General features: G+C 53.2%; 2 protein-coding genes and 1 long non-coding RNA gene across 15 annotated transcripts; 2 read left to right on the forward strand and 1 right to left on the reverse strand.

Moving 5' to 3' along the window:
* On the forward strand, nucleotides 9,340–89,559 carry RNF157 (ring finger protein 157). Of its 12 annotated transcripts, none has more exons than XR_001304377.2 (20): nucleotides 31,928–32,045; nucleotides 48,210–48,394; nucleotides 60,696–60,813; nucleotides 61,076–61,164; nucleotides 63,065–63,211; nucleotides 64,307–64,424; nucleotides 64,814–64,880; nucleotides 65,135–65,178; nucleotides 65,521–65,568; nucleotides 67,980–68,051; nucleotides 68,521–68,683; nucleotides 68,824–68,936; nucleotides 72,263–72,501; nucleotides 73,222–73,330; nucleotides 75,765–75,876; nucleotides 76,511–76,645; nucleotides 76,936–77,001; nucleotides 77,805–77,853; nucleotides 80,474–80,584; nucleotides 86,698–86,835. XR_001304377.2 is itself a non-coding variant. In XM_013989888.2 (20 exons), the coding sequence occupies exons 2-20, from the start codon at nucleotides 48,273–48,275 to the stop codon at nucleotides 86,817–86,819; spliced, it is 2,097 nt and encodes a 698-aa protein (XP_013845342.1). In that variant the 5' UTR covers nucleotides 31,928–32,045; nucleotides 48,210–48,272; the 3' UTR covers nucleotides 86,820–89,559. The 12 variants fall into 12 exon arrangements, 9 of the variants coding, with proteins under 9 accessions (XP_003358006.1, XP_013845342.1, XP_013845344.1 ...); XR_001304379.2 differs by lacking the exon at nucleotides 86,698–86,835 and adding an exon at nucleotides 81,720–82,213; XR_001304378.2 differs by lacking the exon at nucleotides 86,698–86,835 and adding an exon at nucleotides 81,070–81,713.
* Nucleotides 89,549–90,670, reverse strand: LOC106507954. 2 transcript variants are annotated; one of them, XR_001304381.2, is made up of 2 exons: nucleotides 90,585–90,670; nucleotides 89,549–90,171 (listed from the first exon to the last, which is right to left on the reverse strand). It is a non-coding gene; the product is annotated as an uncharacterized LOC106507954 (long non-coding RNA). The 2 variants fall into 2 exon arrangements; XR_001304382.2 differs by lacking the exon at nucleotides 90,585–90,670 and adding an exon at nucleotides 90,418–90,570.
* On the forward strand, nucleotides 90,732–95,479 carry FOXJ1 (forkhead box J1). The gene is made up of 3 exons (XM_003357959.4): nucleotides 90,732–90,873; nucleotides 91,417–92,076; nucleotides 93,687–95,479. The coding sequence occupies exons 2-3, from the start codon at nucleotides 91,579–91,581 to the stop codon at nucleotides 94,452–94,454; spliced, it is 1,266 nt and encodes a 421-aa protein (XP_003358007.1). The 5' UTR covers nucleotides 90,732–90,873; nucleotides 91,417–91,578; the 3' UTR covers nucleotides 94,455–95,479.

Genomic DNA, 109,807 nt, shown 5'->3' on the forward strand with positions numbered 1-109,807 from the left:
CCCGCGTAGAGCAGGCACTCTTTGGCCCAAGCCGGGTGCTGTTAGTAAACACGGGGGCCAGTCTTCCGCATAAAGAGGAAGGAAGTCTCTGCTGAGAACTGGGTTGTACAGCACAGAACTGGGAACCCAGCAGCACGCGCCTTGTCACCAGCAATATCCGAGCCCATCACACCCTGGACCCCAAGAGCGATCAGAGAGACAATCCTGTGACCTGCCCTGGGGGAACTGTCTAGACAGGAGCCACCCTCCCAAGCAGGCTGCGCATGGAGCCCAGTCATCCGACAGGATTGTGCGAGGAGACGGGGTGTCTGTTCAGACCTGTGGGTAGTTACAAAGCACAGGTGTTACCAAAGTCTTTAGAGGAGAGACGTTTTAGGCCAAAAAGGACTTTCAGAGATAAGGGGTGGGGGTGGGGGAGTCAGGGGGCTTGTTGGAAAATGGTCCTAATTCAGATGCGAGATAATACAGGAGGAAGTGGGTGGGACAAGGGTGGCCGATCAAATTTGGGGAGAGGCGAGGGGAGGAGAAAGCCCCACGAACGGACCTTTGCTGCTGGTGCCACCATAGAGGAAACCACTCTGGCTCAGTGACCAGCAGGCCTGGCACGGGGACACGTCTCCCCCATGGAAGCTGGGAGGACAGACAATCTGTGGGTGAGACTCAGACGAACCTCAAACAGGTTTCTGCTGCCTGCCCCTGGTTGAGTAAGTGTCAGTCTCCTCACCTGGGAAATGGGAAGAAGAATCAAACTTATCTCTTAGGGTGGTTTTGAAGATTAAGTGAGACACTGCATTTGAAAGCGCTTGGAGGAAGTCATTGCTCAAAAACGATGATGCTTCATAAGTATTTCAAAAATGAGGATTTTTCGTAAGTATTTAAATAGCCGTTTATTTAATGGCCCTTGTGTATGGGAAACAATACGCCCAGTCCGGTCCATCTAGGGGATTTGAAGAAGACAGAGACCAGAGGTGTGCTGGTAAAGTGGCCCTGGGGAGTCGGGAAGGCCTGGCTGGCAGTGTTTGATGGTTTCTGTAGTTTAAATAGCCCCACTATGGTCAATTTAAAGCTACCAGCAGTTTGAGGTTTCTGTCGTGGCTCAGTGGCAACGGACCCGACTAGCATCCATGAGCATATGGGTTCGATCCCTGGCCTCGCTCAGTGGGTGAAGGATCTGTTGCTGCTATAAGCTAGCTGTGGTGTAGGTCGCAGACGTGGCTTGGATCCTGCGTGGCTGTGCCATAAGCCGGCAGCTGTAGCTCCGATTTGACCCCTAGCCTGAGAACCTCCGTATGCCACAGGTGCAGCCCTAAAAAGCAAAAAAAAAAAAAAAGTTACTGGCTGTTTAAGAAATGGCTGGCAAAATTCTGAACAATCGGCTCTGGAGAGCCGTCCCCAACCCAAAGGGCTTTCTCTCTAGTTAGCAGATGACACATGAGTGAAAATTAAACAATGGTGGCTCACAGAGACCCAGCCCAGTCCAGAGACGGTCGGCTCATCCGGCCGCAGGGGCTAGAGGGCCTTTGAGGGTGAGCTTCACTGCCAGTGCTGTGACTGGGGCTGCTGTGCTCTGGGGAGAAGGAAGGAGTGCAGGCTGGCTTCTGCTCAGGCTGTTCAGGGGGATGGGGGGTGGGAGCCTGGCATTTTGGGTTCCAGTGGGTGCGGAAGGATCATGTCTCAGAAGATGCAAACCCTGGACTCTGCCTCCAGCCAGAGGGTCACAGACATCAGTTCCATCATCGGCACGATGAAGGCAGGTCTCGCATGCACATCCTGGCTCAGCAGATCTGGAACTCCGACTTAAAAAAAAAAATCACCTTTGGAATCCAATTACTTCATGCTGCACCTGCGGCATGTGGAAATTCCTGGGCTGGGGTCAAATCAGAGCTGCAGCTGCCGGCCTACATCACAGCCACAGCCACAGCCACGCCAGACCTGAGCCATGTCTGTGACCTACGCCACAGCTTGCAGCAACGCCAGATCCTTAACCCACTGAGCGAGGCCAGGGATGGAACCCTCATCCTCACTGGATACTCCTCAGGTTCATTGCTACTGAGCCACAAGGGGAACTCCAACCTTTTTTTAATTAAAAAAAAGAAGTTAGCATTTAATTAATTAAAAAAGAAGTTAGCATTCCTGCTGTGTGCCAGGAACAGTGCCAGGGCTTTTTACAGCTTGTCTCCCTGAATGTTCAGACAGCTCTTTGCAGTTCTCATGTTCATTTATAGAGGAGGAAACTGAGGCTCAGAGAGACAGGAGTTTCCTAAAACACACCGACCATAAGAGAAGAGCTGGGCTTTGAACTTGGTTCCAACTGGCTCCAGAGCCCGACAGGCCTTTTGCCTTTGGAAGCTGGGGACACCCAGCATATAAGCATCAAGTAAGTTAGACAAAATTATTCACCCAGAAAGACTTCTGAGAAAGAAGAGCCATGGTTCTCGGAGGCAGCTTCGTGGCAAAGGTGAGATTTCAGCGGAGAGGGACTGATCTCAGCACACAGGTATATGACACAAGCAGAAAGGTTTTTCAGGAGCAAATACATGAGCAGGAGTGACAGGTGTTTTGGGGATTATGGGTACAAGGGTTTTTGGGGAAGCAGAGGAGAAAAGGGTTCCGGGATGAAATATCTGTCTTGTGTAAGGTAATGGGGAGCCACTAAAGGTATAGGAGCAAGGGAGGAACATGAAGATGGCTGCATATTAGGAAAGTTAACTTAAGGGGAATTTTTTTTTTTTCCCATGGGCCTCATCCGCAGCACGAGGAAGCTGCCAGACCAGGGATCGAACTGTGCCACAGCAGCGACCCAAGCCACTGCAATGACAATGCCGGATCCTTAACCCACTGAGCCACAAGAAAACTCCCGAGAGTGGTTTTTTTTTTAAATTGATTTTTAAATTTGGGCTGTACCTGCGGCATTCGGAACTCCCCAGGCCAGGGACTGAACCGGAGCCACAGCAGTGACACTGGGGAAGCTAGGGGAAGCTAGGGCCCTGGGGAACTTCCCTAAGAGTGATTTTTAGAGTAGGTAAGTGCAGAGAGGACCAAGAGGCAGAAAAACCAGAGAGGAAGCTCATGAGATGGCCAGACCTCTTTTCATGTGCAGATTGCATCCTGGACTCTAAAACATAACAGTACACAACCAAGCACTGTCATAAACATACACCTCCTGGGACGTAAAAGGAATCCGAGGCTTCCGACAGGTTGCTTTGGGAGGCACGACAGTTAGGCAGGATCTGTGCGTTACTCTGTGAGACTCAGCACACTCTGAAGCGCCCTGATGAGGAAGAATGGTGATCGCTTAAACGAACAAGCAATTGGCGCAGGAATCAATGGCTCTTTGCACACAAAGTCTCGGCACGGGCCAGGGCTCGGACTTGAGCAGGGACGCGCTCTTAGTGTGGATATGACACATGTAACCCGCTTGCTCCGGATCTGATCTAACTCGCTCTCAGCCCTCTTTTCCCATCTGCCCTTTGGTTTCTGTGCCTGGGAGGTGCCCCGTGACCGATCTGACCTCAGCTCTGGTTTCAGAGGAGGAGAGGCAGGGCATAGGGAGACTCTCGCTGAGAAGTTCCCCGGCATCCTATTCCAGCTTGAGCGCAGCCATGGATAATTTCCATGGGAGGGCAAGTTGATGGCATGTTGGCACCGTTATCACAACAGGTGGACATACACATGTGTTTGTGCTGGATCTCTGAGCTCACTCCTTGAGTTGTTTGTCCTCTTAGACCCGCTCCAGAAGTCAGCCTACTCCAAAAAAAAAAAAAAAAAAAAAAAAAAAAAAGGGCGGGAGAGAGAGAGAGAGAGAGAGAGAAGAAACTAAGCCATCAGTGTGTGTTTCCCGAAGCAGAGTCCAGAACACCGAGCCTGGGATCCCTAGGTTCTCAGCCAGGCTGCCACTGGCCTGGCCTTGGGCAAGTTCCCTCCCCTCTCCAGGCTACAGCTGCCTCATCCATCAGGTATGACAGCTTTTGGGCTTCTTCTAGATCTGATGCTCCAGCCAGGACTGGCGTTGTCAAGAAACCCCGAGAGAAGGAAGAGAATTAGTTTTCCTTTTCTTCCTTTGATCTTTCTAAGTAACCGCAGTTGAGCAGAGAGGTGTGGAGGCTGTCACCACGTCGCTTCTTCCCCGTTCTGGTTTCTTTGGTTGGCAGGAGACAGATGCTGGGCTTTTCGCCTGCTGGGAGTGTTTCCCCGGAGAAAAGCAGAGGGGGCAGCGGGTCCCCACAGGGCTGAAGTGTGAGTGGCGCCTTCTTTCACACCGACTGATCTATCACACAGCATGTGCAGCCCCAGATGGGGCTGAGCTCAAAGCCAAAAGAAGAGCAGGGAAGTGAAGGCAGAAGTGAAATGTACAGAAACGAGCTTACAGGTTCTCGGTGTTTGAGGAAAACAATCTGGGACTAAAGTAAAGCAAAAATAGAACCAACGCGCCTCGTTTCTAGAACCTAGTCCTTGGATGAATTCCTATCCTGGGTCCCTTGTTTCTCCCAAGCAAGGCCAGATGCCTGGGCAGCAGGGCGGGAGCCAGGGAGAGGCGCCTGCGTGACCTGGCGAGTGATTGCCAGCTTGAGGGTTACACCCCAGGCACCTTACTCTCCCCGCCCAAGCCCAGCCACACCAGGCAGTGTAAACATTGTCTTTCACTTCGATCTCCACTTGGAAAGTAGATTAAGAAGCGACAAACCCAACTGAAGTCGGCCGCCTTGGTACGGTTCTCCTTTGTTGGAGGCACGCAGCTGAGCAGGAAATTAACAATGAGGCATTCACACATGGCAAGAAGCAAAATAGGACAGGTCGATTGCTGATTTCCTATGTTCCTCCACAGAGAGCCTTAGGTTGCCACAGGAACCGTTTGCTGGGTCCTCAAACATTAAGGATCAGGCCCTCCGTCAGCATCAGCCCGCTACACCGAAGTGGAGCAGAATGTGAAATTTGCTGCTGGTGGCTTTAGCTTTTTGTTTTGTTTTGTTTGCTTTTTAGGGCCGCAGATGCGGCATATGGACGTGCCCAGGCTAGGGGTTGAATCAGAGTGACAGCTGCCGGCCTACACCACAGCCACCGCCAGGGAGGATCCGAACCGCATCTGCGACCCACACCACAGCTCATGGCAATGCCGGATCCTTTAACCCACTGAGCAAGGTCAGGGATCGAACCTGCGTCCTCATGATACTAGTGGAGTTTATTACTGCTGAGCCACAATGGGAACTTCCTGGGGTTTTTTTTTTTGTTTGTTTTATTGGCTGCACCCTCCACTTGTGGAAGTTCCCAGGTCAGGGATCCAACCTGTGCCACAGCAGCGACCTGAGGCACAGCAGTGACAACACCAGATCCTTAACCCACTGAGCCCCACGGGAACTCCTGATGGTTTTAGTTTTAATCCATGGAAGCCACGGGCCAAGGACCAAGGGAGAGATCAAGGGCTGTGTATTGCAACTGGGGTGCATCTTTGGGGTGCTCAGAACAGCCAGGGCTCTTCCTCTCCTAGCCCTGGCAGAAGGGCCAAGGAAACAACCTAGAAAGGGCCTGTCTTAGCTCCTTCAGGCCCCCAGGCACCCCCACCCTGTTGCCTCGGGAACACTGTGCTACAAACAGGACAGCGACTGTCAGCTCTTCACCTTCGGACTCCGTCTCTCTCTTGACACGGGAATCTGTGAGAAGCATCAAAATGATTGGATGTGTGACAAAGGTTGGAGAAGGCACATCTGAGCTGAAACCAGGACAGTCAAAATGAACGAACTTAAAAGCTCGAAGGGAACAGCTGACCTAGAAATTACTTGCTCCTGCACAAGTTCCCGCTGTGTTGCAGTGGGTTAAGAAATGAGTGATGCCCAAGCGTGTAGCATAGATCACAGCTGAGGCTCAGATTCTATCCCTGGCCCGGGGACTTCCACCTGGCATGGGTGCGGGAGGGAAAAAAAAGTGGCTTTTACCTCCTTGTCTTCCTTGGAAGCTTAGAGGAAACCCCTGAGACCTTGAAACCCTTGTCTGAGATGATTCTAGTGAGGGCTGCGTCCACAGGGTGGAAAGGGACCGGATGCACTGAAGTTATTTACACGAAAGATGCAAGGTATCTGTGTGTAATTTCCCCATGCACTTATGGCCACCCTCCCTAGACCATCTGTTCAAGTTAAAAGTATTTTTATGGCTCTCTTGATGGCGGTCACTTCTGGATTTTTCCTCTTGTCTGTGCCATCTTCTCCCCTAGGGCCTCTCCTTGGCCCAGATCTCTGGCAAGGGAGTCAAAAGGCACCGAGGCAGGACCTGGGAGGAATGCAGGGCTGCCCGCACCCCCCCCACACCCCATCCCTGCCCCCAAGAGGTGGCTCTTCCCAGACTTTGCTTATCTCGCGTGGGCCCTGAGCCCTGGCTGAGGTTCTCCCCTCTTTTCCCAAACTGTAACACCATGCGATTACATTGTAGACGACGGGGTTCTAACCCAATTCACAGAAAGCCTCTTTGACCTAAACTTTTCTCTGAACTACCCCACCCCTTTCTCTTCTGCCTCTCGACCCTAGGCAGCTCATCAATGCAATTGCTTCTTTTTTTAAACTGTCTTTTTTTTTTTGGATTTTTTGGGTGGTACCTGCAGCATATGGAGGTTCCCAGGCTAGAGGTCCAATCCGAGCTGTAGCTGCTGGCCTACACCACAGCCACAGCAGCTCTGGATCCAAGCCGTGTCTGTGACCTACACCACAGCTCACGGCAATGCCGGAACCTTAACCCACAGAGCAAGGCCAGGGAGAGAATCCGCATCCTCACGGATACTAGTCGGGTTCGTTAACCACTAAGCCACGACAGGAACTCCTAGTCTAGGAGGAGTTCCTGTCTTGACCCGCAGATGGCTTCTTCACAAGAGCCAGTAAGGAGGAAGTTATTTCACGGTCAGGGAAACTGAAGCTGGTTACTAAGGGCTCAGGCTCAAGTTACATAGCTGGTTCCAGCCTTCCTTTGTCCCACTCAAAGTCCAGTGCTCTTTCTTTGCCTCAGTTTCCTCAACTGTAAAATGGGGATGATAATAACATGTATTTCATCGGGTCCCTGTGAGGGATGAGTGCTTTAATGTGTGTAAAAGCGTCCAAAAAATGCATAAAAATGTTTAAACTAGGGCCTGGCACATGGAGGGTGTTTAATGAATGCCCGCTCGTGTTACTGCACTATGCTTCGTATCTTACTATTCCCGTCACTGGATTCATGAACCGTTTGTGGGAGGAGGGACCAAATTACAGGCTTGAGTGTTATCCAGGATGGGGAAGGAACCTGCTTCCCAAGCTCAGAGCTGGTTCACGGGGGATCAGAACAGATCCTTGCAATTAATCTGCTGCCGGGCTCTGGCTGGGACAAAGAAACCTGCAGACACGGGTAAACCCTTTCAGGGGATGGTGTCCCCTTTACCCAATGCTGAGGGCAGGAAGGACAAACAGAGGCGAAGATTCTGACTTCTTAGAAGAGTCTTAGACTTCTGAACAGAGTCTAAGATTATAAGGCCTTTTACTCTGAGGCGGCTCTAGATTCTTCATGGCTTGTATTTTATCTTTACCAAGTAATTACACTGTAGGGTCTGGGTATGGTGAAAGCAGGGCATCAGTTCCCTTCCAAAGGTATGTCCAAGAGCCTTCTAGTGGTTAGGGTCAAGGGCTAGAGGGAGGGCTCTGAGCTCCGCCAGGGAGCCCTGGGGTTTGAGAGAGGCTGCACATAGGTCTGTCTGGGCCAGGAACTTACCCTGTGGCTTAGGCCTGAGTCAGCCTGTCAGTTGATAAAAATGACAGACATGTGTTCCTGCCACCCTGGGGAACTTGGAGAAAAACCATGGCAACTGGAGCTGGTTTCTGTGTGTGTGTGTGTGTGTGTGTGTGTGTGTGTGTGTGTGTGTGTGTGTGTGTGTTTAGGGCCACACCCAGGGTATATGGAAGTTCCCAAGCTAGGGGTTAAATCATAGCCACAGCTACAGCCACACCAGATCCGAGCCACATCTGCGACCTGTGCTGCAGCTTGGGGCAACACCAGATCCTTAACCCACTGAGCGAGGCCAGGGATTGAACCTGTATCCTGTGGATACTAGTTTTTACTACTGAACCACAATGGGAACTCCATGGGAGTTGGTATCTTTGCTACTAGGTATGAAGCTGAAAAGAGGGCAATGAAAAATATGAAAGGGAGTTTCCTTTGTGGCTCAGGGGGTTAAGGACCCATTGTTGCCGATGTGAGGATGCAGGTTTGACCCCTGGCCTCGCTCAGTGGGTTAAGGATCTAGAGTTGCCTTGGCCTTGGCATAGACCTCAGCTGCAGCTCCTATTTGACCCCTAGGCCGGGAACTCAAATATGCCACAGGTGCGGCTGTTAAAAACAAGAAAAACACAGAGAATCATCAGGAAAGATGCTCTATGGATGGCTTTAAAAGCTTAATCAAGGGACCTTGACTCCCCAAACTGTACTTGGAACCCCTTGCTGAAAGGTTGCTGAAACCACGTTCTTGAAATTGAAGTTTTCGCAGATCAGTTTACTCTCTCAGGAAAAAGCCCGCCAAAACAGAAATAGCATAAAGGGTTTAAAACACAAATGTCTGCAATTAGGTTTAGAATGAGGTCTTCTGCCTGCCCAGGTGTTCCACGGTTGGTGTGCTCTGGCCCCACTCCAGTTCCCCTGCATTAACGCCCTTCTTCCCAAAGTTTCCCAAAGGTGCGGTCCGAGGGGCCTTGTCTCCTTCTCCTCTTGGGCCGATGGTCTCCCAACTTCAGGGTTACAGGAGCTGCCCAAGGGACCCGTAAACAGAACAAGCATAGAGCTCGGCGCCTTGAAAGGAACTAGGTGAGAGGGATGGCGACGTTTTCCTGGAGGGTCACCGGCACTGACCAGTCTACCCGACCCCTGGGAGCCCCTGAGGGGCTGAGGCGCTCGGGGCGGGAACCCACCCCCACTGCCCGCCTGGGAGGCGGAGGGCGCCCCTCTGCGGGTTTGTGACCATCGGCTTTGGCACATGTCGAGGGACGGGGCTGGAGAGAGCCTCCGCCAGGCGGGGAAGCCGCGTGCGCCTTTCGGATGCTGGGGACCAGGGTGCGCGAACGCCCCTCGAGGAGGCGGCTCCCGCGAGGCCGCCGGAACCGCGCCAGCGGGCTCCGGGGGCGCCGCGTCCTCGGCCCCTCCAGCCCTCGCCGCGCGCCCGGCCGCCGCTCCGCCGCGTCCCGCCGCCCATTGGCTGGCGCCGCGCGGACCCTCCCGCCCCGCCCCGCCATTGGCCGTGGCCGCCGCGGTCCCCGCGCGCGAGCCGCCGCTGACATCACGCGGCCTGAGGCGGCGGCGGCGCCCCCGGCCCAGCCCGCAGCCCCCCTCGGCACAGGCGCCGCCGCGGGGCCCGGCGGAGGATGGTGCGCGGCGCGCCGGGGGCTCCCCGCCGCCAGAGCCGCAGCGCCGAGGCCGAGCGGGCCGCGGCGGGCAGCCGACCCCCGCAGCCGGCGCGGGGCAAGCGGCCGCGGTGAGGCGCGGGCGGCGCGGGCGCAGCGGCCATGGGGGCCCTGACCAGCCGGCAGCACGCGGGCGTCGAGGAGGTGGACATCCCGTCCAATTCCGTGTACCGCTACCCGCCCAAGTCCGGTGAGCGCGGCCCGGGGCTGGGAGGAGGTCGCGAGGCTCCCGCACCGGGACGCCGGGGGGCCGGCGGGCCCAGGGGCCGACGGCGCTGCAGTGCGATCTTGGAGGGTGGGATGTCTAGCAGGAGGCCTGGAGCGGTGCTTTAGGGCCCGGGGCGGTCGCGAGGGTGGGCAGCCCCTCCGCCGGGGGACGCGGGCGGCCCGGACGCAATGCGTCCTGTGACAGAGACGTGCGCTGGGGAGACTGCGGCTCCCGAGGGGCGGGGTGCCTCGTTGCAGGCCAGGTCCCCGCCGTCCGCAGCACGGAGTCCGCTCCTTCCCGCCCGGGTCCCCGTTCCCCTCGGGGGGCTGCGGGTTGGGGGAGGCGGGCTCGGCGTCCGAAGCAGGCACCTGTGCTGGGTGCTGGCACAGGTCAGCACATCCAGGCCTCCGGTGAGGGAGGGACAGGCGCAGGTTTGAATGAGGTTTCTCCAGGGAAAGCTGCCACTGCCTGCTGGAGGGTGGAGGCCGAAAATGCCTTTTCCGTGGTGCTGATGCTTTTCGAGAGGCTGTCGGAAGAACAAGGGTGTCGAACAGAAATATTGGGGGCTCTACGTAGCAGAGTCACTCGGGTTGTTACTTGGCTGGAGGAGTGACAAGCCTGCTTTTTGGAATGAGGATGGCTCTGGGACAGGGCACAGCTATTTAAAATGTAGAGAAGGATTCTCTTTGTTTTTAGAATCATTAAAGGGATAAATGTCTCAGCCTCTGGTTTGTAGCATAAATATTGGAGCTGGGGGAGGATTTTGACAGCACAAGAGGATCACATCAAGGACTTACTGTGTCGTACAGGGAACTTGACTCAGGATTTTGTAATAACCTTTAAGGGAAAAGATTCTGGAAAAAATATATATACATATATTATTAAACTATATGTATATCTATATTATATCTATATAAAATCGAACCACTGCTGTACACCTGAAACTAACACGATATTGTAAATCAATTATACTTCAATTTAAAAGTTAAAAACATTGAAGAATAACTAAAAACAAAAAAGAGAAGAAAAGAACTAGCCAATTCCGAACTGCTGGCACATGACCTAACTCTCTGCTCTTCATTTTTCATTGCTTTTCTCAAGACTCCTGGGGACTCATGGCTCCCATCTTCTCTTTGGCTTAGGACCCAAGGAGGATTTTCATGATCTTGGAGAGAGATCAGAACTGCAGCGGTAGAATAAAGACATGCTAATGAGAGGAGCTGGTTTCTCAGCGGTGTGTCCGGTTTGTGCCAGGTGAAAGCAGGGACCAGACAATGAACCTGCCCCCTGCAGGGTGTGGGCCGGAGCTGTGTTGCTCGCTGCTTTTGTGCCAGAGAATGAATCCTTGCAGAGATGAATATGCTTTAGGACAGGCCAAGATAAAGCCATGGGTCCTTAGTGTTTTAATAAAACGCCGGTTGAATTATGACTGTATGAAACCAGTGCTCAGGAAAGCATGCGTCTTGCTTTTCCATAGACACAAGAATCTGTGGATTTTTCTTTTCTGAAATCACTGCGCTTTTATCGATCAGAATATGGAGTGTGTTTTGCTGAGCTTAGGGGTTTCAGTAAAGGTTGCCTCCTCAGAAGGGTGTGCACCACTCCTCACAGATGGGAGTAAGCACGGGTATTTCACTGGGAGGCTGGTCCCCAGAGGATATTAATACAAGTATGAATCTTGGATGATAGTAGTGAAAGGGTAACGGACCAAAACTAAAACTTTTCTTAACCAGCACTGTCACTTCAGTGCCTATGGCCGTAAATTGTCCTTTCTACTCTACCAGTCTTTTAAGTTTTATCTAACGGGAAGTTGTTTTAAAAATTATTATTGGAGTTCCCGTCGTGGTGCAGTGGTTAATGAATCCGACTGGGAACCATGAGGTTGCGGGTTCGGTCCCTGGCCTTGCTCAGTGGGTTACGGATCCGGTGTTGCTGTGAGCTGTGGTGTAGGTCGCAGACACGGCTCGGATCCCGTGTTGCTGCGGCTCTGGTGAAGGCCGGCGGCTACAGCTCTGATTCGACCCCTAGCCTGGGAACCTCTATATGCTGCGGGAGCGGCCCAAAGAAATAGCAAAAAGACAAAAAAAAAAAAAAAAATCTCACAAATTCACACTCAGGGTCAGAATCACATTCAATATATACAGAATTTGAATAAAAAGATAATTTAAAAAAATTATTATTGCTTTTTTTGGAGTTCCCATCATGGTGCAGTGGAAACAAATCTGACTGGGAACCATGAGGTTGCTGGTTCAATCCCTGGCCTTGCTCAGTGGGTTAAGTATCCAGCGTTGCCGGGAGCTGTGGTGTAGGTCGCAGACGTGGCTCGGATCTGGCGTGGCTGTGGCTCTGGCGTAGGCCGGCAGCAACAGCTCCGATTGGACCCCTAGCCTGGGAACCTTCATATGCCACGGGTGCGGCCCTAAAAAGGACAATTTAAAAAACCAAAAAAAAAAATTATTTTTATTATTATTTTTGGCTTTTTAGGGCCACACCCAAGGCCTATGGAAGTTCCTAGGCTAGGGGGCCAATCAGAGCTACAGCTGCCTGCCTACACCACAGCCACAGCAACGCCAGATCCTTAAACCCACTGAGTGAGGCCAGGGATTGAACCTGCGTCCTAATGGATACTAGTCAGATTCATTTCTGCTGAGCCATGATGCGAACTCCTAGGAAATTTTTTTTTTTTTTGGTCTTTTTGCCATTTCTAGGGCCGCTCCTGCCGTATATAGAGGTCCCAGGCTAGGGGTCGAATGGGAGCTGTAGCCGCCGGCCTTCGCCAGAGCCACAGCAACATGGGATCCGAGCCATGTCTGTGACCTACACCACAGCTCATGGCAATGCTGGATCCTTAAGCCACTGAGCAAGGCCAGGGATGGAACCCGCAACTTCATGGTTCCTAGTCGGCTTCGTTAACCACTGAGCCATGAAGGGTACTCCCCTAGGAAATTATTTTTAATCAGAGCTTTTGTATGAGAGCAATCTCTGTAGCAAGTGGACCAAATTATGTAAGTTAGAGGAAAAACACAGAAAATAGGAATCAGAATATTCACGTCCCAGTCAGCAAACCTTTGTGTACTTAAAAATTTGCGTCCCTGCGTATATGCGCTAGTCCAGAAGCGTCTCTTCTCCTTCATCAGACCTTTAAATTTACCTGACTCTTTCTTGGATTATAGTATTTTGGACCCAAAGGAACCTAGGGAATTGGCCCCAGACCTGCTCATTTTGCTGCTAAGAAAATGGAGGCCCAGCCAAATGAATTGGTTCGGCCAGGGCTACCCAGCAAGTTCATGTTCTCACTGAGCCATCAACCATTCTCAAGGAATCGGATTGCGAACTTGCCCTTGGAGTTCCCATTGTGGCTCAGCAGGTTACGAACCCAACTAGTATCCATGAAGTTGGGGGTTCGACCCCTGGCCTCGCTCAGTAGGTTAAGGATTCGGCCTTGCCAGGATTCAGGTCAAAGACACGACTCGGATCCTGGCTGTGGCTGTGACGGAGGCCGGCGGCTGCAGCTCCTCTTCGACCCCTAGCCTGGGAACTGCCATATGCTGCAGGTGCGGCCCTGAAAAACCAAAACAAAAACAACAACAAAAAAGAACTTGTCCTTGATGATTTGTGGCATGGAGGCTATTCTGGGTCAGAATTGAAACAAAACCCAGAGGCCTGTGTCCTGGGGTGAAGAATCCGTCTGGGTTGATCTTGGGGTCTCCTTATCTTAAACGCTGGTGATAGAACAAAGCAAATGGCAAAATCAGCTTTCAGCAGGGACTGACCTGGCTGAGCTGAGGCCGCCCCCTGGGCTCACTGGAAAGTCTCTCTGACGCTCCTGCCTTGGACTTGGAATGGTTGTTTCAGCAAGCGGCACCGCCATCTGTCCCTGTCAGGCCTGTCCCATAGCCCAGCAGAAGTTGCTGGAGGTTTTTTTTGTGTTTTTAAGGGAACCCCTTCGTTTTATATGCGCATTGAACTGGAAACATATGAAGTATTGAGACCTCGGGGGTTAAGGATCCAGTGTTGTCACTGCTGTGGCTTGGGTTCAATCCCTGGCTCGGGAATTTCTGCATGCCACGGACATGGCCAAAGAAAACAACGCAAAAGATATCAAGAACAGCTAATTGCACAGTGGAACTTGGGTTTGCAGCTTTTTGGTTTGTTTGTTTTGTTTTGTCTTTTTAGGGCCACACCCGAAGCACGTGGAGGTTCCCAGGCTAGGGGTCTGATCAGAGCGGTAGCCACCAGCCTACGCCACAGCCGCAGCAACACCAGATCCTTAACCCACTGAGCGAGGCCGGGGATTGAACTTAATGACCTCAGGGATGCTAGTCAGTTTCATTTCCACTGCGCCACAATGGGAACGCCCTTTAAAAAAAAGAGAGAGAGATAGGAGAAAATAAAATAGCCTAAAATAGCCTAGAATAATTTATGTATTTTTTGAACAAGTGATGTAATCATGTGGTTTGAAGTTTAAAAGAGTGGAAAGGCATGCAGTCAAAGTCTAGGTCCTTAACCCATTCCACCACCAGGGAACTCCTGGAGATCTTTTAATATTGGAGAGGGGTTGGGGGGTTTTGTTTTGTTTTGTTTTTTTCTTTTTAAGGCTACACTTGCTGCATTTGCAAGTTCCCAGGCCAGGGGTGAAATCAGAGCTACAGCGGCTGGCCTGTATCACAGCCACAGCCATACTGGGTCTGAGCCATGTCTGTGACCTATACTGCAGCTTACGGCAATGCCAGATCCTTAACCCACTGAGCAGAGCTAGGTATCGAATCTGCACCCTCACGGGTGCTAGTCCAGTTTGTTGCTGCTGAGCCACAACGGGAACTCCAGAGGGGTTTTTGGTTGTCGTTCTGTTTAAAAAATAACTGTAATATTCCTCTGTGTGCATGTGCCATCAGCTTTTAACATAGTCTTCTATGGGTGAAAACTTGCTTTTTCTTCAATCTTTCACTATTGCAAACAGTGCAGCAGTGATTAATGTTATACATACATTCTTAGTTGGTTTTTAGCTTTGTTAATAAATACAGGAAAATCAATCATTTAAATAACAGGGAGTTCCCATCGTGGCTCAGTGGTTGATGAATCTGACTAGGAACCATGAGGTTGTGGGTTCGATCCCTGGCCCTGCTCAGTGGGTTAAGGATCCGGCGTTGCCGTGAGCTGTGGTGTAGGTCGAAAATGCAGCTCGGATCCTGTGTTGCTGTGGCTGTGGTGTAGGCCGGCGGCTATAGCTCCGATTGGACCCCTAGCCTGGGAACCTCCATATGCCGTGGGAGCGGCCCTAGAAAAGGCAAAAAGACAAAAAAAAAAAATCATTTAAATAACAGAAGGTATGATGAGAGTTTTTTCTGTAGAGTATTTCTTCATTAGCATAGAAAGCTATTTCTAGCACTGCTCTGCATTTGGTTGTGCCTTTGTAATTTAAAAAATTATTATAGTTGATTTACAATGTTCTGTCAATTTTTGCTATACAACAAAGTGACCCGGTTATATATATATACATTCTTTTTCTGACATTATCCTCCATCACGTTCCATCACAGGTGATTGGATATCGTTTCCTGTGCTATACGGCAGGACCTCATTGCTTATCCGCTCAGATGCCATGGTTTGCATCTATTAACCCCAAACTTCCAGTCCGTCCCACTCCTTCCCCCTCGCCCTTGTCATCCAGAAGTCTGTCTGTGAGTTTGTTTCTGTTCTGTAGATAGCTTCCTTTGTGCCATATTTTAGATTCCGCATATTAGTGACATCATGTGGTATTTGTCGCTTTTTTATGGCTGAGTAGTATTCCATGGTGTATATGTACCACATCTTCTTAATCCACTCATCTGTCAATGGACACTTAGGTTGTTCCCATGTCTTGGCTGTTGTGAATAGTGCTCCAATGAACATAGGGGTGCGTGTATCTTTTTCAACGAAAGTCTTGTCCGGATATGTGCCCAGGAGTGGGATTGCTGGATCACATGGTAGTTCTATATTTAGTTTTCTGAGGTACCTCCATACTGTTTTCCACAGTGGTTATACCAGTTTACATTTCCACCAGCAGTGTAGGAGGGTTCCCTTTTCTCCACACCCTCTCCAGCACTGGCTGTTTGTTGACTTCTTCATGATGGCCATTCTGACCAGTGTGAGGTGGTAGCTCATTGTATTTTGGATTTGCATTCTCTGCTAATTAGTGATGTTGAGCATTTTTCCATGTGCCTGTTGACCGTCTGTGTGTCTTCTTTCGACAAATGTCCATTTAGGTCTTCTGCCCATTTTTCAATTGGGCTGTTGTTTTTTTCCTGTTGAGTTGTATGAGTTGTTTGTATATTTTAGAGAATAAGCCCTTGTTGGTTGCATTGTTTGCAGCTATTTTCTCCTGTTCGGTAGGTTGGGTTTTTTGTTTGTTTGTTTGTTTGTTTTTTATGGTTTCCTTGGCTGTGCAAAATCTTGTAAGTTTGACTATGTCCCATTGGTTTATTTATTTTTTTAGGGCCACACCCACGACATATGGAGGTTCCCAGGTTAGGGGTTGAATCGGAGCTGTAGCCACTGGCCCTTCACCACAGCCACAGCAACACCAGATCTGAGCTGCCTCTGCGACCTACACCACAGCTCACGGCAATGCCGGATCCTTAACCCACTGAGTGAGGCCAGGGATCGAACCTGGGTTCTCATGGAGCTAGTCCCCTGAGCCATGAGGGGAACTCCCCATTGGTTTATTTTTGTTTTTATTTCTATTGCTTTGAGAGAGTGACCTCAGAATGCCTTTCTAATTTTTGCGTTAGAGCCATACGTGCTTTTAAATCTTCCTCTGAGATCTTTGCTTCTTTAAAAGCCCATCATCATTGGTTGAGCAAAGGTGTGGCTTTGCAGAGATGTTGCTTTTATGCGTGCAGGCCTGACTTTTGAAAGGGGTCTCCAGATTGGTACGAGTCATTGAGTCTATTTTCATTGTCCAGGAAGAAATAGGCATGGTGTAAGGATAATTTCATTCATTTTAATTCAGCACCTGATAAATCTAGTTCATTTTTCTCTACATATTTGAGCAGATTGGAAAATAGGAGTAACTCATTCTGCTCAGGCGTTAAGAGGGAAATCTACTACGAAAATTCAGAATGGTAATCAGTCCTGAGCAGCTAACGTCATCATTCTCTAAATTTTTGTTATATTGGAGTACACATATGCTTGTCAAGTGGGTCTGTCCTGGGGGCAAGAGCAGTTTTAATTTTATTATTTGTTTATTTATTTATTTGGGGGCCGCACCCACGGCATATGGAGGTTCCCAGGCTAGGGATCTCATCGGAGCTACAGCTACCGTCCTACACCACAGCCAGAGCCTTGCGGGATCTGAGCCTCGTCTGTGACCTACACCCCAGCTCATGGCAACACCGGATCCTTAACCCACCGAGTGAGGCCAGGGATCCAACCGCAACCTCATGGTTCCTAATCAGATTTGTTTCCACTGCCCCACAATGGGAGCTCCCAAGAGCAGTTTTTAAAGCGTGAGTAGTAAGACTTTGCCTGTCAAATAGTTATAAAAGTTTCTTTTAACTTTTAGGAGCCTCAATTTAATGTATGCTTTGAAATCAGGGGCTTTAAAAGAACTTACTACAGAATAAGGTGTTATTTGGTTCTGGCATGTTTTGATGTGTTAACTAAAATTAAGTAAGTTTCTGTAATTCATAGTAAATACATTCAATTTCATTAAAAAAAAACCCTTAATGTTGCCCTTTATAATGGTGAAGTTGGAGTTGCTGTTGTGGCACGTGGGGTGAAGGATCCAGTGTTGTCTCTGCGGCAGCGCGGGTTTGATCCCCAGCCTGGCGCAGTGGGTCAAGGATCTCCGCTGTGCTGTGGATCACAGCTAAGGCTCAGATTCGACCCCTGGCCCAGGAACTTCCACACTGCAGGTGTGCCCAAAAAACAAACAAAAAATAAAACATGGTAAAGTCATCAAGATCAAGAGTTCAAATGGTTGTATTACTTTCTGAGCACTTAGAATGTGGTCATTTTTCTACTTTCAAAACCCCTGGTGTTTTTGCTTGACATGTAGCTTATGGCATTGAGAGCAGACTGATTTCTTTCACTTCTTGATTTTGTCTTCAGATTTGGGACCTTTGGTTTCCTTCTGTGATGGTGGCTGTGTTCCTTGGCCTCTCTTTTCTGTTTGTTACCATCAGTGCATGGTATTGAGCATGGGATTTATACATGCAGTGTGCTGTGCATCAGTCTACTGCGTCGGATCCCATGATTTTGATGCCGAGGCAAGCAGCAGGATAGAAACCCTCAGGTCATAGGAGTTCCCGTCGTGGCGCAGTGGTTAACGAACCCGACTAAGAACCATGAGGTTGCGGGTTCGATCCCTGGCCTCGCTCAATGGGTTCAGGATCCGGCGTTGCTGTGAGCTGTGTAGGTCGCAGACGCGGCTTGGATCCCGCATTGCTGTGGCTCTCGCGTAGGCCGGCGGCTACAGCTCCGATTCGACCCCTAGCCTGGGAACCTCCCTGTGCCCCTGAGAGCCGCCCACGAAGTGGCAAAAAAGACAAAAGATGAAAAGAAAGAACCCCTCAGATGGTGATGTGGACCCCAGAAGGAGGATCAACAATGCAAGCTGGCTGCTGTTTTCTCCCGGGCTCCCCAGAGAAGGAGAACCAGCAGGAGGTACATCCGTATGATGGGCCTCCATCATGGTGGAAGCTGGCAAGTCTGAAATTTGTAGGGCAGGCCAGCAGGCTGCAAACTTGGGAGTTGATATCGAAGTCCACAGTCAGGAATCTGTAGGCGGGCTGCCAGATAGGAAACACAGGCAGGATTTCTCTGTTGCGGTCTTAAGGCAGGATGCCTTTTCCTCCAGAAAATCTCCGTTTTTGCCTCTAAAGCCTCGAATACTTGGATGAAGCCCATCCGCATTAGCAAGGGTCGTCTCTTACTTCAAGTCATTTAATTATAAATGTTGATCATATCTGCAAAATCTCCTCACAGCAACATCTAGATTAGTATTTGGACAAACAGCTGAGCACCAAAGCCTGGCCAAGTCGACATAAAAGTTAACAATCATAGCGGGTTCTTATTTTATCAAATTATTATTGCTAAATTGGCTCAAGTTTTTGGTTGTCGAAAGAGTGCTTGTGCTGGGAAAACATTTCTAAAAGTCTGGGGAGTTCCCATTGTGGCTCAGCAGGTTAAGAAACCGACAGTGTCTGTGAAGTTGTAGGTTTGATCCCTGGCCTCACTCAGTGTGTTAAGGATCCAGCATTGCTGCAAGCTGTGGTGTAGGCCATAGGTCACAGATGCTGCTCGGATCTGGTATTGCTGTGGCTGTGGTGTAGGTCAGCAGCTGCAGCTCTGATTCAACCCCTAGCCCAGGAACTTCCATATGCCACAGGTGTGGCCATAAAAAGAAAAAAATAAAAATTACAGTCTTTAAAAATCATCATTTAAAAGGTACACTCCTTCCAAAATGTCAGTGCTTACAATCTAGTATCAAAGGTAGAATGCAGGTTTACAGAGATACGTACACAGAGTTCCCACTGTGGCTCAGCAGGTTAAGAACCCAACATAGTACCCATGAGGATGTGAGTTTGATCCCTGGCCTCACTCAGTGGGTTAAAAATCCGGCCTTGCCACAGCTGCGGGTTGCAGATGCAGCTTGGATCCAGTGTGGCTGTGGCTATGGCATAGATGGGCAGCTGCAACTCTGATTTGATCCCTAGCCTGGGAACCTCCATATGCTACAGATGGGGCCCTAAAAAAAGGAAGAAAGAATACAGACTATAGCACGACCAGGTGGAATATGTCACAGGAATGCAAGCTTGGTTCAATATCTGAAAAATCAGTCGGTGTTAATGCACCATATTAGTAAAGAATGAAAACTACATGATTATAGAAATAGATGCAGATAAAACACTTGACAAATCCAACACCTCTTCAGGATGAAAAATCCTCCGTAAACTCGGAGGAGGAGGGGCGTCCTCGGTCTGACATAGGGCATCTATGGAAAGCTCGTAGCTACCATCGTACTTAATGATGAAATACAGAGTGCTTTCCTGCTAAGACTGGGAACAAGGCAAGGATGTCTGCTTTCATGTCATTCAGTATTTATTTATTTTTTTTTTTGGCAACTCCCTGGGCAGTGATCAAACCTGCTCCATAGTAGTGACCTGGGCCACTGCAGTGACAACGTCGGATCCTTAACCTGCTGCACCACGAGGGGACTCTTGTCATTCAGCCTTGACCGAAGATAATTAGCACAATAAGGCAAAACAAACAAACACATTTTTGAAAATTATTTATTTATTTATTTGCCTTTTTTAGAGCCGCACCCTTGGCGTATGGAAGTTCCCAGGCTAGGGGTTGAATTGGAGCTACAGCTGCCGGCCTATGCCATGGCCACAGCAACGCAGGATCCCTTTTTTTTTTTTTTTTTTTTTTTTTTGTCTTTTCAGGGCCACACCCATAGCATATGGAAGTTCCCAGGCTAGGGGTCGAATCAGAGCTGTAGCCAGATCTGAGCTGCGTCTGTGACCTACACCACAGCTCACGGCAACGCCAGATCTTTAACCCACTGAGCGAGGCCAGGGATTGAACCTGCATCCTCATGGATCCTAGTCGGGTTTGCTAACCGCTGAGCCATGAAGGGAATTCCCACATTAAAAAATGTTTAAAGTAACCACATTGTAAGGAAAAAAGTGAAACTGTCTTTATTCACAGATACATGATCTTATTTATAGAAAAATACCAAGGATTCCACAAAAACACCTACTAGAACTAATAAATGAGTTAGGAAGTTTGCAGAAACAAGATCAACATACAAAAACCAACTGTGTTTTATATACACAATAATCTGAAAATGAAATGAAATGAAGATGTAATTAAGGAGGCCGTTCTAGGAGTTCCCGTCGTGGCTTAGTGGCTAACGCATCCGACGAGGAACCATGAGGTTGCGGGTTTGATCCCTGGCCTTGCTCAGTGGGTTAAGGATCCAGCATTGCCGTGAGCTGTGGTGTAGGTCGCAGATGCGGCTCGGATCCCACATTGCTGTAGCTGTGGTGTAGGCTGGTGGCTGCAGCTCTGATTTGACCCCTAGCCTGGGAACCTCCATATGCTGAGGGAGCAGCCCAAGAAATGGCAAAAAGACAAAAAAAGCAAAACAACAACAACAACAAAAAAAAACAAAGGAGACTGTTCCAGTCCCATGAACATCAAAAGGGATACAGTTTCTTAGAAATTTAATGTAGGAAGTATATGACGTTAACACCGAAATTTCTAAAAGGCTGGTGAGATTAATGCTTTAATTAAAGACGTTCAAAAAGATCTCAATAAATAGATATTTCGTGTTCATGGATTGGAAATACAAAAGATGACTGAGATGCAAATGTTCTCCAAATTGATCTGAAAATTGAGTGCATTCTCTATGAAAATCCCAGTGGACTTTTTAAAAGAAACTGGCTGGCCACTTCTAAGATGTATTTCAACACGCAAAGGACCTAGAATATCCCAACCAGTTTTGAAAAGGAAGGGCAAAGTTAGAGGAGTTTCACTACCCAGTTTCAGAAACTGTCCTCAAGCCGTGGCGTGGGAATGTTAGCGCCTTCAAGGCCCCTGTAAGGAGATGAAACCCAAAAGCCACTGGGGTCTCATTGTGATGCCCCTTCCCCCACCTTGAACAGCCTGGAGGGGAAGGAACGTCAGGGGCCGAGGAGACGGTACCTCTGTCAGTGTCAGGACCACGAGAGGCATAGAGAGATGCAAGAGGACCACAAAGCAGAAATAAAGCCTGACGTTTATGAGACCGACGGCGCGACCTCCTGCGCTCTCGAGGCACCTGCATGGCAGGTGACTTTGGCAAAAGTGCCAAGATAATTTTACAGGGAAAGAATAGGTTTTCCAACACATGGTGCCAGGACAATTGGATATTGACAAGCAAAAAAAAAAATGAATTTAGACCCTTTCTTTACCTCACCAAAAATTAACCCAAAGTGGAACATAGAAGGAGAACGTGACCCACGGCATGGGAGGAAATATTTGCAAATCATCTATATGGTAGTGGAGGTGTATCTAGAATATTTGAAAAAACAGAATCTGTAAACAACTTGTCCTATTCAATAATAAAAAGACAACCCAACTGAAAGAGAAGCAAAGGTCTTTTGTAGACATTTCTCCAACAAAGATATACAAATGGACAAAAAAAAAAAAAAAACAAACCACGCGAAAAGATGCTCCACATCGTTAGGGAAATGCAAAGCCACACTGCAATTGGTAGCACTTCGCATCCACTAGGATGGCTTTGATTAAACAGCAACTACTAAGTTTTGGTGAGGCTGTGGAGAAATTGAGGCCCTGGTACCCTGATGATGGGAACACAAAACGGTACAGTTGCTTTGGAAACCAGTTTGAGGGTTCCTCAAATCGTTAGTTATTTTGTAACTCAGCAGTTATACTCTTTTTTTTTTTTTTTTTTTTTTTTTTTTGGTCTTTTAGGGCTGCACCCGAGGCACATGGAAGTTCCTAGGCTAGGGGTCAGATCAGAGCTATAGCTGCTGGCCTACACCACAGTCATAGCAACGCAGGATCCGAGCTGTGTCTGTGGCCTACACCACAGCTCATGGCAACACCGGATCTTTAACCCACTGAGTAAGGCCAGGGATTGAACCTGTGTCCTCAGGGATCCTAATCGGATTCGTTACCACTGAGCCACGATGGGAACTCCCACCAGCAGTTGTATTCTTAAGTGTGTGTATACACACACCACCAAGAAAAATGAAGAAAAATGTCACCCCGAAAGACGTACATGAATGTTCATAGCAGCATTATTCTTAATAGCTAGTAGGCAGAAAGAACTGAAATGCCCATCAGCTGGTGCATGGAACAACTGATAAAATGTGGAAAATCCACATTGCAGTGGAGTGTTATTTGGCAATAAAAAGGAATGAAGTACTAATATTTGCTACATCATGGAGGACATTTGAAAGCCTTAATGTTCAGTGAAGCAAGCCAGAGGCAAAAGGCCATATATCGTGTAATCCCATTTCTATGGCGTGTCCAGAAGAGGCAAATCCACAGAGACAGAAAGGAGATTAGTGACGTCCATTGCCTGGGGGCGGGGGCAACGAGAAAGGACTGCTAATAGGTTTCTTTCTGCACTAATGAAAATGCTCTAAAATTAGATAGTGCCGAGTGGTTGCCTAACTGTGAATACACTAAAAACCATTGAACTGTGCCCTTTAAATAGGTGAATTGTTTGGTGTGTAAATTATATCTCAAACTGTTTTTAAAATGGATCTAAATTCAAAAGCTAAAACTATAAAACCTCTAAAAGAAGACACAGGAGAAAATATGTATTCGATTCAGACTGGGCAAAGCGTCCTTTGATGCCATGCCAAAAGCACCATCCATAAGGGAAAAAACTAACAAATTGGATTTCTTCAAAATTAAAAATGTTTCTGCTTCAGAGGACAACATTTAAAGGATGAGAAAACATGCCACCTTCTGAATAAAAATATTTGCAAAACACATAGATAAAGAATTTGCATCCAGAATACATCAAGAACTTTTACAACCCAGTATAACCCAACCCAGGGGAGTTCCCATTGTGGCGCACCAGAAACCAATCCAACTAGTATCCATGAGGATGCTGGTTCGATCCCTGGCCTCCTTCAATGGATTAAGGATCTGGCATTGCCGTGCACAGTGGTGTAGGTCAAAGATGCAGCTCGGATCCCACATTGCTGGGGCTGCGGCATAGGCCAGCAGCTGCAGCTCCAATTTGATCCCTAGCCTGGGAACTTGGATATAAAAAAAAAAAGAAGAAGAAGAAGAAGAAGAAGACAATCCAGGCTCAGCAGATTAAGGACCCAGCATAGTGTCCGAGAAGATTTGGGTTTGATCTCTGGCCTTGCTCAGTGGGTTAGATCCAGCATTGCCACAAAGCAGAGTTCACAGATGTGGCTCAGATCTGGTGTGGCTGTGGCTGTGGCAGAGGCTGGCAGCTGCAGCTCTGATTCGACCCCTAGCCTGGGAACTTCCATGTGTCGCAGGGTATGGCCATAAAGAGAATATTAAAAAAAACAGCTTTTGGAGTTCCCTTTGTGGCTCAATGGTTAACAAAATAAAATGTTTTTATTTTTTTATTTTTCGTCTTTTTGCCTTTTCTAGGGCCGCTCCCACAGCATATGGAGATTCCCAGGCTAGGGGTCTAATCAGAACTGTAGTTGCCTGCCTACGCCAGAGCCACAGCAACGTGGGATCCGAGCCACGTCTGCAACCTACATCACAGCTCACAGCAAGGCCGGAGATCAAACCTGCAACCTCATGGTTCCTAGTCAGACTCGTTAACCACTGAGCCACGACGGGAACTCCAACAAAAGCTGTTTTTAAAAATAACAGGAATTTGCTGGTAGCTCAGCCACTACAGTGGCTGGAGCCTCAGTGGTTGTCGTTGCAGAGGCTCAGGTCACTGCCATGGTGCAGAGTCAGTCTTTGGCCTGGGAGCCTCCTCATGCCCTGGGCACAGTCAAAAAGAGAAAAGTACTCTTTCAAGGTAAGCTAGAAAGAGTAGGGAATGTTTCTCAGTAGGCAAACAGTTAATTCAACCTGAGCACGCAATGAGATTACATTGTAATGAGCACACAGGCTCAGAGTTCCCGTCCTGGCGCAGTGGTTAACGAATCCGACTAGGAACCATGAGGTTGAAGGTTTGACCCCTGGCCTTGCTCAGCGGGTTAAGGATCCGCAAGCCGCATATGCTGTGGCTCTGGCATACGCCGGTGGCTACAGCTCCGATTAGACCCCTAGCCTGGGAACCTCCATATGCTGCGGGATGGCCCCAAATAAGACAAAAAGACCAAAAAAAAAAAAAAAAAAAACCACACAGGCTCTGGAATAAAACCAACTGGATGTGGGGTCTGACACTGCCCCTTACTAGCTGTGTGACTCTTGGACAAAGTACTTAACCTCTCTGTGCCTTACAGTTCCTCTTTGGTAAAAACAAACAAAAACCCTTGAAGGATTGTGAGGAATAACCCATGTAATACTTTTTTTGGTCCAGTGCTGGCACAAAGTAAGCCTTTAATAAGAGGTTGTTACTCCGGAGTCATTACGAACAATGAGGTTAATCCATAAATACAGATATGGACCGATGCCTACAGTACATTAGGAAAAAAAAAACCACACAACAGATCAATATGTAATATCCCAATTAGATTAGCAAACAAAATAAAGCAAAACAGAAAACGTGGTTGTGTTCACATAGAGAGAGAGGAAACTCTGGAAGGTCACAAACTGACCATTAGGAGTTCCCGTGGTGGCGCAGTGGTTAACGAATCCGACTAGGAACCATGAGGTTGCGGGTTCGGTCCCTGCCCTTGCTCAGTGGGTGAACGATCCGGCGTTGCCGTGAGCTGTGGTATAGGTTGCAGACGCGGCTCGGATCCCACGTTGCTGTGGCTCTGGCGTAGGCCAGTGGCTAAAGCTCCGATTAGACCCCTAGCCTGGGAACCTCCATATGCCGCGGGAGCGGCTCAAGAAATAGCAACAACAACAACAACAACAAAAAAAAAAAAAAAAAAAAAAACTGACCATTAATAGTGGAGTTACTTTTCATAGAACAGAGTTGGAAATCCATCACTTTTACATCACATACTTCTAGGTATTAATTTTTTGCGAAAGACATGTACTACTTGTATCATTTTTTAAATAAGTAAAAATACGAATAACAAAAGCAGCACTGTGGCGTTAGACGTGAAGAGTTCCCACCGTGGCTCAGCGGGTTAAGAATCTGACTAGTATCCATGAGGACGCGGGTTCGATCCCTGGCCTCGCTCAGTGGGTTAAGGATCCAGCGTTGCTGCAAGCTGGGGCATAGGTTGCAGATGCGGCTTGGATCCCAGGTTGCTGTGGCTGTGGTGTCGGCTGGCAGCTGCAGCTCCAGTTTGATCCCTAGCCTGGGAATTTCCATATGCCGCAGGTATGGCCCTACAAAGAAAAAAAGAAAAAGGAATTGAGTTGAACAATTAGAAATGTTTAAAAACAATTTTGTGGAGTTCCCTGGTGGTGCACGGGGTTAAGGATCCAGTGTTGCCGGGGCTGTGACTTGGGTTTCGATCCTGGCCCGGGAATAGCCACATGCCTTGGGTGTGGCCAAACAAAACCAAAATTTCTTTTATTTTTGTGACCTAAAGCTTAAAGTATGTTATTGAAATGTCATGTAGATAAAGATTTTTCAAATGTATGAAAACCTAATCGAATTTTCATAGCCAGTTTTCCCCTATTTTAATTTTTCTTTTCTTTTTAAATTTGTATTTATTAAAAAATTTCCCATATTTTAATTTCATGTGAAGTTACTTTTAAATCCAATTCCATTTTCTGCAGTAATCAAAGATACAACACCATTGGTCCAAAAATAGATGGTTGAAGATTAGTATTTTTCATTTATAGGCAGGATATTTGTTTAACTAATTTTACTGTGACTTCTTTTTTTTTTTTTTTTTTTTTTTTTTGTCTTTTTGCTATTTCTTTGGGCCGCTCCCGCGGCATATGGAGGTTCCCAGGCCAGGGGTCGAATCGGAGCTGTAGCTCCCGGTCTACACCAGAGCCACAGCAACTCGGGATCTGAGCCGAGTCTGCAACCCACACACCACAGCTCCTGGCAACACTGGATCGTCAACCCACTGAGCTAGGGCAGGGACCGAACCCACAACCTCATGGTTCCTGGTCGGATTCGTTAACCACTTCGCCATGACGGGAACTCCACTGTGACTTCAATTTTAAAAAATACAAAAAGAAGATTGATTATAAATCTTGCAATAAAAACTCCCAATTAGCATGAGCTAGTGACTAAAATCCAAAATATAATTTACTTCATCTTTTGACTCTATCAATTATAAAAATTTTATTGCGTACTCAATGTCTTTGAATTTTATTAGTTTTATAATAAAGTTTATAAACTTTCCATGACTTCAAAAACTTTTCATCTTTGCTTTGGAATCCTACCCTGAAAATAAATTGGTATTACTTAGAGGCCTAAATAATTGGGGTTTTTCCCCAACCCTATTACTATAGATGGATATATTTTAGTAATATAATAGATTTGGAAAGAAAAGTTATTTTAAAATTCGAGTTTTTAGGGAGTTCTCTGGTGGCCCAGCGGGTTGAGTCTCTTGCATTCTCTCCGCTGTGGCTCTGGTTACTGCTGCGTGGCGTAGGTTTGATCCCTGGCCCAGAAATTCCCACATACTGCCTGTGTGGCAAAAAAGAAAAAAAGAAAAGAAAACAGTTTTGTCTGTGAATCTTTAGGGTATCCTTTATTTTGTTAAGGTTTTATTTTTTCCGTTGCCATTGATTTACAGCATTCTGTCAGTTTCTGCTGTACAGCACAGTGACTCACTCATACATATATATGTATTCTTTTTCTCTCATTACCCCCACCATACCTTTAGGGTGTCCTTTGTCTTTTTAGGGCTGCACCTGCAGAATATGGAGGTTCCCGGGCTAAGGGTCTAATCGGAGCTGCAGCTGCTGGCCTTTGCCAGAGCCACAGCAACGCAGGATCCAAGCCTCGTCTGCGACCTACACCACAGCTCACGGCAGCATCGGATCCTTAGCCCACTGAGCAAGGCCAGGGATTGAACCCGCAACCTCATGGTTCCTAATCGGATTTGTTTCTGCCGCGCCATGACGGGAATTCCTAGGGAATCCTTTAAATACAGAGTTGTAGACAGATGGCAGGGGGCGTAGTGGCCCTTTCTTGTGTGATGTTACCGTTCATAGCGGTTTGGTGGCAAATGTCGGGATATCTCACTGGGGCAGACATAAAGTATGTAATCCATTAAGCAGTATTTAATTTCATGGTGATATTAGGGATATGCCCCAATATCTTAATTCATTGGGTAAGATATTTAAGAGTATTTTCCGAGGTTTTTTTCCTTTTTGTTCATATGCTGCGTAAAAAATTGTTGTGTTTTTTTTTTCATGCATAGTTGAAAAAAAGGACACAAATAGTTCCTTAAAACTTTTGTGTATCTGACTTCATGTTGAAATAATATTTTGGATATATTGGAGTATTGGAATATCCAACATTGGGATATATACAATATATTCAAATTAATTTTACTTTAAAAAAATGTGGCTGTTAGGAGTTCCCTCTGTGGTGCAGTGGTTTAGAGTCTGACTGCAGTGGTTTGGGTCACTGCAGAGGTGTGCAGGTTCAGTCCCCGGCCTGGTGCAGTGGGTTAAAGATCTGGTGTTGCTGCAGCTGTGGCTTGGATTCAGTCCCTGGCCAGGAACTTCCATATGCCACAGGTGCAGCCATAAAAATAAAAAAATATATGTATGGCTGTTAGACTATTTATTTATTTTAAAATTTTTACCTGCCCCACAGCACATGGAGCTCCCAGGGTGGGGATCAGATCTGAGCTGCAGTCTCCACTTGAGATTCAGCTGCGGCGACACCAGATCCCCAACCCCCTGTGCAGGAGCGGGAATCAAACCCTCATCCCAGTGCTCCCAAGATGCTGCCGATCCCTTGTGCCACAGTGGGAGCTCCTAGATAATTTAAAATTACACATATGGGGGAGCTCCCGTTGTGGCTTAGCGGTTAACTAACCCGAATAGTATCCATTTGGACACAGGTTCGATCCCTGGCCTTGATCAGTGGGTTAAGGATCCGGTGTTGCCGTGAGCTGTGGTGTAAGTCGCAGATGCGGCTCCGATCTGCTGTAGCAGTGGCTGTGGTGCAGGCCGGCAGCTGTAGCTCTGATTCGACCCCTAGCCTGGGAACCTCCATGTGCCGAGGCTTCAGCCCTAAACTGACAAAAAAAGAAAAAAAAACACCTCTAGAACTTTTTCTCCTTGCAAGGCTGAACCTCTGTACTCATTCGACACGAATTCCCCCTTTTCCCTCCACTCACAGCTTATGTTTTAAACATAATTTTGGAGATCTGTATATCGTAAGGCTTCTTTTTTCCCCAGCTTTCTTGAGGTTTAATTGACATATAACATTGTGCAACTTTAAGGTGTACAACCTAATTATTTGATCTGCGCGTATCTTACAGAATGATTCCTGCAAGGTGTGTCTTCTTAAAGCCCAAAAAGAATTCTGAATATGAGTTTTGGTTAAGAAGTGATAGCCAACTAATAATGGAAAGCTTGCAGGCTATCTCCTAGTCATGGATTTTTTTCCCCATTAGCAGGTAGACAAGTGTTTTAGTGACATTCTTTTTTTTCTACTACTTCTGATTTTATCAGAGCTGCAGCTGCCGGCCTACACCACAGCCCCAGCAACGCGGGATCTGAGCCGCGTCTGCGACCTACACCACAGCTCACGGCCACGCCGGATCCTTAACCCACTGATCAAGGCCAGGGATCGAACCTGTTCTCATGGATCCTAGTCAGATTTGTTTCCATTGTGCCACAACGGAAACTCCCTATTGCTGATTTTCAGAGTGCAGTTTATATGAAGAAGTGAAAATGTGGGCAAATTATCCCCATGCATTTTTTTTTTTTAAACTAGAGACTGTTAGTGTGTTTGGCGTTCTTATCTGCTGTTGTGGTCCCTGCAGTAACGGGGCTCCGATCCACACATCTGGGCAGCCTGGGCAAATGGAATGCTTCACACAGGCAGCAAGGGGCACCTTTGCTCACTGCTTCTCTCTCTCTCTCTCTCTCTGTTTCTCTCGCTCGCTTGCTCACATCCAATTGGGGTTATTGGAAAGGTACATTTCAAAGAAAGGAAAAAGTAAGATTTTGGCTTTTATTTTATTTTTTCGTTTTTATCTTTTTTTGAGGGCCACACCTGTTGCATATGGAGATTCCTAGGCTAGGAGTCGAATCAGAGCTGTAGCTGAGGCCTACACCACAGCCACAGCAACACCGGACCCGAGCCACATCTGTGACCTACACCACAACTCATGGCAATTCCGGATCCTTAACCCACTGATCGAGGCCAGGGATCGAACCCAAATCCTCATGGATGCTAGTTGGAATGTTAACCCCCGAGCCACGACGGGAACTCCCTCCCCATTCTTTATTTCTGATTCAGGCAAGCTCTCCTGCAGTGTAAACGCCTTTCCCTTTTCTGATTTCACCTCATGTATATAATAAATGGATAATGTCTCATGTATGGGAAATAGATTTGACTGAGGTTCAACAGCTAATGACAAATTATTTGAGATGGCTTCTGCTTAGGGCAACTCAGCACCTCCCCTCCTATGAATTATGCACGTGGAAGAGAGGGCAAGCAAGTGCTAGACATGAATAATGGATAATTCAGCTTTCCTAAGTGGTGAATTGCAGCGTTGTGTCACTGCAGAGGCTGCTCTGTGTGCTTCCGTCTGGGCGGAAAAGCTTCAGGCGTTCCTCAGTGACAGCTTTGGTTTTGGCTATTACTCTCAAATTATGTTTTCCTCCTTGGTTTTTTGTTTGTTTTTTGTCTTCTGTCTTTTATGGCCTCACCCGCAGAATTTGGAGGTTCCCAGGCTAGGGATCTAATTGGAGCTGAGGCTGCCGGCCTACACCACAGCCACAGCAACGCCAGATCCGAGCCGCGTCTGCGACCCACTCCACAGCTCAGGGCAGTGCTGGATCCTAGTTGGGTTCGTTTCCACTGCACCACGACGGGAGCACCAGCTTCTTCATAGGTTGATCGTGATGAATCTCTCTTGTCTTTTTTTTTGAGTTTGCCGTAAACCTAAGCAATTGAAACATTTATCCTGGCCACACGCCACAGGAGACTTGCGGATTCCTAAGCTCTTTGTATGAGTCCAGGAGTCGGGGTGGGTGAGAACCTTGAGAAAGCGTGTTCTGGCCTGCGTCCTTCACTTTGAACAGGTCACCTTTGTGGAGGATTAGGTGGTAGAAACGTGGGTTAAGAAGCGTTCGTTTAGTCATCGGATTTGGAAAGCGTTTGCAGATGGAATGTGCCGTGTCGCCTAAGCCTCCCTTGGTGACTTTGTGTCGTCGCGTCCTGGCACCGTTCCTCCATGTGTCCAGATAAGGCACCTGGGGATTCTGACCCTGACGGCTGATTGTATCGGGTTCTTGTAGAGTTGAAAATATCCCTGCCTCCTGGCGGGTCAAGGTGGGGCCAAGCGAGCCGGCCATGCCTGATGGGTGTCCCTACAACCTTGGCCATTAGCCCTGCTAACGAATTTGACATGAGGGCGTGTATGTGTGTCTGTAGGTTTCACAGCACTAAGCTGTTGTTGTTCAATTAAACTCCATAATCGGTGTGGTAGTTGGTAGGTAAAGCCTGGGGCAGTGTTACTTAAATGTGTATTTTCTGGAGTTCCCGCTGTGGCTCAATGGGATCAGCAGCTTCTTGGGAGCTTTGGGATGCAGGTTCGATCCCCAGCCCGGCACAGTGGATTAAGGATCCGGTGTTGCCACAGCTGCAGCTTGGATCTGATCCCTGGCCCGGGAACTCCATATATGCAGGGGCAGCCAGAAACGAAAATAATAATAATAATGATAATAAATTTATATGTTCCTATTAGACAGTCATTTTGCATCAAATAGGAAAAACGAAGAGCTTCTCTGTGGAGGGTTATGGAGGTATGCACGTGGCGGGTGGAGGTGCTGAGACTTTCGTATATAGGTATCAGCCGGCTTATGAGACTCTAGACCAAGAAGTGTGTGTGTGTGTGTGTGTGTGTGCGCGCTTGCACGTGCACACTGACACCTGTGGCTAAGATTCCCAAATACGTGAAGGACAAGGAAATACACGTCGGGTTTAAGGGAAAATATCAGGAGCAAAACACATGTATGTGTTCATTGGCGTGCGTTGTGGAGTCTCTGGGCTTGATGGTATCCTGGGCTCGGGTAAGGATTCAGTTAAGGACAAAAGCAACACAGTCATCTATTTTATGTTTGGTGACTTGGGTTCTCACTGCTGTGATCCCGCTTCTTTTGTGCCACTGTTCCCGATCAAGAGAAGAAAATTCTGGAGTTCCTGTTGTGGCTCAGCAGGTTAAGAATCTGACCAGTATCCATGAGGATGCAGGTTTGATCCCTGGCCTCACTCAGTGGGTTAAGGATCTGGCGTTGCCGTGAGCTGTGGTGTAGGTTGCAGATGCGGCTCAGAGCTGGTGTTTCTGTGGCTGTGGTGTAGGCCTCAGCTACAGCTCTGATTCCACCGCTAGCCCGGAAATTTCCATATGCTGCAGGTGCGGCCCTAAAAAAAAAAAAAGAAAGAAAGAAAAATTCTCCCAGGGTTAGAAATCACTTGGAATATTTGTTGAAAGGCTGAGGGTTTTTTGGTTTGTTTCTGTTTTTCCAAATCAGCTTTTTCACTTCGTTTGGTTTGACGGGTGTCTGTTTGCTGTTTCTGTCTCCTGCCCGCTAGGAAGCTACTTCGCCAGCCACTTCATCATGGGAGGGGAGAAGTTTGACTCGACTCATCCCGAAGGCTACCTGTTTGGAGAGAACAGCGATCTGAACTTTCTGGGGAACAGACCCGTGGCGGTATGCTTACGATCCATTCCCTTCCACGTGGGGCCAAGCGCCGAGTCAAATGGTCTTGACATAAGTGGGTAGTAGCTGGTTTGGCACTGGTGGTAGCTTGGTCTGGGTTGAGAGGGACCCCGAAGCCTCTTTGCTGGGTGGGGGCTCCTGGCACTTGAGGCTGACCTGTGGGAAAGTACAGAGTCTGCCCGCAGGTGGGGACGTCCCACCAAACCCAGCTGTCCTGGGACCTGCAGCTCTGCCTAAGTGCCCCCTCTTCAGGCTGCCCTTGCCCAGCCCTCGCTGGCGCCCACCCCACTTTTTGTTCCTCTTGATACCATAGCGCTTGATACCGTAGCAGCTTTGATTTCTCTGTCGCTTTCTCTGTCTATTCCCTGCCTCCCCCATGCAAAGGAACATTTCATAGGGCGAAGGTCCTTCTGCTGTTGCCTCTCAGCACCCAGGGCACAGCCTGGGACATGATGATAAGCCCTTAATGAAGCTCTGTTGAGTGCATGGCTGAAAACGTTTCCCTCCATATCTGAGTTGATATCAGACTCTCTCCGTTCATTCAACTCATTCCATAACCTTTTATGGAGGCTTTTCTCTGCGCCCAGCCTGAGGCTTGGTAATAAGCGCTGCCATGTGGCTATTGAGTGGCTCCTGTGTGTGAGGGAAGGCCCTAGAGACGTCTCAGCCATTACTCCGAATCGTCGTAAAGACCCACCTGGCGGAGGGCTTGTTATAACGCCCCTTCGGTACGCAAGAGAACTGGGCTTCCAAGAGGCCCACAGCGACAGCAGCTTTATGAAATGCGTACTGTGTTCCAGCCCCCGCCCTAAGGGCCTTACAGAGAGTTTTCCCAAAGTCCCATAACTAGATCCGCCTAGCCACGGATCAGCGACCTTCCTGCTGCTTCTCACTGCTTCACGATATCTCGCCTTCCTCCAGAAACTGCCTGCTTCGCGGGGCAGACCACACATCGGAACGGGAAATGTTTCCGGAGCAGCAAAGGGCTGAAGGATCGGGTTCAGTAGGACTTGAGAGCAGGGAGGAGCGTGGCAAGGGCAGGTGCTGGGCTCTTGGCGCCGACAAGAGGTAGCGGGGTTGACCGAGTCTTTGGCGAATGGCTGGTTTTCCCTGGGCGGGCGGGGAAGGGGCTTCCTGGGAGTGAGGCAGAGCACAGGCCGGAAAGCATTCAGGTTTCTGTTGAATCAGCAACCGTTGATGGAGCCGCTACGATGTTCCAGGTGCTGCGATAGGTGCTGGGGATGCAGAGCTGAAATGAGCATGGTTTGTCCGTCCCCTGGAACAAATAAGGAAGCCAGTCTGGCGGGAGTGGACCTTTCCTGATGGTGAAACACGATTAGAGAGGGAGGTGGGCGCTCCATCACTCCCAGAGGCTTCTGACTCTCCTGTAGGCTCGGGGAGTGTTGAAGATTTGTAGGCAGATAAAAGTCCCGGAGAAATTGGGTGTTTTTTGGTTTAGGTTTTTTAGGAAGGTTAATCTGACGGCGGTCTTCCCTCCGGAGCTTTAAAACACTTTTGTTGGTGGTTTTCACTGTTTTCTTCCTTTCTATCTGGAGTGACCCCCCCATGTGTCCCCTCCTGAGTCCAGTGGTTCATTTCAAATTACCAAGTCCTTTCTGCTTCAGAGTCACTTATGATAACTCACGCTTATCAAACATCTGCTCTTTGATTTTGCTATTGCTACCTTAGCCATTTGAGTAAAAAGATTTTTTTTTTCCTGTTTGAGCCGGATGAGCACTCTTTCTCACTAGCCAGGAGTCAGCTCGTGCTCAGGAAACGCCCTTTCTTCTCCAGTGGGCTTTTGCCATTGGCGTCTGCTGCTTCTCCCCTTTTCTTTTCTTCTAGTATCAAAATGGTTTTATATACTTAAAAATTTTGTTTTTTACCTTTTTGGTCCATAAAGATGATTTTTAAAACAAGTGAACTTAGGGAGTTCCCGTCGTGGCTCAGCAGTTAACAAATCCGACTAGGAACCATGAGGTTGCGGGTTCGATCCCTGGCCGTGCTCAGTGGGTTAAGGATCTGGTGTTGCCGTGAGCTGTGGTGTAAGTTGCAGACACGGCTCGGATCCTGCGTTGCTGTGGCTGTGGTGTAGGCTGGCGGCTACAGCTCCGATTTGACCCCTAGCCTGGGAACCTCCATATGCCATGGAAGTGGCCCAAGAAATGGCAAAAAGGCAAAACAAGTGAACTTGGAGTTCCCGCCATGGGGCAGCAGGATCGGCAGTGTCTTGGACGTGATAGGACACAGGTTCGATCCCCAGCCAGTCCCCGTTGGGTCGGGGACCCAGTGTGGCTGCACGTGTGGCTTAGGTCGCAGCTACGGCTCGAATCTGATCCGTGGCCCCGGAGCTCCATGTGCCTTGGGGAGGCCAAAAAAGAAAAACAAGAACCAAAGAGGGGGAGCGCTTCTTCAGGTTCGTTTTGAGGTTTCTGTGGCTGACAAACCTTCCCCAAGTCTCACCTTCTCGTTCACCCCCCTGTCTGAGCCTGTGAGTGGCGGAGCACCTCGGCCTTCACTTTGAGGCTTTATCCCAAAGGAGCACCCACGTGGACCTTTCCGTTGTTGTTTTTGTGGACTAACCATTAAACATGCTTAATGTTGCACAGAGCAAATGCTTTCAAAGGACACCAGGCACCATGATTTCATGTTAAGAGAGAAAATCAGGGTAAATTCAAAGAGGTAGGTAGAGAGAGTCCCTTGGTGGCCTAGAGGCTAAGGATCTGGTGCTGTCCCTGCTGTGGTGCAGGTGCAGTCCCCGGCCCAGGAACTTATGTATGCCATGGGTGCGGCCAAAAAAAAGAGGTAGGTAGAAATATTGACTGCAGAAGAACTGAAGCACGTTTCCTTTCCCTTTCCATCTTTCTTAGCTACTAGCAGCTGACACTGGCTGGTCATTCCAAGCTCCGTGTAGCTTATTTTGCCCTCCGACCCTAATGAAGAGGGTGCTGATTTGATGGAAAACAAGAGACACATGGAATTGAGACCAAGTTGCAGAGCCTGGACGTGGCTGAGTCAGGATTTGTCCCTGGGGGTCCAGCTCCAGAGCCTGGGGCCCTCGGCCCTTTCCCACTGGTCGGATCAAGGGTACTCGGGAGCCCTGCGCACATCCCAGGCTGGTCCGTTGGAGCAGGTCCCTAAGTGCGGTTTGTGAGATACGGCGCACGAGCCGTTCAAAAGTAGCCAGGGGCGGTGGCATGGTCTCCTGAATCTCTCCTGAGAGTCCCTGCTTGGGGTGTAAATCTGCCTGCTGACCCGACCTCCTGCGTGTCAGCTTGCGTAGGGGAAGGCCCGGCAATTGAAGGCTGATCTGTCGCCTGAGTTCTGCAGAGCTGACCTCCACTGTCCAGGAACTCGCATCTCGCAGTCACTCAGTGGGTATCAGGTTGCAGAGGAAAGAGAACAGCCTTATAAAGCCATCCAGCGGCTCCAGGCAAGGACAGCTCCTCTTCCCAGAGAGGCAGGGACAAAATACATTGAAACGAATTGTTAGATTAAAATATAAATGCTGGAGTTCCCGTTGTGGCTCAGCGGGTTAAGAACCTAACTAGTATTGGAGTTCCTGTCCTGGCTCAGAGGTAATGAACCCAACTAGTATCCATGAGGATGTGGGTTCAATCCCTGGCCTCACTCAGTGGATTAAGGATCTGGTGTTGCCATAAGCTGCTGTGTAAGTCACAGATGCAACTTGGATCCCACGTGGCTGTGGCATAGGCTGGTGGCTGCAACTCTGATTTGACCCCTAGCCTGGAAACGTCCAGATGCCATGTGTATATATAGACACACACACACACGGATATGCAAATGCCATAGACTCCCTGGCTTCTGGGATTTGTGGCATTTGTTGTCATTTCTTTATTTTTTTGGTCACACCTGTGGCATGCAGAAGGTCCCAGGCCTGGGATCAAACCCACCCACAGCTGTGACCTGAGCCACAATGCTGGATTCTTAACCCACAGAGGCACCAGGGGAACCCCAATTTCCTGTCATTTCTGAATAATCAGACTAAGACAAGGACCACTCCAGGGAGTGGTTACACTGAGCGGATCTCCCATTTAGCTTAATCCATCCAAGTCAAGCTTATTATCAAGTCTTCAGGTCAGATTTAAAGAACCAGAGTGTGTGTGTGTGTGTGTATCTAGAAAGATGGCTGAACAGCACTTGGAATCAAGATTTCACGTTTTACTTACATATTATTATTATTATTATTGCCTTTTAGGGCTGCACCCGAAGCATATGGATGTTCCCAGGCTATGGGTCAAATCGAATTGGAACTATAGCTGCCCACCTACACCACAGCCACAGCAACTTGGGATCCTAGCCACATCTGTGACCTACACCGCAGCTCAGGACAACGCCAGATCCCCAAGCCATTGAGCAAGGCCAGGGATCAAACCCAAATCCGCATGGATGCTAGTTGGATTTGTTTTCGCCGTGCCATGATGGGAACTCCCACATCTGTCTCTTAAACGCTTTGCAACCTTGGCAAGCCTGCCGCTCAGGCTCTCAAATTACCCTCTTGAAAAGAGGAGGCAATTCTGACTTTATTAGGAGTGTCGTGCTTGAAAAATGCATTGGAATTGCTGCATGAAAGGAATATGGAGCTGGAGTTCCCCTTGTGGTGCCGCAGATTCAAATCCGACTAGTATCCATGAGGATGCGGATTTGATCCCTGGCCTCGCTCAGGGGGTTGAGGATCTGGCGTTGCTGTGAGCTGTGGTGTAGATCGAAGATGCGGCTCGGATCCTGAGTTGCTATGGCTGTAGTGGAGGCTGGCAGCTGCAGCTCTGATTCGACCCCTAGCCTGGTGAATTTCCATATGCTGTGGGTGCGGCCCTAAAAAGCGAAGGAAGGAAGGAAGGAAGGAAATAGGTTAGCTCACTCACTAACCTCTCAGGTTAGTTATTTCTGCAGCTGTTGACTGCTCTGGGTGGAGAGAATACTGGTTCTTCGTTTACTGTCTCAAGCAGTGAACCGGGCTTCTCGAGGTCTTTATGCTCTGGTCGCTGCACAGAGGAGAGAAGATTGTTGTGTCTGTACAGCATGCTTGTACAACGTTAGGTAAAGGCCATCCCACCCCTTCCTGGATGGCGAAGAGCTGGTGCTGACGTTTTGGCCCTTTATTGCATGAGATCTTATTTTGCTGAGGCAAATTACTGCCACGCTCTCAATTACGTCGAGGCTCAGTGCCTTCGGGATTGTCAGAGTATCGGATGGTATCTCGCCCTACCTGCGTTCAGATCTCTGTCATCTGGGAGGAAGCAGCTCGGTTTTGGTCATTCTCCACATCCTCTCGTTCGTTCTTTCTCAGGCCCCACACACTCTTCTCACGCTCTCTGCAACCAGGCTGCTCAGCTGGCTTAAGAACCAAGGCGGGCTTTCCTTCTTCCTCTAAAGGAGACAGATCCGAAATTGTGCTTACGCCCAGTCCCTGGAAACTGAACTCTCTATTAGTCACAGGTGTGCAGGGAGACCAAGTTCTTGAAAGGAACTTGGCGATGTGTTCATCTGGGAAGCAGAATTTCGCCCGGTTTTGTATCAGCCAGGGTGCCGTTCATTCATTTGTTCAGGAAATACCTACGAGTCGTGTGTTGTGCCGGCAGCTGGGAGTACATGTTGGCCCTTGCCTCAAGGAGCTCCGGCTGAGAGGGGTGGGCGGGTTGCCCCCGACCGTGGTGGATCACGGTCATTCTATGAGAAAGATGGGGCCAGGGCACCCTGGGAGCACAGATGAGTGGGGTCCCCCTGCCCAGGGCCCCAGCTCTGAGGGATGACTTGGACCTGGAGGGTTGAGCAGGATTCCCAGGTGGAGATTGGGAAGGTCGTTAAGGCCCAGTTTACAAGCGACGTGAGGAAGCTCACAGGTGCAAAGATGCATGACAGGCTTCCAGATCGCAAATGGACTGAAGGGACTGGGGGCCGATGAGGTTGGAAGGATAAACTGGGCCCATGTTTGAAGGGCCGTGAATGTCGTATTGAGCAGCTTATAGTTCTCTGTCCACGGCAGGAAGAAGGTCATGGTCAGGAGAAGCTCGTCAGTGACCAGCTTTGGGGTGTAGTTACGCTGTTGCCATCCTGGAGCCTCCATCTATAAAAATACCTTTTTTTTTTTTTGGCTGCACCTGCAGCATATGCAAGTTTCTGGGCAAGGGATCAATCCAAGCCGCAACTGCAACCTGAGCTACCATGGAGATAACACCAGATCCTTAACCCACCATTCCACAGTGGGAACTCCCTAAAAAGACCCGTCTTGCTGGCATATTTTAAGAATTCAAACCGTGACAACAATTATGATTTGGTTTTCATTTTAGAAAGTTAACTCTTTAAATCCACTCAGTGAATTAGCAGTAGAGTGAATGGAAACAAGAGGAAACAGGGAACCCGTTAGGAAGTAGCCGTTATTTTAATGTAGTTCAGAATGAAACGTGCCTGAACTAGGACTGTGGCATTCAAAACCAGGGACGGGGCAGGTTCAAGAGCTGCGGGCCGTGCGAGGCGGGGAAGGGATGCTCAGGGTGGGTTTTGTCTGCAGGTCCATGTGTGTCCAGGCCCCCGGGTAACCGGACAGGTTGGTCACAAGCATCTCGTGCCTTCGAGCCAGGCTGCGGTAACAGAGCACCGCAGGCCGGTGGCCTAAACATCAGAAAGTCATTTCTCACAGTTCTTCTGGAGGCCGGGAAGGCCAAGACCAAGGCGCCAGCAGATTGGGTTGCTGGCGAAGTCCCTCTTCCTGGCCGGTGACGACGCCTTCGTCCTGTGTCTTCACGTGGCAGAGAGAGGCTTGATGTCTTTCTTCCTCTTCCCATGAAGCCACTGATCCCATCTTGGGGACCCCACCCTCCTGGGGACCTCATCTCACCCTTATGGCCTCCCCAAGGCCCCATCTCCGGCTGTCGTCACATTGGGAGTTGGTCTTTGCCGTATGAATGGGGGCGGGGGCGGGGGACGAAACGGGGTCCAGAGCACAATCAGAAGTCTACGGAGAGGGGGCCTCTTTCCTCTGTGTGCGTGGGATTGGATTTTTTGCCTTTTGCCTGCTGTCTTCTTTCTTTCTTCCTTCCTTTGTAATTGTGCTGCAGCTGGCTTTTGTTGGGGGCGTTCAGTTTGGCAACATCCCTTTTTCCGCTGCGGCCCAGCTGCTTCACGGCTCCGCACCGCCGTGGGAAGGAAAACTCACACGCGCGTGTGTCTCCTCTGCCCTCGGGGTTCTACTGCAGCGCTGACTCACTTTTGACCTCAGTGGGCTTCCCGCACATCGGGCAGGACTCGTTAGACAAATTATAGCGTGTCGAGGCGATGAACCGGTATTCAGCCAAAAATAAAGTCGATCTGTATCCCTTGAGATAAAAATATATCCACCACCGCATAGTTTGCCTAAAAAAAGCAAGATGCTATATATAATGAGGAGTCTGGTTTCACTTCTGATAAAAAAAATAACAGCGTATAAAAATATATGTGTACATTTATGTTAATATTCACAGGTGCATAAAAATTCATCAGAACAGTGCATTTTTAGCTGTGAACCCGTGTCCTCTTGGGGTTCCTCAGGGAGGGGAGCTGCTTCTTGCTTCGTATTCTCTCTTGTTTGAATTTTCCCTGGTGAACATGTTTTCATGTTTTAACTAAAAGCATTTTAATATTCTTTAAAAATAGAGAAGGGACTCTTGCTGGGCTCAGGAAGGAAGTAGGTCTGGGAGAATATGTAGAAGTAGGAAAATTAAGGAAGTCGACAGTATAATGGGTTTTGTTTATTTATTTTTTTTTAGTGAACTGCAGGAAGGGTGGGGTCTGCCGAGTGGGGTTTCGGCATGGACCAAGAAGTGGCTGTGGCTTGCAGAGAATGACAGAGACCTCAGAGTGAGCATGGGAAGGGATGGAGCTGGTAGCTTCATCCTCTTGGTGTCAGCGTGCAAGGATTTCACCTTTAGAGAAATGTCAGGTTCGGTGTGGATACAGCCTTCTTTTTTTAGGGCTAAACCCTCGGCATATGGAAGTTCTCAGGCTAGGGGTTGAAATGGAGCTACAGCTGTCAGCCCACACCACATCCACAGTAATGTCAGATCTGAGCCTCATCTTTGACCTGCACCACAGCTCATGGCAACGCCAGATCCTTAACCCATGGAGCAAGGCCAGGGATCGAACCCATAACCTCATGGATCCCAGCCTGGTTCGTTAACCACTGAGCCATGAAGGGAGCTCTGATGTGGCCTTCTTTTAACAACCTGAGAGCAAAAGAAAACCCAGGCAGCTTTACATGAGGATTTTAAAATTTTTATTTATGTTTATTTATTTTTGTCTTTTTAGGGCCACACCCCTGGCATATGGAGGTTCCCAGGCTGGGGGTCCAGTCGGAGCTGCAGCTCCCGGCCTACACCACAGCCACAGCAATGCAGGATATGAGCTGTGTTTGCAACCTATACCACAGCTCATGGCAACACTGGATCCTTTAACCCACTGAGCAAGGCCAGGGATCGAACCTGTGTCCTCATGGATATTAATCCCGTTTGTTGCTACTGAGCCACCACAGGAACTCTACATAAGGATTTTTTTTTTAGAAACAGCATTTCTGGGAGTTCCCTGGTGGCTCTGCTGGTTAAGAACCTGGCATTGTCACTGCTGCAGCTCAGGTTCCATCCCTGACCTGGAATTGCTACGTGCCAGCAAACGGAAACAGCTGGAGATATAAAGATGGATAAAATGAAATCCCTGCCTGAAGGAACTTACTTATAACCCAGGAATATCTGCATGTTGGAGGAGGGGCTGGCGAGCAAAGGCACAGAAACCTCTAAGCAAGGTGGTGTGGGGCCTTGCACATGGCTCAGGGTACCGGAGGGTCGGAGGAGACACAGCAAGAGATAAGGCTGTGGGTGCCAGCCTAGACCAGGGGCCCTGTGTGCCTTCCTGCCAACTTTGGACTTTTATCCTGTGGGCGCGGGGAGCCACTCGTGGGTTTTAAAGTGGGAGTCCTGGAGTTTCCGTCGTGGCTCAGTGGTTAACAAATCCAACTAGGAGCCACGAAAGTTGCAGGTTCGATCCCTGGCCTCGCTCCGTGGGTGAAGGGTCCGTTGTTACCGTGAGCTGTGGTGTAGGTCGCAGATGAGGCTTGGATCCTGCGTCGCTGTGGCTCTGGCGTCGGCTGGCAGCTGTAGCTCCCATTCGACCCCTAACCTGGGAACCTCCACATGGCTCGGGAGCAGCGCTAGAAAAGGCAAAAAGACCAAAAATAAAAATAAAAAAACAAAAACCTGGGGGTCCTCTCACGTGCGTTTTGGCAGATTTACTCAGAGGACCGTGCGGACGACGAGTTAGAGCTGGACGTGGGGCTGAGGTGACTGTGAGGACAGATAAAGGAGAACCACTTGTTCACGCGGGACCTGATGCAGTCTGACCCCGGGGCGCAGAAGGACGAAGCGGGCCCTGATCAGGGAGGCGGAACTGCCGTTGGAAACCGAGGAGCGTCCAGGGCTTGGTCGTCAGACTGGCTTCCAGGCCTCCCAGAGAACACGGCCAGCCAGGGGCTCTTCCTGTTTCATGCGGCAGCGCATGCCAGCATGCCAGCTCCTCTCAGCCTCGTGCCCGCCCCGGAATCATTGCGTGTGCTCCGCTGCTCCGCCAAGCTCCCAAGAGGCCCCTTCCCCCACCTCCCACGAGACCCAGGCCTCTGCCAGGGTGTCAGTTCTGAGGCCTGGGAGGCTGCCCTCTTAGCGTCAGCTCGGCCTCAGGCTGCTCCCTATTCCAGCACCTTCAGGATCCACACGTCCCTCTAGATCCTGCCAGCGCGTGTCTTAGCCTGATCCCCTGGTGTGTTTGGGGTGATTGTTACAAACACCTTCTCTTAGCAGGTCCAGCAGACCCCTCCGAGGGACACTGAGACTTGGCCCCAACTATGGTCTAGTGGCCAGAGGAAGATGGGGCGGACCTTGGTAGGCAAGCCCTGTCTCGTAAGGTGCTTGTCTTGAGCAAGGGGGAGAGGGAGTTGGCCACTTCGCAGGCCCAGGGAATCTGGGTTCATGGTTCCAAGTCAGTTAACACAGACATCCACGTCTCAAGGCTTAGAGTTCATTCCTTTCCATCAGGCCCTGACTGGGACTCAGGAAACCTGCCTGGGCCGAGCTCTGCCAGTCCTTCCAAGTGGGTCCCGTGCCTGCAGGAGATGAGTGTTTTTAGGCTGCCCAACTATCACACTTGGCTTCACGCTGGTTCTTTTTCCCCTCGGCATATGGACGTTCCCAGGCAAGGGGTCGAATAGGCGCAGCAACTGCCAGCCTGCACCACAGCAACGCCAGATCCTTAACCCACTCAGTGGGGCCAGGGCTCAAACCCACATCCTCATCCACGCCAGATGAGTTCGTTACTACCGGCTGTGACGGGAACTCCTGGGTTCTCGTTGATGGTGGCTGTGTCTGAGACAGCCTTCTTCTGCTTTCGGTGAACACACGGGTCTTAATAACAGCCACCCAGCTCCACAGCTGGAACTGCCGCTGGGGCTGGGAACACAGACCTGGTGAGGGGCAGAGGGGGTACCAGCGTGTCTCTGCCTGTCCTGCACACATGTCTGCCCTTGGTTTGGCTTGGTTTGGTTTTTCTCTCTTTCTTTTTACAGCCTCACCTGTGGCACATGGATGTTTCCAGGCTAGGGGTCGAATCGGAGCTGCCGGCCTACACCACAGCCACAGCAACAGGATCTGAGCCACATCTGCGACCTACACCGCAGCTTGCAGCAATGCCAGATCCTTAACCCACTGAGTGAGGCCGAGGATCAAACCCACATCCTCACGGACACTGTCTTGGGCTCTTAACCCACTGAGCCACAGTAGGAACTCCACGCCCTTGTCTTTTAATCGAATGCTATGTCTTGGAGGCCATTCTGTATCCCTTTATATAGGCTGAGGTTCTTTTCCTTCTTTTGGTTTCAAGGGACCCAGTACCCACTGTGGACAGGACCCACTCCTCTCCTGGCATTGCAGCAGCACCTTTGTCATAAGTCAGGTGACCGTATCTCGTTGCTCCGGTGAGGGATCCACTCATATCTCATATCCAGCCTGGGAGAAGGGGTGGCGGCAGAGGGGAGAAGGGGTGGCGGCAGAGGGGAGCAGGTCGCCGTCCTGGCCGCCAGCATTCTAGAAGATGAGCAGGGCGGGGCTGGGGGGTCTCGGCAAGCCCCTTCCGAGACCCTGACTTAGCCTTCTGCTTCCAGAGCTCCCTCGCCCTTGCTGGGCCATGCCCCGTGTCCCCGGGACTGTCCAATCCTGATTCACTCTCCGGTCAACACCCGCTGCTGGAGGGGACAGTGATCTCCTGGCCATGTCGTGTCCGGGAAGAGATCTCGGCGTGGAAATGCTTTTCTTTCCGACCTCCCAGCCTCCTCTCTCAGGCCTCAGTACACCCCACTTCTAGGAGGCCCTGCTGCCTCCGATGCCTGAGCCTCCCTGGGGTTCTGGGCAGAGCTGTGTCTGCCACTCGGAATTTCAGCCTTTTCTGTTCTAAATCCGTTTCTGCTTCTCTGTGTGGGTTTCGGCTTCTCATTGTTTATTTCCTCTCCAGTTCCCTCTGTTTGTGTGGTTTTACACTTTCTTCTTCCTTGTCAGTCCCGCTGCTGTTATCTCGGTGGGAATTCAGAAGGGCGCGGAGCTGAGGACCAGTGTCTCATCTGTCAGAGGAGGCTGGGAGGCCGCCGTAAGCCTTTGCAGTCATTTCTTCAAACTTTCAAATCTGTCCAGATGGGACCGAGGGACCAAGGAAGCACTACTTGACTAAATTCTCTCTCATTTCTTCAAACTACATGTCAAAACCTGATAACTAACCCCTTATATAGCTAATATAAAATATAATTTTGTAATAGAATTTAAATTTTAATGTACATTAAAATTTAATTTTAATATAATGTAATTTATATTATAGTCAACTATAATATAAAATAGTTGATTACAGTAGAAAGGGAATGAATATACAATGTATTTAGGCTTTGAAATTTTTTGGTTTTTTTTTTTTTTTGGTCTTTTCAGGGCTGCACCCCTGGCATATGGAGGTTCCCAGGCTAGGGGTCTAATCGGAGCTGTAGCCACCAGCCTACAGCCACAGCCACAGCCACACCTGATCCGAGCCGCATCTGCGACCTACACCACAGCTCACGGCAACACCGGATCCTTGACCCATTGATCGAGGCCAGGGATTGAACCGGCCACCTCATGATTCCTAATCGGATTCCTTTCTGCTGTGCCATGACGGGAACTCCTGAATGGGTTTTTTTTTTTGTTGTTTTTTTGGGGGGTTTTTTTGGCCTTAATCACCCTCCATAATAGACAAGGGCTATAAATCCCATTTTATAGATAAAGAAACTGATGCCCAGAGATGTTAAATTACTCACCCCAGAATGGAGACAAGAACCTGGATCTTCCAGGCCCTGGTGTCTTCCCCACCTGACCCAATCCTTTCATTTTCATTCTTTTTAGTCTTGCACACAGCTCGCTGGCAAGGCCAGAGGGTCCTGGCTCCTCGTTGAACTTACATACTCCTCCACAAACCCTTCATTAAAAAAACACATGGCAGGAGTTCCCGTCGTGGCGCAGTGGCTAACGAATCTGACTAGGAACCATGAGGTTTCGGGTTCCATCCCTGGCCTTGCTCCGGGGGTTAAGGATCCATCGTTGCCGTGAGCTGTGGTGTAGGTCACAGACACAGCTTGGATCCTGCAGTGCTGTGGCCCTGGCGTAGGTCGGCGGCTACAGCTCCGATTCGACCCCTAGCCGGGAAACCTCCATAGGCCAAGGGAGCAGCCCTAGAAAAGGCAAAAAAGACAAAAAACAAACAAACAAACAAAATAGAACACATGGCAGTCTGCTTTTTCATTATTTTGTGAGTGTTAACTGTGCCAAGTTGCCATTTAGGGCAAATATTCAAAATCCAAGGGGTGACCCTGGGCACATGCCAGACGCCTCTGAAGATTTCGTCCTGACACTCATTCTGCATTTGCCCATTTTAACCTCCTGCGTGTGCTGGTCTAATCTCTCTGGGTGCTACGAAGACATCTCCAGCACAGACTTGGCCCTCTCTCTGGCAGGAAGCTCACACACACACACACACACACACACACACACACAGGGGAGGTGATAAATGAAGCGCAGGCAGAGCTTCCAGAAGCTCTGAGAAAGACTTTACTTTGTGACCTAAGTTTTGCTGACTTGGAAAGTGCCACTAAGTGCTTGAACTTTTGGTTGGTTTGTGTGATGCTCTGTTTCTTCACAAACCAGAGCACAGTGAACTGCTGCGGTTTTCAACAGTGAAACTAAAGCATCTGGGTTGTAGGAATTTCCTCGAAATTTCTTTGAACCATACTGAAACTATCGTACCCACTCTCACCTCTGTTTCCTGTTGTCAGGGTCCACCCTGGCTTTACGGGAAACTATATGTACTGGTGTTGCGTTTCAAAGAAAAATTTGGCTCACTTTTTCAGCTTTTTAAAGAGATGCATAATGGCCTTAAATTGTAATGAAAGTGTTTTACAAACGTCTATAAAAGTCAAAGACCTCCGGGTTCGGTGGTGTGGTTACATGTAAATCGCATCCCTAAGCAGCACCCTTATTTCACTCAACTCACATCATAGCCCTGATTATTACAGAAATGAATCAGACGTAGGCTTTGTCTTTAGAAGGCAGCTCTGACAAAGCGAGCTTTGCGGCAAAGCCTGCTATAATTATAGACTAGAATGTAGTCCCATATTTTCCGTTTATTAAACTTTTAAAAGCTTTTGAGACCAGAGGTGCACCTCCTCTGCTAATCCATACTGTTAAATATGTTTAAGGAAAAAATAAAAATCATTAACCAAAAAAAACATTTTTTTAAGAGAGTTATTAGCCCAGGTACGTAAGAGGAGTGATAATAATAAGAAGTACCAGTGGGAAACCTTTACAGTCCACAAAGTTTTTTCATGGTAAACAGTTGAGCTGTCGTCTCCTCAAACCAACCCTCTGGGGTTCATGATGCTGGCGGGGGGCCTGGACTCTGCTGCCACGTTTCCTCATTGCCAGCTGCTCCCTGCTAGGCTCAGCCAGTAGGGGGCGCTAGAGGGTCTGCAGGGCTGGAGGAGGGGGAAGGGCACTACCCAGAGGTCGGGGGCCCAGATTCCCTGGGGCCCCTGGGATCTGAGAGATCCCACCTCTCCCTTTCATTCCTCCAGCCCTGGGGGTGGCACCCTGTCGGCTCAGGGTCCCCTTTCGGTGTTTCTCCAGTGGCTGTTGAGCCAGTTCCTTCTATTAAATTCTCCTTTCAAATACCTGGTGTCCTCCTTGGTTTTCCTCCCCGGTCCTTGATTAACCCAACCTTTAATCTCACAAGTTAGAAGCAGGTATTATTAAGCATGTTTTACTGGTGGAGAAGGGGAGACTGAGCCTACAGCAGAGAAGCTAAAATTGCACAACCAGTAGCGCAAGAACCCAGACCCACACCGGGGCTATTTTGAGACCCTCTGCTCGCTCCCTTCTCTCAGCATCACTCTTGCTGAACTTAATTTTGTTTTAATAATCTTATACTCACAGAAACATTGCACGGGTAGTGGGGAATCCCTGTGTACCCTCCAGCCGGCTTCTCGGATGTTAACGGCTCACACAACCTTAGAACAGCGATCCCATCTAACTCACAGAGGCACGTTACTGGGGCTTATTTATTTTATTTTATTTTATTTATTTATTTATTTATTGTCTTTTTGCTGTTTTGGGCCGCTCCCGCGGCATATGGAGGTTCCCAGGCTAGGGGTCGAAGCGAAGCTGTAGCCACCGGCCTACGCCAGAGCCACAGCAACGCGGGATCCGAGCCGCGTCTGCAACCTACACCACAGCTCACGGCAACGCCAGATCGTTAACCCACTGAGCAAGGGCAGGGACAGAACCCGCAACCTCATGGTTCCTAGTCGGATTCGTTAACCACTGCGCCACAATGGGAACTCCCAGTTTTTATTTTTTATTTTTTTAATTACTCAAATGAATTTACCACATCTGTAGTTGTATAATGATCATCACACTCTGACTTCACAGGATTCCCATCCCACAGCCCAGGCACAACCCCCCACCCCCCAAACTGTCTCCTCCGGAGACCATAAGTTTTTCAGTGTCTGTGAGTCAGCATCTGTTCTGCAAAGAAGCTCCGTCTGTCCTTTTTTCGGATTCCACATGTCAGTGAAAGCATTGGATGTTGGCGTCTCATTGTCTGGCTGACTTCACTTAGCATGATGGTTTCTACGTCCATCCATGTTGCAAAAAATGCTGGTATTTCATTCTTTTTGATGGCTGAGTAATATTCCACTGTGTATATGTACCACCTCTTCTGGATCCACTCCTCTGTCAATGGACATTTAGGTTGTTTCTATGTCTTGGCTCTTGCAGATAGTGCTGCTGTGAACATCGGAGTCCATGTGTCTTTGCAAGTCGTGGTTTTCTCTGGTACTGGTTTTTAAAACTACAGATTTTATTGGGACTACACAAGTTTTTCCACTGGCATCTCGTTTGCGTGCCGGGTTACCTTCGGTTGTCACGTCTCCTTCATCTCCCAATGCTTGACAGTTCCTGGGTTTTTCCTTGTTTTTCATGACCTTGACAATCCTGAGATGTGCCGGTGAGGTATTTCATCGAACTCCCGTCCGTTTGGGTGTTCTGATGTTTTCTTGTGATGAGGCGGGGTTACGAAGGTGTGGGAGGAATACCAGAGGTCAGTGCCTTTCTCATTGTATCATTTCAGAGGCACAGATGGGCACATGGCCCACCGCCAGCGAGGGCAGCCTTGATCTCTCTGTCAAGGTGGTGTCTGCCAGCTCTATCCACTATAAATCTTTCCTTTTGCACAATTCATCTGTTTAGAAGCCTGTCACTGAATCCTCTTGCTGAACTTTTGACTTGCCACTTAATCCTGAGGCTGTGCTTTCTTGGCAGATGATTAACTCGTACTTAAAGAATCTTTATAATAATTGACCAGGCTGATTATAGAAGGCCGGGCGATTACTACAGAAGCCGCTCTCCCTGTTAGGAGACGGGACCGTGCAGTGCTTCTTGGGGACTCATGACCTGTTACACCATCTTTGCTTTTGCACTATGTTTAAACTTGGAACTTGGCTATTTTTAGTCTCAGAAAGCTTATGGTTAATGCTAGGACACCTATTTATTCTAGATGAACTGGAATCACCTTTGGCAAAGCCCAGAAAGATGATCGGAGGCCCAGGGTCTTAACAGCATGCAGGAGATCAGTGAAAAGAAGAAGAGCCACAGCGAAGTGGTTGCCAACAGTGGGAAAGTCGGAAGTGTTGAAGGATGTGGTGGTTCAAAGAGTGGAGACTTACACGGAGGGAGTGACAGGTGACAGGCGGGGGATACAGAGACCTCAGGTGGGCGGTGCAGGAAAGGATGGGGTGGGACACAGGGTGAGGGAGAAGCCAGTGACGCGAATCAGCCTTGGAGTTGGACCCAGGACATGGTGGGTTGTAAATATTTATATTTTTTCTGTGAGATAGTCACCATCTAGAACCTAAGAGTTATACTTCTAATTCAAGATTTCATTATTAACAGACTTTAAAGGAGTTCAGACATTAATCTTTTTAATGTATAGTTAATATATGAGCCACAGAAAGGAGTTCCAGGGGTTTGCATAACCTGGGCTCCTCACCGCTCAACGGGGGGCCGAAGAATAATCGTAGCTCTCAAAACTCTTGGAAGCTCAGCAGGGCAAAATGAAGCAGATGTTGCCGTGTAAAACTAGCTGTAAAATAGCGATCTTCACGTTTAACCAATTAGAAATTAAAACGATCAGACGTACGTCACAGGTCTTTATTGTATGCTATTTTCTAATTCCCTGAGGTTTCCGTATTTCATGATTAGATAAAGAAAATAAAATCTCGTTAAGAGTTTTGGCCTTTTTTGTTTTGTTTTGTTTTTTAGGGCTGTACTGCTGGCATATGGAGGTTCCCAGGCTAGGGGCTGCCTGCACTGGAGCTGTCGCTGCCGGCCTCCACCACAGCCACAGCCACGCTGGATCTGAAACGCGTCTGTGACCTACGCCACAGCTCAGGGCAACGCCAGATCCTTAACCCACTGAGCGAGGCCAGGGATCGAACCCTCGTCCTCATGGATGGATGCTTGTTGGGCCACCGTGGGAATCCCAGTTTTGGTCATTTTGGCCAAGCCCACAACATGTGGATGCTGTCTGGCCGGAGGTCGAACCTGCACCACAGCGGCAACAAGGCCAGAGCCGTACCTTGCTGCGCCACAAAGGAACTCCCTCGCTGGGGTTTTTGACTCATTCAAGGCCTCCCTCCTCGGCCTCCGGCTGTATCTGCAAATTTGTAGCCGAGCCAAAGGATCAGACTACCTGGGCTTAGAAACCAAAGGATCAGACTACCTGGGCTTAGAAACCGGTGTTCGATTGGCTTATAATCTTAACTCTTTCTTCATTTCACACTGTTACTCTTTGTCTGAAGCCAGAGCTGAGCTTTCTAACCTAGCAGACAGACTTCAGGGCTCATTTTCCTTCCAGGAATATGAGAGATGGAGACCCAAACTCTTGGAATTGAGCTTAGATCTTACCTAGATAGTTTTAGAGTCAGTATATTTCAGGCAGGGCATAGATGGACAGCGTGGAGTTTTCCAATGTGAAGCTTCCAGTTTTTCATTTTTGAAAGAGAGACCAGGGAAGACTTTGGTCCACTTGCCCTTTGTAAACATTTTTTTCATTAAGGTATGTCGATTTCCAAGGCTCTGTCACTTTCTGCTGTATGGCACACTTGCCCTTCCTAATAACTGGCCTATTGAAAAGATCTCTGTCAACAAAAATGACTGGGCCACTGACCCCTGGTGGCGTTAGAACATTCACGTGCTTCTTTGGAAAACAGCAACAACTCATGTCGCGTATTTTCAAATACCTGCCTTGGCTGATACTGGTCCTTACCCACTCCGACCATATTCTTTACTTCCAGTACTGGGCATCTCAAAATTCCTTCCTTGCAAGTGGATTCTTGGAGTTCCCGTCGTGGCGCATCGGAAACAAATCTGACTAGAAACCATGAGGTTGTGGGTTTGGTCCCTGGTCTCGCTCAGCAGGTGCAGGATCTGGCGTTGCCATGAGCTGTGATCTGATGTGGCTGTGGCTGTGGTGGAGGCCGGCAGCTGTAGCTCTGATTGGATCCCTAGCCTGGGAACATCTGTATGCTGCAGGTGCAGCCCCGAATTTAAAAAAAAAGTGGGGAGTTCCCGTCGTGGCGCAGTGGTTAACGAATCCAACTAGGAACCATGAGATTGCGGGTTCAGTCCCTGCCCTTGCTCAGTGGGTTAAGGATCCGGCGTTGCCGTGAGCTGTGGTGTAGGTTGCAGACGCGGCTCGGATCCCGCGTTGCTGTGGCTCTGGCGTAGGCCAGTGGCTACAGCTCCGATTGGACCCCTAGCCTGGGAACCTCCATATGCCGTGGGAGCGGCCCAAAGAAATAGCAAAAAGACAAAAAAAAAAAAAAAGTGAATTCTTATTTGTGAGCTGAGTTATGAGTCTCCTGACCAGATGAATTCTGGAAGTCAGGCATTGAGAAGGGGGTGCTTGTCTGAAAGGAGCTGTTTCTGACCATTAGTCACGATTTACCAGCGTGCCCAATGGAAAAGATGACTGTGTCAGCTTTACGAAAAGCACTTTTTTCCCTTTTAACTCTCCTTAAAATTAGCTGATGGTAGGCAGAATCCTTTGTATGTAAAAGCAGCTCAGCTCGAGGAAGGCACTCGGACTGTAGAAGCAGCGTTTCTCCTGCCGGGAGAGGTTTTCAGGTGGGGAGGGGGGACCGGAAGTCGGTGGGTGTCACTCGTCCTCAAAGGAGCCCTGTCGCCCTGTCGGTGCATCTGACGTCAGAGGGTACAGAACTTGTCCTCTGAACAGCACAAGCCAACACGCAGACCACAAGAAGAGGGAGAAAATGGGTCTGGGAGGGTGGTTAACAGCCATCTGGATCATTTTTGTGATGGCGACTTTTCTCTCCGGTGGCTCTCTGATTGTTTTGTTATCCCCCGTTAGGGTGAACAGAGAGCGCTGGGTAGTGGGGGCTACTCATTGCAGGGTTCAGATATTTGGGAATGGTCATCCTTAGATACTGTGTCACATCACAGCCAGGACGTTAGTCCCACATGAGCCCTCCCAGGGACCTGGCCGAGGTGTTAACAGGCTATAAACAGGCTGCCTTCCTGGATGGATCCTTTAACCAAACCTGAACACAAAGCATCTTTGAACTGAGGTTATCTTGTGCCACCTCTTGGTGTCTCCTTCACGTCTCTGGTTTGAGTGAAAACAAGTGTCTTTTCACGTTCCTCAGCTTTGTGGTCACCAGTCTTGCTACACTGGGGGTGGACTCCCCACGAGCATTGGATGGCAAATGAGTGAACAGGGGGTTTTACTGCTGTAAATGTAGCTCATTGACTTTTTGGTGCATAGCCGGCAGAAGACAGCCTGTCCCGGGGCCACAGCTGGTTAAATAGGCAAATTTGTATTCATTTCATGGCATTCACGCAGAGAGTAGACCGTTCTTCCTGACACGGGTCTAAGAAAATAGTCTGAAGTATCACGGGTCTAAAAATATCCACTGGTAAGTCCTGGACACACTACATCGCTGAGAAGAGAGGAAGCAGAGAAAGCTGAGGAAATAACCAGGCATCAGATAAAAAGGAACTGAAATTTAAATATAAAAGCCCTAAAATCTGTAGAAGCAGGAACTTATGTAAATGAGCGCTATAAATGGGCGCTTCTTATGACCCCAGATGTTGATTTCCATATGAACTGTTAGCTGTTTCTCCGACACAGATATTACAGGCCTGCTAATATAGAAAATGAGTACTTTTCTGTTTGAATCGTGAATGGTCTAAAATCATTTCTTTTCAGAAGCAGATTTGGGGCATTTGGGGCTTTTTCTTCCTCAGTGAAAACGGCAGGAGGGCATGGTCATTTGTTTTCCTTTTACCGGCCCCTCCCCCGTTGTCCCTCCCGGTCCCTTTCAGGGCGCGCTTATTGAATCACCGTCCGTAGTAGTAGTAGTGAAAACTGGAAACAGACCAAGCGTTCGTCAGTAAAAGGTGGGGGACTACGTGATCGCTGGGGGTAAACTCCCCTAAAAAAGGAACCAGCGCTCCTTAGAGACATGATCGATTCCAGGGAGCAGACAGGAAACCACAGGATGAGCCTGGACCATCTTGTGGTGCCAGAAAGTGAGGAAGTGCTCAGAAAATGCTGGGCCCAACTTAGGGCGCTCCCAGCAGCCAGCTCCCGGCTGCCACATGCATTTGGGATCAGGCCTGAATCTCGTAGCAAATGGTAGTAAATTGTGTACTCTTAAAAAAACCCTTTTTATTGAAATGAATGATTTATTTTTACAAATGGATTATAGTCCCTTTTAGAGCCTTCTGGAAATTGCCCAGTGATATGCAACTGAAGTAAGGCATCCTGTCATCTCATAATGCATACTTTCTACCACAAAAATAGGCAGCCGTGGGGGTAATTTAACACAGTATTTGAAATTAGAATGGTCGGAAAATCTAGGATATGTGGTTGATCTATATGCGTGTGTGTGTGTGTAAATAAATGTGGACATACACATCCAGGGTGTCCTTCTGGTCCGTCTAAACTGGCAGTTCCACGTTCGGCCACCAGGGGGCACTTTGCTGATGTAGGGAAATGTACAGGGAAACTGCTCGACCCCAGGATGGAAGGACCACAGACGTATTCCTCCGCAGAGCCTTGACTGGCAACCCCCTGGGGCCCACTGAAAGCGTTCCTCTGGCTGAGCAGGTACTATGCTCCTATCCTGGGCTTGAGGGGCTTGGGATTTAAATTTTTCTGAGACTGAGGCTTCAGTACAGACGTGAGCAGGCCAGTGGCCAGGGTCGGGTGAGCTGTACTCCGGGCAGTGCACCGATGCAGGCTCTGTCAGGATGCTGGACCCCTTCTGGTCAGGACTGAGAGAGGTGCGCTTGGTCCGCCAGGGAATCCCAAGCCTGGCACAGCACTCGGGGCTTCGTGAGCGTGCTGAAGGAACAAGTAAATGTCTTCCTTCTTTGAAAATAACTTAGAGGAGGAATTCCTGTTGTGGTTCAGCGGGTTAAGAACCCAACTAGGGTTCAATCCCTGGCCTCGTTCAGTGGGTTAAGGATCCAGCGTTGCCATGAGCTATGGTGTAGGTCACAGATGCGGCTCGGTTCTGGCGTTGCTGTGGCTGTAGCTCCGATTCGACCCCTAGCCTGGGAACCTCCATATGCCGCGGCTGTGGTCCTAAAAAGAAACAAATAAATAAAAAAGAGTAGAGTATTAGGTATGCTTTTGTGTGTACTTCTGCCTGATCATAGGGCACAATCCAGAGAGTTTGGACTAGCTTCCAGAGCCTGAACAGGTTTCGCTATCTTTTGCAGTGATCATGTAACTCTTAGATTCTCTCTACACTCTTGTCCGGCACCTAGAACACCCCGGGGCTCAGGACCGCCTGTGGACTTGCTCTGCCATAGCTCAGGCAGTTGCAGGCACAAGAGTATGGCTTTCGGGGAATTCCCGTCACGGCACAGAGGAAACCAATCCGACTAGGAACCATCAGGTTTCGGGTTCGATCCCTGGCCTTGATCAGTGGGTTAAGGATCTGGCGTTGCCATGAGCTGTGGTGTAGGCTGCAGATGTGGCTTGGATCCTGCATTGCTGTGGCTGTGGTGTAGGCCAGCAGCTACAGCTCCGATTCGACCCCTAGCCTGGGAACTCCATATGCCTCGGGTGCGGCCCTAAAAAGACAAATACATATATGGCTTTTGCATTTAAATACTGCCTCTGGGTTCAAATCCTGATCCTGCTACTCATTAGCCCTGAGACCTTCAATAATTATATGAATCTTTGGAGTCTTATCTGCAAAATGGGCATGTGGATCCCGATAGTCCTCATTTATCCAGTCAAGCAGCATATTTTTAGGTCCTCCTGCATGTCGTCCTGCTCTCCAAGCGTTTACAGTCTGGGGCACGGCAGCCATGTCTGTGTTTCATGTATTAGGTGAGAATGTATCTAAACTTGAACTCTTGTAGTGATGGGAGCCCAGGGTATGTGAATGCATTTACTCCCGCTGGACCTTGTGCTTAAAAATGGTGAAGGTGAGGGAGTTCCCTGATGGTCTAGTGGTTAGGACTCAGCATTTTCATCACTGTAGCCTGGGTTCAATCCCTGCTCTGGGAATTGAGATCCCACATCAAGCATCACTACATGCCATAGCACCCCCCCAAACAAAAAGTGGTGAGGGCGACACATTTCATGCTATGCACATTTTTTTCAATTACATACAGTAAAATGCAAGAAAATATATCTCTAAAAAAGCGAGTATGATGCCTGGCACAAAGTAGGCAGCTGGTGAACATTTCCCTTTGTTTTGTTTTGTTTTGTTTTTTCCGCGGATGGCTACTGGCAAGCTGTAAATGCAACAGCTACCCGAGTTTCACGCCATTAGAAGGGCTTGCTTCTGGCAGCATTTTCTGGTTGCATGAGTGGAGTGGGGAACCTGAGCCTTGGTCTCTGTCGTCAAGGGACTAACCCGCAGATTTGGTGAACCAGGACACAAGCAAACCTGGTTTCTTTCTTTGTCCACGCGTTTTTATCCAGAGCCTGTCTTCATTCTGAAACGTGAGAGAGAATTCTAGAAGCTTCTTTCAGGCAGCATTCAGCAGGCTGTGAGGTTCATTTCCTCCAGGATGATGTCTGAGAAACGGGAAGGCGTCCCCTAAGCCCGTTCCGAGCTGGAGGCAAGAAGTCAGGATGCGCCACGCCGAAGGCCTGTCAGTCTTCCGCCATCTGTGCGCCCGTTCGCTGGACTCATCGTGCCAGTGGGTTTGCATCCCAGAAGAAGGAAAATTCCGCCCGATCGTCCCTGTCCTCACCCACTCCCTGACACAGTAGACAGAGGCTGAGGAATTACAGTTCTAAGGGCCTCAGAAAGCGGGTGTGAGCTGGGAAGCGGCTGCTGATACGGTTCCGGGGCACACCTGGCGAGCCGCTCCTTTGGGGACGTGCTCGGGCCTGAGTGTGTCGGAGCTTCAGCTCCCTCGGTGCCAGGAAGACGTAACCTTGCTTGCGTGTCACCCATATGTTAGCATAGGACCGAAACCTCTGGTTCTGAATGGAAATAAGATAGTGTCTTTGCTCTATGGAATTCCCGCTGTGGCTCAAGGGGATTGGCGGTATCGCGGCAGCGCCTGGGCGCAGGTTAGATTCCTGGCTGGGCACAGTGGGTTAAGGATCTGGCATTGCTGCATCTGTGGCACAGGTCACAACTGCAGCTCGGATCTGATCCCTGGCCCAGGAACGCCACATGCTGCAGGGCGACCAAAAGTGAAACAAAGAGATACTTCTTTCGCTTTAAATATGACACAGAATGGATGGATGCCACTAGAGATTATCATACTGAGTGGAGTGGGTCAGAAAGAGAAAGATGAATACCATATGATACCGCTTATAAGTGGAATCTAAAACAAACTTACAGGAGTTCCCGTCGTGACTCAGCAGTTAACGAACCTGACTAGCATCCATGAGGTTGCAGGTTCGATCCCTGGCCTTGCTCAGTGGGTTAAGAATCCAGCATTGCCGTGAGCTGTGTTGTAGGTTGCAGACACGGCTCAGATCCTGCGTTGCTGTGGCTGTGGCGCAGGCCAGCAGCTGTAGCTCCAATATGACCTTTGGCCTGGGAGCTTCCATATGCCGCAGGTGTGGCCCTAAAAAGCAGAAAAAAAAAAAAAAGACAAGTAAAACAAACTTATCTATAAAACAGAAACAGACTCACAAACAAGGAGAATAGACTGGTGGTTGCCCAGGCAGGGGTGGGGAGGGCGTGAGATAGACGGGAAGTTTGGGGTTTGTAGGTGCAAACTATTACGTTTAGACTGGATAAACAGCAAGGCCCACTGTACAGCACAGGGAACTATATCCGGTCTCCTGGGATAGACGAGGATGGAAAATAATATTTAGAAAAGAATGTGTGTATATACACACACACACACATATATATTTACATAACTGGGTCACTTTGCTGTACAGCAGAACTTGGCACAATATTGTAAATCAACTATAATTTTTGAAAATATGACACAGTCATGGTGTGTGTCTTAAGGTTCTGTAGGCAAGAGAAAAAGTTCATTAATGCCTTCCTAAGAGCAAAGAGTGAGTGGAGACATAGGTTAGTGTTTTCAGATCTTTTAATACCTGGTACTTTAAGAGGCTATATCCAGGAGCATCTTAGAGAAAGACGCCAGTAGAATGTGTGCAAACCTTCACTCTGCTCCCGGGGCCTGTGTGACTTCGGGGGCTACCATTGAACTGCTCGTGACCTGAGCGTCCTTATCTGCGAAAAGGGACCAGCCATCTCTCCCTCGCAGGGCTGTGCCAGGGTCACTGAGATTATGTATGTAAAGAGCTTAGCCTAGTGCCTGGCACCTAGTAAGTGCTCAGTAAATGATCGTTTTAAAAGCGAAGGCGTTCCCGCTGTGGCTCAGCAGCAACGGCCTGACCAGTGCCCATGAGGATGCCTGGCGTCCTCAGTGCATTAAAGGATCCCTGGCGGAGTTCCGTCGTGGCGCAGTGGTTAACGAATCCGACTAGGAACCATGAGGTTGCGGGTTCGGTCCCTGCCCTTGCTCAGTGGGTTAACGATCCGGCGTTGCCCTGAGCTGTGGTGTAGGTTGCAGACGTGGCTCGGATCCCGAGTTGCTGTGGCTCTGGCCTAGGCCGGTGGCTACAGCTCCGATTCAACCCCTGGCCTGGGAACCTCCATATGCCGCGGGAGCGGCCCAAGAAATAGCAACAACAACAACAACAGACAAAAAGACAAAAGACAAAAAAATAAAAAAATAAAGGATCCCTGGCCTCACTCAGTGCATTGAAGGATCGGGCCTTGCCGTGAGCTGTGGTGTAGGTCGCAGACGCAGCCCAGAGCTGGTGGTGGTGTGCTGGGAATCTGATTCGACCCCTAGCCTGGGACCTTCCATATGCTGTGGGTGTGAAAGAGAAAAATGAATAAATAAATAAGAGCGAAGATGACAGGAAGCTTGGAGTCACTAAGCTTTGGTGGTCTCACCTGGCCTGAGAGGAGGGGGAGGCCACTCTAAGAGCGAGAAATATCTTCTTCAATTCGCCTGTTTCTCCTGTTTCCTCCATTTGTCATCTCTGAACTGACAAATTACATGGGTCCTCAAGATCCCAGTTGAAGTACCACCTCCTCCATGCAGCCTTCCAGGTTACCTCAGCCAGAAGCCATCACTTCCTTTCTAGTTGCCCTTTTTGTGGCATTTCTCTGGGTTTAGTGTTACCGTTACTTACGTGACTGTCATCTGCTCCCAGGAGTTCCCATCATGGTGCAGCAGAAACAGCTCTTGACGCGGAACCATGAGGTCGTGGTTTGATCTCTGGCCTCGATCAGTTAAAGATCCGGCGTTGCCATGAGCTGTGGTGTAGGCCGCAGACGCGGCTCGGTTCTGGCGTTGCTGCGGCTCTGACGAGGCCGGCGGCTACAGCTCCCTTTGGACCCCTAGCCTGGGAACCTCCATGTGCCCTGAGTGTGGCCCTAAAAATAGAAAATAATGATAATAATGAGTATGCTGCTTCCTGAAAGGACAGGACCTTATCTTTTCCACTTTGCGTCTCTCCTTACGGCAGCTCTGAGTGTTTCTGGTGGATTCTGACTGAGTCAATGAAAGGCCACTAAGAGTTCCCTGGTGGCTCAGTCAGTTAAGGATCTGGAATTTTCGCTACTGTGGCTATGGTTGCTGCTGTAGCCTGGGTTTGATCCCTGGCCCCGGGAACTTCCTTACGCCACAGATGCAGCCCCCGGAAAAGGCCACTAAGACAGAAGGCAGGTAGGAGCCTACAAACAAGATGTTTCCCCTAAAGAGATTTCCAGTGGTTTTCTTTGGGGAAGGGAGAGATAAGGAAGAGTTAAAAATTTAGGAGTGTGGAGTTCCCATCGTGGCCCAGTGGTGAACGAATCTGACTAGGAATCCTGAGGTTGCAGGTTCGATCCCTGGCCTCACTCAGTGGGTTAAGGATCTGGCGTTGCCATGAGCTGTGGTGTAAGTCACAGATGGCGGCTCTGATCCCACGTTGCTGGGGCTGTGGTGTAGGCCGGTGGCTACAGCTCCATTTGACCCCTAGCCTGGGAACCTCCATATGCTGTGGGTGTGGCCCTGGAAAAAGCCAAAAAGAAAAAAAAAAAAAAAGGAAGAATGGATTTATTATACTATGAAGGACGGTGTGTGTGTGTGTGTGAGTTGTGCACACACACACTTGATCCCATCTGTACCTCTCCCTGAGCACTGAGTGTCATTGCCAGTTATCCTCACGTGTAATGTTCTCGGTGGAAGACACAGACAACTAGCCTTTTTCCCCCTCTCTCCCCAAGCTTTTCCTTTCTCAGGGGGAGGATATGCAGAAAAATGGACACCAAGTGAGTGGAAAACCTGTGTCTTTTTTAAACTCAGGTAGGCGCTGGGGATAACGCCCATGTACCCGTGCAAATGAATATGATTAACTTTGCTACTCCAGAAAAAATGTTAATCCGAAAGTCATTTATTTTGGCTTTAGAATAGACAAGCATTTGTGTCGGGTTTTCCTGCCTAATTACTTTTTGCTTAAGCTGATTTTAAAATTGTTCTAAATTCCTTTAGTGTGACAGCCCAGCAAGTAGGGGGTGGAGCATTGGGCCAGGCGCGATCGGCACTAGGATTTCAGCTTTCCTTATAAAAGCTCCCGACACGCTGCAAGCAGGAGAGCAAAACTGGAAGCAGCTTTCTGCGGAGCAATTTGGCAAAAACAGTTTTTAAAGCCTTCAAAACATGCTTATTACTCTTTGATCCTGTAATTCCACTTCTAGGAATTTGTCTGAAGGAAATAATCAAACAGGCCTGCAGAAATACAGGGACAAGGCATTGACCGTGGCATTATATATAGCAGCAAAAAAAAAAGTAAAACCAGCTGAAAACACTGAATACTGTGGAAGGGGTTACCGTATGCTCCTGTCTCTGCGGTGTGTACTGATATTGTCAGTTGTAGGCTTTTTAAATATTTGCCACATCTTTCTAAGTGGGAGACAATAAAACAGTGTGTGCAGTTTGAAACAGTGCCCGGCTGTAGCAGGAGGGAGGGAGGCCTGTCCAAAAAGACACATCCTGGAGCTCCCTGGTGGCTCCGCAAGTTAAGGATCCAGCATTGTCACTGCTGGGGCTCAGGTTCCATCCCTGGCCCAGGAACTTCTGGATGCCTAGGGCCTGGCCAAAAAAGACATATTCTGTGGTATGAACTTTGGTCTTGCTGAGTGGGGACATTGTGACTGATTCTGTACATCTTTTTTTTTTTCGTTTCTTTCTCCCGTCCCGTCCCGTCCTGTCTTTTCAGGGCAGCATATGGAGGTTCCCATGTGCTAGTTGGCTAGGGGTCCAACTGGAACTGTAGCTGCCGGCCTGCACCACAGCCACAGCAACGCCAGATCCAGCTCACGGCAATGCTGGATCCTGAACCCACTGAGCGAGGCAGGGATCGAACCCCAAACCTCATGGTTCCTAGTCGGCTTCGTTTCCCCTGTGCCACGACGGGAACTCCCCATCTTTATGTTTTTCAAGTTTTCTTCTCGAACATGTATTGCTTTGTAATTAGAGAACAGACAGCTATCGGGAGTCACTGTTATGGCTCAGTGGGTTAAGAACCCAACTAGACAAAGAAAGAATACAGAAAAAAGCAACTGTTGTGTAATTAAAACAACATGTGCTGAAGCTGTCAGTGGAAAGGTAAAGTGTCGCTCGGTCGATCCTCTCACTGCACATCTGGTGGTCGGATTAAACGTGTTTCCTTAAGGGTCAGCTGGAGCATCAGCAGGCACACCGAATCCATAAAGTCAGATGCGCCGTAGGTTTGATTATGTTTCCCAAGTAATCTAGCCGCACTCAGCAAAGATCTGTGAAGGCACAGAGTTTCACGTGAATATCCTGTTCTCGGACGCCAGCCCTGGGTAGACTCTTGGGAACTAGGAGCACCACGGTTTTTGCACAAGCTCCAAACACAAGTAGGTTTTCTGTGAGCCATAGGTAAAAAATGTTTATTGCCCAAATTACATTCTAAGAATCCTGGGAACCTTTTAAATCACTTGTAATCTTCAAAAGCAATTCCCAATTAAGTTTTTTATAACTGTCCTTCCTTCCTTCCTTCCTTCCTTCCTTCCTTTCTTTCTCGTGCTTTTAGGGCCGCACCCACGGCATATAGAAGTTCCCAGGCTAGGGGTTGAATCAGAGCTACAGCTGGTGGCCTACACCACAGCCACAGCAATGCCAGATCCTTAACCCACCGAGTGAGGCCAGGGATCAAACCTGCATCCTCGTGGATCCTGGTCAGGTTCGTTACCGCTGAGCCACAACAGGGACTCCTACTGATTCCCACTTCTTATCTCCTCGTTATCCTCAGCTCAGAACTGCACACCCAGATGCCCACACGGGGAAAGGGAGCGAAAGCATCTGGAGGATGACAGATAATCACAAGCCTCTGATGACCCCAAAGAGCCCTTGGCTCCCATTTAAAAAACAACAAAACCCCTCTGCTTTCTATGATCAGCTGCAGAGGAAACTTGTTCTCCACTGTTTGCAGGCGTCTGCTCTGCACACATGATCGGGTCCTCTGGTGTTTGCAGTTCCTAAATTCCTCCGACGCCCTGTGGCTTCGCCGAAGGAAAAGCCCGGCGGGTCCGGCTGCCCCGTGGTGTAAGGTCAGATGGAAAAGCCTTTTGTGATTAACTCGGCCACCATGTGTCCCTTGGTATTTGGAACTTCAGTGGGAGTTTTTATTAGTTGTCCGCATTTCGAATGCCGACTCACCTAAGCTTCGTCAAATGGGGAAAGCAGATAAGTGTTTTGGACGCCAAGTCGGATCCCAGTTCTACCACTGGCTGTGACCTTGAATGGGTTCATTTAATACGGTTCTCGGTCTTTCTAAACACACCGTCTCCTCCGCTTTGTTCTCTGCCACAGTTTCCTTACGCGGCTCCTCCTCCCCAAGAACCGGTGAAGACGCTGAGAAGCCTGATCAACATCCGGAAGGACACCCTGAGACTCGTCAAGTAAGTTCGAGCTCGAGGCCGGGTTCCAGGGGCAGCTGACGCCCCAGGAGACGCACAGAGCAGTTTCTGCCAGACCCAGAGCCCGTCCTGCAGGCCTCCAGGGGGTGGGCTGCCTGGATTCGCTGTCTCTGCCCTTGAACTTGCTGTGAAGGTCGGTGTTGGTGAAGAACCATGGCTTCCCAGGAGGCCGTCGTCAGTACCCGTACCTGATGAACGTTCCAAGAAAAGAATTGCTGGGGGAGAGGGTGAATTTTGCAGATACCTGGACAAGCCTCTGTGCAAATGGGCTATTTGGGAGTTCCTGCTGTGGCACAGAGGGTTGAGGATATGGCCTTGTCCCTGCAGTGGCTCAAGTTGCCATGGAGGTGCAGGTTCGATCCCCAGCCCAGCACAGTGGGTTAAGGATCTGGCGTTGTCACAGCTGTGGAGCAGGTTGCAGCTGCGGCTCAGATTCGATCTTTGGCCCAGGAACGTCCACATGCTCCAAGTGCTGCCAAGAGAAAGGGGGGCCGGGGAGAGATACTTGAACTTGGCACAGGAGATCCTTATTTTATTGCTCATGCTTACCTCTCCACGTGTTCTTGCTCTCTGAGCCTCCTCTGGTGCCCTGGGCTGTGGTTTCATCACCGTCATCCATAGGAGTGTTCATGCACAGCTGCCTCCGTTGTGCTGTCCCTGAGCCAGCGGGACTTTTAAGCCAAGGCTGCCAACCAGATAGCACGTCCGTCTGCTAATTTTTACCGGCTCCCTGGGGACAGATTAGGTTAGGGCAACCCGGAGGGCCCGCATTTCCCCGAATGGACAAGGAAGGTGACTCAGAGACTGTTATGTGCTTGTCGAGATCAGGAGGTTTATTTCTCTCTGATCATCTAAAAAAAGATAACTACCTCGGAGTTCTCTGGTGGTTCAGTGAGCAGAGGGCACAGCGTTGCCACTGCTGTGCCAAGGTTTCAATCCGTGGCCCAGGAATTTCTGCATGCCTCAGGAGTGGCGTGTATATGTAATCCATTGGTATATGTGTGTATATATAATTCATAGTCCACAGTTCGTTCATTTAAAGTGTACAGTTTTGGGGTTTTTTTAGGGCCACACCTACAGTATATGGAGGTTCCCAGGCTAGGGGTCACATTGGAGCCACAGCTGCTGGCCTACACCACAGCCACGGCATTGCGGGATCTGAGCCACATCTGCCGAGAGACGGGGACGGGGAGAGAGAGAAAGAAGAAGGAAGGGAGGAAGGAAAGGAGAAAGAAAGAAAGGTTTCTCTCTCCAATGAAGCCCTTTTCAAGAAGTTACTGAGAGTTGTGCTCCAGTAGAACGAGAGTGTAACCCAAGAGCGAAGAAGCCAGGAGGTGTGGGAGAGAGACGCTGTTCTGCGGGCAGGAGGCAGAGGGGACTCACAGCGAGACTCCAGGACGGCGGCAGCGAGCAGGAATGCAGGGCTCCGGGTCCACATGGAGCAGGTCAGGGGGCTCCAGGAGGGACCTGCTCCAAAGGACAAAGTGCATGAGTTCCCTGGTGGCTCAGCAGGTTAAGGATCTAGCATTGTCGCCCCTGTGGTGTGGGTTCCACCCACTTTAAACAATCAACAGTGAGGGCATTCCCATAATGGCGCAGTGGTAACGAACTTGACGAGCATCCATGAGGACGCAGGTTCGATCCCTAGCCCTGCTCAGTGGGTTAAAGGCCCCGGCATTGCCCTAAGCCAAGGTATAGGTTGCAGATACGGCTCGGATCTGGTGTTGCTGTGGCTGTGGTATAGGCCTCAGCTGCAGCTCCAATTCAGCCCCTAGCCTGGGAACGTCCATATATAGCAGGGGTGGCCGTTAAAAAAAACCCTTTTGTTAAAATAAAATGTTAACTTGCTGCCCCGAAATGCTGCGTCTTTGTGGTTTTCCAGGTGTGCTGAGGAAGTGAAGGCCCCGGGCGACGAGGCCGGCAGAGCCAGAGTCCACTACAATGTGGAGTTCACCTTTGACACCGACGCTCGGGTGGCCATCACCATCTATTATCAGGCCACCGAAGAATTCCAGAGCGGCATTGCCAGGTAAGACCGAGGGGCCAGGCGAGCCGTTTCCTTCCCAGGTAGGCCGGGACCCCGGCCAGGCGCACTCACCTGCGGGGCAGCACACTCTTTTCTGTAGCCAGGTGAGATCTGGTTCCTGACCTGCGGTGGTCTTCTATGCAGCCGCACTGTGCCACCTTTGCCCTTCAAACTATGCCATCCTGGCAGAGGGACAGACCGCAGCATCGCCCCGCAGGTCATGGAGAAGCTGTTAAAGATCTGTTACGCTTCCTTTCTGTGTGTGGGTGTAAGAAATAAGTTACTGGTTTTTTGGTTTTTGTCTTTTCAGGGCCGCACCCGCGCCGTGTGGAGGTTCCCAGGCTAGGGGTCTGATCGGAGCTGCAGCCATCAGCTTACACCACAGCCACAGCAACGCCAGATCCGAGCCGTGCCTGCCACCTACACCACAGCTCACGGCAACGCTAGATCCTTAACCCACTGAGAGTCCAGGGCTCGAACCCGTGCCTTCATGGATGCTAGTCAGATTCGTTTCCACTGAATCACAATGGGAGCTCTGATTTTTTATTTATTTATTTATTTTTATTTATTTTTTTATTTTTTTGTCTTTTTTTAGGGCCACACCTGCGGCATGTGGAGGTTCCCAGGCTAGGGGTCAAATCGGAGCTACAGCTGCCAGCCTACACCACAGCCACTGCTATACCGGATCTGAACCACATCTGCAACCTACACCACAGCTCTTAGAAACACCAGATCCTTAACCCACTGAGCAAGGCCAGGGATGGAACCCAAGTCCTCATGGATACTAGTCAGGCTCATTAACCACTGAGCCACAATGGGAGCTCCAATCACTAAGTTTTAATACATTACCAAGCAAGGGCAAAGGAAAGGGATTATAAAGGAGATCCTTTTTTCCCCCTTTTCTCCTCCCCTCCCCACCTCCGCCTGCCTGTGCCCCTCCCCCACACCTCACCCCTCTCCCCTCCCGCCCACCCCCACTTCCTTTCTTTCCCTTTCCTAAAACCCGCTGGCAGTTGAGAACAGGCATGGGACGGAGGAAGCTGTCAGGTCATCTGGCCCCATAGTAACTTGCGCTCTGCTCCCCACTTTGACCCACAGCTACATCCCCAAAGACAGCAGCCTGCAGTCGGAGACGGTGCACTACAAGCGTGGGGTGTGCCAGCAGTTCTGCCTGCCCTCCCACACTGTGGACCCCTCCGAGTGGGCCGAGGAGGAGGTGAGCTGCCGGCCAGGGGACAGAGCGCAGGGCAGGGTCCGCACACAGACCCACGGGGCGCGGGAGCCGCTTAGGACCCGGCCGGCGGCAGAGCGCCAGGCTGGGTGTCGTGGTCTGTGCGGCCCTTCTGCCTGGCAAGGTCTTCACGCCCTGGAAAGGTTCTCCTCTCCCACAGTAGCCACTGGCCTAGGACATTCTGGGAAGGCCGGGCTCCAAGGAAGCAGCTGCAGGCAGAAGCCTCTCCACCCATGAGACGCTCACGGGGAGACCGGCGGCCTTAGGCAGTTGCCGAGTGGGGAGCGGAGATGAGGGTCAGGCCTCCCGACCAGCCGCCCCCGGTGGGTTCCCCTGCCTCTAAACGGCTAAGTCCCTTTTTCTTTTCCTTCCAGCTCGGCTTCGACCTGGACAGAGAGGTTTACCCGTTGGTGGTCCATGCCGTGGTGGACGAAGGAGACGGTACGGGCGCCTCCTGTCTGCTGCGGCTTCTGCAGCACGCGGGCCTGGCAGCGGCTGCGGCCTGACACCCACAGGCTCCTCCGCGGGTGTCGGCCCGGGGTTTCCTGCTCCTGAGCTCCTCGGGCAACGAGCCTCCTGTAGGGCGACAGCCGGGGGGCCCGTTCTGCAGGACGGCGGGGAGTCGGGGCGGCGGCGGAACAGAGCCGTGTTGTTGGCCTTCTTCTTCTTCATCCCTGTGCCTTCCTTTCTTTCAGAGTATTTTGGCCACTGCCACGTCCTGCTGGGCACTTTTGAAAAGGTCAGTGGGTACCATGTGGGCCTCGCTTTGGTACGTGTGGCACTCTCTTTCCCGGGAGGAGGCATGGAGTTTGTTTGCTGGCTGCCTGGGTGCGGCCGGGCGGGGCATTAGGGCAGCAGCACCAACTTCGGCACAACCTTCGATTCCTTAAGCCTGGTTTCCTCTCTTTTAAAGCCGAAGGGCTGGACTCTGTGCTTGGAAGACCTTCCAGTGTTAGGCGTCCACGCCGGCCGGGGAGCGGGGGGTGTCCCAGAACGTGTATAATTGAGCAAAGTAGCAAAAGAACAGCCGGGGGGCCCCTTGTCCTCCTCCCTTGTCGTAACTGTCGTGTTTTCACCCCAGCACACGGACGGGACTTTCTGCGTCAAGCCCCTCAAGCAGAAACAAGTTGTAAGTGTCGAGGCCGGGCTCTTGCCCCTTCCCGCCCCCTTCTTCACTCTTTCACTAAACCCTCTTCTTTCCCTTCCACTTTTTTTTTTTTTTTCCCCCTTTTTAAATCAAAGAAGAAAAGCAAAAAGGAGTGCTTTTCTGTGTTTGAAACTGCTTGGGTGGCCTGAAAAGGATACTGAGTTTTGGTGTCCGGGTTCCAGCGTTGGGGCCGAGGCCACCGTTATCTGAGCAGAGGACTCAGAAAAGCAAAGGACAAGATTTGTCTCCTGGCGGGGGTTTAGGGAGAACTCTTTTGATTTAAAATGCCAGGGGGAGCGGCATTTCCAACGAAAGGCTGAGAGCACCGGGGTCCAGCTCAGGGCCAGCCAGAGCTCTTGGCTGAACTTGTCTCAACGTTCCTTTCCCGGGATTCAGAGTTTGCTGGCCATCGGCCCCCTTCCAGAATGACCTGCAAGTTATGCATGTCTGCTGGAAGTTGTCATTTTTTTGTTTGTTTGGGTTTTGTTTTTGTTTTTTGTTTTTTTGTCTTTTCCAGGGCCACACCCAAGGCATATGGAGGTTCCCAGGCTAGGGGTCTAATCACAGCTGTTGCTGCCGACCTACGCTTCGCTGGAAGTTTTAACACCCCCCACCCCCATCCCCAGCCGGCCATGTGCCATCACCTCCCTTTCACCCTTGCAGAGGTGGGGGAAGACAAAGAGGCGTGGAGGGGAGAGTGGAGTCAGTGACACTGCCAGGGGAGGGTGAGCCATCACACAGAGGGTGTGAAGCCATCGGGTGAGGACAGGGTGGGCTTGGTTGAGATGCCAAGAAAGCACCCCCTTCCCCCCAGCACATCCATGACAGATACCCGAAACTGTGCATTATTCATCCTTTGGGGTATCAAGTGCACTCTGCCCTTAATGACGTCGATAGTAGTCTGTAATACTTTAGTATGAATTTGTTGATAGTGTCCTTTCCAATATAATCGCTCTGTTAAAGCAAGGTGTTTTTGTTTTTTGTTTTTTCTTTTTGTAGCCACACCTGCAGCATATGGAAATTTCTGGGCTAAAGGTTGAATCAGAGCTGCAGCTGGAGACCTATACCCCAATCACAGCAACATGGCATCCAAGCTACATCTGTGACCTGTGCTGCAGCTTGCGGCCATGCCAGATCCTTAACCCACTGACCGAGGCCGGGGGTCAGACCTGCATCTTCACTGAGGCTAGTCAGGTTCTTAGCCTTTTGAGGTACAATAGTTATTCCCTAAAGCAAGTTTTAAGAGAGGCCAAGACGAAAACAGATTCTGAGCCCGGGGAGCTGCCTGGAAAGGCCAGGCCTCCTTGATTTGCTTCAGGGGGAGGCCTCTTCCCCAGGGGCCCGGATAGGATGAAAGGCCAGGGTAGCTCCATGAGAACGGCTTAGCTCTTTTCTCGTTGCCGGACTGGCGTTAGCAACAGACTTTGTCAGACTGGAGAGTGGGATATGTAAAACCCGAGACAGGCTGGGTCTTAGGGGAGAGTCTCACTGGGGACAGAGGCCAGGCAGAGAGAGGAGTGGGCTGGCCTAAATAGGGGATGGGCCAGCCTTGGCGCTGACATGGCTAGGCTGCTGGGACTGGGACGAGGCATTGAAGTTGAGGTTTTAACAAGCGGGGCTGGAGTTCCCATCATGGAGCAACAGAAACGAATCCGACCAGGAGCCATGAGGTTCAGGTTCCATCCCTGGCCTCGCTCAGTGGGTTAAGGATCCGGCATTGCCATGAGCTGTGGGGTAGGTCACAGAAGTGGCGCAGATCCTGCGTTGCTGTGGCTGTGGTGTAGGCCAGCAGCTGTAGCTCCAATTCGACCCCTAGCCTGGGAATCTCCATGTGCTGCGGGTTCAGCCCAAAAAAAAAAAAAAAACAAGCAGGGCCAACAGGGGTGACTTCGCCCTGTGGGTCAGGGTGCTCCGATGGGGAGTGGGGGGGCACAGTCTCTCTCTCTTTGCTTCTGCCTTTTCCCTTCCCGCCTTTTCCTCGCCCATATTTCTTCTCTTTCTTTCCCGTTTCCGTTCCTTCCCTTTGGCACTGTCTAAGCTTAGCTGTTATTGCACAGTCCGTGCTTCTGTTTCAATGCCTGGCAGCCCACGCTTTTCCTAGGCTCTGCCGTTCTTCCCTGTCCGTCACAGGGACCCGCAGTACACGTACTGCTCTCATTTGGGTGAGCGGTCCCGCTCCCGGTTGGGTATCAGGGTGGGTGCCTTACCCATGCGAGTTTCTTTCCTCTCCCAGAGAGGAGACACGAGTCAGTAAAAGCATCCAGGCCTTTGATCTTTGTCACTGTGAAGCAGTGTCCTTGGTTACCAAGGGGGGCGGGCGGCGGGGCAGCGAGCGCCCACTGTCATCTCGAGGCGGAGTCAGGCTGCCCTTGAACTTTCCCCTTGCTCTTCAGGTGGACGGGGTCAGCTACCTCCTTCAGGAGATCTACGGGATTGAAAACAAGTACAACACGCAGGAGTCGAAGGCAAGTTCCCTCCCCAGTGCTGCGGGTCCTCCCGGGAGGCTCAGGGAGTCCTTCCCCGACACGGCGGGATCTAGGAATCAGTGGAATCCGTCTGACCCTAGTGGGTATTTCCTCTTCCTCCTCTCAGACGGTTAGCCGCCTGTATGACCTTGGACATGAGAAAGTAGGCTGGTTTGGATCAGGTCTCCCGTCCCTCAGTGCATCCTCCCCCCACCTCCCCAGCCTTCTGGGCCTCTTCCGTGCCAGGCGTCAGCAGGACCAGATCTGCGCCTGCAAGGATGCCTTGAGACAAGCACTTGTCAGAAGCAGTGAGACCCAGCCTGTGAACACGCTTGGCAGACTCCCCGCTTGCGTGAAGCCGCGCGATGCTGTTTGTATTCCGAGTCTCAGCTCTGCAGGCTGGCTCACAGAGAAGGCGTGGGACGAGAGGGTCTTTGGGTCCCCGGCTGAATCCCCGTCTGTCTCCCAGCAGGTGGCTGAGGATGAAGTGAGCGACAACAGCGCCGAGTGCGTGGTGTGCCTCTCCGACGTGCGGGACACCCTGATCCTGCCCTGCCGCCACCTCTGCCTGTGTAACACCTGCGCAGACACCCTGCGCTACCAGGCCAACAACTGCCCCATCTGCCGACTGCGTAAGCCCCGAGCCGCGCGGCGGGTGGCTGCCGGGTCCCCAAGGGACGGGCTCGGGGAGGTGGGCGCGTGGCTCCGCGCGGCTCTGGTCCACCCTCCCTCCTGCATCGCGCTGTCCTGATGGCCCGTTTCTTCCTCGCAGCCTTCCGGGCACTGCTGCAGATCCGAGCCATGAGGAAGAAGCTGGGCCCCCTGTCCCCAACCAGCTTTAACCCCATCATCTCCTCCCAGACATCTGACTCGGAAGAGCACTCAGTAAGGCGGGCTTTCTCCACCTGGGGTCCTCCCGTGGGGGCCTCGGCGGCGCGGTTAAGCCTCGGCGCCCAAGAGCTGGCCGCGGTCGCGTCGTGTTAGAGGCACCCGATGGTTCAGTGGAAACTTGGGTGCTGATGGTTAGAACCTCCGCTTCCCGCCTTGGGCCTCTGTATCCAGTTAATAGCTACCGTTTCTAGAGCCTCTGCTTGCACTTTCGCTGTGTGTGTGCACGCGTGCCCACTGCGGGGTGGGGGCCAGCTCTGGAACTCCCCCAAAGAGAAACAAGGGGGTGCCCGTTTGGGATGTAGACACAACTTACAGTTCGTATCTGGACCATCAAAGAGGGTCCCTGTTCTCCCTTATCCCATTTCACGGCTTCAGGAACTAGAAACCAAGCAGATGAAACAACGCACCTCGGCCTCCTGGTGTTAAGAGTGAGGGCGCCGAGGTTCCCTGTGGCGCAGTGGGTTAAGGTTCGGTGTTGCTGCTGCTGTTGTGCAGGTCACCGCTGCCACTTTGGTTCGAATTCTGGCCGAGGAACTTTCCCAGGCCGTGCATGCAGCCAAAAAAAAAAAAAAAAAAAAAAAAAGAGTAAAGCCTCCGAGTAGGTTTTGCCTTCTGGTTAACACAGTAGTGGAGGAGATTAACGACTAGTTATTCAGTAAATGGTGTTGGGATGTTTAGGTTGCTGTTTAGGGAGGAAATCAGTTCGTTTAGCCGTTCACTCTTACCAGAGGGCAAATTCCAGGTGGAGTAACTAGTTAACTGTACTAAAAACACAGCAAACCAAAACATTAAAACCTAGAATAAATTATAGATGATTCTCTAGTGACTATGGATGGGAGAGGGTTCTCTAAGCTTGAAAACAATGGAGCACTACAAAAACAGAACAGGTAGGTTTTACCATATAAAAATTATTTAACTTTTTTTGTGTGTGTGTATTTTTTTAGGGCCACACCCACAGCATGTGGAGGTTCCCAGGCTAGGGGATTGAATTGGAGCTGCAGCCACCAGCCTACACCGCAGCCACAGCAACACAGGATCTGAGCCACGTCTGTGACCTACGCCACAGCTCATGGCAACCCCGGAGCCTTAACTCACTGAGCGAGGCCAGGGATGGAACCTGTGTCCTCCTGGATACTAGTCAGGTTCATTTCCACTGAGCCACGACAGGAACTCCTGAACTTTTTTGGGGGGCCAAATCCTGGGCATGTGGCAGTTCCTAGTCTAGGGATGGAACCTGAGCCACAGCAGTGACAACACCAGACCCTTAACCTGCTGAACTCCCAAAGTTTATAAGAAGTTCCCATTGTGGCTCAGTGGTTAACAAACCTGACTAGTATCCATAAGGACACAGGTTTGAACCCTGGGCTTGCTCGGTGGGTTAAGGATCTGGCATTGCCATGAGCTGTGCTGTAGGTCGTAGACACAGCTCAGATCCCACATGGCTGTGGCTGTGGTGCAGGCCGGTGGCTACAACTCCAATTCAACCCCTTGCCTGGGAACCTCCATATGCCATGGGTGCAGCCCCCCAAAAACAAACAAACAAACAAACAAAAAGTTTTTAAAACATTAGATGTGCAAAAAGTGACCCATATTAAAAGGCAAACAACAAATCATTTAAAGAGAAAAAAAAGTATTCACATTTGCCTCAGAGGAAACGCTAGTATCTTTACCGTAACTCAGTTGAATGAAAGAGCAGATGAATAGGCAAAGGATATATTAAAAATTTCTCAGAAGAGGAAACATTGCTGGCTAAGAATCATTTTTTTAAGTCAACCACATTAAAAATCAACAACAGGAGTTCCCGTCGTGGCGCAGTGGTTAACGAATCTGACTAGGAACCATGAGGTTGCGGGTTCGAACCCTGGCCTTGCTCAGTGGGCCGATGACGATCCAGTGTTGCCGTGAGCTGTGGTATAGGTCCCAGACATGGCTCGGATCCTGCGTTGCTGTGGCTGTGATGTAGGCCGGCGGCTACAGCTCTGATTAGACCCCTAGCCTGGGAACCTCCATATACTGTGGGAATCGGCCCTAGAAAAGACAAAAAAAAAAAAAAAAAAAAAAAAAAATCAACACACAAATTAAAATGAGATACCATTTTTCACCTTTCAATTTTAAAAATTTCCTTTTTTGAAAATACCCCATGCTGGCTGAGAGGTAATTAAAATAAGTATTCTGTAGTGCTTGTAGGAGTGTAGCTAGAAATATCACCGAAAAAAAAAAAACAGAACAGCTGTATGTATCAAGAGCCTTAAAAACATTTGTATTTGGTGAAGTTCCCATCCTGGCTCAGCGGAAACAAATCTGACTAGCATCTGTGAGGATGCATGTTCCATCCCTGGCCTCGCCCAGTGGGTTAAGGATCCAGCATTGCCATGAGCTGTGGTGTAGGTCACAGACGCGGCTCAGATCCCATGTTGCTGTGGCTGTGGTGTAGGCCAGCGGCTACAGCTCTAATTCGACCCCTAGCCTGGGAATCTCCATATGCCATGGGTGCAGCCCTAGAAAAATCCAAAAAAAAAAAAAAATCGTATTTGGTCATCTAAGGTCTCCAAATTTCTACCAAGAAAATGATCTGAAAAAAGAGATTTATGCACAATAAATGAACGGATGTTCACCAAAGCATCGTTTACCATAGGAAACGGGTTCCACTAAATACCAGCGCCCACGAAAGAGTTGGGAAGTATATGGTGTTTATGAAAAGGGACACACGGGGAGGAAACGACGTCTGTTCGTGAAATAGGCTGGGTGTAGAGTTGATAGTTACAGATTGATCCTGACTGTGTAAACGGGACAGAGAAAACAACTGGAAGAAAATACACTGGCATGCTGACAAAAGTTAGCCCTGTGGGATGTGACGGTTGATTTTTTTTTTCTTCTTTCCACTTTTATGTATTTCCCAAATTTCCTGTAGTGAACTCGTCTTTCTATTATAATCAGAAAAATGCACATTAGGAGTTCCCACTGCGGCCCAAAGGGATTGGCAGTGTCTCTGCAGCACCAGGACGCAGGTTCGATCCCCAGCCAGGCCCAGTGGTTTAAGGGATCCAGTGTTGCCGCGGCTGTGGTGTAGGTCACAACTGCGGCTCGGATCTGATCCCTGGCCCAGAAATTCCATATGCTGTGGGGGCACCAAAAAAGAACAAAGAAAAATGCACTTTATTAACAAATCTGTAAGCAGAGCCTAGGAATATGTGGTTCTCTGATATTTTATCTTTCTTCCGCCTCTAAAAGAAAGCATTTTCCCAGCGTAGTGGAAGAAACTTACATCATAGAACAAAGCGTACGTAATTAATTGTGCCACCTGCTTCTGCTTCCCCTAGTCCTCAGAGAACATTCCGCCAGGCTACGAAGTGGTGTCTCTCCTGGAGGCCCTCAATGGGCCCCTCGCCCCGTCCCCAGCGGGGCCCCCGCTCCACGTGCTTGGAGACGGCCACCTCTCAGGAATGCTGCCTTCCTACGGCAGTGACGGCCACCTGCCTCCCGTGCGGACGCTGTCCCCCCTCGACCGCCTGTCCAACTGCGGCAGCCAGGGACTCAAGCTCAAAAAGTCTCTCTCCAAGTGAGTGGCCGCCGGGCCAGCGCTCAGCCCGGGGTCTTTGATGGGACACGCCCCGTCCGCCTGTCCCCTCCTGTCCCCTCCTCGGTGCTGGCCCAGTCCCGGGTCCCAGGGCGGCGTGGATGCTCCGGGCTGTTCTCGGAACTGCTCATTTTACTGAGGACCTGGGGGGCAGTCACCCCAGCCCCTCGGAGGGAAGATGGGAAGGGATGGGGGTACTTGGGAGGGTCCAGCCCGAGGAGCCCCTCGGTGTTCTGACTCGGGGGGGGGGGAGTGCGGGGGGAGGATGATGTCAGTGGGGTCACCCGGGCCCCCGCGGAGGTCACTGAGTCTGAAGAAAGCTTGTGACCTATATTTCTTCAGCGTTTTAATCCAGCGGGGCACACGTCATAGCGAGTTTCCACGACCGGGGAAAGGAGGCTGGTTTACAGATGAAAATATTTAAATACTGCGAATGTCAGTGGTTTTGGTTTTGGGTTGTTCCCGAATTCAGGCCCAAGTGTTTGAAGGAGCTAAAGGGAGAACCCAGCGTTCCTGACGCCCAGAAGGGGTCTCGGCCCCTCTGGCGCCCTTTCGCCTGTCCCTGCTCCTTCTGAAGATCCGGGTCCCTTTCAGTTCCCCTCCGGTCCCCTTCGCGCCGGGACGTCCGCTCCCGGCAGTGCAGGCAAGCGCCGTCCTTTAGGAGGCCGTTGGCTGCAGCCGCTTCTCCCTCTGGACTTGCAGGTCCATCTCCCAAAATTCTTCTGTGTTGCACGAAGAGGAAGACGAGCGTTCTTGCAGCGAATCGGAGACGCAGCTGTCCCAGCGGCTGTCAGCCCCGCATCTCGGGGAGGTGAGACATGCCGGCCTGCTTTCTTCTCGGTTTTAGACTCTGTTTTCCTTGCTGCCCGCCAGCCTCTTGAGATCTGTCTGCTCTGGTTCATTCCTCGACACCTTTTGAACACTCAGTGAGACAGTGGCAGAGGTGTGGCCAGAACCCTTCTTTCAACAGGTGTGCAGAGCCTGGGTTTCTGAGCAAGCCCTGCCCCCTGTGCCAAGGACAGCAGCAGGGGGAGACACCACTGGCCTCCCCCCTCCTCCCCAAGCTTTTCCACCTGCTGTGCCTCGTCCCTGTCCTCGTCCTCGTGGTGCTTTTTATACCCTGGGCAGTTGGGGTGGGGCAGACACAAAAGACAGTGAGCACAGAGGTATCAGGTGCCAGCGGGCAGTCAGAATGTCAGGCAAGGGAGTGTCGAGGTTGGAGGTGAGGATGCTCGATTTATTTATTTATTTTTTGTCTTTTTTAGGGCCATACCCACAGCATATGGAAGTTCCCAGGCTAGGGGTCTTCCCCAGAGCCACAGCCACGCCTGATCCAAGCCTCATTTGTGACCTATACCAGAGCTCACGGCAACGCCAGATCCTGAACCCATTGAGCAAGGCCGGGGATCGAACCCACAGCTTCTTGGTTCCTAGTCAGATTCGTTAACCACTGAGCCACGACGGAAACTGCCTTTTTTTTTTTTTTTTTTTGATGCTCGCTTTAAAAAGTGGTCCAGGGAGTTCCCCTGTGGCCTAGCAGGTTGAGGGTCCATTGCTGTCAATCCTGTGGCGCAGGTTCCGTCCTTGGCCTGGGAAGTCCCACATGCCACAGGCATGGCCAGGACAAAGAAGACAAAAAGTGGTCCCTGGCCAGAGGAGGTGAGACGGACTGTGCAGATGTCTGGGGAGAGAGGGTTCTGGGCTCAGGCGCAGCAGGTGGAAAAGCTTGGGGGAGGAGGGGGGAGGCCAGGTGGCCGAGTAGAGGATGGGACCCTCTCTCCTGTGCACCCTCACAGGCTTTGTTTGACCGAGGGCAGAGGTCTGTCACACCCACTTCCGGTAAGGGGTGGGCTGCATGCAGGGGGGCCTAGGAAGGGGAAAAGTGGTTCCAGTCCTGAGCAGCTCCTGGTCCGGTTGGAGACAGGACCCGTACACCAATACCACCCCCACATCGGGCACATAAGGGTTAGAAAGTGTTTGTTGAATGAATGAATGAATGAATTTAATTAGAGGAAATGAGTGCGTCCAAAACAGAGACACGGACGTGCTGCGGCCAAGACAGGGAGGATCAGATTCGGTGCAGGGAACCGGGAGAAGCGTGATGGAGGAGCAGCATTTGAGCTGAATATCAGAATGTCTTAGACGAGAAGAGACAGCAAGGAGTTCCCGTCTTGGCTCAGCAGAAACGAACCTGACTAGTATCCTTGAGGACGCAGGTTCGATCCCTGGCCTTGCTCAGTGGGTGAAGGATCCAGCGTGGCTGTGGCTGTGGTGTAGGCCAGCAGCTACAGCTCTGATTGGACCCCTAGCCTGGTAACCTCCATATGCCGAGGGTGTGACCGTAAAGAGAAAGCAAGAGGACAGGTGAAGCTGGGGCAGGAAGGGGGCTCCGAGCAGGCCAGAGGTACGTGGGAGCTTGGCTTCACAGGGGCCCCCCTGGCCAAGGTGTGCAGACTGGATCAGGCGGGAGACAGACTGAGCCAGGCACAACCCCAAGGGCCCAGGCAGGAGGGACGCCTGAACTAAGATAAAAAAAGAATGTCGGGAGTTCTTTTGTGGCTCACTGGGTTAAGGACCCAGTGTTGTCACTTGTCACTGCAGCGGCTCCGGTGGCTGCTGGGGCACGGGTTCGATCCCTGGCCCTGGAACGTCCACATGCCACAAGTGCAGCCAAAAGATAATAAGAGAAGGCCTGGAAAGGACAGGCCGTGAAGAGAGAATCAACAGGGCTTTGCATCTGCCTGGGGCGGGATGAGGTTTCAAGCCCAGGAGACGGGTGGGGTGCCAAGCGGGCTGGGGGAGGTGGTTTTTGCCTTCCGTCCATCGAGCTGGAACTAACCCGCCAGCCCAGTGGAGAGGCCCAGCAGGCAGTGGGGCCTCCGCTAGTTTTGTGTTCTTCTGCTTCAGAAAGAAAGCTGTTTGTAGTGCTGGGGAAGCCTGGGGTGTTCCCGTGTGACAGCTGCTGGGTGACCTGTGTCACCTGAGCTGCAGTCTTTGTGTGGCCCCAGCAGATGCTGGGCCTCGGGCAGGATGTGCTGACTGAAGTTTGCACCTCCCCTGGGAGACAGCCCCTCCGGGTCAGGGCCGCAGAGACTCGATGACAGAGGAGAAACCGGCGCGGTCTCTGCCTGTCACCCTCTGCTGTCCCTCCCAGGATCCCTGTCCCCCCCTCGCCCAGGCCCCTGGCCCTCACAGCTACCTTCCCTCCACCATGTTTGACCGGCGCCCCCTCCGGTTCCCCCCAGGAATGTGACGGCACCCCAGAAAGTGAGAACCTGACCATGTCATCGTCAGGCGCTGTCGACCAGTCGTCCTGCACAGGGACGCCTCTGTCATCCACAATTTCCTCCCCAGAAGGTACAGGACGGGCTGGGAGCCTCTGCGTGTTCTTCCCTGTCAGCCGAGTTCATGGCGCTTCTCAGGTTTCCTCCAGGACGGACTTGGGGGCAGAAAACTAATACCTAAGCAGCGTCACAAAACAGGCCCTGACTTGAGCGGGGAGGGGGCCTCGCTGTCTGGCGAGGAGAGGGGATCTTGCTGCAGAGTGAGGGGAGAAGCAGGTGTCTTACCCCCAGCCCTGCTGTTGTGCCAGGAAAAAAATCCCCATCCCTGAGGTTGAGTTCTGAGCTCTAAGATGTAAAGGCACAAAATCTTGGAGAACCTGAAATCTAAACGTTCCGAGGGAGTTCCCTGGTGGCTTGGTGGGTTAAGGAGCCAGCACTGTCACTGCCGTAGCTCAGGTTCCATCCCTGATGCAGGAACCAAGCCACGTGCACAGCCAAGAAAATAATGCAAATACAAGACAATAAAGCCTTGTGGGTGAGGGCAAGTTCGGGCATGGGCCTCACTGCCTGGCTGCAGAGAGAGGCCGCCCCTCGGGCAGCTCACAGCAGCCGCACCTGACCTCCGTCTCCTTCCTTCGACTGCTGCCTCCAAAGACCCGGCCAGCAGCAGTCTGGCCCAGTCGGTCATGTCCATGGTGTCCTCCCAGAGCCAGCACTCGCAGGTCAGCACCGACACCGTCTCCTCCATGTCCGGCTCCTACATCGCGCCTGGCACCGAAGAGGAGGGGGAGGCCCTGCCCTCCCCCCAGGCCGCCAGCCGGGCCCCCTCAGAAGAGGAAGAGGTAAGGGAGGGACGAAGGGCCGTCCCGGCCGCTCCACTCCGAGCTCGCCTCCCGAGTAACTCGAGCAGGGGCTGCCCGGCAGGGAGTGGGGGGGATCTGCAAAGCCCCCCGGTGCTCGGCAGGGGTGCCCGGAAAAAAGAGGTGGATCAGAGGCTCCCTCAGATCTGATGTATTTGGCACCACTTCTGTCCCGAGGACTTGGTTGCGGTTTGCTGCCAGGCAAGCCGGGTAGGCGAGGCGGGTGGGAGAGCCATGGCACCCACGCCTTGATTTTTGTGGCTCTTCTGCAGGTGACCCCAGCAGCATCTCCAGACTACAACTTCGTGGGCCTGGCCGCCGAAGAGCAGGATGCAGAGGTAACGCCGGAGTGGCCCGCGGTGCCCCCTTCCCCATTCGGACGGGCCTTCCGCAGGGGATGCACGTAGCACGGGGCTGTTCTGTGAGAAGCCTTCTAAGGGGGTGCCCTTGGATCGGTTAGAGGTGGGGTGCAGAGCGGGGGGCTGTCCCGTTCGCGGAGGGCTCGGGTCTCCGTGTAACGGGCTGGGGTGAGTTCCAGAGGGAGGTCTCCTAAGCCAGACCCTCGAGAGTGTGTCTGTCCACTCACTCGGTGAGCACTGACCTGGGACAACTGGCTGACGGCTCCCCCCGGCACAGGGGACATAAAGACCTAGGGACAAGCTTCCTGCCTGCCCCCCCACCGACTCTGCCCAGCCAAGAGCGGCCCGGCGGCGGGGGAGACGGGGTTACAGGGCAGTGTGGAGAGGGCGCTGACCAGCAGGAGGGGACACGTGTGGCAGGCCCCGCTCACAGTGGGGGCCCGGAGCTCTTTCTGGGGCCAGATGTTCTCAAAGGACTATCTGCAGAGGGTTTGGGATGCTAAGGATTCCCGCACGTGCTCACGGTTCGCTTTTCACGTGACAACGTGGACTTCCGCCTCAGAGAGACAGTGTGAGCTGAGCCAGTGCCAAGGCTGCTCCCGACAGCCCGAGGGCCTGCCTGTGCCCTCCCCCAGACCCGGTCCTCCGAGCACCCTGCCTCACCAAGCAGAATCGCCCGGCTCGGCCCCCGGGCCGTCTCGAGCACCGGGATGGGTGTAGGTAGCGAGGGGGTTAGCTCTGTCCCTGGCCAGTTGCCTCACAGCGCCTTCCCTCTGTCCCAGGGAAACGACCTTCTAGAAGAAGAGGACGGATCCCCGACTCAAGAAGATGGTAAAAGACCTGGCCTTTGCGCCCTTGTTATTGCTCTTTCCTGGCTGTTCTCTAGAGGGTGCAGACAGGGGCGCTGGTGTGACGGGGTGGTGCTGCCCAGAAGCATGGCCTTTGGGGAGAGCTTGCCATCTTGAGGGCCGTCAAAGGGGGCAGGGGCTCCGAGGACCTCCGTGGTCCTCCCAGCCCTTTGGGGGCTGGAGAGCCGAGCATGTCTGGAGGAGGAGGCCGCAGAAGACACACGGGGGCCCTGTCGGCCAGGAGCAGATGCTCAGGCGTCTTGGGCTTGGGCGGCTCCGTCACCTTCCTTCCTGCCTCAGCATCCCGGCTGCTGCTCGCGGAGCCGCTGGAGTGGCCCCGAAGCTTAGCGGCAGCAAACGCTCTCCTCCTCGTGGGAGGAAGGCCGGTCGGGCGGCAGGGTTGGTTTTGCTTTGAAGACAGCAGCAGAGGGCTCTTAGCAGCCAGCGGCTCGGTGGCGGCTCGGCTGGCAGCTCAGCACAGACGGGTGTTCTGTAGGCGGCTGGAGTGACTCTCTTTACCGTCCTCCAGGCCTCGCTTATATCTTCATCGGAAGAGGTTTGTTTCTGCTGGGCCTCGGCAGGCGGAAGGTCCCGCAGAGAAGGGAGCAGGTGGGGCGGGGCTGGGACTCCTACCGAGGAAGGGCGCGCAGGTGTCCCGGGAGCACCCGCGCTTCCCTCCGCTGCCCCCAGCTGCCTCCGCAGAGGGGCCACCTCCAGAACAGACCTGGCTCCCAGCCGGGACGCAGATGTCATCCCAGCCGCTTGTGCTTCAGCGCTGGCCGTCGCTTGGGGACGGGCGGAGGTGTGCACACACACACTGGACCCCTTCGGGCCACTGGGGCTGCCACCCCGGCTGTGCCGCCGCCGCACTGTCTCGTGCCAGGCGAGACCCGAGCTGGGTGAGGCCCCGCCTCCCCTCGGCTGCTGTCTGATGTCTTCCGCGCTCAGGGCTCCCGAGTTCCCCTCAGGGATCGTCGCCCCCACCCCGTCGAATATTTGCTGCCGACAAGTGCAGGGTCGCGAGCGGTTTCCAGCTGATGTTCCATGGCCCACGCGGCGGATGGATGTCTGTTCCTCGCCCTTTCACTGAGAGAAAAAAGGGGGGGGCCTTGAAAAATAACACCTAAAACTGTCCCCTTCCCTCTGACACAGCTGTAGTGGTCTGGTCAGTCCCTTAAAACATACTCAAAATAAATAAGTTTCATCAGAAAATAAATCAGGAGTTCCCATCGTGGCACAGCAGAAATGAATCCGACTAGGAACCATGAGGTGGGGGGTTCGATCCCTGGCCTTGCTCAGTGGATTAAGTATCCGGTGTTGCCGTGAGCTGTGGTGCAGGTCGCAGACGTGGCTTGGATCTGGCGTGGCTGTGGTGTGGGCCAGCAGCTGCAGCTCCGATTAGACCCCTAGCCTGGGAACCTCCATATGCCTCAGGTGCGGTCCTAATAAAGGACAAAAAAGGCCAAAAAAGAAAAAGAAAATCATAGGAGTTCCTGTCATGGCTCAGTGGTTAACGAATCCGACTAGGAACCATGAAGTTGCAGGTTCGATCCCTGGCCTCTCTCAGTGGGTTAAGGATCCAGTGTTGCTGTGAGCTGTGGTGTAGGTCGCAGACAGGGCTTGGATCCTGAGTTGCTGTGACTCTGGCGAAGGCCGGTGGCTCCAGCTCCGATTAGACCTCTAGCCTGGGAACCTCCATATGCCGCGGGTGTGGCCCTAGAAAAGACGCAAAAAAAGAAAAAAATCGTAATTTTGTGAACGATGTGATCTTTGATTTGATATGCAAAATTATGGAGAGTTCCCTGGTGGCCTAGTGGTTAAGGATCCAGCATGGTCACTGCTGTGGCACAGGTTCAAGCCCTGGCCCCGGAACCTCTACATGCGGAGGGTGTGGCCAAAAGGAAATTATGGGAAGTTCCCGCTGTGGCTCAGCCATATGAACCCAACTAGTATCCATGAGGATTCGGGTTGGATCCCTGGCCTCGGTCAGTGGGTTAATGATCTACTGCTGCCGTAAGCTGTGGTATAAGTCACAGATGAGGCTCGGATCGCGCATTGCTGTGGCTGTGCCATAGGTCAGCAACTGCAGCTCCTATTGGACCCCTAGCCTGGGAACCTCCATATGCCACGGGCGTGGCCCTAAAAAAACACAAAATCATGGAACTGAGGAGCTTTGGTTGCTGTTCTAGGTGTTAATCATTCCACAGAGCTTCGTAGTCATATGCTACACCCATGCGTGGACACCGCAAGGCCAGGGCCACGTCCCTGTGGCTCTCCTAGCTCTTCCCAGCCCAGCATGGCTCTGCTCTGCAGCCCACAGCCCTCCCCAGGGGTCTGGCCTCCCAGGAACAAAGGCTGGAAAGTCGAGGGAAAAGCCGAGCAGGCGGTGCGAGGACACGAACACACCCACGCAGCTGGACTCCTCTCTCGTCCTCTCTTTACCCACTTAATGATTGTCTTTCTTTTAACATATGATTTGATTTTTTTGGTTTTTTTTTTTTTTTTTTTTTTTTTTGTCTCCATCCTTAAGATTTTAATTTTAAGGACAGCAAAGCAGAGACCAATACGGCCAGGCCTCTCTAACTGCGTTAACTCCGTTACAGGCCAGAGGACGTGCGCGTTTCTAGGTACGGAGTGTGACAATAACAATGACTTTGACGTCGCCAGCGTGAAAGCACTGGACAATAAGCGGTGCTCTGAGGCCTGCTTACCCGGTGAGTGGCAGTCTGCTGAACATGAACTTGGTGGGAGACGCTCCCTGCTCGCACCCCTGCTCGCACCCCGAGGCACCCATCTCCTGCCCTGCCGCTGCTGCAAGAAGGCATGGTGTGTGCTAAGATGCTGGAAGCCAGCTGCTGAGAGGAAGCGAGGCTGCCTCAGGCGAGGCCTGGAGCAAGGCGCTCTGAGCTCCGAGCCAGACTGTGGGCACAGGAAGGAAGGAGCAAAACCCCCTCTCCAGACGCTTCCGCCTTGGCCTGACCGTGCCCCCCTCCATCACGATCCTGCAGATCCCATGGCAGGGGGGCCCCATCTTGTTTCCATCAACAGGGAGTTTGAGGGAGCTCCCTGGTGGCCAGCGGCTGAGGATCCAGCATCGTCATGGCTGTGGCTCTGGTTGCTGCCGTGGCTTGGGGTTAATCCCTGCTGGCCCAGGAACTTCCACATGCCTTGGGCACACCAAAAAAAAAAAAATTTTCAGGGACGTCGAGGCAGGCACCATGTCACTGAGAAGGTCTCGCAAAGGTTGCCTGAGCCCTTGAGAAGGGAACCTGCAGCTCCTCAGAGGAACAGGCTGAGTTAGACTCTGAGAGGCGTCTGCCAGCCAGCATTTCATAGCCAACGTGCCCCTCGAGCTCTGGGTTCCCACCAGATCTGGGTCCCAGAGGAGAGCCCAGGGGATGAGGGTGACTCCTCTCCGGAGCCCCAACTTTAAATGTGACCCAGGGAGTTCCCGTCGTGGCTTAGCAGTAATGAACCCGACTAGTGTCCTTGAGGATGCAGGTTCCATCCCTGGCCTCGCTTAGCAGGTTAAGGATCTGGCGTTGCCATGAGCATCTGTGTAGGTCACAGAAGCAGCTCAGATCTGGCGTGGCTGTGGCTGTGGTGTAGGCCAGCAGCTGTAGCCCTGACTTGACCCCTAGCCTGGGAACCTCCATATGCTGAGGGTGCGGCCCTAAAAAGAAAAAAAATATGTCACCCTGGCCGTCAGTGCCCCCCTTATTCCTTCTCACAACACTGGACAGAATCTAGGACGAGTCCCCATGGAGGAGACTGTCACTCACACTCCCGCGGTGCCACCTGCTGCGCGGTGGACTAGGTCCATATCCCACCCCTCCCCCCCGCCCCCAGGTTCACAGCAGAGATTGCCTTCACGTTGTGTCGCTTGTAATCCCTCGAATGTGCCCTGAAATGAAGACCTCCTTCAGCCCTGAGCAGCCAGGTCTCGTCATGGGTCCAGTGCTTTACTCGCTCGCGACGTGGCTCCAGGCGCCCGAGGGCCACAGCCACTCTCCATCGGCCTGGGAAAGAGCCGGGTCCTCACAGCCCTGGCCCCAGGCGGGCTGTGGGCAGGGAAGCCGTCGTTCCCGGAGACGCTTGCCCCGAGCCTTCCCAAGGGCTCCGGTCCTTCCCCGGGTGGCCTTGACCCGGCCAGGTCCGGGCTGGAGCCCCCGGGGTCCAGGGTCCCCTTCACTCCCTGCCTTCCCACTCCGTACCTCGCTTCTGTCTGTCCATCTGTTCCTCATGTCCTTTTGCCGAATGTAAGTCTGTCTGGTTTGTTTCTTTTTACACTCATTTGTGTTCTCCGGACTTTGTGTGAAAGAAAGTTCATGTTCACTCCGTGCCAACACTGTCCTGTCGGAGCGTCCAGCCCCGAGCTCACTGGGCGTGCGCGCATCTTGCTGACGGCTCCGTTCCTAGCTGGCGAGGGCCTGTGTTCAGCAGCTGAGACGTTTCCAAGGAAAAAAAACATCTGTGAGGCTAGATTAATCCCTGTTCTGCAGAAACGGGGATGCTTCTGTGGCAGAGGTTACAGGAAGGGCCACTAGTTGGGGAAGATGACATCTCTGCCCTTGCTCCGTGCTGGGTCTGCAGCAACTATACCAGCCATCCTGTCGCTGGGCTTCGAGAGAGAAATCTAGGGAGTTCCCATTGTGGCTCAGTGGGTTAAGAACCTAGCGAGTGTCCATGAGGATACAGGTTCGATCCCTGGCCTTGCCCAGTGAGTTAAGGATCCAGGATTGCAGCAAGCGCGCATAGGTCACAGATGTCATCGCCGTGGCTGCGACGTAGCCTGGCAGCTGCAGCTCCAATTCAGCCCCCAGCCTGGGAACTTCTGGATGCCACGGGTGCGCCCTAAAAAGAAACAGGAGAGAGACAGACAGAGATCTAGGTTCCTCCCCACCCCAGGGCTCCCCCGCCCACCCCCATGTTTTGGCAGAGGGAGCAGCTGGAAATTGTTTTAGCCAACCATGCTGGTGGCAGCTCTGCTTCCTCCTCTTCCTGATTCCCCCCGGCCAACCTGCTCATTGGTGTTGATGCTGCTCTGGGGTTGCGGGAAGGCAGTGAGACCAGGAAGGAAGCCGGGACCCCTGGGGTTCAAGGTGACCTGGGGAGCCAGCCATGCCGAGATGAAGCTGGGTTCACAGATCGGGCCGGACATGAAACCAGATGCCTGTGGTGATGGCCGGGAGGGGGCCTCGGGTGCCAGTGCTTGAGGCGTGCCCCTTGTAGCCTCACCCAGGGGTCTCAAGGGCGCTTGCAGCAGAGGGAGGCCCGCGTGCTGTCCTGGTGAAGTGTTTCTCGGCTTCTGCTGTTAGCATCCCCCCGGTAGCACAATGCTGGGACTCTGGAAGCATCTCTCGGGTTGATGACAGGAGTGTCCACTTCCGTGAGCCCCGGGGAATAAATAGGCCCATCATGCCCAGCTCTGGGTTCCGCTCCCCCCTGCGATGTACCGCCGGCTGGGGTGGCCCTCCCAGGGCTCCTTCCCTCTCCAAGTGGATGCCACTCCCCTCAGGGGCCCAGGGAGCACCCTGTGGTCCACCCTCCCCGAGCCCACACATGCTCTGCCGGGAGCCCCACCTGGTGGCGAGGACCGCTCAGTCCCCACCCTTGCCGCGCTCCTCACCCTGTGGGACCGATGCCAAGAGCACCTGCGTCATTCCAGCCCCTCTTCCCCTGAGAAGTTTCTGGGTCTCGGACTTCCCATTGTGGCTCAGCGGGTTAAGAGCCCGACTAGTATCCATAAGGACACGGGTTCAGTCCCTGGCCCCACTCAGTGGGTTAAGGATCCGGCGTTGCCGTGAGCCGTGGTATAGGTCACAGGCCCAGCTCAGATCTCACACTGCCATGGCTGTAGTGTAGACCAGCAGCTGCAGCTCTAACTCGACCCCTAGCCTGGGCACTTCCATATGCCATGTGTGCGGCCCTACCAAGAAAAGGGCGGGGGGGAGCTTCTGGGTCTTGGGCCCCAAGACCCAGGTGGCCAGTGGTCTGTTCTGAGCTTGTCCTGAAAGGGTCTCAAAGGGAGGAGCTCTGAGCCGCCGCGGGGCAGGTGGTGAGCAGATTAGAACTTGAGGCCGTGTCCCGTAGACGTGATTCCACAGAATCGGCTGGATGTCACACAGGTGGCAGCATGGTGGTCAGGGGACCAGTGCCAGTTCCGTGAACAAGCTCTGGGGAGTGTGGTGGTGAGCAGCAGAGACCGTTTGAGTTTGGGAGTGGAAACACAAACGTGGTTGTAAATGGCTGCGCTGGGCAGGAGTGGGCAGAGCCAGTGAAACCTAGAAGTATTTACGGAGACCCAAGATGACCAACAACGAAGACGCCGTTAGGAAGGGCTACGGTTTGCAGACAGTAAGGAAAAATCCGAATTAACTTTGTCTTTCCCCCGCTCTCAGGCAGGGGGTTGTCACAGCCCTCCGTGTATGATCCGGGGCTCGGGAGAGGCAGGCGGGGGTGCACTGAACCTCCCTGGATGCGCTCCCCAAAGCTGCCCCTAGAGGTCCCTTCTCGCTCCCATTTCTCAGTCCGCAGAAGAACTGAGCAAGAGGCACCCTGGCCACCTCCCGGGAAGGACGTTGCATCTCCAGGCTCCCTTTCTGGCCGAGAGCTGGACAGGACGGGAGCTCTCGCTCGCGAGGCCCCCTGCGCTTTCCAGGCTTCCCTTCTGCATCCAGGCTCCGCCCTCTGGCCCGGGCCAGCGGAACAGCAGCAGGGTTTTGCCAAGAGGCCGGCAGGGGCCTTTGTGGAGGGGAGGGCACCACACGGTGTATCGAGAAGCCAGAGCGAACAGAGACTGCAGATCTGAGTCTTGACGCTGTTTGTGAAGGAGCCAGTCTTCAGCCCTGGCTCGGCATCTGGAACATTGGCCTCTGCAGCCAGGGCTCTCGAGCATTCAGAGCCAGGCGGCCTGGCAGCCGGCGTTTCACAGCTGGTGGCAGCGTGATGGTGGGGTGTTCTGACTTTTGCCTGCATGTGTGTCTTCTCTCTTGTTTACCATTTGCTTCTGGTCTTTTCTACCGAGCAGCCACAGTTCCTGAGTCCTGCCCCCTAAACATTGAGGAATAGTGTGAGATCTAGCAAATTACAGCCATAAACAAACAGCTCACCTTATTTGGGGGCTCCTAAATTAAAGACCAGTCTTGCCTGCTCCTCATCCTGTCACCTCTCGAGCCCGCCTCCCTTAGCGGGGAAGGCACTGTTGACCTATGTCCCGACTCCGGGACCCCAGAGAATAGAGATCCCCACATGCCATGCGGCTGCGAGAGGTACCTGAGAACTTCCTGTTCCACTCGCCCCCTTCCCCGGGGATCCACCTCCACAGACTACTATTAGGATTGAGTATCCCACCAGGACAGTTATGGGAAATAAGCAGTTTATACCCACTTAATCCTAGTGTTTCTGCCATTAAAGGGTTGCGTGTCTTGGGCCACCCTAATCTGAGGCTGACCCCAGACATTTGAGAGTGGCCTCCCTCGAAGGTGACCGCAGTGAGCCCCAGGCCTGTCCCCCAGGGTTGGAGGGCTCCAGCCATAGATCACGCCCTCCAATGGGCCAGATGCTGCTCTCAGCTCCGCCCAGGAGGTGGTGTGATGGGGGGTCCGAGGAGTCAGCACTTTGCAGGCAGCGTGAAAAGTGGGGTGGTGTGCAGGCTGCGGGGAGCACTTTGGAGCACGCTGGACCCCATCCGGGTGGGGGGGCCTTATGATGGCAGGTGCTAGGAGACACGGCTCAGAGGTGCTCTGGCCAGAGGCCAAAGGCTTTCCCCACCCCCAGGGGTCAGGGCTCCATCCTGTCTCCTCAGGAGGAGCTTCTCACTGCACTGCACAGAATGAATGGGATGGAGCCATCGGGGGGCTGGGGGGGACAACTGTGTGGAGACTCAGTGGGGAGATGATGTGGCCTGAAGAAGCCGGGGGTGGGAGGAGGGGCAGCTCTTGTCAAGCGCCCTGCTCAGCGCTCTCCTGTGTTACCTGGCTTAGTCCAGGAAAACCGGGGCTCCGAGTGCAGTGACCTGCCGGGATCATAAGTCTGGACGTTACAAACTGGGGGCGTTCCCCGGCTTTCTGACTGCAGATGCAGGCATGACTAAGTGGTGAACAGGCAGGAGGTTGTGATGGGGTTGGATGCAGAGCACAAAGGAGAGAGAAGCACCCAGAGCAGGTTACCAGCGAGGGTGGCCACTGCTTCTTGTGCACGAGCCTCAGGATTTGGGGGAGGACGTTGTTTAGTGGGTGGGACCCCAAAGCTCCAGGGCAGGTGTCTTCTGGGGTTGGTGGCAAACCTCAATGGGCTGTTCAGGTGCAGAAAGAGAGGGAGAGCCATCACACTGCCCCCCACACACACACACACTGTGCCATTCAGTCCCTGGCGTCTTGCTGGGCAGCTGATCACTTCCTGGCCCACGTTGCCCCCCACCTCCCCGCAGTAAACACTAACTCTGAGCCCAAGTGAACACGCGTCTCCTTCTCTTCCACTTCCTCCTACCCTCAAGAAAATCTCAGCTAGACTAGTTTCTTTTCCTTGTCCACCGTAACACACTGGCAAACTTCAAAACTAGATAAAGATACACAAGTGGTCCCTGGGGCAAGCTCCCCGAACAAGGGCCATCCTGCCTGTCCATCAGTGGGCACAAGGGCCATGGCTGCCCCCAGGCCGGCGGGCACCCCTCGGCTCCTCTCACGTGCTGTGGCTTGCACCCCATGGGGGTTCCAGGTAACACGCCTCCCGCCAGCTTTCCTACAGACTTCTTGGCTGCCCTGCCGGAGACGCCACCCAGGGAGCCGAGGGTCCGGCTGCAGTAACCTCTCCTTCCTCTCCTCAGGTGCCTGGCAGGCTGATGACAACGTGGTCAGTCGTCGGAACACACCACGCCGGCGCCTGTCGTCTGGCAGCCTGGAGGACCCCGAGAGCAGGCCCTGCGTGTGGGGCCCTCTGGCCGTCTGAGAGCCCCAGCCCCGCACAGGGCTCCCCCACAGTCCTCGCTGCACCGCTGACCTCCTGGGCCTCCTCGGCAAGACGCACGGGGACGTTATAGACCCACAGGAAAGCTGGGCCCTGAGGGCACCTGCTCCTTCTCCCAGCCTCATCTTCTTCCCTGACCGTGACTCTTCCCCGCTCAGAAGGGACCAGAAGCCTCCTTCCTCCTTGCGGGCTAAAGCCCCTCAACAAGCGGCAGCCCAGGAGAGCCTCTGCAGAGACTGACTCTGGAATGTTCCCACGGCACCTTGATCTTCAGGTGGAGCCGAGGTGCGCGGACTGGTTGTTTCCTGTGCATCCTCACCGGGCAGACCAAGAAGGCGCGGAGTTTGGGGGCTTCGTTACAAACATCCGGTATTTTCTGGTCTCTGGGACATCATGGCCAATCTGAGACCTCCAGCTTGGGGCGGGGTGGGGGCTTGATTCCTGGGAGAAGGGAAAGCCGTATTGCACTGTAAGCGGAATTTCTCTCGAAAAGCATTAGGAGCGCCTTTCTCAAGGACAAGAAACAGGAGCAACCCCCCCAAAGGGTGGTGGGGAAAACAGCTCTTGCCTCTAGTGGCAGAGCCTGTGCCTCGTGGGTCCGCCTGCTTAGGAAGGAGGCCTTGACCCTGCGAATCCCCCAGTTAAATGATGACCTTCCAGAGGTGCGCTCATGAGGGCCGGGGGCTCCATCCTAAGGTGACATTGCAGCAACACTTTTTGACCCCTCCGTGTGCCAGGCACATGTTAGGAGCTGTCACATCTTACATTTCATGGCTCCCGCCCTGTCACCCTGTCGGGTGGTATTCTTACCCCTGCTGCCCCCATCCCCACCCCCTTTTCTTAAAAAGTTGAGGAAACAGGCTGAGAGAAGGGCGGACTGGTGATTGTCATCTGGTGCCCAGGAGCCCAAAGGAAGCTGGGGTCAGCGGTGGCCTGGGAACCTCCCCACCCCACCTGTCTTCCTCCCCTGCCCTCTGGATCTGCTGAGCCTAACAGGGTCGGGGGGGGGGGGGGGGGGGCGGGTACTGCCTTCCATAGGCTCATTAGAGATTTAGAGATGGTGTCATTCAAATTGCGGGCCCACCCCTCGTCGGCCCAGTGTAGGGCAGGTAAACAGCCCGAAACGGGAAATAACAGGCCAGAAGCTGCGGGGTGTCATCTCAACACGGGTGTCGTCAGTGGATCCCTCACAGCTCTCGACCAGACACGGTGTCTGCCGGCCTTTGGAAGGGGCGGTGGTTTCACGCCAGGTGGGGAAGCCAAGTTGGATCCCAGAGTTTGTGAGGCTGAGCCCTAGGCCGTCTTAGTAGCTGGACTTGACGCCCTAGCAGAGCTTCCCAGGGTCCTTTCCAAGGCCTCAGAGAGCCCAGTGCCTGGCGGTCCCTCCGTGTGGCTTCTCTGCACCACCAGGCCGGCAGTGAGCCTTTCGCTGCCTTGTGGCTGCGGTTCACGTCCTGCCCTGAGGGGTGGCGAGGCCTGTTGTCCTGACAGACACTACATGAGCCAAGCTAAATCCAAGCTTCTGTCCTGAGTTCCCGTGTCCACCCTTTCTGAAATCCTGCAGCGGACTCTGCTGTTTCAGACCGCACTTTGTGTCTTTAGGTCTTTTTTTTTTTTTTTTTTTTTTTTGCTGCACCCATAGCACGCAGACGTTCCCGGCCCAAGGATCAAACCCATGCCACAGCAGTGACAATGCCGTGATCCTTGACCCACTAGGCCACCAGGGAACTCCTCGATGTCCTTTCCTTCCCAGATTGTTCCAGCCCCTTCCGTATTTAAGATTTGAGCAATAACCCTACTTCCTGATTTCCTTGAAGGCTGAGCCCCAGAAGCACCAGGGGACAGCGAGCTCCCTTAGCCTGGGTGGTGGCACACAGGCCTGCCGGGAGAGGAGGCAGGGCTCGCCGTGTGGTGTCACCTGAGATGAAGCAGATGCAGGTCAGCAGCAGCCACGGGGCCAGGAGCCCGAAGTCACTGCCTTCACCTCTTCTGGAGCGTCTGTCTGCTCCCACGAAGAGGCGCAGATTCCCCGAGGCCTCGGTTCCATAACCAAGACACACCGGGGTCAGAAGCGGCCTCTGGCTCCTCATCAGACGGCCCCTGCTCTCCCCTCCCCATCCCCACCTCTTCCCGTTTAGCTCCCTGGCAAGCAGAAAGGTCCCATCCAAAGGGGCTGGTCCTCAGCCTGATCAGGGAACAGGGCATCTGCCCCACCCACCATCTGGGGACAGTCATGTGTAGGCAGGTAACCCAGAGAGAACGCGACAGGGCCCGGCTTCTCATATGAGGGCACAGACTATGGGAGGCCTGGGGCTCCTGCCTGCCACGCTCAGGTCTGAGCTCACCTCCATGTGGGGTGGCGATCCCGGCCTCCTCGCAGAGCCCCTTTGCCTTCCCCTGCCAGCCCCTCCCACCGGAGGTCATGCCCTCACTGGGGCATCTCCTGGGCACAGACCCACACACTTTAGGCCAGCTCACCTGGGGAGGAGTTCGTGTCCTGCCCACCTCAGCATGCTGGTTGCTCCCTGCTCTAGGACCTGCACACCTAGTGTGTGTAAGTGTGTGTGGACTGGTGTGCCGTCTCCGTACCCCACACTCCCTGGAGTAGGCTCCTGGGCGCGCTAGAGTGGGGACGTCAAGGATGCAATATGTATGGATTGCTGCATGATTCTTAACAACGAATAAAGCTGTTTACAAGGGAAGGAGAGCTGTTAACTGTGCAGCTGGCTTGTGAAAGTTTCTGTCCAACTTCCTCCAGCACTTTTTAATGTTTTCACTCAGGAGAAGCTGGGGTGGGGGGGCGGCAAGGAGGAGGGAAAGACGTTTTGGGGTGGGAGTTGAGGTACCATTCCCTGGGCACAGCTCCTGCTCAGAGGGCGGATAAGGAGCCCCCACCCCGCCCCCACCCCGTCTTTAAACCCGAGAACTTCCAACACTGCAGCTTGTCAATAATTGAAGAGCAGGAAAGCTGGTGACTGGAGGGAGGCTTGGGGAAGGGGAAGGGGGGGGAGGGCCACAGTCCTCTGTTAGTCCCTGTCACATAAAGGCGGGTAAAATTAACGGGGCAAAGGATCTCGGTAGGAGAGTTAGGCAAGTTCATGACTTTTCTGAGTTTCACCCGCCACCTCTGATTCCTGGGCTATCTGGAAAGGAGGGGGAGCATTTCCGAAGAAGCCTCTGGAACGTCAGCTTCCAGGCATCTTGCTGAGAACAGGGCAGAGAGTGGGGGCTTACCGGGAAACACTGGATTACCCTACCCGCACTGGGGTGACTGCGACCGGTGCTGGGGTTCTGCAGACCTGAGCAGCAGGTGGCATCGGAGAGTCAGACCTGCCTGCGGGCACCAAGAAGACGCTCAGTGTCAGGAGTGAGTGACGGGCCGCAGAAACGCGAGGAAGTGCCACTCGCAGCCCAGAGGAGAGGAAAACCCCAAGCACATGGTTCCCGAGCCTGAGCCGGCTCCCAGCTTTTGCCCCAGAGCCCGGGGCTGCTTCCCAGGAGCCGTCGTCGACACCTCGGAGCTGCTCAGACCGTAAGGGGTGGGGTGGGGTGGGGCGGGAGCGCGGGGCCCGCGACGAACCGCACGCCGAAGGGCCCGGGGCCTCGGCGGAAGCGCCGAGCCACGCGCCTCTCCGAGCCCTGCGCGGGTCCTCGGGCGGGAACGCACGGAGCCGGGACGCGGTGGCGGGTAGGGGGCTGGGTGGCGCGGGAGAGGGCGGCAGAAGGAGGGAGTTCGAAGAGAATTACCGCCAGAGAGAGTGGCAGGAGCCCGCGGTTTCCTTGGAGACACGCTGACCAATGGCAGCAGCGGAAGCTGTTTATGGGGGCGGAGCGTCGCCATGGCAGCAGTAGAAGCCTTCTGAGCGACTACTTAATACCGGTCCCGGGGCCGCTGGCGTTCAGAGAGGCGCCGTCGGGCGTGGGGGGGACGACGAGGGTTGCTGGCAGGGTCCTCGAGCTGGGGGCAGAGAGCCGCGGGGAGTGGCAGGACCTTCTTCCAGAACCTTCCTTTGGCCCGAGCTGCGCTCTGAGCCAGGTAAGGGACGGGGAGGGCTGCGGGCCGCGGGAAGAGAGGGCGTTGGTACAGGCCCGCTCTCCCATCCGTCCCCGACGGAAGTGTTGGGTCTGGGTAATGACAGCAGTGGAGTTTAGGGGACACTCACTTCCTACCCCTCTGTAACTCTTGGTCCTTGTCTCTTCCTTCCCCTTGAGCCTAATATTCCTTTTCAAAGATCAGACGACCTCCCCCGCCCCCCGCCTGGTCTCATACCGCCCTCCTGGGCTCTCTCGCCCTATTTCCACTTGTTGTGGAGGGAGGGGGGTTTAATTTCGCGCTCTCGGGGATTAGGGAATAGCCTTGGATGCCCCTACACTCTTCCCTCGTTAGGCTAATGAAGACTCCTCTAAAACATCAAAGAGGGAAAGAGACAGGTGGACCCTGTGGAGGTCGGGCCCCTGGGCACTGCTTCTGTTTCCCAGACCAGCTGCGGGATCGATTTTGGAGGCGCCTCCCGCCTCGCACGCACTCTCCCCTCCGGGGTGGGGGAAGAGGGCTCAGTTCCCGTTTTGGTCCCCGCAGACACCACATTCGACTCGGAGGAGGCGACCCCCGGGGTCGTGGGATGGAAGCGCGCTTCCGGGAGCCTGTGTAACTGGAGCCGCGGGAGTCAGCGGGCCGGAGAGCGCCACCCTCGGCTCAGCTCGTGGATGTTGACCGCCCCCTCAGAGAGTCCCCGCAGATATGGCGGAGAGCTGGCTACGCCTCTCGGGAGCAGGGGCTGCGGAGGAAGCCGGGCCGGAGGGCGGCCTAGAGGAGCCCGATGCCCTGGATGACAGCCTGACCAGCCTGCAGTGGCTGCAGGAATTCTCCATTCTCAACGCCAAGGCCCCCGCCCTGCCCTCTGGGGGCACCGACCCCCACGGCTACCACCAGGTGCCAGGCTCGGCCGCGCCGGGGTCTCCCCTGGCAGCCGACCCCGCCTGCCTGGGGCAGCCACACACGCCAGGCAAGCCCACGTCGTCGTGCACGTCCCGGAGCGCGCCCCCGGGGCTGCAGGCCCCGCCTCCCGACGACGTGGACTACGCCACCAACCCGCATGTGAAGCCGCCCTACTCCTATGCCACGCTCATCTGCATGGCCATGCAGGCCAGCAAGGCCACCAAGATCACCCTGTCGGCCATCTACAAGTGGATCACGGACAACTTCTGCTACTTCCGCCACGCTGATCCCACCTGGCAGGTAGGGGAGGCCCTCCCTCCCCCCCCCCCCCCCCCCCGTGCTCGTGCTCGCGCTTGCAAGGGCTGAACTCACATCCCAGATCCGCAGGCCAAGTAGGCGGGGTGCAGCCAGGGCCCGGAGGGAGAAAGGCCGTCGAGGAAAGACCTCCAGGGAGCCCAGTGCTTGGAACTGCCCCCTCTTTGACTTCAGAGAAGGAGGAGGGAGGGTGTTCCGAGGGCTTTAGGGGTGCCTGCCCTTGAGGTTCACGTGGAAGAACTTGTCACTCAACCAGCAGGCCCAGCCCAAAGACCAGGGATGAACTGTGGGTGGACAGGGGAGGCTGAGGGACTAAGGGGCACATTTTTGTCCCACGTCCTAGAATTCCTAGACACTACCCTGCCCAAGGCCAGTTTGTCAGAGGCCGACTGGGAGCGGAAGTCGGAGCATCATGCCTGCCAGGCGCTGCATCCTGCCTGGTTTCAGTTGGCTGGAGGGGACAGGAGGGGAGAGGGGTGTGCCGTGGGGTGTGAAGGCCAGCCGCGTCCCAGTGGAAGGGCGATGGGGCTTTCCTAAAGCCGCTGTCCCAGTCTCCCACCTAAACCCTCCCTGGTTTCCTGCCTCCACACCTCCCCCTCCTCTCATCAAACTCCCTGGGGGGACAATTACCTGAGCCAGGTGCTTTCCACAGGGGCTCTGCCTCCCGCACTGGCTTCATGTTCCAAGTCTCCGGAACCTGGCACAGAGCAGCCAAGGGGCCCAGGCCGCCATGTAAACATCCCAGCCTTGCCAGGGGCCGCCACCCACCTGCCGGCCCCGCTGACCAGGCCCCAGACCCCTGTGCCCCAGCATGGTTTGGACTGTGCCCCCAGGCGTGAGCAAGGCAGGATGGTGATTTGAGGCTGGGCACACGTTGCCCTGAGCCTCTTTGATCATCAGGATCGGGGCCCAGTCGGGGCGGGGGGGACCAGGACCCTGAAGAAGCATCGGCGACAGCATCATGGTTCCAAACGATTTCATGTTCGCTTGGGCCCTGACCCTGGGGCAGTACCATTTGTAACCTTGGTGAGAAAGTAGAGACACCCCCCCCTTCCCTCCCCCAAGCCTGAGAGGCCCCAGGAATGAGTGCTATGCTCTTGGCTGGGTAATAATCAACGGAGGCCTCTCCTAGCTGGGGGTGGGAGGAGGAGGACGTGGGGGGGGGTGAGGGCCCAGGCCAGCAGCCGGCTCTACAAACAAGGAAAGTCATCAGATCCCCCCCACACACACCCACTCACAGAGAAGGCCAGCCAGGCCCAGGCAGAGGGAGATGGCCGTCCAGGCCCTGGGGGAGCCGAGGCCTTTGGCCAGAGGCCTCGAGCGGCAGGGAAAGAGAGGGGAAGGCAGGACAGGGTGGCACGGAGAGCCACCCTGCGGCTCGGGGCTCGGATGACTGAGCAGGCGGATACCCTGGCAACAGGGAACAAAAGCCCCCGTGGCTGGTGTCCCAGAGCCTCCTGGTCCGAGCAGCGCCTCTGTCCCCCCTCTCCCATCAGCGAGAAGCTGGTGGGGGCCTGGCAGTAACACCAGGGCCCGCATCGCTGTCCCTGCGCACTCACCCTGCTGCCCTCATTCTCTCCTCGCTCCCTGTGCAGAATTCCATCCGCCACAACCTGTCTCTGAACAAGTGCTTCATCAAGGTGCCGCGGGAGAAGGATGAGCCGGGCAAGGGGGGCTTCTGGCGCATCGACCCCCAGTACGCCGAGCGCCTGCTGAGCGGGGCCTTCAAGAAGCGGCGGCTACCGCCAGTCCACATCCACCCGGCCTTTGCCCGCCAGGCCGCGCAGGAGCCTCGCGCCGCGCAGTGGGCCGGGCCGCTGACCGTGAACACCGAGGCCCAGCAGCTGCTGCGGGAGTTCGAGGAGGCCACCGGGGAGGCCGGCTGGGGTGCGGGCGAGGGCAGGCTGGGGCATAAGCGCAAACAGACGCTGCCCAAGCGGGTGGCCAAGGTCCCGCGGCCTTCCAGCACCCTGCTGCTGACCCAGGAGGAGCAGGGCGAGCTGGAACCCCTCAAAGGCAACTTCGACTGGGAGGCCATCTTCGACGCTGGTGCTCTGGGCGGGGAGCTGGGCACCCTGGAGGCCCTGGAGCTGAGCCCGCCGATGAGCCCCGCCTCGCACGGCGACGTGGACCTCACCGTCCACGGCCGCCACATCGACTGCCCGGCTCCCTGGGGGCCTCCGGCAGAGCAGGCTGCCGACAGCCTGGACTTCGACGAGACCTTCCTGGCCACGTCCTTCCTGCAGCACCCCTGGGACGAGAGCGGCAGTGGCTGCCTGCCCCCGGAGCCCCTCTTTGAGGCCGGGGATGCCACCCTGGCCGCCGACCTGCATGAGTGGGCCAGCGTGGGTGCCTTCTTGTAAGCAGGCAGGCCCGCCCCCACCTCCGGACAGTGCCCGAGTCAGGGCCCCCGACTGCCCCCCAAAGCTGGCCCACAGACACCCTACCGACCGCCCAGGCAGGGGCTGGGCCGGATCTTCTGAGGCTGACCCCACGAGGCCACACGGCCCCCAGCCCAGGCCGGCCTCAGATTCCAGCGCAGACGGCTGAGAACCGGGGTCCAGGACCAGAATTGCCGCCTCCCCTCCCCAGCCTCCCGTACATACAGTGTTTTATTGACCCACTTCTTCCCGGCCCCAGAGACACCGCAACGGCCCCACACTGTGAGAGCTGCAGCTTGGAGGGGCCGAGCGGGAAGCCACAGTACTGGGCCAGCCCCGGAGCATCTTAGCTTCAAGGCCTCGGCCTCTCCCTCTCCCTCTGTCCTCCCCAGGTCTCTATCCAGAGAAAGTTCCCAGGTACAACAAATGCTAATTAGATGACTGCAAATTAACCCCCTGGAGGCTGCTCCCGCAGAGCCTCCCTGGGGCTGGGGCCAGCAGTCGGGGAGGAGGGGGGGGCTAGCGGGAGGGGGGCAGACAGAGCAGACAAGCGAGGTCGGGGTGCCTGGTGGAGCAAGGAGATTTTCTAAGGCCTCTGGGGTCTTCTGGCCCCATCCCGAGAGGCGGGGTCAAAGGTGTAAACCCCTAACCTTTGAGCCTAACTTCAGGCTGAGAGCGGTGGGGAGTTGGGGTTCTGGGGGGTTGGGGGCCGGGGCAGCCGAGCTGCAGAGGGGAGGGCGACAGACTAAAATAGCGAGTGTAGCTGTAGCTGAGGCTTAACCAGGAGGGACACGGCCCTTGCTAGAACCACTGGGGCCAGAAAGTGGGGGGTGGCCCGGTGCCCCTGCCCGCACTTGTGCCGGGGAGTGTCTTGTGCCACCCCAGCCCCCCGGCCCGTGTCCCACTTCCACCCTCCGGCCCCAGGGGGCCCTCTAACCTTTTTCATGGAAAGTTATTTACAATAAAAAATTTTTAAAAATAAAGTTTAAAAAAAATCTGAAATTGGACCTGCTTGTACCTTTCTTTGGGGAAAAGCATGGACCACCGTGGGGAGGGGGCTTCTCTTCACGGCCCAAAGGGGAATGGCTGGGAGGAAAATGGGGGCATCGGAGGCCTGCGGAGTACCCCCCCCCATGAACTCCCCTCGACCTGTCTGTGCAACGGGGAGGCTGCACGCACGGCCCCCAGGAGCAGGCGGCAAAGGAGCCGCGGCCCCCTCCCGGGCCCTGGGGACTCAAAGGCCGAGCTCGCCCAGGGCTCGGCTCACATCCCCCACCTCCCCCACTGAGAGGGCCTGCCCAGGCTCGCCTGCTGGAGCCTGCGGTCCTCGCCTGGGCCTGTCTCCAGCTCCTCCCGCCCTCTGTCCTCTCCTGGAGGGACAGGGTGTGAGGTCAGAGGGCCCCCGGCCTCAGAGGCCCCCCTCCCCACCCTGGCGGGCGCCCCACCCCCACCCCCCTGCACGTTCCCTCCGAAGCAGGTTGAGGACCAGGAAGGCTATCGGGAAGATGGGCTGCCTGGACCCTCCCCGCCACCGGCAGGTCTGCCTGGAGAGGATCCGCCCTGCTTGAGTTCTGATGGGTAAACTGAGGCACAGTTTGGGTGCTTGGGTGACACTCAGCAGGCACCTTTCAACCACCTCACCCCAGCTTTGCCTGGAACCCACTCCCCCCCACCCCACCCCCGTCCCTCCCCCAGCCCTGCAAGCTCGCCCTCGTGGTGCACAATCCCCCCAGAGCACGCTCACGCACGCGCACACAGACACACACACACACACAAGCAGAGGCACAAACGGGCACTGTCCCACACAATCCTGCCCAGCCTCCTCGGACCCCACGCTCCTGAAGCCCCTTTCTTTCCCTGGCCCTCCAGGCTGGCTCTGGGCCAAGCTGGCATTCCCCTGCTAACTCCCCGCTTTCACTTGCTAATTATTCCAAATATTTCTGAAGGGCACACACACTGCAAGGCCAGCGGGGTTGGGGCCGTCCTGAGCTCGGAAGCCAGCCCATCCCCTTCCCACAGCTCGCTGGTCCAGCCCCCCTCCGAGCCTCCCCCCAGCCCATGCTCCCCAGCACTGCAGGAACAAGAGGGGCTCCAGAAGCTCCACTGGCCCCCAGGATCAGCCTGCAGGCCCTGCCTAAGGGGGTGTACCCTGGAGTGACTCGGGGCGGGGGCAAGGAGTGCCACTGTCCCTCTTCTCATCCTCTGCCTGGGCCCATGCTGAGGAGAGAGGGCAAGATCAGGGCAAAACTGCCCGCTGCCAGGTGGGCAAAGGCTGAAGAAGGCCCTGGCTGCGGGGAAGAATCACCAGGAGCTCCTGATAATCCCTGGGCCTGGGCCTGGGCCTGGGCCTAGAGTCTCCGGGGATAGGGCTCAGGCTTCCTGGTTTTTTAGGCTCCCCAGATGCTGCCAATGAACCGCCAAAGCTGGGGCTGGGGGTCGGGGCTCTGAAGGGGCCGGAGCTCTGGGCTTTGCACACTCTTACAGTGAGTGAGCGAGCGGCAGGGAGCAGGAACACTTGCTGTCAGATCCTGTCCCTGCTGCTCATCCCCGCCCTGGCTCTTGGCTGGAGAAGGATTTTTTTTTTAAGAGGCTCATTCACGGGGATGAGTGTAAATTCCAATCAAAATATATTTGGCCCCATTGACAGTAAGTTGCAGACATGAAGCCCCACCGGCGCTAAAGATTTCAGTGTGTAGGAGTTCCCGTCGTGGCGCAGTGGTTAACGAATCCGACTAGGAACCATGAGGTTGCGGGTTCGGTCCCTGCCCTTGCTCAGTGGGTTAACGATCCGGCATTGCTGTGAGCTGTGGTGTAGGTCGCAGATGGGGCTCAGATCCCACGTTGCTGTGGCTCTGGCGTAGGCCGGTGGCTACAGCTCCAATTCAACCCCTAGCCTGGGAACCTCCATATGCCGCGGGAGTGGCCCAAGAAATAGCAAAAAGACAAAAAAAAAAAAAAAAAGATTTCAGTGTGTATGTCCTTAGAACAAGGAAGGACACTTTTCCATTACCCAGTCCCGCCATCACCATCAGGAAGTGAACGTTGACTGATAATCCCATCTAAGCGTCTCGCAGATTGCCCTGTAAGGCTCCTCCGCTCCAGCGCCCACCCAGGGCCCCTCTGAGCAGGTTTCTCATTTCTTTTCATCTCCATCTTTGCCGTGAGAGGCCCCTGAACGTCCTAGGGCAAGAAGCCACCCTTCTGTCGCCTAATGTGCCACCTTTTCCCCTTCCCCCCTCCCCCAGGTACCCCCCAGCCAGGAAGCTGATGGAGGGGACGGGCGGGAGCTCAGACCTCCCTGCACAGCGCACATCCTGTTCCACAGGACAGGCCACCCCTGGCTCTGGGGACTCTCGGGAGATCTGGAAGCCGCCCCCCACCACCCCCATCATGGGATTCCATGCTGCCCTGGATGGAGCAAAGGGGCCAGGCCTCCTGCTGAGCTGAGCCATGGGCGGGAAACACTCCCGCCTCCAAAGGTACTTGCAGAAGGAAGAGGGTGAGCTGGAGGGCGGGAAGGAAGGCCTGCGAGGGCGGGTGGAGGAAGCCCATCAGGAGTCAGGTGGCTTCCATCCTGGGCTCTGGCCCAAAGGTAAACAGGTGTATTTGGACTCCCGGCAGGGGACAGTGGGCTGGCCAGCGGGGCAGGCCCGGGCCTGTCAGCAGGGAGGGTGTGGAGAGGGGCCTGCGTTAACCATGGCGGGGGGGAAGTCGCCCCGTCTTGCTGAGGCATTCTAGGGGGTTGAAGAGGAAAACACAGGTGATGAGGGAGGGAGCCAGGGGAGGGGCTTTGTGAGGCCACCCAGGCTGGGCCTGCACAGGCCAGTGTGAGCCAAGGAGGGCGTGGAAGCCCTGGCGGGGGCGGGAGGGGAGGGTGTCACCTTCTTCCTGGCATGCTTGTATCCAGCCCACTCTGTGGCCCTCAGGGGACAGGTCAAAGCCACCGTGACCGGCATGCTGGGGCCTGAACTTTGCCTGTGCGTGTCAGGAGCAGGCAGGGACCAGCTGGTGGGTACTGTCCCCCAGAAGCCAACCAGGCGGAGCAGCGGGGCAGGGGAACACGGGGTACACAAAAACCAAGGGGGGAGATGGGCGGCGGGTCTCACTGCTGCCCCCACTCCGGCTCCCAGCACAGGGGTCTTTCTCCTTGAAGGAAGCAGCTCTCTGAGATCCCAGGAAGGCAAGCGGTCCAGGAAGTGAGGAAGGCCTGCAGCTTGCATAGCACCCACCTCCCCCCCACCCCCACGCCCACAGCGCCCACCTCCCCACCCCACCCCCACGCCCACAGCCCCCAAGGCCCTTTGAAGCCACAGCGGACGGCAGGCGGCCTCCCAGCACTGCTGTTTGCCCAGGGAATTAAGCTGAAGGTGAGAGGCCGCCCGCTCTCCTCTGCCCCCCGCCTGGCTACCCACTAGCCATCAGGGGCTCTGCCCACCCCCACCCCCAGACCGCCCTGCACCCCCTTTCTGCCTCATGCTGGGCACCAAGCCCTGTGCCCAGCCTCAGGGGCATCCCAATTGCCTCCAACTTGCCTAAAGGGAACTGTGGGCCAGGGGAGGTCGGGGTGGGGGTGGGGACAGGCAGCCAGACCCTGCCTCTGGGTTCGCAGTCCCAGAAGCCCACGCGTCTATGGACCCCTGTGAGCAAAGAGCCAGCTTCATTCCCACACTGCAGCACGGCGCTCAGGCCCTGCCGCTGAAGTACTGATGAATGAACGAGCAGATTGTCAAAAGCTAGAAAAACAGCCGATGGCCTTGGAAAACCGTGACAGTAAAACACCAGGGGGCCCTCATCGCTGGGGCCAGGGTGCTTCCTGATGCCCGGGGACACAGAGGATCCAGCCCAGCGCACCTGTGAGAAGGGCCCCGTGGCGCCCTGTTCTGGAAACACAGGCCCCTTTGCCCAGCCTGGGGGTTTGGGGTGAGTAACAGAGGGGGCGGGGCCCTGGGTGCCCGCTGAAGCCCAGCGCAATGTGGCAGGTGTGAGCCCGGTGAGGTGGCAGGGATGGAGGGAGGCCGGCGAGGCCTGGCCTTCCTCGTTCTCCTTGGCTCCTGGTCCCCAACTCCCCCCGAGCCTAGGTCCTGGGAATGAGGGTCACAGAGGGCCAAGAGGGTGGTGAAACTGGCATTTAAGGGCCCCCTCACATCTTTTGTTACCCCGACCAAATCCACAGCGGCAGCAAATGGCCTTTGACCTGTTCGCTGCAGGGTCACCAGGTCAGAGCTGTGCCCAGCTCAGCTGTCCCTGCTGGCCTCGCCCTTGCATGGGATCCTGGGACCCCCTGGGCTTGACAGCCGAGGAGCCCAGCTTCCCAGGGTCTAAGCTGGGCTGGGGGCTCTGCGAGGGGCCTGAGCCCCTGGAGCCTGCTGTCTGGCTGAAGAGTAACGCTGGCCTGGTGGAGGGTGCCCTGGAGGCAGGGCCTAGAGCTGGCACTGTGCCACACGGCCGGGTGGGCTGGGGCCCATCCATTCAAGGCCAGTGCTGGGGAGAGGGGTGGGGTGCTGCGGGGGTTTGTAGAGGGCCAGGGTTCAACCCCCAGCCACAGTCCCTGGGTCTCTAGGCTCCCCATTTCATGTGTGGGACCTACTGGGAGGGAGACACTGAGAGTCTCCCAGATGAGGAGAGAATCACCAACCAGGCCCCCAGCTACCTCCGGGCAGAGAGAGGTGAGTCACAAAAGCGGGCAACGCCCACCCTGCCCCCTCCAAACACCCAGCTCAAAGGCTCTGCCTGCCTCGGGCCCAGGGAGCTCTTGTCACCTCCCAAACCCTCCCCTCCAGGTAGATGACCCGTGACGACCTCCAAAGGGACTTGGGAAGAGACAGGTGACGATGTGGCCACAAAATGAAAATCAGTCCCACCTGGAATTCCCATTGTGACTCAGCAGTAATGAACCCGACTAGTATCCACGGGGCTGCGGGTTCCATCCCTGGCCTGGCTCAGTGGGTTAAGGATCCAGTGCTGCTGTGAGCAGTGGGGTAGGTCGCAGACGCGGCTCGGATCTGGCGTTGCTGTGGCTGTGGTGTCGGCCAACTGCTGAAGCCCCGATTTGACCCCTAGCCTGGGAACTTCGATATGCCGCGGGTGTGGCCCTAAAAAAGACAAAAAGAAAATCAATCCCCCCCTGGGGAAATGGAGGACCGCAGAAGGGGTGGAGAGTAACGGGCACCTGCTGAATTTACAGGGAATGAATGACGTGCACGAGCAACTGCGGGGAGGGTCGGGGGAGACGCCACTGCCCTTAGCCCTGTTCCCTGGAGGTCGCCCCAGGTGTGCCATGGAGACAGTGGAGTCCATTGGTGAACAAAATACAGATACTCGAAACTGGAAGGAGACAGAGCCTGGGCTGAGACAGTCCCACGGGATCTGATGAAGGTCAAAGCTGCAGCCCCCCACCACCGGCTAGCTGGACTCTTCCAGAAGTGAGACCCGAGAGAAGGACAGAGAGCAGGATGGAGCCCTGGAGAAGGGCCACTGTGAGGGCGGCGGGAGCCCCCGCCCCTGCCCATGCACACCTACCCCTGTTCCTGGCCGACCCACCCCGTGGAGCCCACGGTGAAAGTCCACAGGCCGGACTGGGCTGGGAAGGAAGGCAGCGTTTGCCCAGAAGGATCTGTGAGCTCCCGCAGGGCATTTCGTGAGTCTGATGGGGGCAGAACCCACGTCTGGGAGCAGGCAGCAAACTGAGAGTCAGTCCATAGCAGGTGGAAGGGGGGGGCAGGGATGGGTGGTGGTGAAGACAGGCCCAAGGGAAGGGGGTTGAATTTTGTTTTGCTTTTTAGGGCGGCGCCTGAGGCATATGGAGGTTCCCAGTCTAGGGATCTAATCAAAGCTGCAGCTGCCGGTCTACACCACAGCCTCAGCAACGCCAGATCCGAGCTGCATCTGTGACCTACACCACAGCTCAGGGCAACAGCGCCAGATCCTGAACCCACTGAGAGAGACCAGGGATCGAACGGGCACCCTCATGGTTCCTAGTCGGCTTTGTTTCCACTGCGCCACGATGGGAACTCCCAAAGCATTTTTCAGGATGAGGAAAACTTGCTGTGGCTCAGTGAGTTACCAACCTGACCAGCATCCATGAGGTCGGGGGTTCGATCCCTGGCCTCGCTCAGTGGGTTAAGGGTCTGGCGTTGCCATGAGCTGTGGTGTAGGTCGCAGATGCGGCTCGGATCTGCATGGCTGTGGCTGTGGTGCAGGCTGGCAGCTGCAGCTCCCATTCAAGCCCTAGCCTGGGAACCTCCATATGCCGCGGGTGCGGCCCTAAAAAGACAAAAGAAAAGAAAAAAAAAAAGATGGGGAAACTGCGTGTGCTTGAAGGCAGAAGGGGGCGGCCTGAGGACAGGGGGGCCTGCAGGTGCTGGGGAGACGGGGTGTTGGGAGAGCAAAGGAGGGCCCTTCTGGTGGGAGCAGGAGGGAGGGGGTCTCAGAGGTGGAAGGAAGGGTGAGCCTTGCCCCAGCCCCGCAAAGCGGTCACTTTGGGGCCTCGTGGTTGGAGAGGCAAGAGGAAGGTTAGGGGCAAGGCAGCTGTGCCAGGATGCCCCAGGGGAGTATGGGAAACTCCAGCTCGGCTCCCGCTAGTGTGAGGAGGGAAGCAAGACTTGGAGTCACAGGGTGAGGCACTCGGGAGCCGGAGAGATGAAAAAGAGGAACAGGAGCCCAGGGAGGGCAGGGCAGCCTTGGCCCTTGAGACTGCCATGTGCCAGCCCCACGGGTGCCTCCTGCCCCCCGTTGGCAGGACTTGGGGATTCCCAGCTGCAGGAGGAAGGCCGGGGTCCCCCGTGCTGGAAACCCTGGTCGGTCATCACCTGGCCGCCTGGTCGATGCTTCCTGATACCTGTGGACACAAAGGTGGGCAAGCCCCGGGCTTAGATTTCCTGACCCACTGAGCTGGGGAGCGGGGTGGTCTTACCAGGGCAACTCCCCAGTTTCCCTCCCAGGATCAGGCAGAGCGGTTTTCTTGGAGCTCAGAGGCCACCACGAGAAGTGACTCCGTGGCCCCGGAGACTGGTGGCCGGTGGTGCCATGGTGCCCTGAGCAGGGAATGCAGCATGAAAGAGGCCTAGGTGGGGAGTCAGGCTGGGGACCAAGAGTGGTTGACACGCATGGCAGGAGGGAGGGGGTGCTGAGAGGCTTCTGGGTAATGAAGGAAGGTTCTGGTAGCCTCGGCTCAGAAAAGGAAGCATACTGTGTGAGCAGAGCTCAGTCAACCCCTTTCAGCCCCTCCACTCCCCAGGCAAAAACCATTCATTTGATTTTTACCTCCACGGGTCAGGTTTTCCCATTCTAGAATTTCATGTGAATGGCCTCACGCAGTTTGTACTTTGTATGTGGCTTTTTTCACTCAACATATTATCTTCAAATTTAACTACGTGTCGCATGCATCAGTAGTTTGTTCCTTTTTTTTGGTCTTTTTTTTTAGGGCCACACCCACAGCATATGGAGGTTCCCAGGCCAGGGGTCAAATTAGAGCTGTTGCCGGCCTACACCACAGCCACAGCAATGCCAGATCCGAGCCACAGCTCACAACAATGCTGGATCCTTGACCCACTGAGCGAGGCCAGGGATTGAACCCGCAACCTCATGGTTCCTAGACAGATTCATTTCCACTGTGCCATGATGGAAACTTCAGTAGGTTGTTGCTTTTTTACGTCTGCGTAGTATTCCATCAGGTGACCCCAGCAGTTTATCTTTCTCCACTTGATGGATATCTGGTGTGCTTCCAGACTGTGAATGAAGCTGCTATAAACATTCCTGTGCAAGGATTTTGGGGGGGGGGTTGTTTTGTTTTGTTTTGTTTTGACTGTACTCACACCATGTGGAAATTCCAGGGCCAGGGATTGACTTGCCACAGAAGCGACCTGAGCCACTGCAGTGACAACACTGGATCCTTAACCCACTGTGCCACAAGAGAACTCCAAGTAGTATGGCTTTTATTTTTCCTTTTCTTTTTCAGCTGCACCTGAGGCTTATGCAAATTCCCGGGCCAGGGATGAAATCTGAGCCACGACTTCAAACTATGCCACAGCTGCGGCACTACCAGATCCTTGACCCATTGCACTGGGCTGGGAGTGGAATCTGGGCCACTGCAGAGACAATGCTGGACCCCTAACCCACTGAGCCACAGTGGGAACTCCTAATATGGCTTTTTTTTTTTTCTCTCTCTCTCTTTAGGGCCGCACTCATGAATATGGAAGTTCTCCATAGCTAGGGGTTGAATCAGAGTGACAGCTGCCAGCCTACGCCACAGCCACAGCAATGCAGGATCCAAGCTGAGGCTGTGACCTACACCCCAGCTCGCAGCAATGCTGGATCCCCAACCTACAGAGCAAGGCCAGGGATTGAACCCGCACCCTTATGGACACTAGTTGGATTTGTTTCTGCTGAGCCACAATGGGAACTCCAGCTTTTTTTTTTTTTTTAATCCTTTTCGTTTGAGTGGGGCTTGGAAAGAGAAGACATAAACACATGTGGTCCAGCTGCCACGTTTCACTGGACTATGCTGAGCTGATTCTTAAAAGCGTCAGCATGGGTGCTCAGCAGGCTGCAGAGAGGCCAGGTGTGACAGGCAGAAGGAGAGGAGGTGAGCTGGGGCTCCAGGTGGACACCTACCTGGCTGGCGCAGGGCAGGGGAGGGTTAGGGCCAGCGGGACCCTTCTTAAGTGCACTTCTGGCCATGTCACTCTTCAGCTGAGAAGCTGCCATGACTTCCCTCGTGTCCGGAAGACTCCAGGAGCCCTCTAAGCGCCATCCGGGTGTGCCTGTGCTCGTCGCTCCACCTGCTCCTCCCTCTGTGATGTGTTACACGGCCATGTCACCCAGGATCGCTGTTTCCCCCTCTGCCCCCTACCTCTGCCCTCTGCCCTGAGTGAACACGCAGCCACTGTCCCTCTGCACCGGGGTAACTCCCTTTGGGACTTAGTTTCAGGGTCCCATCATTTGCGTCCCCAGCTATGACCCCCCCCCCCCGCAGCAGGAAGAACTCTGCAATCTTGGTAGAACTCACGCCAACTCTTTCTGCACTTCTGCTTGAGAAGGCAGTTACATATCTCGGGGTCCCCAGGCTGGTACCCGAGCCCAGTGTAGGCAGTGCCACATCTTCAAGGAAGGGCGGAGCAGGCTGGAGCAGCTCCCCGGACACTCGCTCTGCCTCTGGCCGGCCAGAGTTTTAGAAAGCCCGCCTCCCACGGTCCACTCCTGAACCTGAGCCTTTTTTGTGGGTGGACCTAGGGCTCCAGGTGGACACCCACCTGGCTGGCTCAGGGCAGGGGAGGGTTAGGGCCAGCGGGACCCTTTTCCTGCTTCACCCCAGCAGACTGTGGCACAACTCAAGGTCAGAGGACAAGTGATGGGACTCTGTCCTCTTCCTGCCCAGGTGCTCAGCACAGACCGCCCACCTTGGGGCTCCCGGCTGCTGTCCGGAGTTCAAGTTTGTTGGGGAAGGTCTTGGGCTGAGCCCTGAGCTCCAGGAGCCCGTCACATCCGCTGGCGGGGCCTCTGGCAGACCCCAGGTGCCAAGTGACCTGAGCAATTCGCCACTCAGGCCTCCTCTGTGGGACGGGGGTGGCAGCTGGACTGGTCCCCCGTTATGGAGGCCTAAATCTTTCGTCTGCAGGAAATAGGAGGCGCCTTCCAGTTGAACCAACAGACGAGGAAACCAAGGCGCAGAGAGAGAAAAACCCTCTGAGGATGTCAGCACACGTGAGGTTGGCCTCTCCTGAGCGCTATCGCCTGGGGCACCCATCTGGGCATTTGCCACCTCTCCATTCGCTGCCGTCCTCTAGTGCCCTTGACTTCACCACGCTGGCAGCATGAGCCTCCCCTGCTGGACGGGGAGCTCCAGGAAGGCAGAGGCAGTGCCTGGTTCTCCATGGCAGCTGCCAGGAGTCGGGAGTGGCACATGGTGTGTGCTCAACAGAGCGTGGCGGACTGAATGGATGGGTGGGCATGCACACCCCCAGGTCTCACAGTGACCGATTGGCAGTGCTGGATCCCGAAGCCAGTGCTCTGAGCTGGGGAGACGGGGGAGAGCCAGGGCGAAGGCAGCTCGGCCTGCCGTCCCTGCCCTCAGGGACCCCAGGCCTTGCCTCTCAGCTCACCCCACCTCCTGCCTTATTCACAAGCCCGTGCTGAAGATCTGATCGTGCGGTGCCCTGCAGGTAGGGTACACTGAGAACCGCATGTGCCCATCATGGACTCTGTGCTCACTCAGCCGTTCAACAAATCTCAGACAGCTGGGAGGACGCTTCCAGAACACAGCAGAAAACCGAACCCGCAGAGCAAGTGGGTCCCAAGAGTGCACCAAGGACGCCCCTCCTCCTGGGCAAGGTCATCTCACTCTATCCCCTGCCTCAGGGCAGCTCTCAAGCCAGGGAAGGAGGTTTCCCACGGCAGAAGCCAGATCCATCAGCCCCAGGCCCTCTGGGGGAAGACCTGATGCTGGGCCTGATCCCGGCAGGACTGTCCTGTGTCCCCCGCCTCCCAGCCAGCAGATCTTAGCGTCCCCCTGAGCGCCACTACCTGAACAAGGCCGTTTTCTCTCACTGCCACCTCCTACGTCCACACTAGTTACTGGTCAGGTCACTGCCACAGCCTGCGGGCCACCCTGCTGAGGCTTCTCACTAAACACAGTCCTGGGAGTTCCTGTTGTGGCTCAGGGCTAACAAATCCGACTAGTATCCAGGAGGAGACAGGTTCAATCCCTGGCCTTGCTTCGTGGGTCAAGGATCTGGTGTTGCTGTGGCTGTGGTGTAGGCCAACAGCTGCAGCTCCCATTCAATTCCTAGCTTGGGAACTTCCACATGCCACCCCCGTGGCCCTAAAAAGACACACACACACGCACACAAAACACCTTAACACGGTCCTTAGCTGATGCCTGGTCCCTGATACCACTGCCCCCCCCGCCCAGCTGCCTCTGGACCCCTTGCCCCCTTCCCTACTTCCCAGCTGCCAGAAGGCCAAGCCCTCTTCCCTGGGTCCCTCTTCCCTCCTTCAAAATCCAGTCCACACACCTGTGCCTCCCCACACCTCCCTGATCTGCCCAGGTGTCTGGGAATGCTGTATCCCCCAGGCGAGGCCTGGAGACCTTTGGCCCTCCTGTGGTCTGAACCCCACAGGCCAGCAAGGCACCCCAAATTCCCAAATCTCTCCAAGAGAACTCTCTACTCATCTGCCAACTTCACCAGCAAGAAAGACAAATACTGTATGACCTCACACACGGAATTTAGAAAAACCACCACACTCATAGAAACAGAGATCAGGCGTTCCCGTCGTGGCCCAGGGGTTAACGAACCTGACCAGGAACCATGAAGAGTCAGGTTCGATCCCCGGCCCCACTCAGTGGGTCCGGGATCCGGTGTTACCGTGAGCTGTGGTGTGGATCACAGACACGGCTCGGATCCTGCCTTGCAGCGGCTGTGGTGTAGGCCAGCAGCTGTAGCTCCAATTTGACCTCTAACCTGGGAACTTCCATATGCTGCGGGTGTGGCCCTAAAAAGCAAAAAAAAAAAAAAAAAAAAAAAAAAAAGATCAATTTGTGGTTAGCGAAAGCAGAGGACGGGAAGAGAGAGAACTGGAGGAAGCTGGTTAAAAGGTACAAACTACTAATTGTAGTTTGTAGGGATGCAATGTGCCCGTGTTCACCCAGTTAACACTGCTGTATAACACACGGGAGAGTTGTTAAGAGTAGATCCTGAATTCTCACCACAAGGAGAATTTTTTTTTTGTCTTTTTTTTTTTTTAGGGCTGCACCTTCAGCATATGAAAGTTCCCAGGCTAGGGGTCGAATCAGAGCTAGAGCTGCCGGCCTATACCACAGCCACAGCCACGTGGGATCCAAATCAAACCTGCGACCTACACCTCGGGGCAACACCAGATCCTTAACCCACTGAGCGAGGCCAGGGATCGAACCCACATCCTCATGGTTCCTAGTTGAATACCTTTCCACTGCGCCACAATGGGAACTCCCCTCTTTGACTCTATCTGTATGAGATGATGGATGGCAACTAAGCCTCTTGTGGTAATCATTTCACGATACAGTTGATCCTTGAACAGCAAAGGTTAGGGGCACTGACCCCGAAGGCAGTGCAAAGTCCACATATAATTTTACAGCCGGCCCTCCCTCGCCACAGTTCTGCTTCACAGATCTACTGTTCAGGACAACAGTATGTATTTATTGAAAAAAATCCAGGTTGGGAGTTCCCGTCGTGGCGCAGTGGCTAACGAATCTGACTAGGAACCATGAGGTTGAGGGTTCAATCCCTGGCCTTGCTCAGTGGGCTAAGGATCCAGCATTGCCGTGAGCTGTGGTGTAGGTCACAGACGCGGCTTGGATCCGGAGTTGCTGTGGCTCTGGCATAGGCCGGGGTCTGCAGCTCTGATTAGACTCCTAGCCTGGGAACCTCCATATGCCATGGGAGCAGCCCTAGAAAAGGCAAAAAGACAAAAAAAAAAAAAAAATCCATGTCTAAGTGAAATCCCACAGTTCAAACTCCTGTTGCTCAGGGTCAAGTGCATGTGTAAATCAAACCACCACGCCGGACATCTTCAACTTATAAGTCACCTGTGTCAACTATTTCTCAATAAAACTGGGGGAAATTAATTAATTTCAAAAAAACAGCCAGCAGAAGTGGTCCAGTGTACCCTGGGCAGGCTGTGAGCCCTTTAAGGCAGGATCCCATCTCTTTCCCTCCCCCCCCCCCCGCCCCGCCTACAGTAGCCTTGAGTTAACTGATAGTTGAACTTGACCCTTCCTCTCAAAGATCCACCTGCCTGCCCAGAGCGCTTCCAGGCGCCCCCCACTCCCAGCCCGCAGGCAGAGGGAGGGTCCATCCATCGGGCTGGGGTCTCCATTCCCCCAAGTCCAAGGCCGGCCAGGTTGGGGGCGCTCGAGGGCAGCGGCGCGGAGAAAGCGCTGAGTCACGTTCCGGGCACGCGGGCCCCGGGGCTGCGGGAGCGCGCCTGGAGCTGCGCGGATGCCAGCGCGGACCGCAGCCCAGCCGCCGGCGTCCTCGGTTGCCAGGAGCATCAGGGCCGGAGTGCGGCAGGTGCCAGCGGCTGAGGTCACCGCGGCCCGCCGGTCCGGACCCCCCCTTCCCGGGCCCGTTAGGGACCTGGGGGGAGCGTCGGCCCCGGCCGCCGGGTTTGCGCCTCTCTTCCCGCACGTTCTCTCCTCTCCGGTTTTCCTCATTTATGTGCTTCTTCCCCGTTTCCGCGTCCCTCTCCTCTTCCGCACCCCATGTGTCCCTCTTTTTGTTTCCATCCATCCACCTGCCCTTCGGCCTCTCCTCCTTTCCTTGCACCCCCTGGACTTTCGGAGGTTCGGGGTGGGGCGCGGCGGTGGCGAGGTGCCGGTGGGTGTCGAGCGCCCCCTCGCGGTCTGTTTGGCTGGCCACTCGCCCCCTACCCCCTTACCCGCCCAGGGCTGGGGTTCAAGTCCCAGGTAAACGGGAGCAGCGCGCCCCCCAGCGGCACAGACACGTCCTCAAGACCTGCTCTCAGGGTTCTGGACCGCGGAAAGCGGCCTCCTGAAAAAGGGACCTTGAGACTGAAGAGAAGCAGGCCGGGGAAGGGGTAGATGTTGCCGCAAGCAGAGGAAGAAGGAAAAGTCTCAAATTTGTTCACACGTTTTTCCATAAGAGTCAGCACAAGGATATGCTGGAAAGTCTGCGGTCTGAAGTGGAGTGGGAGGGAAAGGAGGTGAGCTAGTGCAGGGTGTGTGTGTGTGTGTGTGTGTGTGTGTGTGTGTGTGTGTGTGTGTGTGTTAGGACAGGGACAGAGGGGGAGGAATGGAGCTAGGGGACAGGAAGTGAGCAGGAGCCACGAGGAGTCATCTCGCAGCATCCTTTGGCTGGTAGGAGTTTAAAAAGCTAGTGGGAGGAGTTCCCTGGTGGCTCAGCGGGTTAAGGATCCAAGTCACAAATGACAGATTGAGCAGTGATTTGACATCTTGATAAGAATGCAAAGAGGGGAGTTCCCTGGTGGTTCAGTGGATTAAAGATCTGGCTTGCCACTGCTGTGACCTGGGAACTTCCACATGACGTGGGAGCTGCAAAAAAAAAAAAAAAAAAAAAAAAACTAATGGGGGAGTTCCCGTCATGGCTCAGTGGTTAACAAAGTTGACTGGTATCCATGAGGACTGGGGTTCGATCCCTGGCCTTGCTCAGTGGGTTGGGGATCCGGCGTTGCCATGAGCTGTGGCGTAGGTCACAGATGCCGCTTGGATCCCGTGTTTCTGTGGCTGTGGTGTAGGCTGGCCATTCATCCCCTAGCCTGGGAATCTCTATATGCTACAGGCGGGGCCAAAAAAAGACCAAAAAAAGGAAAAAAAGCTAGTG

The sequence above is a fragment of the Sus scrofa genome, chromosome 12 (genome assembly GCF_000003025.6).
Source record: "Sus scrofa isolate TJ Tabasco breed Duroc chromosome 12, Sscrofa11.1, whole genome shotgun sequence".
In the NCBI taxonomy this organism is placed as follows: Eukaryota; Metazoa; Chordata; class Mammalia; order Artiodactyla; family Suidae; genus Sus; species Sus scrofa.

Coding starts and splice junctions, on each gene's coding strand:
- RNF157 (XM_021066597.1), top strand. CDS start 48,273: ATGCAGGAGATCAGTGAAAAGAAGAAGAGCCACAGCGAAGTGGTTGCC. Junction 64,881..65,134: donor CGTGGTGGACGAAGGAGACG/GTACGGGCGCCT, acceptor CCTTTCTTTCAG/AGTATTTTGGCCACTGCCAC. Junction 75,877..76,457: donor CACAATTTCCTCCCCAGAAG/GTACAGGACGGG, acceptor CTGCCTCCAAAG/ACCCGGCCAGCAGCAGTCTG.
- FOXJ1 (XM_003357959.4), top strand. CDS start 91,579: ATGGCGGAGAGCTGGCTACGCCTCTCGGGAGCAGGGGCTGCGGAGGAA. Junction 92,077..93,686: donor ACGCTGATCCCACCTGGCAG/GTAGGGGAGGCC, acceptor CTCCCTGTGCAG/AATTCCATCCGCCACAACCT.